This window comes from Sylvia atricapilla, chromosome 1 (assembly GCF_009819655.1).
Source record: "Sylvia atricapilla isolate bSylAtr1 chromosome 1, bSylAtr1.pri, whole genome shotgun sequence".
Lineage (NCBI taxonomy): Eukaryota > Metazoa > Chordata > Aves > Passeriformes > Sylviidae > Sylvia > Sylvia atricapilla.
This window is the reverse complement of record NC_089140.1, coordinates 130,837,061-130,953,684: the sequence shown is the minus strand read 5'-3', so window position 1 is coordinate 130,953,684 and position 116,624 is coordinate 130,837,061. Positions and strand designations below refer to the sequence as shown.

The 116,624-nt window shown below is 40.6% G+C and overlaps 3 protein-coding genes across 3 annotated transcripts; 2 read left to right on the top strand and 1 right to left on the bottom strand.

Annotated features, from left to right (window-relative positions):
* Positions 1 to 5,781: 5,781 nt before the first annotated feature.
* NIPAL2 (NIPA like domain containing 2) lies at positions 5,782 to 57,111 on the top strand. The gene is made up of 11 exons (XM_066333955.1): positions 5,782 to 5,945; positions 23,258 to 23,326; positions 27,547 to 27,718; positions 36,486 to 36,545; positions 38,508 to 38,629; positions 44,633 to 44,729; positions 48,653 to 48,788; positions 51,131 to 51,219; positions 53,019 to 53,082; positions 54,399 to 54,493; positions 54,808 to 57,111. Exons 1-11 carry the CDS (start codon positions 5,820 to 5,822, stop codon positions 54,900 to 54,902), a joined length of 1,125 nt encoding a protein of 374 aa, XP_066190052.1. The 5' UTR covers positions 5,782 to 5,819; the 3' UTR covers positions 54,903 to 57,111.
* Positions 57,112 to 77,411: 20,300 nt separating this feature from the next.
* Positions 77,412 to 99,273, bottom strand: POP1 (POP1 homolog, ribonuclease P/MRP subunit). Its single transcript, XM_066333944.1, has 15 exons — positions 99,153 to 99,273; positions 96,310 to 96,489; positions 95,308 to 95,483; positions 92,762 to 93,010; positions 92,128 to 92,215; positions 91,648 to 91,823; positions 90,835 to 91,085; positions 90,613 to 90,706; positions 89,730 to 89,841; positions 88,672 to 88,791; positions 83,524 to 83,639; positions 82,021 to 82,212; positions 81,009 to 81,163; positions 79,949 to 80,290; positions 77,412 to 79,152 (listed from the first exon to the last, which is right to left on the bottom strand). The coding sequence occupies exons 1-15, from the start codon at positions 99,271 to 99,273 to the stop codon at positions 78,501 to 78,503; spliced, it is 3,024 nt and encodes a 1,007-aa protein (XP_066190041.1). The 3' UTR covers positions 77,412 to 78,500.
* Positions 99,274 to 99,537: 264 nt separating this feature from the next.
* RIDA (reactive intermediate imine deaminase A homolog) lies at positions 99,538 to 110,279 on the top strand. Its single transcript, XM_066334096.1, has 6 exons — positions 99,538 to 99,665; positions 103,897 to 104,002; positions 104,531 to 104,585; positions 105,429 to 105,497; positions 107,006 to 107,061; positions 107,493 to 110,279. Exons 1-6 carry the CDS (start codon positions 99,604 to 99,606, stop codon positions 107,553 to 107,555), a joined length of 411 nt encoding a protein of 136 aa, XP_066190193.1. The 5' UTR covers positions 99,538 to 99,603; the 3' UTR covers positions 107,556 to 110,279.
* The last annotated feature ends 6,345 nt before the right edge of the window (positions 110,280 to 116,624 follow it).

Below are 116,624 nucleotides of genomic sequence, written 5' to 3'. Positions count from 1 at the left end.
TTGAGCAAAACCTCACAGGCAATTTCTTCCAGCTAATCCCTGCCATAATTCTTCTCCCAGCAAAGCTGCTCTGGTTCATCATTTCCATGAAACAGAAGGCATTCTTTTACTGCTCACTTCTCAGAGGTCTTAGACACTTGCTTTTAATCATATAGTGTATGCTGACATCTGGTGGCATTCAGCAACAAAATCTTCATTAAACAAATACGTTTCAGGTCTAAGGAGTCGGCATCCTTACTTTCCCTTAGCTGGGTGCAGAAAAGAATTCCTTCCAGACCACCTCAGACTGGGGCTTACTGTAACACATGAGCATGAGACTGGCATGATCCTGGAACTCCTGTGGGACATGCATGTGGGCAATAGCCTCCAGATAAGGAAGGTAACATCAGCCAAGGGATCATCAGCCAAGGCACCTGACTGTGTTCAAACACAGTCACAAAATGGAGCACATGGCATCTTGTCATTCCCTATTCTGAACACACAGAAACAATGCACTAAAAAAAAAGTGATGCAAAACTACCATGGGTTTTAGCAGGAACAGAACAGCTGTAAAATCTTAGCTGGTAACACTTCTGTAATTTATTTTATCTTTATTTCAAATTGGAGAAAAAGAAACAAAACAGCATGTATGAATAGCCAGAGAGATGTACCAAAGCCTTGTTTCATGGTATGTAATAAGTGGCATGGAACCAGCTGTCATGGTTAAAAGATACCCATGATGTAGCTGTTCCATTAAAAGCTGGATTAAAATCACGTTTAAATTTCATTTCCTTCAGTCCTTATCCTGCTTTTGATTAGTTTTAAGAGCAGTTGATGGTCTTGTGATTTGAAGATTTTGCATTTTAAATTTTGTGTACATGGTCTGGATTTTTATGTGAAATTGTGGGTTTGATCTTTGACCTCTGTTTACTACAGTCCTGATTTGCCACTAATTTGATAGCAAGACATAAGGGCCTACTGTAAACAAGCCACTCACTTTACATAGCTATGTTTGGCTCTAAATGAAGAAGTATGTATGGAATATACTTTGGGTACTGCAGCCTCCTCCTAAAGAAATAATAAAAACCACATCACTGCTTAGTTCTCCAGGTAACGTTTACATTGGGAGAAAATAAGTTGCATGCCTAATAGAGAGAGAAAATGCAGTTCATATCCATTTTGGGTTTGTTTGCTTAAAATTATTCTTTAATGTATTTGAAAGCTGAGGCTGTCTCTTTTGAAGTCAGTGGGAACTTTGACGTTGATTTTAAAAGGATCAGGATTAAGCCTAAATTGGTAGGGTCTAAAAGGCAAAAATGAAAATGTCCGAAGTCTACAAATCTCTCACTGATCCACCATGCAGAAAGGAGGGACAAAAGCCTTCTCCAAGGTCTGTAATGTACATCTTGATTCCAGGACTTCTATTTTTTGTACATTTGTAGACTTCAAGATGGAAAGCAACTTTCCAAAGGACTGTAATTGCTAGCATATGAAGTAGTACATACTTGCACCATGGTCTTGTAAAGCTGCTGGGGGAAGGGAGATGAAACCTGCCTGTAAAATCCAACTGACTGTTGGTACACATCTTCCACAAATTGTCCTGCACTGTCCATTACACAGTATTCCATTCCTGCAACCTGCTCCAGGCAGATCCTCAGTTCACAGGTACAGCCTTACACATAGTGAGTGACCCAGCAAGTCTGCTTGCAGACATTTAACTCAGAGACATGTCTGATCATCCTGCTCAAGCCCAGCACTTTTAGCACTCATCTAGCACTAGCAGCAGGGTCCTCTGAAGAGCAGGTAAAAGCAAGGTCTTCAACTCTCTCCTGTATCACCCAGCTGGAACCATCCATCCCAGCACTGAACTTCCCATCACCTGGGCTCTGTTCTCACAGTGGAACACCTAAGTACCCTGGACAAAGGGCAGTTTTCCTGTTTGGCAGAGAAGGAAACCATTGACTCTTTAATTTTCTGTCTTGGGAAGTCTCAGTAACTGTGACCAGAGCCCAGTAGTCAAGGACAGGGATCCTTCTCAGCTGAGAGTGGCTCATCTACAGTGGCAAAGTGTAAGCTCAGAGAGGTGATGGGGCATGGGCAAGCAAACAGGAAAAGCCCTCTTGTTTCCTTTTCAGACACCCAAGTGCATTGAGTATCCCAAATGAGGGGGCACCAGCTCAAGCTCTTTGTGGATGACTTCCAGAGACTAAAGCAACCAGGGGCAGGAAACTGCCTACTCTGTTGGTTTATGAGGTCCCAATGCCATACAAGCCAGAGTTCAGGGAGGCACACAGATCAGGCACTGTCCCACATCATCTGAACCCAAAGCTGACAAAGCATCCATTGCAGTCTCCAAATCCTTGTGACCAAACAGAGGAACATTATCTATTATTAACAGCAATCAGTGCTTTGCCCAAGAATACCAGCATCCAAGTGAGGAAATCTATGCAATTTACACCCAAAACGGTCTCTTGTATCTCCACTGTTCAGAAGTGACCCAAGACATCAAGAACTTGATGGGAAGTACTAGAGAAGGTGGATGTAATCTCCCAGGCTGTGAAGTCCTTTCTCTCCTACTCAAAAATGGCTGGAAATAGAATGAAAACAGTCAAATACTGCTGCCTTACAGATTACTCCATTTAACCAGCCTTGAGAGTTTTCAGCAAACCAACTCAAGCAGCATCTACTCCATCTTCACAGGTGCTACCTTGTGCTGTGTGCTACTCCAAGGGAGTGAGGTGCTGCTCACAGGGAGAAACACTCCTGTCCTGATCCTGACCTGGTCAGCCACCACAGACAGACACAAATCCACACATCTGTTGCCTTTGCCCAGGTGTAAAAACAGACAGATTCAGCAACAGCAAATCAGGTCACTTTTTTGAAGATACTTTTCTTGAGGTATTTGTTGAGCTACCCTAGTTTTCCCACAGTACAACAAAGACAACAATCAAAAATACACAGAAATTTGTACACAGTGCATTCTGTGCATATCCTCAGTTTTGTGACCTTGCTAATGTATTGTAGTACCCACTGAAAATGCCTTATATTTCCATGTTTTGAAGTGGTTGTAGTCTATTTTGCTGGCCAGCTGGCAGAGGACACCCCTGATTTGAAGGACCCTCAAATGGAACTTGACTTCGGGAAGAAGCTTTCAGCATAGCTGTGCACCACTGAAAACTGGGAATAATGTTCTCAGTGAAAACATCCTGCAGATCCCATCTTCTGCTTCCATGAGTGTAGGAAACCATAACATTTCCTCAGGATACTTCAGGATCCAGTCCCAAGGACTGAAAACCTTTATGCCAAACACCTCAACATCACTTTTAGCCTGAAAATAGAAATGCACAAGTATAGGGACTTTGGCACATAGTTAGCTGTTCTTCCTAATGGAGGGTAGTAACTGAGCAAAAATCGTTTTTAAAATATTCTTTAATATTTTAATAGGGCTAGCTTACTACGTAAAGAAACGTTAAATTATTCTGAATAACTGAATAACAGCTTTATATGACAATCAGAGATCTTTAATAAGTGGAGGATGCCACAAGGGCCCCTTGCATGTTTAGACAGAGTGGGTATGTCTGGACCCAACTGTGGAACAAACTATATGTCACTGTTAGATCAACTTCAAAAGCAATTCAACAAGGGCTCCATGTAGACAGCATTACAGAAAACCTGTTCCAATAGCTTTCTTATGCAAGAGAAAACCACAGTCACATTTGTATTTTAGGCAGTGAACCAACAAGAATGAAGCAAAACAACAGCAACTGTCCCCAAGAACTATTTTTGGCTGCTCCTCTCCTCCCACTCCCCTTACACTCTTTTTCAATCTCCTACCAATCTGGGCATTTTTGTTAACAGAGAACCATACTGCAAAGGTCGTTGGCAGGCTGGTAGGGACCACAGTGGCTTTTGGCTACCAAAGACAATTTCTCCAGCCTGGGGTAGCATCAACCTCTTTGCTTCCTGTTTTGAGCTGGGGCAGAGGTGACTGTGTGAAGAAGGGTGAGGAATGGAAGAACTTTCCTCAGCTTAGCAACCTTTGACAATCGTTTCTGCTTTTCCTCTTCACCCCAGGATCTGCTATACAACAAGTGCAAATTGAGGATGACAAATAAGAACATTAGCCTGGTGTTTCTGCTCAAATGATCCGCCATGAAGTAGCTGATGTTGACACTTAAATTGTCAGCAGACTTCCAGTTTAGTGCTCCAGTTAGAAGAATGGGTCCTTTCACGCTTCCCTCTGGGCTATTGTTTCAACTCGCTTTGGTTGGGGCAAATATCATTGCAGCAGTTTACACTCCAGTTTCACTGCACTGGTTCTTTTGCAACTATAACCCAGACTGCCTAGAATTTTTTTCTATAGTGTAAGCTTAGACTACAGAGAATAATTACACAACACTGTAAAAATAATCTGCAGCAATTTTCACAGCCATGAAATACTGGAGCTGTTTTTTTCCAGTGTATCTATATATACATGGCTGCAGCTAATTCCAATATTTACAAAGAACTCACTGGAGCTGCGATCACAGAAACTGGTATTTCAAGTTAGGCCACACACATGAACAAAACATCTATTGCTATAAGGCAGCATTTTGTATTTTGAGGTGTTAAACCATCATCTAACTGAAGCATTACCTTGCCACTTCTGCCTTTTTGATATAATTTTCTGCCTGGATTCAAATAATATCCTTGTGGCTAAGACATTATGTGTTCAAGTTGGAAAGTATTAATTTAACTATAGTTTCTTTCTTGTAACTGTGTGTTTCTTCTATTTTTGACCAAATTAATCATACTGGCAGTCAGCTTTGCTGCCGCTCATTTCTGTTAGGGATCACATCTCCTTGCCTGCTGGAAGCTTGCTCCGCAGCCTGCCATCCTGCACGCTGACTTGTTCTCTCTCAATGCATCTTGCTGATGGCAGGACCAGGGGCCCTTCAGGGACTAAGCAATCAGTGCCAGTTCCTCTTAAGAGCAGAGAAAACCACTGTAGCAGAGAGCAGAATAGCTGCCCACTGACCCTTGTGTGCTGCAATAATTGTCAGGACTTTGGGTGTTTTCAAACCCAGCTAAGCAATGGAATGAACGAATAGAAGTCCAGTTCCTCCAAGGCAGAGCATGAGCTCTCTGGATTGCATGCAGTTATATATTGTCCAGAGCCTGAGGATGTAATGTCTTAATATTCATTTCCATGCTTCTCTAGAAGCCTGCTTCTATCTCCTGTGGAATTCTACCAAGCTCCTACCTTGCTAGCTCTACTCTTCCTTTAAATGAGCTTGTCTAGTCGTTGTTTGCCCAGAAGAAATAAATTATCAAATCAAAACTAAAAGAATGAACGAATAAAGCCACAGACCGGGAACAAACACATTGTCTGAAGTCTCTGCGAAGAAACTCTTCAGGAAATAATTAGAAAAGAAAAATACAGGACATAAGTAAGAATTTTTGTAAGTAACTATCTGCCTTTGGGACCAACAACTTCTAAGTTTTGCAATTTAGCAGCGAGGAATTAATACTTAACCATTAGATTCAGGCACTGATTTGAAGGAGTTAAATTCCCAGGCTGCCTCTTCAGAGCAGGGTGGGGCATTGGGGAAGTCAGCGGCAGAAAAAGGGCACCTGAATGCCCTGGAAGGAGCAGCAAAACCTTCTGTCTAGGTCCCGCTCCTCTCCTCTGCTGGAGCTGCTCCCAGCCAAGAGTGTCCCGGTGCAAGCAGCGGCGGCAGCCCTGGCTGCGCTCACCTCAGCCCTGTGAGGAGCCTTCCCCTCCCCAGGAACAGTGCCACGTCCACATCCTGTTCCCTCTCCTCAGAGCCACCCCTCCCCGCTGGGTGACAGCGCCTGGCATGGCCCGTGCCTGGGGCCTGAGGGAAGGGTCATGGACGTCACCCCAGGCGTCCTGGAATGACTCCTCTGGCGGGCCAGGAACCGGGCCTGGGCCCCTGTCTGGGCCCTGGTACAGCACACACAAGGTAAGTGCCCCCCGAGCAGCGCCAGGAACAGGAGGACTTGGGGTGAGGCTTATTCATTCACCCTCTCTGCTGTGTGCTCTGCAGAGCCCCGTTCCAGCGCCTTTCTGCGGGCTCTGCTCCTTGTTCAGCCCTCGTTCAGCCTGCGCTGGCCGCCCCTGCGGGCAGCCTTTCTGAGCGGGAGCTGGGCTGGGCTGCTCTGTGCCACAGCATCACCGCATTTTGTCATCCGTGTTTCTGCAAGTGCTGACAATGGATTTAGGCAACTGCGAGAGAGGGACTGAAGCGGCCCCTGAGAACTAGCAACTTGAAGCATCTGCTAACAATAAAAATGAATTGGAGGTTGATTAAACCCTTTACCTTTTCTCTGCTTTTTGTTTCGCAAACTAGAAGGTATGGGAGGATACCCAACATTCTTGATTTTCTCTGCATAAGAGGCAAGGCACTTTTTCATTATGTAAAGTATTGGTATAAATTATGCATAAAGTGGCTTGCACCTAGCCGCTCTCCTTTTTTTAGGAGCAGCTCAGTAGCAGGTAATAGCTTGAAGAAGGTCCCAAAACCTTTCCCCACTGGATTCAGTAGCATTTGCTACTGAGTGGACATCCATTTGGCAGGGCACATTTTTCAGTCCCATGTTCTCAGAGTGAAGGAAAACAGAATTCCTGTGCACAGGTTCCTGGTGCAGCAGGACTCCTGGCTGATGGCTGGTGGCAGTGCTTCCCAGGACCAAAGCTGAGATCTCTTGGGAGACAAGAATGTGAAGCCAGTGGTTTTATTGTGGGTTTGTGAATTAGGGTCCCAAGGCTGTGAGGAAGATGATGATAGCAATAGGGAATTCCCTTGGCATGGGGATACCCACCTGCGTGTCAAGGTGGGGGCTTTTTGTTTGCTTCCAAAACCTCCCAGTCCTGCCCCTGTAGTCCTTGGGGCTGTTGCATGAGTACTGCTGTTTTTTAAACATGGTAGTTTTCTGGGTTGACCTAAGTACATATTTTAGAGCTGCCTGGGTGTCTGTGGTTGAGACTGATATTCTGTTCTTTTATTTACTTTAGTTGTAGCTTTGGACCAGTAATGGGTAACTTTAGGTCATGTGTTGATGCCAACCTTAATTTTTCCAACAGTTAAATTCTTCTGTCCACTCCCATTTTCACATTTAACATTTTTGGATGCCTCAGAAACAATTTCCTCCTCCCGTTCATGGCTATCCTGCCTGGGATTCAGTGGATCATCCCATTTTCAGATCTTTACACAGGGGCCCTTTCCCTTCCCCTTTTCTTGCAGCCATTTAATCCTCTTGGTTTGAAAAGGAGCTCTTTGTTTTCTCCCTCTACAAGAGATCATAATGGCTCTGATCTGCCTGATCTGAACATCCCAAGACAGCTGAGGTGAGTTACTTTTGGGGAAGTATTTTTCAGCTCCTTCAACCTCATGAGGAGGTGAAAGAGTGAAATCCCCTTTCAAGAGCTCCTAGACATGAGGGGCTTGGCAGGGCTGCCAGTTGCAGTTGCGTAGTGCCACATGGGCATCAGACACATCCACACAGGAGCAGCACATCTGATATGTTCTTTAGGGAAAGCCATGCACTAGAGTAGGCCTTCAGTGATGTCTAAACACTCAGCTCCCTGGAAAAACTTGAAGTGGCTGTGTAGTATCATGCTTCTTTTTGTTGGAATTACATTTCTTTGTCTTTTGATTTAATTGAGATTATTCTCCTGAGAGGCTCCTGATCAGGTTGATTGGATGCTAGCTGTTGGCATAAGGGTAGAAGGGGGCACACATGGCTGTGGGGGAAAAAGCTGGAGGTAGGATTTCTCCTTGGCATATATATTATGTATATATAATCAGTGTGATTATAGCTTGGTTAATACTGCTTGAGGAGCTGCATCTCTGAAACCAGCAACATGCAAGCCATGCTCCCACAGCCCTCCCTGTATAGGCATGGTGTGTTATGGGACATGAGTGTGTTTAATGGTGCAGTAAAATCTGATGAAATATGTACTTAGTTACCTGAAGTATTTCCTGCAAACTCATATCGTCATATTTTTGTGTCTGCTGGAGTAATGAGTGTAGGAAGCCATAACATGTGGGCTTTGTCTGCTTAATAGAAAGTGTATGTAATTGCCTCAGTGTAATACATTTTTATTTCCCTCAGGACTTCTCATAGGCTTTTACTTATTTACAATATTGTTGTTTATGGACAAAAACAATTTGCAGGATTAGTTGAGATTATTATCTGCAGTATTGATCTTGGTTTGACTTTGTATCAGAGTAGGAGAAAACAGCTGGGTGAGAACAGTCACTGAGAACTCAGATGCAATGGAATCATAGAACAGTTTGGGTTGGAAGGGACCTCACAGTCCAGCTAGTTCCAGACTTCCACTAGACCATGTTACTCACAGCCCCATAACAACTCTCCTGTAACTCAGCATTTCACATGTCTGTTGTGTGTAGATACTCTGTGTGGTTTTTCAAGTGCAGAAGCTGAACCAGAGATAGACATTTATTCCACTTCTGCTTCTTTTTCCCTCTTTGCCCGTCACTTCGTAGACTCTGAATTATTACTGGCTGCCTAGACAGCCACCTTGAAATATTGTCTTATTTTGTGCGTTGTAGGAATAAATAATTTCTGCTCTGTATTTAGGGGTTGACAATGCTGGCAGTTCCTTCAGATGGATCTGTGGCCTCTTGTCCCCTCACAGTCTATCTCTGCCTTATGTGCCTGATCCCTTGTGTGGTCTCATCAGCCAGCGGTGGTGGCTGCTATCAGGTGTGATTGAGAAATCCCACAGATTAAGCAGAGTCTTGTAGATGTCTTTCTACTCTGCCTTCTATCATATAGATGAAATCTAGATTTTGTGTGGAATGTCACAACTGAGGTTTTTAGCTCGTTCTGTTCAAGAATAACATCTTCAGTGCTTCAACTCTCACCTCTTTACTCGGGGCTTGATGTCCAGTGCCACTGAGCCTCAGTAAGGTGAGAGCATCATTTGGTGCCATTTTTATCCGTGGCAGCACGGTGCCTGCTGGTACTTCTGATGCCATGGGGGCTGCCTCACCTGTGCTGTGAGGGACCTAAGGCAGGAAGTTATGGAGCTGTCTTTCTCCATGGAGAGAAAGATTTTCCTCTCCATTTGCCTTGGCTGAGGAAGCACCCCAGACACAGTGAGGGTTTCTTTAGCTGGCACCATCACCAGAGAAAAATGTTGTCACGGTATATCCCAACAAACATTCACCAGGACATTTTAAGCACTTAAAAATGACATTTCCAACCATGGCTTTCAATTAGGAAAAGCTCTAGAGCAAGTCAAGGTATCCATAGGAAGTGTGGCTGGGCATCAGAAGGCATTGTGGTCACAGCACAGGTAGGTTTCAATCAGGACACCTTTCCTATGCAAGAAGGAAAAGAAAGGCTCTCAAAGGTGAAGGCACACCCTCCTGGGGTTTTTAATGCTATTTTCTCAGTCTCCGTAGGCTACCTCAATCTCCAGTCTGCTCCCTGATGCACTGCAGATGTTAGCTTTTTCAGGTTAATCAGTAAACCAGGCCCTGAGCGTGGGGAAAGTAGAGACAAATGTCCTCACCCATTTGTACTGGTGGTGTACTCGTCTGTGAAGATTGCAGTGAAGTTTTCCCTGTTCAACACCATCCCTCCAGCTCTTCATTCTAAAACTGTTCACTGAAAGCAAACAAGAGTATCAAAACACTGACTCTATTTCACTCTGTTGCCCTTTACCTATCAGATTTCAGAGTTCATGCAAGTTTCAGTTTCCTTTATCTTATTGGGAAATGTGTTTTGGAGAAAATGCATACCATTCCTTAGGTATTAAGGAAATGTATATTATTTTCAACTCTAATAAATCAAAACTTGGGAAAAGGACTTTGTTCAGCCTTTCAAATACAGCTTTTTTTAACCTCTCCTTGGGGAATTCAAAACTCAAATGTTATAATGAAGCACATGATCACAGAATGGGTAAGGTTGGAAGAGATCATCTAGTTCAACCTCCCTCCTCAAGTAAGACCCCCTAGAGCACATTACTCAAAATTGTGTCCAAAAGGCTTTTGAACCATTCCAGAGAAGGAGACTCTACAACTGCTCTGGGAAGCCTGTTTCAGTTTTCTGTCAGCCTCACAGTAAAAAATTCTTCCTCACGTTCAGATGGAATCTCCTATATTTCAGTTTCTGCCCATTGCAGCTGGAAGGAAGAAGCATTGCATGATTTTCCGGTGTTGTTCTGCTGTCAAGAATCCAGCAACTTTCCATGGTTTAGTGCCCATTTAACTAGTATCTGCTAGAAAACAATTTGTGGCTTTGGCCTGTAAATGCAGCAGGACTGTCAGCTGGGCCAGCTTGCACACAAGCTCTCAGGCTTTGCCAGAGCTATAGGTCTGATCTGCTGAGAGCTGTGTTCTGGTTAGCTTTAGTATGACCAAGAAGCTGACGCAAGAAGGCAAAATTGAACACTGGTTAGAAAATATTGCCCATATCTTTTTTCAACTTCATACATCCATTCTGCTGTGCTGAGTATCAACTGTCCCTGCAGATGTGAAGATGTGACAGCTTGTAGACTGCAGCCTTCAGCCTCCAGCTTCAAGAGAGATCAGCTGCTGCTGGGACCTTACTCATTACTCAAAGATAAGGGAAATAAGTACAGGAAAACATTACCCCTTGCCTCTCCATTTGCACAATACTGTAAGGATGTCTGTATCATTCCAGCCCTCAAATTCCATAGGGAAATATAGGTTTTTTTCCATCAGCGATTGCAAGCAGGGTGGAAGTAAACAGTGGAGCTGTTTATACCTCTGAATATAGAGGAGGCTGGACATGGAGCAGCAGGTCTGGAACAGTGCGAAAATAGTCCAAAGACTGGAGGCTGTATGCAGTTTTATAAGCCTGCTTGAGGAGTGACCTGCTTATCTGGTTTCTACCAGGCGCTTCTCTGGGTCCCAGAAGAGAATTTTCTAGTGTGTGTTATTGGCAGGCTCTAGTACCCTGCTTGGGTTCCCCCTACAAAGCCTGGAAGGAGTCATGAGCCCGTGGCAGTTTCCCTGCTAAGGCCATCGTGGTGCTGGCAGCAGAGAACAGCAAACCAACCCAGCTCTGCATGCTGAGCTTGGGGCACACAGACTCAAAGCAAATGCTGATGATGGGAGAGCTCACAGTCTATCCATTCTGGACATTTTTTTCTCTTCAGGGTTGCTGGCAGCATTGCTGTCTTTACTCCTGCTTGCAGGAATATTTCCTCACCTGACAGACAACAGAAGCAGGTGAGCAAAACCCTTTTGTTTAGGCTGATTTCTCACAATTCATTTTGAGGAAGTCTTGGTAGGTCTTCCTGAACACCTCATCCAGGACATTGGAAATGAATGTTCTTGCAGAGCTGGGGTCATGCCATGCACAAGCTGTAGCTTGTCCTAGTGTCTATTGTCTGATTCTCACTGGACTATTTTTCACATCAGACTGTTTTCAATGCTTCCCTTTCCAGCAGATGCTATGGTAAAATGATTTTTTTTTTCCTGAGGATGTTTAAGAACATTTGCATCTGATTTTTTTTTTAACTGACGATTGAGGTGACTGCAAGTTAAACACCAGCTTTGTAATTACTCTAATCTGTTTTAAGAGGCATGAGAATGTTAATTAAGAAATTTCTAGGCAGTAAGGAACAGTAAAATACTTGTCATTTGTCAGAAAGTGAGGTGCAGAAGACAGGTGCAAAGAAACTTGAGTAACTAATTACACATGTCCTAACTAGTGCATAATTTAGTTTTGGTTCAGACTGCTTCAAAATGGTATGTTAGAGAAAAATGGGGTGCATAGTGCAGGCTGTGTCTGAGCCACTGACTAGACAGTTTAAACTATGGAGCCAGCAGACCAGGGCAAGTCCTCCTCTTCCTTTAGTCAGCACTGAGTGGGAAAGACTCGTGGGATGAATCTGAATCCCTCTGCTGCTTTGGAGGTGCCTGGCTCAGTGTAGTGCTTTGCCCTTCTTATTCCTATCTTCTAGACTAGTCTACAAGTAATGACTTTAAATTAAATTGTGTTGATTTTCAAGTCTCACAGCAAGTCTGTGAGTTGCAAAGAGATGTAGGGTGAAAGTCTGGTTGCTCATACACCTGTCTGTTCCTGAGAATTCATGAGGTTGTGAGGATCTAGGACATTGCTGTCACACAAAGGAGTAGTGTTTGCTCCCACCTTGAATCTGCTTCTGCTCCTTCATTTGCCCTAGCACTCATTTGACTCCTTGATGAGGCAGGTTGTGTGGGTAAATTGACAGGAAAATACCCACTGATGTAATTTTTTAAATGAAAATTGTCTTTCATGTAAAATCTCACCTGTAGCACCAGCCCCTTATGATTGTGTGATCCAAAGTCTTCATTGCTCTTTGGAGCTTAAGTATGATTCTTCTTTTACTATAGTCTCAAAGTGTTCTTTGGGCATTGATTAAAAATTTGTCTGAATCTTATCCTTGCTTGTGTCCAACAGTCTGCTATATCTGATTAAGTCCTCTTTGAAGGAATCAAAAGGAAACAAATTACTCAAGCAGAAATCTGACAAAACTCAAAATCCAAGGCTTTAGAAAGATGAACCAACAGCAGACTGTGCACTTCGGTCATAATGGAGGTGAGGACCTTTGACTAACCTGGTAACTAAGACTGTGATTATTTTATTTGGAGTTTTGGTGACATGTGTAAACTGTTAAGCTCATGTTTATAATGTCACCACGGACTGTCCCAGAAGAATGGTGTTCACTAATATGAGCAGTTGGGAGATATGCTTTCCATGCTTTGACTAATGTGGACTTTGAAATGTGCAGCCAGAAACTTCAAAGAACAGCCAGTTGGTGTGTGAATCAACACCAGGCCCGGAGGTTATTCTTAAGAAAGGAATATTTGCAGTGCGCTCAAAAGTAAATAGTCAATATCAAACTAAATGTGTGCTACTTAAACTGGGGTTATACTGGTGTAACTCCATTGTCCTCAATGACATTCATGAGTGATTTACATCACCTATGCCAGAAGCTTTGGCCTCGTTTGGTGATATGAACTGTTTTGCCCATAATGGGGAAATGAAGAGAGATTATGGAACTATGATAGCGAGAAATCAGACTCACTAGAGTTTAACTCTTGGATGGGGCACACAGCCACTCACTGGCTATATTTCTCTTTGTATCCTGCTGTGTTTTGCAGAAACAACCCTGTAATGTAGAGGTCTATGGTGAAGTGCAAGGTTTGGAGGAAGGCCCTCCACACACAAAAGCAATGACTCAGAGCAAAGCAAATACTGGCTCCTTGGACTGGACTTCTTCATGGTGGCTGAGGTGGAGTAGAAACATAGAAGTGCATATCTGTTTGTGAACAAGTCTGCCTCTTGTTAACATTCAATTCCCTAGAACCAAATCAGCCTCATGGGAGCTGAATTCTTCACCAGAGTCCTAGCTAACATGTTCAATGGCTTGACTGTCATCCTTCTGTAAACAAAGTAATTTTGCCAGCTGATATGGATTGCACTTGAAGCTTTTTTCTTCAACGGCCAAGGATAGTTCCACTGTAAAGATGTTCCTGTGAAAAAACAACCAAAAATATGGGGTTTGTGTGCATAACGGACTTGTGCCCACACAGTTAACTCCCAAGTAAAAACTGGTTTAATTTTCTGGGCTCCAGCCTGGGAGTATATGGATTGTGGCTCCATTTACTTCACTTTATGACTCTAACCTTCTATTTCTTAGTGTTTCTTTTTGTTTCTTTTTCATTTTTATTGGAGATATTGCTGTGGGTTTGGGGATTTTTTCCTGTTTTGTAATTGTCACAAGGTTCTTGCATTTATTGACTTCTTATCACATTATTTTCTTTCCTGTATTTCTCTCTCATTTAGTAGCAGTCTTTTGCTCCCAGCAGTGACTAAAGCACCATGAACATTTCTATTCAGTGTCTGTGTTATCATGCAACAATGACTGAGTCATCATGTCCAGGGCCAAGCTTGTAGTGTCTGCAGAAACTTCGGTGAAACAAATAATAGCAGCTTTCACCTGACCAACACTCTAGCTTCACCTCTTGACTGTGGTACTGGTTTTCGCCAGAGTTAATGTTCTTCACAGTAATTTGTGTGGTCTGTATTTGGGATTTGTGATGAAAAAAGTATTGCTAGCAATCAGGATGTTTAGTTCCTGCTGAACAGTGCTTGCACAGCATTGAGGTGTTCCTCATACTGCCCCATCAATGTGTAGGCTGGGGGATGCACAAGAAGCCTGAAGGGGACACAGCTGGGACAGTTGACCCCAGCAGACCAAATGAATATTCCATACCATATGGTGTCATGCTCAGCATATAAAGCAAGGGGAAGAAGGGAAAAAGGGTGCATTTGGCATTGGTCCTCCTAGGTAACCATTACCCATGATGGAGCCCTGCTTTTGTAGAAATGGCTGAGCACTGATACACTGATAGGAAGCAGTGAATGAATTCCTGATATTGCTTTGCTTCTCATGCAGTGTTTGCTTTATCTATTAAACTGTCTCTATCTCAACCCACAAATTTTTGTGCTTTTACCCTTCCAATTTTCTCCCCCATCTTGCTGGAAGAGTGGCTCCAGCTGCGTGAGGCTGAGCTGCTGGCTGCTGTGATAACCACACATCAGAGACTGCCAGGACAAACTGAAGAGCAGTGCATGCTTTAACAAGCATGCATGTGAGAGATAATAGCATCTGGCTCATGAAAAGAATACTCAGTTCTCCTTCATCTCTTTTAATTCCTGAAAAGAAATTTATCTTCCTGACCCCATTTCCGTAGTAATCCCTGTCAAGAAGAAATGCTATAACCATTATATCCTATATTAATGCTAAAATAGCAGGAAAAAAAAGACAGCAAGTTCTATATTGGAGAATCCACATAAGATACAGTTCCTGAAAGACCAACAATACTCAAAACTAGGGGGAAAACCACAACCTTGTTACCTCTGTAAGTACAACAGAGCATATAAAAAGATGTTAAAGGTATGTAGAAGAGATCATTCAGCTATACTGGTTTTAGTTTTCTCTTGCAGAAGGCAGCTATGAAGTAAATGCTTTGGATTTTTGTGAACTAAACACCTACTCATTATGTCAGCATTCACTGTGAATTACAAAATACTAATAATACTTTTATACTTTAAACCAGTAAACTACAGTTTGTAGGAAAATATCAAAATGTACAACTGCAATGTGTCACAGTGAGACAGCTGAGCAAACACGAGCCCACTACCTATTTCTTAGGCCCTTGCAAGAAACTTGCATATGAGGACATTTCTTTAGAGTTTAGGTTTTTATTCCAAGATTTGCATCTTACCGTTTTCAACACAAGTATCTGCAAATTAAAAGGATCCAGCTGTGTGTTTGTGTGTATGCACCCATTTACGTACGTGTGAATATTTCAGAGAATGACGGACCTCTTGTTTTAGATCACCACTGATAATCTAGCAGTTGTTTATATTTAAATGAATAATGCTGCTAAGCAGAAGGTTCTGCCTTTTGGAGTCCACTAATTTTTTTTTGCATTAGGAACTATCTGTAAATGATTAGCACTCTCTCTGGAAATGAAACTAGGCGAGCCAAGTGCATGAGGTGCAGGAAGGAAAGCAAGGAACTATTGCAGAGCACCTCTCCTGTGCAGGAAAAGCAGACTGGAAGGGCCTTTGGGCTGCTCCTTCCCCTGCCATTAAATCAAGTAATTCTTTTAACAGATGGATCCAACTTCATTCTAAATGCAGTCAGGTTTTGTATTTTTTCCCTGCCCTGTTGTTACTCCTGTTAGAATGTTTCTGAAATGCCACTGGCTTGGAAGCATTGTGATTTCCTGCCGTGTTTACCCCTGTCTGACATGGGTGACTCCGTGTTTCAACAACTGAGCATGTTCACTCAGGTTGTGACGTGGAGAAGCATTTTCTGTGAAGATCAGAGGAGGGGTTAGTTACAGCTAACAGAAGATCATTTGAGTTAGAATGGGAGACAAGCCTGCCTTTGTTTGAAAGTGATGCTGGAGAGGTGCATGCTGGATGAAGAATTCCATTCCTCTCAACTGGTAAAGGGAGATTTTTATATAAAAATTCTTTTCAGGATTTGCTAAATAATGTATTAAGCTGGTTACATTTCTGTCAGGGTTCTCTGTATCTGATTGAAGTAGAGTCAGAAATAGCTCATTTGTACTTCAGCAAGACGTGTACTACAATAACAAGAGGGAATGAACTCTCTGTGCTTGGCTTGGAGGCACATTTGTGTATACATGCAGAGGTTGTGTGTACATACCGAGTGAGACATCTCTCCAAGAGTACTCCTTGTGCCTAGCCCTGCCTGATGCAGCACTGAACAGCACTATTTACTCAGTTGTTCAGATAGCTCCCTTTTGAGCTTGCCTCTAGCTTCCCATAAGCCCTGTGTCACCTCCTTGGCTCTCAGTTTAGGGGTCCAGGGAGCCACATTAAGTGAGGATAGGAACAGCACAGCCTCTCACTGAGGCAGACTCTTGCTTCTGGTGATTAATATTCCTAGGCTTGGGGTGGTTTGGCTTGGACCTTACCTTATACGGCAGGAATAAGCCTGGGTCAAACAGGAATGTTCAGACATGCTGCTCCTGGGCAGCAATAGAAGTGTATCCCTAGGCCAACAGGCCATTTTGTGGGAGAAGCTGGTCAGGCAGCACTAGCTTGCCTCCCTGTTTCTCCTATGGGACCTGGAAACTGGCAAAAGTTTATAATCCTATTCTTGCTTCTCCTGGTATGTAATTTCTGTAGTTGCCATGGAGATGATATGTGATGGTACTCGAGAAAAATCTTTTATTAAGATGTTTTCAGCTATGATTGAGGTTTTTATACAGTCATGGGAGAGGTTTTTATTTGCAATCTAGCAGGCATTATTAAAAACATGAAATGGTCTTTGATTATGAAGCAAAATATCCCAGGAACTAAAATGTCCCAAAGTATCACAGGCTGTTCATGAAAACAGTGTGAAAATCCATTCTGCCCCTTCTCCATTCTCCCATTTATTTCTAGTTTTAAGATTTCATACCTGAGAATAAGAAATTGAAATGTAGAAGTTGAGAGGTTTAGTTTTAACTCTTCAAAAAGGAAAAAAACCTGCTTTCATAGTAGTCTCTTAAAACTACCTGAAAGTAGGTTGTAGTGAGGTGGGTGATTCTTGTTTCCATAGTAACAAGTGATAGAGGAAGAAATGGCCTCAGGTTGTGTCAGCAAAGGTTTAAATAGTACAGCAGGGAAAATTTCTTCCCAGAAAAGGTTCTCAAACACTGGAACAGTCTGCCCAGGGAGGAGGTTGAGTCACCATCCCTGAAGGTGTTCAAAACATGTGTAGATGTGGTGCCTAGGGTTTAAGTGGTGGACTTGGCAGTACAGGATTAATGGTTGGACAGAATTATCTTGGGAGTCTTTTTCAGCTTAAATAACTCTATGATTCTAGGATTGTTAATAATACAACGGGTGGATATATTTGTATATAACCTTAGTAAGCACATTAAAACTTACTTTAGTTGCTTTATTTCACAGTTCATATTCTCCAGCTTGGTTTGTTACCTGCTATGTATATTAATTAAAATAATCAGAGTGACGAATATAAATAGGATCTCATGAAAGCGATTAAAACACAGAGATAAATAAAAGAGTTGCACTCCTGTAGTTGCTCTATCCTCTCAAGTTCCCCCACCTTTTCATAACTTACCAGGCTCTCATTCCAGCCTTTGCAATTTGTCACTTTTCTGGAAAAAGATATATTTTAAATTTGTGAGATAATGTAGTTACCAAGTCTCTTCTCTCTGTTTCTAACAATGATGATGCCAAATGTTTTCTCTCCTTCTCATATACTGAACAATGTCCTTTTTTCTTTTATGTCGCAATGAACAAATCAAATATGTTTTCATTTCATGTTCCTTCACTGGTAATTGCCCTTTTACTCTTATTCCAGCTGTCTTTCAGTACTTCATATGGACCTTAACTCATATCTGAGTATATGAATTCACTATGAAAAACCATTGGAACAAGGACCTTGTTTTATTTATACATCTGTAGAATACTGAGTACAGCCAGAGCTCTGTGAATAATAATAGCTAAATGATAAGCCTCTCCCAATTCCACATGGTAGCTCTTTGAAAAATATGGTTTTTGTTAAGGACTCTGAATTCTTCTTGCTTCGGAGTTAACTCATAATTGAAAGTTTAGAACATGTTCCACCCCTTTCTCTTTTTTTTAATAAGATCCATTGAGGTCTGACAAAATCCCAGTTATTGGAAATGGTGCATAGCTTTTGAAACAGTACATGCCATTAAATTTGTTGGGAACACCTCTAGATCACAAATACATAGAGAAATCAAGAAAAAATAGGAGCAACAGTTTAACTAGCCTTGATGTGTGAGCCGACAACAGACATTTAAGGTGTTTGGGGTTTTTTCTGCTCATCAGTTCAATTTATAGGCATAGCAAGTTTCCATGAATAATGGCATATACCTTTTTAGTCAATGCAAATTAAGTTCCTTTTTCTAAGTGTTCATTTCACAGACCTGGCAGCTGCACTTTAATGTGCTTTAGGAAAACACACATGTAATATGGATAAATTGCATTTCACCATATAACTGAATCTCCAATGCAGATTTTAGTCTGCAAGTGATAAACTTACTAGAATTATTGCCAAAGATGCGGATTTCAGCCTGGCTTTCATTTGCCATAAACCCCTTATTTTACTTTGACAATAAATAGAGACTTTGCATGTAAAATGTCATTTTAAAGTACTGTCAGAATGATGTGAAAAGGTGCTCTGGTAAACAAGCATCAGGTCCTGCCTGGGTGCTGGGAGCAGGACCGTACCCAGTGCCACACTGCTGCTCACTTATTTCAAATAGTAGTGTGCTGCCATTCCGTGTGACAAATGCATTTCTCCAGACTGATGGCTCAAACCTCCATCCCCCATGCCTCAGCTTGTGCAGGACCCTCATGTGGCTGGGATGGGGATGCCAGGAAGAGTGCTGAGGGTGCCTTGTTTGAGGTAAATTTGCCATTTCTTGAACTCATTTACCCCGGCACCCCCTGTGCAGGTCAGTATGACCCCTGACAAACTGCACAGGGTCACCAGTTTAAAACCCTTGCTGTGGATTTTAAATTTTGACTCACCTTTAGTGTCAAACATTGGAAGGTGGCTGATAAAGAACATAATGGTAATGGGGTACGTTTTGGATGGATTATTTCAGGCACTTAAGCAAGGCAGTGAGAGAGTGGCAGGCCAGAGGAAAGCATTCCTCAAGCTTGTTTTGCCACCAAGTAAAATGTTGGCAGATCCACAATCTCAGTCCATGGTCTGTGTGCTCAAGGGTTGTCTAGGAAGGACTTCAAAGTGGGTAAGTGACTTCCATGGCTTGTTCCAAAACATGTTAAAGTGAAGTAAATTCAATTTCTTTGTTGCTTTTTATTTTCTGGAAAACTTAAGGGCAAGATGTTTCTGTGACAAGCCTCATGTATTTGGAAGCACTGGAAGAATGTGTCAACAGTTTGAAATCTGGGGTCTGACAAAGTGGCCTGTATGCTCAGACAGATGTTTCGGTGATGAAGAAACTTGCATTTTATGCCAACAGTTTTGAATATTTAAAGCTCTTTCCTGTAGAAGTCCTTAGTTGACTGAAGTAGTACCATGGCTCTGAAGTTGTGTCTGCAACTGAATTCCCCAACTGAGGTTTGTCTTGAGACATATGTGTGGGAAGCTCTGCAGTGCTGTGGATGATATCACAACTGGATATCACAACTGGAAACTCAGAGAATATCATGTTTATTACTTATTAAACTGGCTGCTTCACCAGTCCTTTAGCGTCTGAAGGATATTAAATGGCAGACATTGCACAAATAATGAAGCCTTTCACATGGTAAGATGGGAACAGAAAGGTGCTGGTGACCTTCAGGGCAGCACAGCAACCATTTTGTGATCTGTCTTCCAGTTGCAGGTCGTCTTTCATTCCTGTGTGGTTTTCCTGGCCTGAGATATGCTATCCTATTTTTTCTCCGAGTGCTGCTGTATGTGATAACCCTGGTTCATTAAAAATTGCCTGCTGATTTAAGATTCACTCTGATTTGAAATGTTTACAATGTAATTTTCCTCTTTACTGCATTTCCCCCCATTTTTATATTTAATATAAGTATGTGTGAGTATGAACCCACATGAGACAGTTTTGCCATGCTGTAGCTACATGGTGTTACTGTACTTTCATCTCATTTCCCTGAATGGATCCATGTGATATTTGACCTCCTTAGGGCATCGTACTCTGCTCTTAATCTTTAGGGGTCTGTCCAGCCCTGGGTTTGGAAGCAGGGTGCTATCACCACGCTAAGCAGAGCTCATTAACACCTGTCAGCCTGGAGCAGGCAGTGCAGTATATATGCCAACAGCAGTGCTCAGGTGAAACATGTGGTCATTGCAATAAAATGACCTGAGCCATGAGGGGAAGGTTTGAGCTCAGCCTGCCACTACACATTTGCCTTGATCATACACATGCACTGTTTTGTGTGCAGACCAGGAGGATGTGTAAGTTAGGCACAGAGGAGTGTCACAGCATAATGATTTTAAGCTATAAGATTTAGATTAGATTTAGACTAGATACAAGGAAGAAGCTTTTCACAGTAAGGGTTGTGAGGCAGTGGAGCAGTTTGCACAGAGAAATTGTGGATGCCCCATTCCTGGAAATGTTCAAGGTTGGATGGGCTTTGACTAACATGGTGTAGTAGAGGGTGTCCTTGCCCATGGCAGAAAGGTTGGAATAAAATGACATTTAAGGTCCTTTCCAACCCAAACCATTCTGTGATTCCCTGAGAAAAGAACTGACCTTTGTAAGATTATTTCTGTTCAGACACAGGCTGGTCATCTTAAACATGATGGAAATCTTATGTGTCCCACAGTGATGTCTGAGCCAAGCTCACAGGTGCCTGGTGAAGCAACCATTGTGGTGCAAAAGCAGTTGCTCTTCTAGGGAGGACACCCATGATGCAGGGCACTGGAAAACCCACTGCTGGAGATTTGATTCACAGCCTCTAGAGGCACACAACTCGGGTCATCATCAGTACCCACACATGGATCTGATTTAGCACATTATTTTAGATGACCAGTGGAACACATGACCTCATCCTCTGCTCACCAGCTGCATTCAAGAGCTGGATGGAGACCCTCTTGTGGTCTGGCTTAAGATCAGTGGTGTTTCCTCCCTGGTGTGCTGGTTGCCTACTGAGTCCTGTGCAAGGTTTGTGACCCCCAACTGAAAACTGGGAGGAAGGAGCTGCAAGGGTTGCATCCAGAGATGCAGCCATAATGACAGGATCAGCCTCTGAAATGAAAAGAGCCACAGAGAGACTGAGTTCTCTGCTGGGAGTAGTGGGGATTTGTTACAATTGCTAATGTAAGTGCAATAAAACAATGGGGCAAATGAGGAGGCAGTTTCTGTTTTCTATTCCCTTCTGTCTCCTTTTTCTTAAACACTTCATGAGGAGGCTGACAAGACCACTTCTCCACCTCCTCACAAGGGAGCATGTTGTCATTTTAAAAGTCCAAGTCTTTGGTAGCGAGAAAACGGTTGTGATTTAGTTGCTGTTTTTTGAAGCTGCTGTGTGTGCAGGATGAAGTGGTCAAACTTTGGGCAAGTTCAGTGTACAGGATTTGATGCTTCAGCATTAAGACCCGGGTGGTGCCCATGTGACAGCATTTCCCCGGGGAGGAAGGAGGCTGCTGTGTCCTGTAACAGGGAGTGCTGATCTCAGCAGCGGTCTGTGCTGCGCTGTGCTGAGGTGTTGCATCACACACTTCCCACTGGCTCCAGCAAGGTGTGCTCCCAGAGCATGAAAAACGCAATGTGTGTGTGAGAGCACAGGACATGCTGCTGGAACACCCACTGCAGGATCCCGGGGAGGGGATGCAAGAGGGGAAGGACCTGCAGTGGCTATGCACCAGAGGCTATGGGCTAAAACATTGAGTAATGCTTCTCACTAAATGTTTCTTGTATGCAAGCTATGGCACTGCTGCTGTAATAGTTAGCAGAGGGAGCCCTCTCACTTCCTGCATTCTTGTCTCTGAATCCCTTTGGACTCATCAATCATGCCTTGGTGACACCTGGCTGGCAGCCAAGCACTTCTCTCAGAGTTGTTCTGCTGTCGGCTTCTCCTGCCTACTCCAAGCCACTACAGAAACATTGGGGCTGGAAACAGTTGGATTCTGCTGTTTGGCTTAAATGTTGTATTTGACTTGTAATAAGGCTGTTGTTTCTTCACACTTTTGGGGATGCCTTTTCTTAGTCTGGAAACTATCTAGCCAGAATAACAATCCCCTCTCCAAGTGCTTTTGGGACAATATGTTGCTCTTTATAAATGTTGAGGGGTAGCAGTCTCTGTGGCAGGTAGGCATTGGCTGTTCAGAGTTGCCCAGGGACCTTCTTGAATAAGTATCATGAAAACTGATGCTGTAAGCACAGAGTTGTATGCTGCTTTACAGCCTGGAAACAGTTGTTAACAGTTGTTATGCTGGGTTATATTACCATGACCTTGTTTATAAAAACTGATAGTATGTTTGTCTTCTCTACAAGCTAATGGGGCTCCTCAAAGCACTATAGAAGTCACCTTGAATGGGTTCTTAGTACACTTAGGATGGCTTGCAATGTGTTAGAACATTTTGAAAGTGGACAGGGAGCTCTATCAAGTACCTGAAATGGCATCTTTAAATTACTTCTTTCTGAAGTAGTGAATCCTGCTTGAATATTTTTCATTTCTTGGCTTCATAGAAAGCTTGGAAATCTTACCAAAAATTAGACAGTCTGATAGGAAATTATTTAATGAAATAACACAATACATTAAAGAAACTGTCAGGAGACCTATGTTCTTGGCTGCCCTGTCAATTAGTGGTTATGTTAGCACAGAAGATAATTGTGTTCTAATAGGAACGGTTTGATTGCTGATGATTTTCCTTCTGGATAATGTAGAAATCAGGTCCTTTTTTTGGGGAAAAAAATCCCCCCTGTCTGTGGTTTTCAACTGAAACTTGCCTAGTTTTGTCTTTCATGAGATTTAAGAAGGTGTTCCACTGAAGGACAGCAAAACCAGTGTCACACCCTTTCCATTACCACTTGTTTACTACTTAAACCCTAGTCAGCAATGCAGAGGTATTTCTTACCACTTTACTCACTGCAACATGAACTCAGTGACTGAAAAGTACAATAATTTGGTTTTCATTGGGTTATAATGTGCTATCAGAAAACCACCATTATATTGCTCTTCTTAAACTAAAAAGTATTTTTGTATTTCTTTGTTTTGTGATTTGCAGACTCAGCTCTTGGGAGGTTTACTTGCTGCTGCTTCAAATTTTCTCATCAGTGTCTCTTTGAATATACAGGTATGATATGGTTTCTCTTTATTCAGAGCTGTTTATATTTAGCAAGTACTTACATTGCAGTTTGGTTTTGATGAAGTTCAAAATGCAAATTTTGTTGCATTTCATAAATCTTTTCTCTTTCTTTAACTGTAATCTAGCAGTGCCCTGCTGTAGTTGCTAGGAGCTAAGAGTTGTTGGGAGCTCTTAACCTATTCCGTGCTGTGATTGTCATACAGGAATAGAAGAAATGTTCGTAATTACTCCTCTTTTTAATGTGCCAGAAAGAAACACCAGCTATGAGTCACTTATGGTCCCACTGAACCTGGGAGTAAGGAAAGATCTTATAAGAGACAATATCAAAAGCTTTGCTGAAGTCCAAAAAGATGACGTTACCTGGCTTTCCTAGATCAGCTAGGTGGGTTACCCTGCTACAGAAGGAAATGAGGTTTGACAAGCAGAACTTTCTCCTCATGAAGCTGTGCTGGCTGTGACTAATTACTGTGTTGACCTCAAGGTGTTTTTCAATACCTCCCAGAATAATCTTTTACATGATTTTACTGTCACTGAAGTGAGACTGACAGGTCTGTATTTTCCAGGGTTCTCCTTCTTGCCTTTCTTGAAAATCAGGACAACGTTCACCAGTTTCCAATCAGCTGGGACCTCTCCTGGTTCCCAAGACTGCTCAAAAGGAACTGAGAGAGGCTTTGCAATTACATCATCTAGTACTTTGAGGATTCTTGGATGAATCCCATCAGGCCCTATAGAATTGTAAGGATCCAGCTGGAGCAATAGATCCTGCACAAGCTGAGGATCAGGTGGGATTTGATCATTCTCACAGCCATGGTCCTCCAGCTTAGAGCACTGAGACCCCCTTGGTCCATCATCTGTGTTGAAGACAGAGGCAAAGAATGCCTTAAACACCTCTGCCTTGTCCATGTCCCTGTTTGTGAGGTGCCCATCCTCATCCTGTAACAGGCTGATGTTAATTCCATGCTGTCTTTTGCTGTTATATATCTGAAAAATCTATTTTTGTTGACTTCCACATTTCTGTCCATCTTCAACTGCGTTTGAGGTTTGGCCACAATAATTTTTTCCCTACAGTGGCAAGCTGCATCTCTGTATTCTTCCAGGTCACCTGGCCTTGCTTCCACTGGGCACACACCTTCTTTTTTGCCTTAGACCCAAAAGAAGATCCCTGTTCACCAAACCAGCTTCTGCTTGACTTCTGACACTGGGGAATTGCTGCTCCTGTGCCCTTAGGAGTGAGGATTGAAAAGTGACCAGCACTGACAGCCCCCAGCATTTCCCAGAGGACTTTTCTTTCTAGTTCCCTGAGTAGCCTGAAATCTGCTTTCCTCATGTCCAGAGTTGAGGTTTTCCTGCACTTTTCCTCTTGTCAATGAAGATTTTAAACTCAAATGTTTTGTGGTCTCTGTGGCCGAGACAGTGCTAGTCACCACGTCATTCATGAGAGTTGACAAGCAGCAGATCAAAGAGGGCATCTTTGAGTGAGCTCCCTGTTCCATAAATGCATAAAGACATAAAGGTTTTTACAATATTGGACCCCAAAACAACTTTGGCCAATTTAGTTTTTCTTCTGCAATTAAGATAAATGATCTGAGTAAACAGTATTAAAATCATGAAAGTAATGGGTGGTGTTGCCCTTAAAACTGTGGTAAAGTGTTGTAGGATGTCAATTATAAAATCCTTTCTGTTTTAATAATTAGAATACATACTCAGTAGAAAGTTAAATTTTTCATTATAATCTGTATTTTGTAGACTTCAATGTATTTTATGTCTTCTAACAAAAGTTTATAAAGCACAGAAGACATTGTCATGTAAATTGTCCAGAATAAGTATTTTTGCTAGCTAGTATTTTAGAAGTTGTACAAGTCTCATATAAAGCTACTTCTTGTTTTTTCTGTAAAGGATGAAATTAAAAGTTGTGGAATATGAAAGCTTCTGTTCATAGTAACCCAGTTTATTAAAGCTAGAAGGTTCTTCAGTGATTACCTTCTATTTAAACGTCATTAGCTGGAGAATCCCAGAGAGAAACCTGTTTAGCCAGAGGTGGTAGGCAAGTTGAGATGACTGCTGCCTCTCCAATGGGAGTTCCAGCCTCTGGGTGGTGACACTGCTAGGAGAACCTCTGGAGCTGGAGTGGAAAGGTAAAGGTGGAGTGAAGAAAAGTGAAGGTGAAGTGGGAATTCAGTCTAGCTATAACAATGAGGTTGAGGTTGTTCAGATACAGTCTCTTTTGTCTGCAGAGGGTACTGAGTACCAAAGCAGATGCTTTGCAAGGCATCTACTGAGGCATACAAGCAGGCTTCTGTTGACTTGTAATAGCAACAGCCCTTACTGGACTTGAACTATCAGCTTTTTGAATGCTGATTAGGGAAACACAATGGCTCTCCTTGGCATTTGACAGAAAATTTAAACTGATTTTTTTTATCCTTTAAGTTAGGTTTTTCTCCATTGAGTAACACTATCTTCTAAATACGAATAATGACTTTCCCTAGATCTCAATATTTATTTTCACACCTCTGTTAACTGGCAGGCCAGATTTTTTTTGTTCTGTCCCTTTCTGACCATGTAGTCCATTATCCTGCTTCTCTTCCCTCGAGCAGGTTGTCTGCTAAAGAACAGCTCATCATTTGCAATGTATTTCAGCTGAGTTATAAACAGCCTCCACCTAAATACCATTTGCACACATCACTGTGCAAAGAAGACAGACATCTGGAGAGAGAAGACTGTAGGGGAGTTACTGAGCTCACCTTCCTGTGTTTGCTGCACATCTTTGCAATCTCACTGTGCCCTCAAAAGTTAATCCTACAAGAATCTGGGGTAAAAATACATCTCAGGATTCAGTTAAGAATTTGTCCTATTTAATTTTTGGCCGAAACTTGGATTCTTGAATAATAATTTGAATATATTTTAATATTAATTTAATTTGTATCCTTATTGAGCTTTTTTTGTTTCTTTGTTTATAAAAATGGAAAATCTTGGATGCTACTCTGAAGAACATCCAGGTCTGGGGCTCAAGTTTGATTTTCTTTTGCTCTTTTTTCTCCTTGGAGGGTTAAGCCTCTTCCTAGAATTTCATCCCCTGAACACGTTCCACAGCACGAAGCTGCAATATGTGCTGCGTCTTCTCAACAAGAGCACTGACTACTACAGATGTTGCTGTTTGTCCCATGCTCTGTCAAGTAGCCTACAGAGAAGGATGGGAGTATGAGGAAAATCCTTTACAACCTCCCCAGGCTCAGAAGGGAGACTTCTAAAATCAAATATTGAGTGATGGAGAAAAAATTTCTTTTACCACCATTTGTACTGTAATAACTCTATCATTTGATTACCACCTTTTTTGACCCATGTGCAGAAAGGCTGGAGAGTAATTTGAGAAAGGAAATGATAATCTGCAAAATTAATTTGGTAAACATTGCATCATTCTCAGTAATGACACTTTCTTGACGGAGACTGCCTGGACTGTGTTTCAGAAGATCAGCGTGATCAAAGACAAATTGTCTTGCTATATACATGTTCTTGCTGTACAGCCAGAGAAAAAACAATCACAACTTGTGCAAATGATACCTTCTTCATGTAACAGGAAGTGTTGATGAAGTATTACTTGAGTGTATGTCATACCTGTGCCAATTGTTTTTTCTTTAGAAAATAATGCTTTACTTATGATCTCCTTCTAAGAAGGAGAATGTAGCCAAATCATAAATTCTCTTTAATTAATATAGAGTCCTCCCTACAGAGGATGTGATTAAATGCTGCCTTTTTCATTTTGAAAGTATATTTCTGGTGAGGATAGGTTTCATGGACAGGAACACCCTGTTGTCTGTTCCCCTGTCCAGTTTGTTGCCACAGTTCTGATTCTGTCCCGTCTCCTGCCTTTTGGGTGTTTCCAGATTCAGAGCACAACTCCTGAGCCTTGCTTTGAGACAAGAACAGATGTGTGCAGTGATAGCTAGGAAGCACTAGCTAGTATTCACTTAGCATTTTTCAGGTTTATAATTTTTCAGCCCTTTCCACCACGGCCAAGAAAGCACATCTGAAGCAGCGCTGAGTTAATACAAAGCTCTGCAACAACAAGCTCAAAGTCTTGTTTAAAAAGAAACCTCAACGCACCTGGAACTTGAAGTTGACAGCCCCCTTAATTATTCCACTTTTGTCAGACATAAGAACACAATGGAAGTCTTTCTATTCATGCCTGTTCCTAATAATTAATTTTCTAGAAATGCGCTCATCTCCGACTGGTTTGCCAAGCAGAGCAGAAGCCCTACTACATGAGCAAGCTGTGGTGGTGTGGGATTACCCTCCTGGGGCTTGGAGAGGTGGGAAATTTCACAGCCTATGGATTTGCCCCCATTACTCTTGTCGCTCCACTGGGATGTGTTTCTGTCATAGGTGAGAGAATTTGCCATTTCTTGCTCTGCTGTATGCTTTAATCAAATGCTTGCTTCTGGCTAGAGGAATAATACCACAGAAACTGCAGCAGGAACACAAGAGGAAAATGTTAATGTCGTGGTTCGAAAATAAATTATTCATATAATCACATGAGCTGACAATTTGACAAAAACAGTCTGCTTAAATCAAAGACTGTTCTAATACATTTCTTTTTCCGTGGTTTTGTCTTTTGCGTCACTCTGTGCTCTGCTAGCTCCTGCCCAGTGCTGTGACAGCGTTGCCAGCTCTGCAAGCCCCCAAAGTGGGGGACTGGCATCCTGCTGCATGCACAGAGTTGTGCTGTGATCCTGAGTACCTACAATGCATTTTCTGGGTTACCATCACACCAAGTGGTTTCTGCTGCCTGTTCACTGCCCATCACCATGATTCATGTTGATGTGGGCAGACTTGCTTGACGCTCCTCAGCATGTGACTAAAAGGGCCATGGGAAGGTAGAAAAGACAAAACATCTTCCCAGTGGACTGTCTAGCTGTAGTAGAAGGAAGCAGCTAACAATATGTTGATGCAATTTAGCAGAGAGAGAGGAGGAAGGAAACTGCAGGCAATTTACTGTAACCTTTAATGTTAAACTATTGCAGAATTTCAGATATAAAGCCATGTTAGTTCATCATAGTAGAAGAGAGTTATCAAAGAAAGGAATGACATATTATCTGAGATGAAAATGTAAATTAATATGACCTGTCCCAGTGTGATTTTGGTGGCAGTAGTTATATCTGTAAGGACTGTAGGCATTGTCAGTCATCTCTGAACATCAGAGAATATTGACCAATTTCATTTGTTGTCCAAACTGAATAAAATGCAAATACAGAAAATTAGAAAGAAAAAGCAAAAAGCAGAGAGTAGGAAGAAAAATCCCAATGTTTATTAAACTAAAGAAGATGAGATCACAATTAGGGTTGATTTTTATCCAAGCAGATTCCTTCTTTGTTTTTGTAAAATGTGAAGAAGTGTTGCATCTGATGATTCCTTCATTCCTCACTTCCCTTACTTACAACAAATACCAAGAAACCATTTTCCTAACTGTTATGTCTTATCAAAATTCTCATCCACTTTGATTTTTTAAACTGGCCCAGAATGGTTATTCTGGAAGATCCTGGAAAGCACTTTAATATCTTATATTCTATTCCCATGAATCAGCTGACAGTATTCATTTCATAGCCCAAACAATAGAAATATCTGTAATTTTATTTAGTCTAGCAAACATTCCCTTAAGGAAGAGTAAGTGAAAATCGTGTAGACAGCCAATTATGGCAATAACATCCCAGTAACACTTCCTACTACAAGATACTTTCCTGTCTTCAGGAATTAAAGCCAGAGAAAGAGCATCCTTTTAATTATAACAGAGTTAATTTAGGGCAATGATAAACTGCCCAAGTCAGATGTGCATCATCTGCTAACAACTGGGTAGGTTTGGCAGGAGGTCTTTCAATTTAAAAGATCAAGAAATACTTTTCTCATTAACTTGTGACCTCTTTTAAGTGGGGAGAGTGGCCTTTGCAGAGTCTAGCTGACAGGTTTTCTTTGAGGTATTGTTGAATGTGTGTCTTTCATAAATTAGGGTTTTTTTAAATGAACAAATTAAGTACTTGATAACAAACTTCAAATGCATACCTGAACACTAAGTCCAACCTTCTGAGAAGCATTTTGTTCCCAAATTCAGTGTCAACGTGTCCTATATGGTAGGGGCTGGCTGTCACTGACACTGGAAATGCAGTACATATGGTGTACAGAGGAGAACTGTGCTTTGCAGTATGTCCAGTCATCCAGGGGATTCTCTGCCAGTCTCTGTGACTCTGGCCTTGCAGGGAAAGTTTCCTTTGCTTGGAAACCAGGGTTTGAAGGAGGATAAGGCAGACTGGAGTCTCTGCCCAGAATGGATTTGGGCTGTACCCGTCATATATCTCCAGACTTCTGAGACAGGAAGCATCTTAAAATAGATGGAGCCAGCATCTATTATGCTCTGCTACCACATTTAACTACATCCAACTGCATTTTGCACTTAACCCGGTATCAATTAAATAGTGAAAACTTTGTGCCTCTTTCTGTTGAGCTGGATTGTTCCAGTGGCTTGTTTTAAAAAGAATACAGCACCAAAGATCATGAATTGGCATGGCACCAAGAGATTTAATTTATTTATTTTTTTTTTAGAATTAAGCTAGAAAAACTATATTTTCTTCTTACACAGTGGAAGTATTTCTGCGTGTGGTTGGAATGATGCAAGCTCTACATCTGTTCAGGGTTTTAAATAGTGTGAGAAGACAGCAGTTGTTTTCTTCAAGAGGAGAAATTAGTAAATTTTTAATTTAAAAGTGGAGGAGTAATACATGTTTGATGTGATCATTAAGAAACTTTCTATACTTAAAAAGTAAAGCTCATGTTTTACACGTAGCTTGGGTAATTTTAGGTTGCAGTGGTTTTTAGCTCGTCTTGCTTTTGCCTGCAGAAATGACTTGGGGATGGAAAAGGTGGGGAGAGGCCAGTGACATTGGAGATCATTTCTTCTGCAATGTTCATCCTTCTGAGGGGAGTTGTTTTACACTTGCCTCACTTAGCCTGACATTGTTAAGATCCCTTTGCATTTTATATGCTCCTTATAAACGGCAGTGGGGAGGGCTTTGGGCTGTGAAAAATTATATTCCTGAGGTACTTCAGGAATATTCTCAGATACTCTTGTAGAAGTGGATTTCTCCCACTCATTGTAATATAACATATTTGTGGCCCAAGAACTTGGAATTCTGAGGACTCTGTTACTAATGATACCTAGGAAACATTCACCAAACTGTTCTTTAAAATACTTGATTGTACTTGTCTAGAAGATGCAACAAAAGGATTTTCAGGGCTTTTCCTTGTCTCTGCAGTGTATATGTCTTATAATCCAGGTTCCAGAATTAAGCTCACCTTCATGGTCTATCTTTTGAGCAATTTCTCAGATGGGGAAAACTGTTTCATGTTTTATTCACTGCTTTTCCAGTACTAATCATTGATCATGTTGGAAATGTTACAGGTTCAGTATGCAGGACAGCTGTCAAGAGGTATCTGTAATGTTTTTCTTTGTATTCAGTGGAGCATTACTGTCCATCATATGAACTAAAAATAGGTTGTAGAAGCCAGTTAGATGTAATGAATTTGTTCCCAAGCATCATTTGAGCTGCAGCAATTAAATGCATTACGTAATTCAGAATCTCCAGTTTTTTGTGACTCTGTGGCAGACTACAATCGCTTGTGTTTGGGGATGGATTGAAGTATCTTCGGGTTTTTCAGTACTGGGAGGGTCCTGAATCACTTCAGCTTGGGAGATAGGCTGGGGGTCTGTTCATATAAAGAATACTTTGAGGTCACATCTCAGAATGTGACTGGCAGCAATTGTGCCCTCGTAACTTGAGCACTGTTCAGCCAATTTAGGGCAAAATCAAGTAGGTAAACGCAAACTGCTTGATTTGATGGAAGCACACCCTTAAGTTGCATAAAACAGAGTAAATGCTTGGTCTCAGAGTGAAGTATTGTTGCACAAAGTAACAGAGGTACAATAGTCTGAGCCATATCTAGTTCTTCTCCCTTGGTATTTCATCCAGACCACCAGTGAAGTGTTCTTCTGGATGGGTGAGTTTAAATGCCTTTATCTGACTGCGTCTGTTAAGCTTAAGAAAAGGAGCATTGAAGGCAAATATGAAATTTTTTGGGGTTTTTTGTGGGGCTTTTGAAAAATATTGGAGAAGACAGAAGTGCAAGCAGTCTATGCATTTATGAGGAGAGCACTAATCTTTTCAGATAGTACATAAAGCTCATCTAGGAATCGAAAAGAGGAAAAGAAGAGATATACTAATATTTGAAGTTATGGACAGTTGTTACAAAAATAATTTAGTGTAAGATTTGACCTTAAAAAAAGAGGCAAAAAGATCATATTCATAAACAGTTTGAGTATCAGGGAAACAGCTTAATAGTTAAATAGTGAAAGAGTTTTGCATAGGGAAAAATATATATTGCACACTCACTTGAGATTTTATGACTGGATTGGACAAAATACAGAGAATACATACTATGAATCAGTATGTATTTTCTATCTTTTACTTCTTCTGTTGTGTATTATCCCTTTCTTAAACAAATAAAACCCAACCCCAACTGCAGCTTTCATGTCTAGGCAGCAGACGAGTTATTTTGTGAGCTGGATTCTCACCATTCATTGTCTGCTGGTGGCAGAACCCACACATCACACTGCTCTTTATTTCTATTTGTGCTGGAGAAAACCTACATATGGAGATAATTGTAAACGATCACTCTCCTAAGAGAATGAGCAGCTGACTGAGCTATGTGTAGCACCATTACAGCCCTTCCTCAAGTCACTTAATTGCATAGTTTTTTCAACTTACATTGAAATTTACATGCTGAAATGAGTACACATTCATTCAATAATACAAATATATGATCATTCAGTATATAATGAATATATTCATTCAATAATGAATGTAAACCAGCCAGGTTTAGGCTGATGTATGAAAAAATGAAGATTTTCAGATAACAATTAAGCTTCTGAACAAACCCTTTTCCCCCATTTCCCACCCAACGGTTTTTATTTATCACCATTTTGATGCAGTGTCAATTCATACATTCCATTTGCGTTTCAGGAGCATTAAGGAAGGCTCTGTTGTATAGATACAAGCATTTTACAGGACCCATTTACTTCTCAGATTATGGGTATTAATATAAGTATGCAATCAAGGCATGAAACAAACTCAAGGATTACATTAGGATGTGTTGGTTCTGTAATGTTTAATCCTTAACAGATCATCTCACAGATTTTCTGCCCTTCTCTTAATCTAGCAGGCTACCATTGTCACTGGGAATGGGAGTTGGATCTCAGCCTACTTTTGAAAGTTTTATCTTAATAATTATTTAAAAAGCTGAAAATTACTCTGATTCACCCAAAAGTACACAAGTCTTCTCAGATGACCAGGGATACAGTCTTTGCCTTGATGACTTGAAGGCTGATAATCCAGTTGTCTGTGTGTTGTATTCTCAAAGCCAGTGGTTCAAAAACAGTGAGGCTTCAGAACAATGATAAATTGCTTCTTTTGTTGCTGAGCTACTGCCTACTTACTCTCTGATACGATTTTTTATCTGCATTTCTGTATCATACTCTATTGCTAACCAATTAAAAAAAAAAAAGAAAAGCAAAACAACAACAACAAAAAAAGACACTCAAGAAGAAAATTATTCCTCACTCTGACACAGATCTCAATCTCTGTAACTGTCTGTGTTTTTTTAAAAAAAAGAAAGCAAAAAAGAAAAAAATTACAAAGATACATTCATACTTTTCAGCAATTGCCCAAGTTCCTCAGTCTATTCACTCACAGACTTAAACATAATGTTCAATGATTTATTTCTCACATCAGTAGAAAGGTGGAGAAGGAGGAAGCACAGTTTCTGTGGAGGGAGAGCAACAGAACCCTGGAATGGAAAAGGAAAAATTGTGGCTGAGTGGTAGAGAATTAAACTTACACTGTGGTGATGGGCTGAAATCAGGAGGAAGTGGGCTAGGAGGAGAGTTTGGGGGTATAACATCACTGGTAGAGAGGAGGGGAGGTGGGAAGATGCGAGATCACTTGTGATCTGAGGGAGGGTGGAAGAGAAGAGGGGAATCTGGGGAGTTTCAGCAGGTCTGCATTCAAGAACTGAAGGATACAGTAATGGCTTATATATCTGGTAGGCCTAGTTACTAGCCTCTGGATGCCCACTTACTCTCCTGCAAAGAGTTCACGTGTCCTAGGACAACTCAGGTTAGAAGGAGCCTCAGAAAGTGCCTAACCCAACCTTCTGCTCAAAACAGGATCAGCTTGGAGGCCATCCAGCAAAGGGGAGAGCAGAGAGTGTGTGTTGGCCTTTTAGCATATTGTCTTAAACTACCTTTTTGGGAGGAGTTAATCTCTTAAGCCACTGAGTGCGCCTGAGGTTGTAAGTGGGAGCACAAAGGAGCTAAGGAAGAGGAGCAGAGCATCTGTGAGGATGTGGATTTCTTGCTGGGCTCCTGGGGAACACTTTGGTGTCTGTCATTTATCTTGCCAGCCAGAAAAGGCTGCAAAGCCAGCAGAAGGAAAAACTGGCAAACACCAGCCTGTGTTCCCAGGGCTCCTTTCTTACCCCTCCTCTCTGACCCATCTGCAACAAGACAATCAGCTCTTGGTTTCTTTGCTTTAATCTGATTCAAGCCTACCTCAAAAATCAAAGAATATGGAATACTATCCCAATGTCAAACCTGGGAGCTTAAACCTCAAAAAACTAACAAAATTAAAATTAAAATATCATGTCCTCTTGGCCATGCTACCATAACTTGCTTAAAATTTAGTCCTGGAGGTAACAGCCAGAGTTTGTGAGACTTCTGATCAGTCATGTATGTCTTTTAGCATCTCATCAAGTCTATGTAATTGTTCTCTGCTTATTCTCTTAGATTTACACCATTTCCTTTTCTTCTTCACTTGAATGTAACTGGAGCATTGGCAGCTTACCCACAGAGGCAGTTGTCTTTTGTGTTCAGAGTATCTCCTGGGTCTCATTCTCCTCACCTTGGTGTTGTACCTCTCCTCCTACTTCAGTTTTTTCTCCCAGGTGGTCTAATATGTGTTCTTAAAACCTCTCCTATTTTTAGATTCCTCTACATATGACTCTACATCAGAAAGAATATGAATTATACACAGATTCTATTCAGCTCACGATCTCTGGCGCAATATCGGCTATCTCTAGAGACAGAGCTTACTGCATTTGAATGCATTATTAAAGCAGAGTGACAAATTTCATTATCTGTCTGCATTCCAGAACCTCCTTGTGCCCACTCCCAGCCTCAGAGGTTGCAATCCCCCCAAGCTGACACTTGGCATAACTCATCTTACCCTAAATTGGATGCCAATCGTGGAATTGCATTTACTAGACCTCTGCTGAATGCAGAGAGGCCAGACCTGGAGTACTTGAAAGCAAGAAAGAACGAAAGAAAGAAAGAAAGAACGAAAGAAAGAAAGAAAGAACGAAAGAAAGAAAGAAAGAACGAAAGAAAGAAAGAAAGAAAGATAGATTTTTAAATCACTGAGGTATCAGTCCTTTAAGCAGCAGCTCTTTGCTGTGATAACGACACTCTAGGTGAGTGGGTTGAGGTGGGATTTGTGAAAGCTATGAGAGCAGGGAGACAGAGCAGTAATTAATTCCTGCGCTATCTTGGATGCTGCTGCTTCTTTCCTGGTCTTTGTCGCTTCTTTTTTTTCTAAACCTAGGTAGCTCTGCTATTACCAGTGTTGCCTAGATACCATCAGGCAAAGTCATCACTGAAAAATTGAATAAAGAAAACTGTATCAGGCAACCTAAATTCAATGAGGCATTTTCAGTTGAAGATCCTTTTATTGCACTTACTCGTTTGCACAGATCCCCATCACTCTTGCTACAGTTTAATTTTATGACTTCTGCTCTATCTGATTTTCTACTGACTGGAAAACAGAGGTCTGATGCTGAATTCCAGTTCTCTGTTTACCTCTTGGTATGAACCTCTCTAGATTTTTCCAGAATACATCTACTAGCTAACCACGAATTAAATTTTCTGTGAGAACAATAGAGATAAAGAGGCAAAGGCAGTTGTAAAAATGTTGAACTGTTATTTCAAGAATGAATCATGCTGTAGACAAGTAGAGAGTTCTTGTAGCAGCATTCCATGGCTCTCTTTCAGCGTATCCCTTCACTGTCCCTCCTGAGCAGTCTTTCTTTGAGGATTCTGAATGAATCTAACATTACTGATGCATCTCTCACAGAGGACTTTACTCATCTCTTTTACTGAGGAGCTATCCAGCCTCTTTTACTTCTTGTTAGAAGTAGATGTTGTGTGCTGGAATAGAGCCATGTCTCCCAGTCTCATCCATCCTAAGTTCAAAGCCCTTCTTTCCTCTCTAGCACATGTCCACACTGAGCTGTTAAGCACAAAACCTGCCCCAACAACTACTGCTGCTCATGTCCTCACTGCTGCCTATCCTGAAGAGGCAGGACTAGGAGCTGGCAGAGGCCAGATGCAAGAGCTGAACAAGAGAAAAATGTTTCCCAGAAAACAGGAAATAATTTTTAGGACTCTCTTCCAATTTTCTCCTTCCTCAGAGCAAGTCACTCTGAAAGACCATGGACAGTACATGTGTAGGGTTTTTTCTCCCTGTTTGTCTGCAGATGTCATGACCACTTAGTTGATACTAAATACCATGTTTTTTGCAGTGACTGTCTTCTTCTCAGTTGTACTGCTGTTACACTGCTTATAAGCTTCTAATACATTTAAGAATAAAGAAGCAGGATTTTATTGTTCTATGATGCAATTTGCGTTGAGCAAGTCCATAGAGTGATTTGGTAGCCAAGTGGGGAATGAAACAGTAAGGTTGATCAGTGCCCAGTTTTCCTAACATTTCCACATATGACTGAATCAGAGCAGTTTAAGCAGTGTCCCTGCGTGGGAAATAAGAAGGGTATTGCATATTTTCAACCACCTAAGGGCCTGCTGGATAGGTCTGAAATCTTACAGAAACGGAGTGTTGGTGGGTTGCAGGAATGGACTGCTGGCTGTTTATATCATTGTATGGTGCAACAACACCCATGAGATATATTTAAACTTGTCCCAGGGCAGCTTTTTGCTTTAGCACTTGATATTCTAACAAATACATGTATATATATAAAGGTCTTGATATTTCTGTTCTAGGTAGTGCATTTATTTCTGTCTTTTTCCTAAAGAAGACCATGAGGACTGCTGATATATTGGGTAAGTGAGCATTTGCTAATTTAGACATGTGTGCTGCCATATGCTTACCAAGCTGTAACTCTCACGCAGCCCCCCACCTTCACACTCCCACTTTCCCAAGCAAGTGCTTCAAGGCAGATACTTTCAAAATTGGGGAAAAAGTGATAAAAAGAGAGAGAATCTCCAACGCATGAGGAAAAGACTGTATTCCCAAATCCTCTGCGCTTACAACCATAACCCATTCCTTATGTGTCTTTATTGCTCAAATTTATTTTCATTTTCTATTTTTGCCTCTGAGGTTGTCTTTAGTATTATCTTTATGAGTACAACACAGAATAAACAAAAACAGGGAATTTATTGAGTTACTTATTCGAATATAAGATTTTATTTCTTACTGCATAGATATTACACAAAAATTCAAGCTCAATTTAAAGTGATAACTTCCCCTTGGTTTTAGTTTTATCACTTCAAAAAACAAATAATCATATCGTCAAGTCTTCAGTTGGCAACTGTGGTCTTCACTGTAAAAGCCTGTCTGCTTTTTTGTCTGTGTCCAAGACTTTTTGCATATCAAAACTGCCCACTTTGAATGCAGTAGTGGTGAGAGAAAAGCACATTTCAGGATTTGGCTTTACACCAAGCAATCTCAACTGGGACAGTGCACCTGATGCGGGGCACCAGATATTTCTGTGGGTTCCTGACATCTAGGCTTGATTGTCCAAACTGTAGTGAGGACAGCTGTTCCTGTGAATGTGTTGGAGAGATCTGTTCAGTATCGTTCCAGGAATACTATATACGATTTATTTAGGTTTGGAATCCAAGTTTGCCAGCTCAGCTGCTAAATTCAAACCCCCCCTTCCCTTCACTGATCATGTTTCCCTTATGGCCTGTGTGTTGCTTTAACTAGTGTTCAGCTGATTTATTTTATTTCTGTGAGTTTGACTTTGCAAGATGGATTTAACAATGTTGCTACATTCCATAAGAATGAGCTGTACGATGGGAAATATGGTGATGGTTTTGCAAGCACATAAATATAACACAGCTCTGCTTTTCCAAGGGAACTGTTTGAGATAGCAGTGCCAACAAAGCCCTCCGGATGTGCTTTGTTTTGTGTTCCTGAGCCTTGCATTCAGCTCCGATTTATAGGTTTACCAAGAATTTCAAAGACTGCTTGAAGAAAAATTGATTAGCTAATATCTTCCTTAATCCAATACAGTTTACGATCTTAGGATCATCTCACTTATATCTTGATACTTCAAGGAACATCTGTGTTTGTCACAGGCAGATGTCCACAAGGCAGAACTTACAACTTTTTATAAAAAGCATAACGCAAGTTGGACCTTGAAGAGGCCCTGGCAACCTAGTGGCTGAACAGTCTACTGCAAATCATCTTTTTATAAAACAGTTCATAGATCTGCAAATACAACAGGGAGTGGCCAGAATGTTGGCCCTGTGACAGCTTCACTTGAGCATTGACTGGCACATGTGTGTTGCATCTGATGCTTCCAGGGCAGGTTGATTGCTGGTGCAGATCTCTGTGGCCACACTGACTTTGGAGCAGTTATGTTTATTTACACTGGTTAGTGATCTAACTGACTGCACTAGTAGGAAACGTGTCCTTTCACTAAGGCTAAGTTTGTGTGATTCACTTTGTGCCTGGGAGAAATACAAAGGATTAATTCTCATTTGTCATGCACTTGGGTTTAGAACTGACTGTATTTGAAAATGCATTGTTGAGTTGGAACCCTAATTCACATGGTTTACTAACAACTTTTTTTCACATTTCCAAAATTCTTTGAGTCTTTAATAAAATTTAGACTAGGTAAGACCCCAAATGCAAGGCAGTCCAATTACCTAAGTATAGATCTGTTTAAATGGACTTAAATTTTCTTCTACAAACTATTTCTGAATCAGCTGCAGGTCAAGTATGACCATGATTAGCAAATATGGTATTGCCAAAGTAACATGTCCTTTTCTTTGAAGGAGGAGCACTGACAATAACAGGGATATACTTGTTGGTGACATTCGCTCCAAATGTACCTCAAGAACTCACAGCAAGACAAGTGCAGAATTACTTAGTAAGCTGGCCTTTTTTGGTATATTCAGTGAGTATCTGGTTCACACTACTCCCTTAATCAGAAAAAATGGGGTTACTGGGCTTTTTATAGCATTATGAATTTAGTGGTAGAAAAACTACTCCTGAAGATAAATGATTTTCATAGGAGAGAAAGTCCCTCATCATCGTACTGAATCCAAACTGAAAATATGCAGCAACAAAAGATATTTTTTAACTACGTGTCAGGGGAAAATCATAATTGTGCAGCATTAGCAAGAGTGGAAAGATTTTGATATTTGGGGAACTTGAGGGAAAACCTAAATATTGGTACTGTTTAAATTTCCTATATATGTGTTCATGCCACCCTGTCTGCCTGTACATCTAAGTTTCAGGGCTTTTCTGGAAAGTGATGGAATTGTGCTTTTAAAAATCAGGCTGTGTATATTCTTGGTCCTTCTTTTTGTCTTTCATACCACTCCGTTTTACTCCCATGTTGTTAAGCCTGGCTGAAAGGAGCCTTATATGGAGCTGAGGATGTGAAGGGGTGGCCTACTTCACTGCCACTTAGGTTAATCTGAACCTGAGATAGAATTCGAATACAAAAATACCATTTTGATTAAAGTATCTATATACAAACATCAAGCACTATACATCTTATTTGATGTGTTTAATCAACATCAGAAACAAGACCAAAGTGAGTAGGATGAATTTCTTTTCCTCTGGAAAGCTGAAAATGTTTTCTCACAGCTGAATGTAAAAGATACAATATAGGAGCTTCAGAAGTGATTACTTTTTCCCAGTAAAGGGACTCATTCAGATTAGATTCTTAGTGCCCAGGCTTTTCTTAGTAGGAATCTCAGTTAGAAAGCCACTGAGAAGACAGTTTAAGGACCTTATCTTCTAGCCAACCTGCAGACTTTACTTGCATCTAACTATCCATGAACTACTGATTAAACACAAATTACATGCTATCATAAAAGTGTTGATCCTCTCTTTCAATATTTTGGGCATTTTAAACTCTCTTTCAATTTTTTTGGAGTCATTTAAAAGATCCTGAAAGACGATGATACAGCTCAGTGGAAAAAATTAATATTCATGCTTTATAACTCACAACATGTACTTTCAGTTGGGCAGTAGAGAGGCAATACCCAAGAGTTTTGGGGTACCCAGTAAAGGTGGCTTCAGCATCAAAAAGAGCTTCAAGTCCATGCAATCAGCAGAGTAAAGGGAGGGAGTTCAAAACTGGGATATCAATGCTATTTCTTTTCTATTATCACCCTCTACCATGCAGTTCCACTTATAGATGATAAAGTAGCCTGACATTTTAGGCACTGATTTTAAATTGTTGATTTGCCCGTTTGTGTAGAAATGTTGGAGAGAGAAAACTCCCTATCCACAGCCAGTGACACCAGAAATTTCTGTGTGATACACCATTCGCATTTTCTTGAAAATGACAGGTTCCTGGAAAAGGACTTCTCCCCACCTGAGGACTTTTTTGACTTAATTTCATGAAAAGTTTTCAAGAACACAGTTGAATGCATAAGAAGAGTGTGCTGTATTCTTCTTAGGAGACATTGTGAGGGGGTAGTAGGTAACCTCTGAACTTTGCTTCTCCTCTTCTCTCTTTTCCCTACCTCAGCCAGCATCTAATTTTACATGTATAGCATAGGTTGTAGGGAAGGATGGAGCAAATACAGAGCAAATTTTGACCCAACAATTAATCAAACTTTATGTGTTCCTTCTGTCCCATGGGTTCATCTGTGAGTTTTCTCTGACCAAAGAAAAGGGATGAGTAAAGGGCTCCACAAGAGACTGAGATATCATCCTGATTACCCTGGTATGCTGCTGGAAGATCAAGCAAACCCTGCTGTAAACATTCCCTTTGGGCAGGGAACAAGCTCTTCAGAATTAGTTGTAAAATGCCTAGCATATGTTGGCTGTTGAGATATAAAAAAGTGCAGTAGAAGCTGCAGAATTTCCAGTATAAATATACAATGAGGAGACAGTACAGAAGTATAATGCAGTCCAACGATCTTTCTAAAAGTAGCCCCGAAGTGTGGTCTGCTGAGAAATACAAAGCTCCAATGGTACCAAATGTTCTCTGTGGGTGGTAAACCATCCCCTTGTGGCACTCCACTGGTATATTCTGCAGAAGTAGCCTCTAATTCCCACAAGACAACTTTGAGTCACCTTCTGAGACTCTGCAGTAACATAATTATGTCTGAGCAAGAATGACTATCCTGGCTTGTTTTTTTCTCTTTTGCTTATGTGCACTTTGAGTCTCTACAGAAGACATAAATCATAGATGAAGCTCTTAGGTTTCCCTAAACAGAAGCGTAGTAAGAATTGGGTTGTTAATACTTAATCTCTGCAAAATCAGGTTCAAAACATTTCTGCTTTTCTTTTGAAGTGCCTGGAAGACCATCCTGTATATGCCAGAAGAGCATTTGAGGCAGACAATGTGGTATTTTGTTTTGGTGCCTTCTGGTAATGCTTAGAAACATAGAAAACATGATTATTAAAACATGTTGATGAGATGTGGGCTGGAGGAGACCTCAGTAGAGATTAGTTGTAATAGCAAAGATGATTGTAAGCAGGTGAAGTTCCTTCATTTCCTCTAAACAGAGTATGTGAAGCTGATATAATCTATGCCCTTCCTCTTCCTGGACTTCATATTTATCACTACCACAGCTATCAGTGAGGAGACTAAGGATTGTTTTGGGTATTTCTTGGAAGACAATTTTAGGCAGCAGCTAGTGCACCCCAGCTGTGTGAGGCCCTGTTAGGAGCCATGGACTCTGCTCTCATAACTTAATTGTCACAGACTCTCCCCTGTCTTCTTATTAAGACTGACCTGTAGGTGGGTCACCAAGTGGCAGAGAACCATGGAAGAATAGTGGATCATGGCTGCAGGGCAGCCCTGAGAACAAATGGTTTGGATTTCTAGCTTAATATGCGGGACTTGACAGAGCGGAGTAAACTTAAACAGCAGCCCTGAAAAACAAACATCATTTATCTCCCTAGGTTTGGCCACAGGACTGCCATCTCTGGCCCTACACCATGGTTGTTCTTGGGGTTTCCCTAGGAGGTAGAGGTGGCCACGCACACAGACCTGTGCCTCCCTTCCAGAGCTGCTGTCAGGAGCTCTTTTATCCTTTTGATTGTTTTGCTTGGCTGTTTGTTTCCTTTCACACATGTCGTCTTGGTGGGTTAGTTTGCTTTGAAGCAGGAGGAGATGACAGTGGAGCTTTATTGTAGCTTTAGCAAGAGAAGAGATGATGAAATGATGAGGACCAACAGAAGGCTGATGGACAGAGCCAGCTGGCTATGATGGCCTGGTTCAGTCAAAACTGGTGCTGCTTGGCACTACCTGCCACTTGGGGTTGGACTGAGGTAGAAGAGGGAGTGGAATGACAGAGCTGCTGTGATGGAGCAGTTTGAGCCAGTGACTGTCCCTTGGCTTGTTTTTAGATGATTGTTCTTGCACAGTGTGAAATCTCAGTGACAGGACAGATGATGGTGCTTCCCCCTGCTGCGATTGTCTAGAGGATATAAAATGCATCAATGTTGGTGTAGCTGCCTGCAGTAGGGTTGTCCCATGGCTTTCTGCACAACCTGTGGTAACCACAGCAAGGGTCTGGGAAGAGTGACAGGTTTGCACTGGTAAGGGAAGCAGAGTTCACAGTGCTGTTACCTGTGCCGTGGCCCAGTCCCAGTCCCACCATCCTGTGTTCCAGTCCTGAACTGGTGTGTCATGGAAGAGGACACCTAGGACATCTCTGGGACTCCTTAATGTGGGTACCTTTCTGAGGGGAATTTTTACTTAGCACAGATTTCTTCTGTTCTGCTACCAGTTCTTCTGTCAGAATAGCAAATGAATCTGGTGGCTGTTGTAGCTGCAGCTAATAATGTGATATTCCCCTCTGGCCCACAAAGATGTGTTGGGCAGTGACATGAAAAGCAAAGCTGCCACTTTTACTTCTCCTCTCAAGTCCCCTCAAAACCCTGTCATAGTTTTCAACAGGGAGGCCAAGATGAACTCACCTGTCAGCAGATCTTGACATTTCTTGTGCCTTGGTTCATGGTTTAGGCTTAGCCAGTGTTGCACTGTTGAATAAAACTGGAGAGGCTGGCCAAGCTACTTATTGTGAGATTGAGGCAAAAGCCTCTTTTTCCCCCAGCTGCTGGGCAAGTTTTTATCTCTGGGTGCAAGCCTGGTGGGGAAGGGAATCAATCTGGAGGAAGAAGAGATCAGCACTTCACAAGAGATTGTGAAGATTATTCAATTAGGATTAGCCTGGTAATCCAGGAATGTTTGGGGGTGGGGTTTTTTTTTGTTGGGTTTTTTTTTTTTTGTTTTGTGTGATTTTTTTTAAATTAACCCACAGCCAAATGCTTTATTCTACTCAACCTATTTGGAAAACAAACAAACAAATGCTAACCAAACACCCCCTCCCCCTCAACTTAGTTGTTTTGGTTTTTCTAATCTTGTGATAAATATTTGACATTTTTAAAAGAAAGATGATATAAAATCTGAATTTGTGTTCTTCATGTTTTGAAGTGCAATTGTCTCTTGGTTGTCTTTGGGAGCAAGAGACCCATGTGAAGGTAAATAAAATTGCATTAAAGTATAATTAGGTTCTGTTAATATTTTTAAACACTACTGAATTCAGGAGGGTATAAGTGTGGCAGAGAATTTTAGTAACTGGGCAGAGCTGACAGCTTTCCTGCTGCAGTCACTCTCCAAAATGAGAAATGGGCTACTTGCATTATATTACCATCACTAGTAACTGTTCAGTCACCTCTTTGGAAATGTCATCAGCACAACACCCAGATACTTTTGAGTCTAGTGCTGCCTTATGGTGGCTGTTGATTTAAGAGTGAAGTGACATTATAAAACATAAAATAGTATGCTGGTGACAAAATCAAAAAGATTAACAGGTGTTTCTCTGATTTGCTTTGTTAGCAAAAAAAACAATATTGAGATTCAGTCATGATGACAATCTCATTTTCTGTCTTATTTCCCCCATTTGATTACTTTCTGACATGCACAAATGAACTTCTCTATCTTTGTGGTGTCTCTAAGGCTACCAGGGTTCTGAGCACCCCTTAGTGCAGAGGTGCATCACTCCTGCTTTCATAAGTCTTCTGGGCTTTGCAGAAGTTTTATGGCCCTTGCACTTGTTTTCTTTAGGCATAGAGGGATATTTGGGCAACCCGTTTGGGTAGGAGGCAAAATACCCATGCTTTTGAGATGGCAAGAGTTACTGAGGGAATCTGCAGAGACATATGAACAGGAAGTCAGCAAATTTAAGAGTCATTTAGCTGTCACATGTTATTGAAGGAGCAAAACTGGACGATGCAATGGTAGAGGTGGAGCTGCATCAGCATCTCAAGATGTCCAGTAGTGTGGTCTGCTAATGTGTCATTGAACTTTTCAAGGTAAGGTCCTAGCAGGTACCTGTGATTTGAGAGCTACCATATGAAATAAATGCTTTCCTCTTTATGGTGTATGGCAGAAAATCTGGACAAAGTTTTGAGGGGAGTTTTTAGTAGGAATGGTGGGAAGGGCAAAGAGAGTAGCAAAAATAAGCTGGCACATCACAAAGAGTGAGTGACATCAGGAATACTGTAGCTAAAAGGAGAGCTTGCTCTTCCTTGAGCTAAGTGCTTTACCCTGTAGGAATTATAGACAGAATTTCTGTAAGGGTTATTACTGATAAATATTGGTACCTTTGCTGTCACATTAAAAAAAGTCTTCTCAACATTGCCAGTGACAAAATACAGATAGAAGTGCAAAATGAAAAACTGAAGATATAAAAATACTCCAAGTTTAACTTTCACTATAACAGGAAAGATGACAACAGTTGTTTGATAGCTCAGTCAAGTAGTCAAAAGTTATTTTTTAGCAGAAGATACTTTATAAAGCCATTCTTTGCTTTGAACAGATAAAGCAGCAAAAATGAATGTGACATCTCAAAGACTTTGAATGAAGCATTACATAGTTTCACAGCTCTTTTCTTTTATTAATTTTCTTTTCTTTTATTTTCAGATTTTAGAAATTATAATATTCTGCATTCTCCTATATTTTTACAAAAGAAAGGCTGTGAAACACATCATGGTTTTGTTAATGATGGTAGCTCTACTGGGTAAGAACATATTATTCACTTTCATGTTCCTGTCTGTTACTTGATAATTCCTTGTCACTCCGTCTCTCCAGAGAGATTAGATTAAAGCCATTTCAAAGCAGTGTGCTGAAGAAGAATCACTGAAACATTGAAACATGATTTTTACTGGGGTCTCTTTTTGAAGAGAAAAGCTGATTATTAAACATAGTTTCTGTGCTTATTGCTGGGGCTATTGCTTTTTACAGATACCCTCAAATTAATATGCTATGTGCAATGGTATTCTGAAACTTGTTTTAAATAACACTTTAGGTTTAGATCCTGTGTAAGTGGACTATTCAAAATTTTATTTTGGAGAGCAGGCTGTGAAAATCAATTCTCTAAATCAGAGTAGCTGGAGACCTTGTAAGCACTCTGTAAACAGCACAGTGATGTGCTGTGACTGTACAGCAACTTTTAATTATCTATGAATATTTGCATGTGCAACATTTCATATTTTATCACCTTTTCTGAAGAAGAAGAACAACTCAGAGGGCCACTGAACTTCATTTTCTATCATTGTCACCACAATCAATAACCAGGGGAATACAGGAGATGATTTTATCACAAAAGCTCTCAATAAAATTAAACTTGAATCACTTTTGAGAAGTGTCAGAAGTTATCTCTAAAGCTCCTATGCTTTCAGGGTTATATCAAGAATATTCCCCACCCTGTATGACAAATTCTCCTGCCCTTGTCTTGTCATTTCTCTGTGAAACCCTCATGGGACACAAATCTTTGGTTGAAGCAAAAGGTGCCATTGAAGTCAAAGATTATTTTTTCTCTGAGTTCAGTGGGTGCATATATCAGTCTGCAAAGACTTCCATTTCTAATGGAGATGACCATGAGGGTTTGTATAAAATAGAATTTCACTAAAGTTTTCCAGGTACAAAATTTAGATTTAACTGAATGTGAAAAACCCTCACAGATGTATTAAGTCCCTTCCTTCAGATCCCTGAGTGGTTTTTTACTCAGCTGAAAAGCTCAGACTTTCAGAACAACTTTTTGGGGACAGTATTCCTATGTGGGTTTCCCAGCCCTAGGAACATTAGGATCTGTAGCTCTGCAGAAGCATTGGAGGATTCCCATGCTCCATGAATGAGGCAGAGATGGAAGAGCCCCCAGAGCTTTAGGTCTAACTGCTCTTGGTTAGGAGGAGGGAAGTGTGAGTGTGGCTATCCCCCAGCTCCTAGCACAGAGCCTTGGAGCTTTGGCAAAGCCTGAGCTGCTCTGCAGCTCCCAACACAGCCGTGAGGAGTGTGAAGCACTGTGCACTCCTGAGCAAAGCTCCAGACTCCTTCTGCATAGCTGGGAGCCTGAAGATTTCCAGATGTGTTCCTGCACATCCCTGCTGCAGTTCTGGGCAGGCCCACCATGCTGCTGCCCCGAGCAGCCCTTGGAGATGTGGGCAGTGTGTCTGTAGAGCCCTGCTGGCTCTGCCCCCTGCCAGCCCTGGTGCTGCTGCCCTGAAGGGGACACACAGAGCTGCTGAGCAGCAGCAGGGCTGCAAACCTGGGCCCTGGCAGGCACTAACTGCAGTCTGATGGTTTGGCCACTGTCACCCAAAAATAGATTTTCAGCTGGTGGCTGCCTGAGGTTTTTGTGAGCTTATGCAACCTGAGCAAAAATGTGTCATTATTTCAGCTCTGTTAAAATAGACACAAACAAATCTTGTTTCACGGGACCTTCTGAAATAATGACCTTTCCCTTGAGCATGGAAGTCAGAACTGCATCTGACTCTGGTTCCTGCAGCTGTCCTGGAGCCTGGCAGTTCCCACAAATCTACACTTAGAACACTCTGATTGGACTCTGAGCTTTCTGCTGAGTGAAGTGATGGAGGGGCTGCAAATTTGTCCCTTACTTTGCTCCCAGCTGTGTGACAACAGCCCTTGCAAGGCCCTGCCTGCTGGAGGAGTGCATGCTCGTGGAAGGTAATAGAGTCCTGGTGGAGTGTTCATACAGATGTAAACTAAATATAGAAAGGAGAGGGCAGCCTTTTGTTTCACTGGATATGCTACAGCAAGCTACTTTCACTATCAAGAAAATACAGAGGTCATCACAATAGCTGATAAAGTTTTGCTTAGTACAGCTCTGCAAAGTCATTTGGTGGGAATCATCTTACCTCATGTATGTATTGTTATCATAAGTTTGGGGGTAATATTTTAGATAATACTGGGATTTCAGGGGTTTCTGCCCTAGCAGCTGGAAAGTGACATAATTTGTCACACTAGATTTGAGGGGAGGTCATTCTGACAGAGAAAACAACTCCTAGGTTTGAAATTTGTTTCAGAGTTACTTTGATGAAGATGATCATTTCACTTCTTGAAGAATATGCACTAAACAAACCCCCTGGTGCTTTCATTTCTGTCTTGTTAAAATTATAAGGCATGGAAATTGCCCTTCTATCAGAAAGAAAATTTAGCAATCTTTACCCCTAGCAGGACAATTCAAAATACTCATTTTTACCTGTAAGTGTTCTTTTAAAATAATAACTTCCCCATGTTAGAGTGCAAATCTCAATTTTATGTAGATGTATTTTTGGTGCCTGAGTGTATTTTTGCCTTTTTATCATAGTGTTTGCTCCACTGCAGGCCAGTGTTTGACCTCTGCTCAGTTTTACAGCTGTGTTTGTTAAAGCACTTCACCTGTTTCCATTACAGAGAAAGAAGTGAAATGCTGGGTGGAAAGGTTTTCATGAAAACAGTGAATTTCATGGTGATGAACAAGATCATCACAGGATGTATGCAGCTCTTAAACTCCCCCTGAACTTTTGGACTTTCTGTAAGAAGAATGCTTGCAATCAAACCCACAGACCTGCATTCATTCTTCTTCCCCCTCCTTTTCTCCCAACCTTTGGCCTGAACCTTTTGCACAGTGCAGGTCTCCTTGCCAATCTGAACGTTACAGGAGGATGAATCAGACCACTGAAATCCAACACTCCTCAGCTCTGCACAAGGGTGGAACTGGATCTCAGCTGGGGGATGGTGCTCCTGAAAATTAACTACCTTTCTTCAAAGGTCATCTCTGCAGCCTGACTCTTGAAATTTTTAGGGGTTTTGAATTCGTTAAATTTTATTTGCAGCAATTCCAGACTTGGTTAGCTTCCACAAACCAAGAGCTCCAAAAGGAAATATAAAGTAACTCTTAGCTAAACTCCCTGCCCCTTTTCTAAAAGATTTGTCTTGGAAAACCTCTCTGAGCTGGCAATATGTATTAAAACCATTGCCTGCTGTCTGAAATTTGTTTGTAGTGATGCAATGATAATGATTAAATGAATGGACAACACACTACTGAAGTACTCATTCTGTGGGATAAATCCGGTAAATGGTCACAGGAGCCTGGCCCTTGAAATGAAATGCAGGCCCTTGTGTTGTTTGTCTGCTCTTCATATATATATAACACATGGGGGGAGTTAGGTGCTATGGGAGGTGATCCCAGAAGTCAACTTGGTCCAGCTCCTGTTTCAGGAGAGAAATCGTGAGGGTGACAAGTTATTTGAGGCAGCCAGTGCTGCATGCAGACTGCTATAGAGAGGCATCCTAACTGCTTTGAACAGATAACCAGACCTCTCAGATAGCTCCTGAATACTGTAAAATGGGCTCCAAATTAGCAGTTGGAGGTAAATAAAGTATGTGTGGAAGATGTGGAGGCTGTTGCACCTTCAGCTAGGAGTGAAGTGTGCTAAAAAGACTTAATGGCAAAGCACAAAGCATACTTGGATCTAAGGCCACTGAGCTTATACAGTAGCTTAGCAAGCATTTATAAAATCATACACTTGTTTTAGGTGCCCACGTCCTTCCTCAGTCTTATTTTAAGTGAACAGACCTGTGGTTCTGACCTGGGTCCTTGTTCTCCCTCACTGATGTGCTGAAGTCACTGCCCTGCTAATCTCTTCCTTTCCCTTTCAGTATCACTGACAGTCATTGCTGTTAAGGCTGTGTCCAGCATGATAGCACTTTCTGTGACGGGGAAAATGCAGCTAACTTACTCTGTTTTCTATATCATGAGTGTTTTAATGGCAACTTCTTGTGCTTTCCAAATCAAGTAAGTGAGATTCTGTTTACCTACTGACCTTCATACATTTTATCTGACAGTTTTATTTGGTATTGATAATGATTCCTCATATAACTTGCATTTTAAGGCAACAAATTCTGGCAGAGCCTTGACAGATACATAAGTAAGTTGCCTCCAGCTGGTTGTATTGTTTATTTAAACTTTATTTCTTAGTTTATAATTGATTGTTATAGACACCACCTCCTCTCATTATCACCTTCAACAAGGTCTTCCCAAATTTACTTGCCTAGTTTTGGCACAAGTCTTAACACACTAAGTGAAATTATGCTTATGTAGTCATTTGGGGATTACTTTCAGAAATCTTTATTGCTGAATAATCAAATGGCCATGTTTGTCCTCATTATTCATGTCTGTGCCCCAGCTTTGTGGCCCCAGTCAGACTGAAGAGGAGAGTTTATCCCAACTTTTTCCCTGCCTCTGTTAAATCTGCATGTTGCACTTTGCTGTCCTGTATGATTGTACCTTTCAAGTTTCCCCTGCAGGCCCCTGGTCTGTGAAGTGACTGGTTTATGCTGCCTTTGCAGATTGCTGGGGGTGGCAGCATGGTAAAATATGTCTTGCAGCTGAACGGAGTCTGTTCCCTTTCTGCCTGTCCCTCTGCTTCTGGTGCTGATAGCAGCCTTCAGTAATCTCATCTAGACTGCTCCAGTGTGAGCCTGAGTAGTTACTTGCATGATTATTTTCCGGCAGAAAAGCCAACCCAGCTTTTTCATGGCAGAACATACCATTCCCATGAGGAATCAGAAAGTCCATGCATTATTATGCACTGACTCTCCATGGCTGACTCAGGAACTCCCCTGTAACAGATTATAAAGTGATTTACATCCAGCTTGTCTTTGCTGGGAGAACACCTCCGGGCATTTAAAATAGGAAATAAGAGTTTGCTAAATAAGAAGCTGCTGAATAACCTCTCCATCTTGTAATTGTTTTCTTTCTTTCTTTTGCTGGCCAAAATTAAAGCAGAAGTGAAATGTGCCCATTTCATTCCCTGGGCTTAAGGGCCCTTTCTCTCTACTCTTTTGGATGCATTTTCCAACAGGAACAGCACTGTCAGTCTAAATTTTTTATTTTATTTATTTTCTCTCTTATTTTATTTGACTGTCATTCATTATCTGAGAACAGCCTGTGCTGCAGCAATCTCTTGGATCCAACACTGTGCTTTGCTATCACTGTTTTAGTCCCTGTGACCAAGTTTGTTGCAAATGGGAGAAAATAATGAGGTGTTTTCAATGACTTCAAAATCCTGACTATCCCGTGGATATGTAGGATTTCTTTATTTTTAAAGCACCATGGAGACTGTTCAACAGTTGCTAAAATAACCACGCAATTATTTTAATGGCTAAAACAGATCCAAGCTTGGATTTTTACTGTGCACATATATTGCACCAGTGAAATGTTCAAGTGTGGTTCTTTTTACAGGCTTGAATATACTCTGCAGACTCCTGATTTTTCTCTCTGAAATGACCATTCACATAACAGAATATCTACAGGTGCATCCACAATGTCAGCTCGTGATTCATCACTCTGTGGGTGAATGTTGATAGCTGGGGTCTCTGTGCAAGTGGGTTAATTGCTTTGCCTTTTTGCAGATTGTGCAGGCTGCTCCACAGCCAGAGTTTCAGTCCTGCAGGTCTGTGTGCAGTGCATGCTCCTGTGGTCCTGCACACTCTTGCTCATGATTTTGGTGAGAGTTCACGTTGCCTTTCGGATGAGCAGGGCAGAGAGTTTCCAATCCAAGGAGCACAACCTTGAAGCCACCTTCCTGGACTTTCCCTGCAGGACAGTGTGTTTCTAGGGTGTGATTGCATGGATAAACATACAGATAGGTGTTTCAGCCAAGCTGGGCTGAGCAGTAGCAGCAAGGTGGACTTCATGAGAGGGAAACAGTTCCTAGGAGAACTCACATGATCATATCCATGATACCCTTACACAACCTGTTTGAATTGGAGCAACTTGTCCCTGGCTGTTTGCAGGCAGCACTGCTTCCAAGAACCCATGCAGATCATGAGCAATAATACCCTAGCATTCCTCCCTTATCTGTGGCAGATAAAGTTTTCCAACAGTGCTTCAAAAATATGTCCATAGAGAGCCTATGGCCAGAAGAATCCATGCCAACCTCCTTGCTTTAATCTATTCATTTGTACTCTGCAGAGTCAAAAGTAAATTCAATATGTGCATGCTGTCCAGGGCTACTTGCTATTGTGGTAAGAAATGGTCATACTTATTATTAAACTGACAAGAAGTGGCTTAAGCTGACTCAAAGTGCAAGGAACATCCTGCAGGCATGAGATGCAATAATTCTTATCTTGCAGGTTCTTGAATCAAGCAATGCAACTGTATGAAGCAACAGCAGTTGTCCCCATTAATTTTGTGTTCTTCACCATCAGTGCCATAATTTCAGGTTTGTTTCTGACCTTCTTCCTCTACAGAAATATTTTTTAAACATCAGATTTTCAAGAACAGGAACCCTGTGAGTAGGAACCCAAACCACTCATACTTGTCTTCACAGAAAGAAATTTTTCCTAAGTCATAAGTGTTTAAGTTCTGAAAAATAAATAAGTTCACAACTTTTGAAACAAAAAAAATGACAAGATGTTAGAACCGGATTATCTCTAAGGTCCATCCCAACCCAAATCATTCTATAATTCTATAAAAATGATCAAATTCGAACCTTTCCAAAATAGATATGTGTGATTTACTATACCTTGCTGGCTTACTACAAGTACCTGCATTTATCCTAGCCTCATGTCGACATCCAGTAAATGCATTTACCATGTGCACACCCATCTCTCCCTATACAAACTGGTAGAGTAATTTTAAGAGCCTGGCAAACTATTCAAATGACAACCAGCTGTGCTTCATAGTAGTTAGTGTATATTCCATTTCAGAAGGTGGAATTCTGGGTTAAGTGAAGGAAATAAAATTACTACAAAAACTTTTTAAGCGTTTAACATTTTATTCTGGGTGAGAACTTTGAACTCAGCATTGTTAAAGAGGGACTGCAAATCTTGGAAATGGTGTGCAGCATAAGAACATGAGCTGGGAGGACGACTAAGATGCTGTATCAGCAATGAGCCAAAATGATCATGTTGTTAGAACATTTATGACTCATTTTAACACACGCTGGGGGCTTTCCTGTCATTGCTGTGCAGGAGTTTCTCATGCAGAGCTGCCATTAATGAGAAGGGGAGTTAGCTTCATGCACAGATTGCCTCAACACCTGTGTTAGAAGAGACCTACACTTTGTGACCAGGAGGAAACTTGTGCCAAAAGGGGGTTGTGTTCCTGTGACCATATGGGGAATTTGGCCTGGTGCCTCCTTAAAAGATCAAGTACCTATTCAGGAATGGCTTAATAGCTTTGAGAGTGGATACACATGCATTTGCACCAGGTTAGTTAAACCAGTGTGGGGCTTAGAAGAACAACCTCTGCTGAGTCTTGCTGGTGTGCTCACAGAAGGTACCTTGTCTCATGATTCCCCCATTCCCGGTTACAGCCTCTGAAGACACAGTCACACTTCAGCTGCACTGGGTCCCACTCTGGCGTTTCTAAGCAGAGCTGTGCTCATCAGTGGTTTAAAGCTAATATACTTGGCTGTTAATAGGGGCAGCTGAGATCCAGATACACATCTGGTTCTGTCACCTCCAGTGCAGAGGTGCTAATTCCTGGAAGAGGGGTGACCAGAAAGAGCTAGCGATCCCTTCAGCCAGAAAGATTTGGCAAACTTGGCCGCTGGAGCCCTCCACTTGGTGTAAACATCAGGGACAAAGTTAGTTATTGAAAATCTGTTCCCAATTGGAGTTAAGATGTCCACATGGTCTGCTGGAGTAGCTTAACGAAGTCCATGAAGAACCTCTTAGTTATATTGGTATGTCTCTGCTTGTGAATAAGACCTCGAGTATGACCTGCACAGAAATTGTTGCTGACAATGCAAAAGATACATGCATCTGTGCAATTACTAACCCAGCACATGTTCCAACCTGATTGACTAAATCTTCTTCAGTCCTATGCAGTATCTTGAGAAAGCCTAGATTATGGAATATAGGACATAAAGTGAACACATCACAATGTGTATTAATACCTTATTTGGGATTTTTTTGCTCCGTTTAAGCATGACACTTCTCCTGACCCTCCCAGCTGTAATTCATATCACTTGGAAGCCAGTCAAGATCTGCAATTCTTGTTTCTGTCACATTCCAGGGGTCATATTTTATCGGGAATTCCAAAGTGCAGCTTTACTGAGCGTGTTCATGTTTCTGTTCGGGTAAGTATATCAGCCTAAAATCTGCACTAAGGTTTGTACTGAAACAGCATTGCCTTGTGAAATCTCTTCTTTTCTCAGTAAGAAGAAACCTGCCTTGTTATTAAAGTATTATGGAATAGCCATTATAGTAGGATAAAAAAAACATTAAAGGAAAGATTGATGTCTGTGCTTTGGGAGTTTGGAGGCCTGGTTTTGAATCCAAATATGTAAAAATGTGAGACACTTGTGAACTACTAATCTCATGATGGAATGAAAAACCAGCATCATGTGTTCCTCTAACAGGAAGGAGAAGTCACTGCTCTCCACCAAATATCAAATTATAGGAGGTGCTTTCACAGCTGTGAGACATCTCCTCCCATGTTACCTTCCACTGGTATGTCTGGCTGGTTTTTTCTGCCCCTAGGCATGGACAATTGTATGAGCTGCTTGCATACAAGGCAGTACTGTAATAACTTTCCCCCATCTTCCTGTGTCAAGAAAGACACAGCATGCCTGTGGAAAAATTCAGAGCATGCTAAATAACTTTCTGAAGAATGGCCATAGTGTTGTGAGAGCAGAAACCTTCTGCTGGCTGTCAGCACCACGACAGCTTTTGAGAGAGGTGACAATTATTGTAATGGGCACAAAATGTTTAAAAGGTCTGCTAGAACTGCTGGAGGTGTCTTACCGCAGTGCTGTCAAATAAATGGGGCTGATATCTACAGACATCTTCATCTTCTGCAGTTGGGCTGGAGTAGGTTCAAACAGCCACTATCTTGTCTGACTGCTGGAAAACAGACAGAAATGGAGATGAGCAACCATGTATTTGGCAGATAGGAATTAGGGGTTGTGTGTCCAACACACAGCAGATAGAAGATGTGTTTAACCATAGCAGTTTTTCACTGCTCCTGGCTTACAGCCTGCCCCTGAGACGCACAATCAAATGAGAAAAACAACAGAGATGTCGATTGTCCGCAGCACGACTGAGTTGTTAATGAAATTGCACGTGCTAGAATGCTAGCTTGGATGATCTGTGAAGATTTGCTCAGGGATTCAAATGCTGAGGTCTCACACTTACAGGCATCTGATTAGGTATATATTGCTGGAACTGTAATTTTGGCTGTGGAGCCTTTGGAACTGATAATAAAGCTTCAAGAGGCAAAAAACTAGACTGAAAGAAGCCCAAAATAAATTTACAGAGCTGCCAAGAAGAAGTGTTTCTTTATAAACTCAGCAACTTGGGTTTGGAAGTCCTTGAAAAAAAAACATGGAAAGAAATTCACATCTCAGATGTAGTGAACTGTTTCTAATGATACTGTGCCACTGTTATTTTGCAGGTGTCTCCTATCTTCCCTTGGTGTGATTATAATTGCAAGAAATAAAAAAGAGAAGCATTTACACATTCCTTTCATTGACTATGGACATATTCCTGGTAAGTAGAGCTTTTTTCCTGTCTCTGTTTAAATGAGGTATCAGATAATGGGGTGAGCTAGAAGAACTGAGTCACAAATGTGCTCTTGTCATATTTAGTAAATATGTTGTTCCCTTAATTTCTACTCCTGTTCCCAACAGATTTTTCAAAGGGTTTTTTTCAGGGTTTTTCCAAGCTATTGTTACAACCAGTCAAATGAAAACAATGATTACTGGAGCAAAAAAATGTTTAAATGATGAATTGGTGGGGAATTTGTTTTATTAAAATTCTTTACAGAGTTGTTGTTTTTCCCTTCTCTCTCCATATTTCTTTAGGACAAAAATTGACTGGCAAAATACAACCAGATTCCCACAGTTCATGCTATGGCACACTGAATAAGGAAGATGACTCGGTGAAAAGGCAAACCTGAAAGAAGAAAGCACTTTATGAGCCAATTAACAGGAGGAACACCACTGGAACAAGGATCAGTAGCACTTTTTTATTGAACATATTCAAATATACATTGAACTTCTGTATGTTGATGAGTCATAGTATTATTTAATCCTAATTAATTTATCCCATGATGGTACCAAATGTGTTCTAAAGATAAAGGAAGCCTTAACAAAAACCAAATAACCATTAATGAAATGGAATATTCTCCTAGTATCAATGCCTCTTGAGGACATTTTTAGAGCTTTAATTGCTTCTAAATGCAATGAGCACAAAACAGGGTTATAAAAATTCCTCTTTGGAACTTCTCATATCTGTGTAAATGTTTAAAGACAAAAGTGAGAAATGAGAATTTTTGTAAGTGATTTCAATGTATTCTGCTATTTAAAATCCATTTTAAAACCTTTTCCTTCCTGTTCAGGAGTCAAAACTGTGAGCATGTATGCAGTAGACACAAATAGGTACACAAAAATAATTTTTTGTGTGTAGAAAAACAACCCTGATTATCTTCTACCATCAAATTAATTCTCTTACCTTCCAAGGAAATCAATACTTGTGTAAGGAATGGGAAGATAGTATTTGCCATAAACATAGGCACATGGGCACATGTTTGAGGTGCCCAGGCAAGACAGGTCTGGGGTACTATAATGACATTTTACATCCTTCCAGAAGAGTCCTGTGCACTGGACTGGACTGGGCTGGGCTCTACGGTCTGTTGGTATAGTCTGGTCTGAGTTTCAGCTTCTGTTTTCAGCAAAGGAACGTTTCAGTGAAGAAAATGCATAGTTCTTCAGAGGAAGCGGGGTAGCCAGAGTCTCTCTCTTGATATGTCTTGGAAAAAGACCCCTAAATAAGTAGGGCAACTCATGTTACCACTGGTAATTCTGCAGAGGAAAGGCTGCAAAAAACCAGGACCACAAAGAGTCACGGTAACTGTACATTTTCCCCTTCATTAGATGGTTGTGTCTCCACACTGAAGAGCCAGCAGTGATGGGAACAATGACAGTACAGGATTTGTGTTCAGATTTGAGACATCTTGTTGTCTCTCCATCCCAGTGTCCCATCAAAAAGGCTTCTTCTAGGCATTCATCATGGATGCACTTATCCCTGTGTGATGGTATTGATCCATCCCAGGCAGCACAGCAGGGGTTGGTCACATCCTCTGCATAAACAAATGAAAGTGCTCTTCAAAAACTTTCATGTCTTGTTTTCGGATTGAATTGATTGGCAGTAATGGGTAGGGGCAGTAATAGGTAGGGGCCATATATGGACTGTGTGTATTTTGTTTCAGGTGACGTTTTTTTCCTCAAATCATTGTTTGTTTAATTTTAAGGTAAGTATAGCTGAAGATCCATAAGACAGTTTCATTTCAAATGCTGCAAAACTCACATAGAGCTGCAGTATTTTGTGTGCAGCCGTGTCCCAGGAACATTTGGGGACTTGTGAAGCTGTTTTTCAATATGAGTCTTTTCCAGCTGACACAAGACAGGACTCTGTGTCTGCACCTTACTTGTACCAACTGCTTGGCTTGGCCTTCTTTTCCCTTCCTTCCTAGCATCTCGAGTTCAAGTTTCTAAAGATTAAAATAAGAAAAAAGCACATGACTTTTACAGGCTTTCTCCAGGGAGTAAGGACATGCCTGTCTTTCTTTTGCAAGTCAAATTTAAGCTGCTTATTAAGTCTCAAGTGAGACTATGTGCTAAAGATGGAAATAGGAGGCCTACAGGTTTTCATTCTGTGACCTGGGAAACGGACGGGTGGAAGGATTTTGTATTGTTGCTTTTTTAAATGATTGGCCTTGGGCATCTTTCTGAAATCTGTTTCCATGGCTCAGGAGGGCTGCAGGAGCCAATAAAGGTTACCAGGTGTAGGACTTCCTCTTTAAAGGAAGAAATCAAATGTAAAAATCTGTGGCAAAAGTTATTTATTTTAAATTACTGTATTTCTTCTTGAACCATGGTTTGGTTTTTTTTCTTTCTATGGGTTTATTAAAAATTAGAAGGGTTTAAATGTTTTGTTTTAACACTAGTGGATTTCAAAATAATTTATGGACCAAAACACTGGTAGAAATTTTGTGCAATTAAAAGTTGTGATTTGACATGATCTTTGAGATGTTAATACATTCCAACTAATTAATATATTTCAGGATTGGAAAAACTCAGTTATGAAAATTCATTGCTACTCTACCAAGAAACAGTTTCTAATCAATGTTATTTTCAGATTTTGCTTGCCATACTTAGGTTGCAAATACCACAGATAAATGCCTGCTAAAGGAAAAGCCTTTGCACTGGAATAAAAAAACAAAAAAAAACATCTCTGGAGCCCTTCTCCTTAATGAGTTATTTTCTTGCAGTGGTTTTCCTGACATCAGAAATGTGAGGCAGATAATAAGCTGCAAAACTTATTGCCTGCAGACTGAATTTTCCTGAACAGATCCTCCATGGGATCCGCAAACCAGGAAAATCAAACCAGGAGAAGGTGTGGTAGGCAGTCAATGTCTCACGTGGTCCCTCAGGCTCCAGCTTGGGATTTTTGACAGAGCAGGACCAGAAGGACTCATTTAGTGCTTGTTCCACTGCTGGTCACGCTGCAGCAAGAGATGAAGTATTAACTGGCCATGGGCCTGGAAATGGGAGCTCTGGAGTAGAGCAAGACTGTTTAATTTCTGCTGTAAAATATCAGGATGCATTTACCAACAGTTTCAGCTGGCAAAAAAATGAACAAAATTTGGACTGGTTTTGTCTGTTTGCCCTTGGGAGGGGCCTGGTGTTCACCTGGCAGGCTGATTGCCTGCAACTCACTTCAGCCCCGCTTTTGGCAGACACATTTTGCATGTAAGGGCACTGGTCACCTAAAACCAAAGTAAAGAGGCTGAACTTTTTAAAGGTTTAAGTTTCTGTGCTTTGAAGCTGTGGTTTCATGCACCTGGCAAGCTGCTTGAGTGGATCAGCACTACCAAAAGGCTCATCCTCTTTTTCCTGGCTGTGAGGTCCTGTGGCTTCCTGTAGCCAGTTCAGCTCACTCACCCTGCAGAAAGCATCTGCATCCTTCTCCTTGCTCGGGTGGCTCTGAACTGACCCAGCCAGGCTGACTGCAGCGTGTGATGAGACTGATGTGAAAAGGGGAAGAAGGAGTAAGACGTCTCTTGCTTCAGGGGAACTGTAATATTATTTCTCTCCTTCTGAGGGAATTCTCTATATAGCAAGCATTCTGCTAAGATCACTCCTCTTGTATCACCATGCCCCAAATGCAGCTGATAGCTTCCTGAAGCTCTTTTAAGTGCCAGACTCACTGGCTTGTGTATACTGAGTGATGAGTGATCCCAGGAGGGACTGTGATAGGCAGCTTGTGGCAACCAGCAGTGTCCCAAGGTCAGCTAAAAGCCTGGACACATGTCTGACTATAAATGATTCTCAGGGCTATTTTTTTTTTTTTTCAGTGGCTGTTTGCAATAAGGTGTATAAACAGTGCTGGAGGAATGGACTGAACGTCTTCTATACTCAGACTATTCTCACCCATGCAATGTCTCCTTCCAAACCTCTTTGTGCAGGATTGATGGTTGCTTGCAGAGAAAAATGCTCCCTTTTGTAACACCGGGGTGCAGATGATTAGACTGAGCTGTCTGTCAGTATGCCCTTTTGTTACTGTCCTCTGGGGCCTGACATTTTTCTTGTTCAAATTTGTTTGTTTATTCCTTTGACGGAAATCAGCTGGACTGTGTTAGCAACTAGCTGAAAGGAGATAGAGGCTAAGTACCATAATTAGCCAAGCTGGAAGATTTGCAAACCAAGACCACTTCAGGAGCAAAAGATAGAGAAATGTTTAGTTCTCTCAATTCTCAGGAGTTTGAGAAATCGTGAGTTTGCAATGTTTTTGGGTTCTGGGATAGAGTCAGGGACATCAGTGAATAAATAGTGATTTCATATAATTTTGTTGTTGTTCTAGTTTGGAGTTTGTTTTTTTATTTATTTCCCACCAGTTTGGGAGTGAAGGATGACTATTCTCTGCCTGGAGAGGACATATGACATTCCTTTGGCAGATGAGAGATGTTTCAACCTTTTGAAGCTGGGGGATTTGTAGAGGCACCTCCCGAGCACCTGGCTGATGTAACCCTTCAGTTATAACATAAAAGGAAGCAGCACTGGCAAATACATCACTACATATTTAGCACTTCTGACCATGTAGGAAGGATCCTTGTCTTCTTGTCATGTGTTGCATCTGTTCAGAGCACATGTAGCCAACCTGGCCCGTGAGGCTGCACATAAACATATTTTTGAGACACGCTAAATGGGATGTTTTGAGCATCGTATCAGTGCCTCTTGGCCATGTACTGTGTTTCATGCAGAGCTCTTGCTGGGTCTTTCCTACAGGGAAATCAGAGTGTGATATCTATACAACACAGGATTGCTCTGATAAGAAGATGCAGTACTGCCAGAACATTCCCCTGACCTGGGAAGTATTTATAGAGAGGGCCCAACAAGGAAGTTGTAAATCTGCAGTCTTGGGTTACATTCCCTTTGCTTTCTAGAGTAAGCATGGACAGTTTTGGTATCCACAGAAGCAGAATTATTAGTACCTCAGGAATCTCCAGACCTAAGTAAAGGATTACATGGCTGCTGAGTAGGTTTTTTATTTAGTCTAAATCGCAGTTTTGCAGTTAGGCCCCTAAAGCTTGTCTAAGACTTTCAAAGTGCATTTCATGGCACAAATCTCCTTCAGTATTTTGGTTTCTAATGGACCCAGGCATCAGTCCCGGGGGACTCTGTGTCAGTTCACAAAGTAGCAATGAGAGGGACACTGTTGGGCAGCAGACTCAGAAATGTGTCGTGGTGGCAGGAAAGTTTTGCATGAACACAGAGAAATTACTTTAGGGGACCTGTCATATACAGTGGTCTCCTGAGCTCCTTTTTGACAGTGTCAACAAGGCACTTGTTGACAGCTTTCAAACTACAGCTACTGTAAAGAAATGATTAAACAGGTGCTGCTAACACTGACTGCTTTACATGAAGGCAATATATCACTCCAGTCCATGGCACTAATACCTTAAACATGAAAAGTGGCCTATGGCCATTGATGAAGGAGCCAATTTCTGTACTTTCCTAAATCACTTTGGGAAAAATAGAAATGATTGATTTAAGCCTCCAGCACAAACATGCTCTTGCCAGCTCTCCAGTTGAAGATTTCCACACTTGGAATAGGCATTGCCTTGCCTAGATGAAATCTTTGGAGTCTGCTGCCAGGTCTTTTGCCAGAATCATTAAACTGCTTGAAATAACAGCACTGTCATTTGTCTTCCATTTGATAGCTTGTGGGCATAAATCCAGAGCAGTATGAGCACAAGATCAGGAGTTTTCTGTCCATTTGAAAAAAATTTTAGAAGTTTTTCTTGAGTTTCAATAGCATGTGTACCAGGTGCAGAGCTTTATGCTGTCTAATGCTCTCCAGTGCCCTCAGCCAAGAGTAGGAGAGAACGCTTGCGTGGCACAGAGGCTGCCCGTGAAACAGCTCTTACCTGTCACTGAAGGTCGTGGCTGGTAACACATTGTACAGCAATAGAATACAACAACAAACTACTGGACCTTCTGTTGATTTTTCAGGAACTGCTGTTCTGTGCTTTACAGTGCAAAAGAGCTGAGGAATATAATTTACTATGACTAAGCATCACAGTTACCCATGTGTTTATTTTTCCTGACAATATTTAACAGTTAACTAACAACATGTCCCGACAATACTGACTGGATTCTGGGTGCGTGGATGTGTTGCAGAACTTGATTCAGCACTGTGAAAAATGAAGGTTGTTGATTTAAGAAGGCAACTTTATGTCATCTGGCCCGGACTCCTTTACAATTCAAGTCAGGCAACCTCTTCCAAGCACTTGTAGGAACCCTTTGACCCATCTACAGAAGACAGCCCATCCTCTCCTACTAGTCCTACTAAAGTAGAGGAACCACCAATGCCATTAGTAATTTTTACTAGCAATGAGTCATTGTTTGCTTTTAAACTCTGCCTTATGTCTATTTTAACTTGTTTAGCTTGCAGCTATTTGCCTTTTGCCAGTGGTTTAAAGCACTTGGTAAGTCCCTCTAGCAAAATACAGTATGATGGATTTTTCACCAAGCTAAGGACAAATCTTCTAAGTCTCTCACCATCAGATATTTTTGTCAGCCTTCAAATTGTTTTCTGTGGTAGTTTTCTGCTTTCTCTCCATTTTCCCAGTGTCTGCATTTGGCCAAACACAAAGCAAAAATCAGATTGTAGCAGTACTGAAGGAGTAGCACAGACCAGGATGAGACCCAGTGTGCTGTGGTTGGATGCCTGGTTTCCCCACTTCCCACAGCTGCGGCCCTGCCACCTCTCAGGGAGGTTCCTATGCTTTGTTTTGACAAAGCCAATTTATTGTTGGCTGTTTTGCACCCCCAGAGATGCAACAGCCTCAGTTATTTTCAGTGATTTGATTTCTGACTCATTGCTGAATTTGGTGGTGGTCCAAAGAGTAGATGCCCCTGCCCAGAAGAAAGTGTCCAGGAAGACCAACGCAGCAGGAGACTCTGAAAGCCTCTGGCCCAGGGTCTGACACAGGTGTGGTGGTAACTGGCAGTTCCAGAGCTGCCCTTGCTTCAGCACCTGAGAGATTTGAGAGCTCAGCCCAGATTTGGGAGGAGGGTGACTAATTCAGTGACTGTTTGAGGTGTGGTAAGTAAATAGGCTCTGGGAGGAGTGCCTGGATGTGGGAAGACCCTGCCCTTGGGTCAGTTGGTCTCTTCTCAAGGATGGCAACAGTACGCCAGAGAGAAAAGATGCTGATATTTGACAGATCCTAACCTATGACAGAAAAGTTTCTGCTCTCTTTTTCCCCCACTGCTCAGAGCCTCACAGTGAGCCAGTGTTCTGAAAGCAGCACTTTGGTCATCTTCCCTCCAAAAGGACACAAGCATCTGGCAACGCTGACTGGGACATCCAAACCCAAAGAGCAGCAACATGTGCATACCAGCCCTGGCATCTTTGGATCACCATTCAGGTGACCAGCCATTTATTTACTCAGGCTGTGGATCTCCCCACCCTGAGGTTCCCAAGGCACCCCACAGGGTCCAGCTCCTGGCTGGACCCTGTGCTTCAGATCCTGCCTCCCTCTGAACCAGGAATGAGTGTCCCCCAGCCCTTTTGGGGATATAGGATTTGAAATACATTTGCCGTGGAGGGAATATTGTGGTGCTTTTACAACCCAAGGTGCTATGTTAAGCCACAGAACAGACATAGCTATTTTGCTGGCAGCTTTACACAGTGAATAGTTTGGATCCAGTGCTCTGAGGTGTTTCGGGTGGTTTTTCTTGGTAATTTCAAATGAAGAGATCCCTAATGTCACCTCAATTAGCCTGAGATAATTTGTGGTAGAGTTTTTCATTTTAGAAAAAAGTTTATTTTAATAGTAAAGTCTTCGCAAGTAAAAGGCCCTGTCAGAGCACTTTAAAAGTGATTACAGTGACTCACATTTTTAATGGCTTTTTTTTTTAATCTCAGAAATGGCTTTTTTCCAAATAAAATCCTACAAGGCCTCATATAACAAACAAGGGTTACTGCTCTTTTCCACACATAACATGAAAAATATCCTTGAGCGGAGCGAGCTGCAGCCCATCTGCCGCAGCTTGGCCGGCGCGCGGCTCCCCGGCCATTACACATGGCTCTGGGTAAAGCAAACCACCTGCTTCCTGCACGAGGGCCCACAGCCTCCCCCGTGCTGCTCCGAGGAGGAAACTCATCCAAACTGCTGATGGGGGATGACAACCTTGGCATTCCCTTTCGCTGCATTTGTTCGTATGCCATTTGTTGTTCACTCAAGTGCTCCATGGACTTTCGTCTTCTTTTCCATCCAAACTAGAAAAAGGCAGGCTTTGCCAGGGATAAATACACTCTTACTTTCCTGTCTATTGAGCTCCCTTAATCTCTAGATGTAGTCAGCAAAGCCTTCATTTGGGAACCCAGAAGGGCACCCATGAAAGGGCAGGGAAAGGAGAGAAGTCTTTGGGTAATTTTGTCTAGATGCAATCTGAACATCAGCCCCTCTTCCCTGATTCAGTGTCTGATGCTGCACATGCTTAACTGAGCTGAGTCTTTCATGTTTCCCACTTATGTCAAACAAGTACTTACTTTAATTTCAGAAGCATCCCTGACATGTACTTCCCAGACACAACATTTTCTAAACACTTACAGCACAGACAAACTGCAGTTTTGCAAAGAATGTGCTGAGTAAAAAATGGCATTTCCCCCAAGCTGCTTGCCATCATGCTGCAGAGCTCTGCCAGCACCCTAAGACTGCACATGCTGAGCAGCCTCTCATGGCCATAACTGTCCATGGAGGGGAACCTCTGCTCATCTCCATCACTGCTCAAAGCAGATGAAGGCTGCATCCATCACCCATCCACCAGCTGCAAGGGGAGGGTGCCCTGCAGCCCTGGGCCCAAGAGGTGGGCACGGCTTCAAAGGATGCAGCACTTTACAAAACAAATGGCTTTCTGTGGCCTAAGTGAGGTCAGGGTACACACTGCTCCAGGCCAAAACATTGATGTGAAGTTTAGAAGTACAAGTTGAAATCCTTTCCCAGTCTGAATTGAAGACTGTTAGCAGTGTCTTCAGGAGCTGGAAGAACCAGACTATTGGGAAGACTTCTGCTCAGCCTTGACTCTGCTGCAGCTGTCTGGAGGGTGCTGTGGCAGCACTTCATATCACTATCAGCGAAAGATGCTTCTTTCCTTCTGTGTCAAAGAGAAATTAAATACAGTGCTGTTGTTTAGCTGAGAAATAAAGTTTTCACTGCCTTCTTCACTGAAGTTAAACCATCCTGTTAAATTCACTGACTATAAACAACCATCAGTGGCACTCTGAGGTAAAGTCCTCATGTGAAAAATTTCCTCTCAGATGGGAAAAATTGGCACTTTTTTGATCAGCTCAAAATGTGATCTTATAGCAGAGAACAAAGCAGTGCTGCAACTGTGCCCAAAATCAGGACATTTTTCTTCTTGCAATGTGTGTTATTGGAGAGAAAAGATGTTTGTGGGTATGTGTGGTTAACAGCATACTTATGTGACACTGATCAATATTTCATTTTACCCACCCTATCATGTGTTTGTTAGTGCCACGTTCCATGCCTCTCAATGCTCAGAGTGCAGCTTTTTATTATTTCTTTCTTAGAACTGAAGTTGTGCAACATGCAGTAAATATCCTTAAAACTCAGTAAAATTAGCTATCTATGATGTATAAATAAGTTTTCTAATGCAAAATAGTATCACATTTTTAAACATGTCATTAACTATTGGCCAAAACAAAATCATACCTTAAAAATGTATCATGTTTATCTGGCCAAAACTCAGGGCTATGTTATTTAGCATTTTGTTATGCTAAATGGTGGCCTTAAACACACCAGGCCACTGGCAGAGTGAGGTGGCAGTTGGGCTGCATGAAACAGGGTAAAATGTGCAACATGCACTTCACTAAAGCATTGGTTAAGGTTATCTCAACATCAAACTACAAGAACAGAGTCCAAAAAATTACAGGAGTGGTCCTAACTCTGTTTCAGCAAATGTTTGTACTCTCAGACTGCAGAAGCCACAGCAGATACCAGAGTCCCTGTGCTTTATTTCAGCTGTTTAATAGCTAATAACCAAACTGCTGAGGTTAGCTGGGAGGTTACTGGGAAGCATTCAGACTCTTAACTCGAGCCTGCAGTCACAAAATATTGTGTCCCAGTACAGGTAAGAGACTCTTGCATTCCTGGCTGCTTTTGGGTAGGGCAATCTTCTGGTTCCCTTTTCCAAAACATTGAAATCAGATTAAGTACAACTCTAAAACCTGCCTTCCTCCTTTCTGGAGCAACTACTCCTGTTGACTCTTCCCTATGCCCTCCATTTGCTTTTCACAGCAGGACTTTGGGGTATTGCCGTGTCCCTGGTGATGAAAGAGGCAACAGAGCTGTCAGCAGTCAGGGCACCAGGCTGAGTCCTCTGCACACATTTGTACTTGACATCTTCCACTTACAGTGTTGCCCTGAATCCTTCTGGGTCAGCGTCATATGCAGGTTTTTTGAGTGCTCAGAGGCATCTGAGTAGGGCCCATGGGTGTACAAATCATTCACTTAGATAAAAGGCAGCTGTAGAAGCCAGAAGTTAAGAGGATAATCTGTATGTCTCAAACACTGATAGCCAGATAATTTGTTGGGATTGTTGGTAATAACCACGGCTGTGAGAAAGAACAAAGATGTATCTGGAAAAGGGTGGCATACAGAGGAAGGGCAGCACTCCTCTGAGATAAATGTTCTTGATCTGGCTCTTGGAAAGCACAGTAGAGTGCAAGCAGGAATGAGGTTGAGAAGTGGGCATGGAGTGTCAACCAAAGTTCAATCCAGTAGAAGTGGATGAACACCAGTGTGCCCCTAAAGCACTCTGTCTCAATTCCAGAAAGGTCAGAAAGAACAGACTGCTCACAATTACTAATTTGCATAAACACAATAAATTTAGGTTCAGGGCAGGAAAAATTGTCTATAAAAAGGCACCCCCTGGACAATCCATCAGCTGGACCAACTCTGAAAACTAGGACTGATGATCCATCCTTCCTTCCTTCCTCCTTCCTTCTTCTCTCTCTCTTTCTTCTTTCCTCTCCCTCACTTTAATCTCTTTCTCTCCCTCTTCTCTTTCACCCTCCCCCGTATTCAAAATCCACCACAGTGGGCACATACTAGACTAACTGGGAGCAACAGAGGTATTTCTGTGCCAAATATATAATTACTAGTAAAACTTCATAAGCTTTTGTGGACCCTCTGACTTTTGTTGTTCCTTTTAGAACACGGGCATCTAGGAATCTTGAGTGCTGCCTTTCCCTTAAAGTGGGACGCCACAGCAGCATGAACAGAAGAATAAATTGGTTAATATATGCCATAAAATATATCAGGAATTACAAAGTTTCTAGCAAGTTCTGGAAGAAGGAAGCAGTGGAAGAAGGGTCCAATAAGCTTTACAGTTGAAACACCAGGAGCGAGATACCTAACTAGTCGTAGAATGGAGCCTGCAAACTGGATGATGTGTTTATATGCAATGGCACAGGAGCCCTTGATGAGGAGGTCACTCCACTGTGCTCCACACACTGATGGAGCTGTTAGACTCAGCCTTGGCTTTCTGCAGCCACAAAGCTGCTATGTGAACTTCTGCCTATAGCAATGGCCACCTCTTCTCTTTAGAGCGGAGCTGTGAGGAAAGGAAAAGACGTGCATTTCACCAGACACTACGTGGTAGCTGAGATACTCCAGGAGTGATGTCTATATTGGAAAGGCCAACCTGGCCTACCGGAACAGTGTTAGTAAGGGCTTCAGCAACATCTGAGGTGATGTCCAAAAAAAGACAAAAAGAGTGCAATAAATTAATATTAACCTGCTGGTTTTATTAGTAGTACTGCTGCATCTAGTATGCTTCATTCATGAGTATTAAGCACCTGGTGGAAGCCTGGTACAACAATCTGTCATTGACTCTAAAGAGTACAGACAACACATTAGGCAGTATTTTGTGTCTTCACAAATAAATGAAGTAGTGGACAGACTTCTCCAAAGCAGTCTTCTCCTTGCTCCTTAACCCAAAGTTTCACTAATTTTTTTGAGGATTAAGCTGCAGATTGTTTGAGCAGTATTAATGCAGCATTTTTCACGAATAATCAACTGAAGATCAGGCTGCCCTTTGGAAGTTGTGACAACATGTGTGTGAGAGTTGGGGCAGTTTTAGGATGGGGAAAATAGTGGGGAGAGTTGCTTTGTTTTAGTTATCTCAGAAACCATTCTCTGAAGTCTTGCAGAAAGGAGTGGTGCACAGAAAACACGTGGAGAAATGCTCTCCCAGGGCAGGGACACAATAACATCTGTGAGCACAACTGCATTGCTCCCTAAAGCTGCCAGGTTGATCAAGGAATGCTTGGACAGTAGGGCATGGTTAGACCTCTCCATTGTTATCCACAGCTTTAACTTACAGCAGAAGAGAAAATAGCACTCTAATTGTTGTCATAGGGAAGGAAATGTTTAAACTCAGTGCAAACACAACCATGCTGGTCTGCTGTAAACATTTGTGGAAAGTCAAAGAGCAAGGATCTCCTGGGTATTCCCATGGAGCAGAGTATAAAATCAGAGCTGATATAGTCAATACCTTATATGTTCTGACTGATGTCAGTGATGATCAAAACATGCAGGAGCTGAGAGGGAGTGTAGATTTTAAGGGCAGTCTCATCAGCAGTCACAAATGTAAGACCATCCCAAGGAAAAAAGGTGGAGGGGCTCTAGATGATTAGGACAGTAAATGTACGGATCCATGAAAAGAGCCAGGCTTCCAATGGGTTTCTTTATTTTTCTAGATTGAGGAGTAGTCTTTTAAGAGTCTGGCAAGATTTTCTTAGTGCAGAAGAGGTGCTTCAGAAATGAGACATATAAGGATGTTCTGACTAAAAGCAGAACTCTCTCCTCCATCAAATTTTCTTTCAAATAGTAATAAAATGTAAATATTGAAATCTCCTCTACTTTCAACAGTCCTGCTTTTCTGTTCTTTTTGAGGAGCACTTAAGAAAGACATGTCTTTTTCTTTCATCTGTAGGAAAGCAATAAAATTAGAGTCATCTGAAAAATACTGGCATTAGGTCAAAAAAGGATTACACAGAAATATGTCAGAGGAAAAAAAAGAAAATTAAGTATTTGTTACAGTCTGAGATAACCAAATTCCTCTAAATGAGTAGCACATTTATTGTGAATGTCAAAATTTTCAAAGGTAATTCTCAAAAAGTCAACAATCAACACTCACATGGTTCAGAGTCTGTACAGAAAAAGACAGTAATAAAACTTGGAGTTTGAATAATAAAATTTGGAGTTTGAATAACAATGGGCTCTCCTCTCTGCCCATTGCTTTCTCTCTTTAAATAAGAGTATGAGTGTGTGTGTGTGTGTAGAACAACTCAAATCTATCGAAGAGCAGGACTTACATGTCCCTGCATTTACCATGCTTTGCTGACTCCTAAATATGTAATTCTGAAAAATGAACTCTTGTTTCTCCCCTACAGGAAAAACTTTATTTTTCTTGCCTGAATCACCACTTAAAACATTTTAGGATTAAAACATGACTAAAATATTTTCATTTGGAGTAAGCATTGTCCAGCAAGTTTGGGTGGTCAGCTTTGATAATTTGGCTTCTATGAAGCCATTCGCAAAGAAGAGAAAAGTGTTGTTGTAAGTGATTTCAGTTTTTTTCAAAGATTGCTTTCTTGATAATGTTATACAATAAATCCCTAAAAGCTGGTTTATAGGCCAGCTCCACAAGACAAACAGTGAACAAATTTGCCTGGCTGAGGAAAGCTTTCCTAAGATAATTAAAAACAACTTTGTGCCGGCACTGTGAGAAAGAAGACAGCTTTCAAAATGTTTATCTTCAAGCTAAAATACAAGTCCCAAGTCTGAGTTTGAAAAGCAACTGAAGAATTGTTGTCTTTGGTGAGGAGCTGATGCGCAGTGGGGGGAGCGGGGGCAGGCTGTGAGCATCACCAGGTGGGCCTGGGGCCAGGTCAGCTGGGACGGCCCTGGGAGGAGCTGGGCAGGGACCTCCTTCCTCTGACACATCCCCCCGGTCCCAGAGGCACATCCTGTGCCAGCTGTGTCACAGTCCCTCCTCACACCCAGTACCTTTAGCCTCTCAGTTTGTTTCTCCCTTTTGATCCCTCCATCCATTAGCACCTATGGATGATCATGCTCTACAACTCCTTTGCCCCTCCTGCATTTTCTGTGGACCACCCTACCACTGGGATATCCAAAATACCCTTTTCTTTGCCAACATATCCTTCTCCTATTGCTTTACTTCATATTGGCTTCATGCAACTTACTTAGGCAATGGTTTACACTAAAACCTAGGGTCAGAACAGAGGCCATCATGGTGAAAGGACTTTGGTTGAAACCTCACTTTTAGTCCCTAACCTGAAGAAACCACCACTTCCTGATTCCAGATTTTTCAGCATTTTGGTTGCCTGTAACTCGGTCGTTTTGTGTATTTTGAAACATTTCATTCACAAGAAGAAAGGAAGCAAAGTTCAGCCATTATTGCATGAGCAAGAAGTGGAGGAAAAAAAACCTCTCCTCATTAAAAAAAATACTCAGACCTTTCCCTGCCTTCCCCTACAGTCCAAGCAGTACTTCAAGCAGAAGGCAGTTTCAGGCAGTGGCATTTGCTATGGAAGTATGTGCATGGAATGCAACGCAGGACCAGGTCCTGGATGAAAATTCTGTTGTTAATTGGGTTGTTTCAAGAATTTGGATATCTCCTAAGGACCCTCTGAGATTAGGTGTTACTGAGTCACTCATTAAGCCTGCACCTAGTACATTTCTGTGTAGCAAACACCACATGCAGGACCATGGTCTCATGAAATAAACAGGCTGAGGAAGCTGAGGGTCTGGAGAGGACAAACTCTATGCTCAGGGTGAGCTCTTGCTATGACAAAATCGTTAGTAAAGGTCTCCTCTTCAAGCTTCAGCCTTAGTTGTTTGCTGAGGTTGCAGATGAGAGCAATGTTTAGCTGTTTGCTGGCTGCTGATGAGAGTTTGGACAAAGCTTGTGGGCTGTCCCCTGCTCACTGTCTGAGTTCTGCTGTGCCACCTGCAGATGCTGTTGGGCTACAAAAAATGCACCTTGCTCTAAAAAAGCAAACAAGTTGGATATCTAACTAGAGAACATGGTCACAGTGGATTTAGTTCTGAAGATCAATTTCTTTGAGAACTAGGGAATAATAGAGCCCAGTAACCCACACAAGGGTACAGTAAATACTGCTCATCTTTTCAGAGTCCTTCACAGAAGAGTGCCATGTTTGCACAGGGATTATCTCTTACTATTTTTGGTTAAGAGTGGTATGTCTACTCAGTAAATACCTTATCTGTCCTCAGTGCATTTTGTGCTACTGACATTATTGATACAGGAGATGGCCCAGAGGCACAGAAGCCAAAATCTCTTTAGGGCCTCTGGGGCATCACATCAGCTGTATCAGGAATAGCATGTAACATCCAAGGGAAAAAGATTAAAACATTATACTCGTGAAAAACATTGTTAAGAAGTAGTTCCAGACCTGCCTTGTTTGTTGCATGGTTAGCAGCTACGATTTAGGCGGAGTCGTTACTGCTACAGCGGCTCTGCAGCCCTTCCTTGCAGACAGAGCAAAACACAAATACTGAAGTATGTTAGAGGTCTGTAGCAATATGGGAAAGGGCCAGAATGGATGGTGGCAAATAGTGGGGAAAAGGTCATGAGAAAAAAAAAAAATGAGGGAAGTGTTATTAAGCAGAAAAACAGGGCATGACCCTACCATTTGGCAAAGTTACAGAAATGTTAACCTTTGGAAATGCTATTAGTTCATTGCTGTTGGAAAGTTGGCTAGAAAGGCAACACTAAGGACTGACTCAGTTCTAGGGTTTCTGCTGTGCTAAGCACAGTAACTAACACATGAACACACCTCCTCCCCTCTTGGAGGCACGCTCATAAGGAGCAGCCACTAAATACTGTTATTCCTAATATTTTGCTACCCTAGGCAACCAACCATCAGCTCCACTCGGCATGACATAGCCTGCAAGAACTAGATAGTCTAGAATCAATTTGCTACTCCAGTTGAGTTTGATTTTATGATCATAACACTTGTCATTTTGGGAAGGAACAAAACATTCACTGTTCCCAGGGTATGTAATGCTACTGGGAAGCCATAAATTTTAATTCTGTGCTTTATTTCCCTCATGAAGAGATGTTGTTCATATGTGCTGTCACAGCTGGGGGTTCCTCTGTTTTTCCTTGTCCCTTCATTAAGTTGGAACATACTCAGAAACACGACAGCTTTTGTTTCCATCAATGATGGATGTTTAAGTGAGAGTTTTGGTCTGGTTTCCTTGGACTAGGAATTGTTTCACATGAAATTTTCTGCTGGATGAGCTGGCACTCCTGGCTCCCACTCCAAGCTCTGCCAATCACTTTTTTTTCTCTTCAGCATTCGGCTTGAATTTGAAGTGGCAGGATATAGAGATTGATGGTTTTATTCTTTAGAGGAAAGGAATCAATTCCGAGTCCATGCTGGAGCACAAAAGAGACTTGGGGAAGAGAAATGGTCTGCCAGTTTATCCAAGTGTTTTTCAGGGATTGAAAGTGGAAACAGAAAACTTATTAAAATATTTGTATTTTTTATTATAATGAATATTTTAATTTATTGGAAAACCCGTACTTCAGTGGAACCTCCTGTAAGATATATTGCTTCATATTTGGGGAAAAATACCGGGATGTCTAAAAGCTTATAAAAAGTATCTGCTTTTCATTCTTTTCCATAGTGTTTTCCCCTTGAAAAAAATTTATTGTGACAAAAAATGAAGGTACATACAGCAGAAGGCTCAGTTAATAGAAGGATGCCTACAGCAGTCTATGAAAGAAGACAGGTCTTATACCAAAGGAAATTTTAGTAACAGAAATCAAAGTTTGAAGGACAATCTATTAAGGTTGTTTTACAATTTGATATTATGGAATAAAGGTATGTCCTGTCTGTGAGGTCAGAAACTCCTGTTTGAGAAGGAGACTCAAGCTTCAGTAAGGAGATTGGCTGAAGCTTTTAATATTTTTCAATACTCAGTGGTCTTAGTATTTTGAGGACTAAAAAGGAGGAAGCCTATGTTTTTCTCCAAGTCTGGGTCCCTATAGAGTAATTTATGTTCTTGAAAAGACGCAAATTAATTTTATAAATGGATATGGATAAGAATCAAGTTTTAATGGTCATCAATTTCATGACCTTGCAGATAGAAGAAGTGACCTCTTTTACTGCTTAATAGACTCTGAAATTCAGCTGACATGTGGAGTTCACTATTTTCAGTGGTGAAAGGAAGTTATTATTTTTGGTGGGGTGTTTTGTTCCCATCCCTTAAGACATGAAACCTGGCTACTGTCCTGGGACTTATAGTTCAAGTTATTGTCTTTCTAGTCCCTGGAGTTAATCTAATAGCCTGGGATCTTGACTGCAGAAAACACTTGAAGGAAAAAAAATAACGTCGTATTTCCTGAGTATTTTTGATAGCTGTTTGGCCAAACTAACAGCATTCCCCCTCTGGTACTGTGGGACAACAATCTTTCAGCTTTTGATGGTCTTTTACAGAAGGAAATCTCAATTAAAAAAAAAAAAAAATTTCAAAATAAAGGCCAAGATATACTCAGAATAGGACCAAAGCAGAATTTAAGACACATTCAGCATAGAAGTAGCCATTCCCTCTTCTGTGGTCTTTACACTTCTACAGGAAAATTGTCAATGAACCATTCCACACCAAATGGTGAGGACACAGAGTACAAACTCATGTGGGGAGCCAGGCTGGATGGGGCTTTGAGCATCCTGGTCTAATGGGAGGTGTCCTTGCCCATGGCAGGGGGTTGGAACTAGTCAATCTTTAAGGTCCCTTCCAAACCTAACCACTCCATGTTTTCTATGATTTTAAAGATGTGTGAAGCCTCTTCTGCTCCCCAGGCAGTCAAAAAAATTATTTGCTCCAAGGGAAACGGAGATTTAAAATCTGTTCATTAGGAAGCCCCTTACCTTGTGTGTCGTGTATTTTCCCATGTGCAAACAGTTGCACAACAACATCTTGGAACATCGGCGAGCTCTGGCTTCACACCAGCAGGTTGTACCACAAAAAGGGGTTGGTTGCCTATGACACCACAAATAGGCCTTCAGGTAAAAAGGAATTGCTATTTTCTGGATATTTCTGCTTTCGTTGGATAATCCAAAAAGGAATAAAACTAATCTTCTACTATCCTAAAAAAGGAAAGCTTCTTTTAGAGGGTTCTCCCCCCCAAATTAACACAGAATGGCAGGATCAGGATCTCTGAGCTATTCGTTAGCCTTACGCTTCCTTTTCCAACATCAAAGGACTCTAGAGTGTTGTATGGGAAGGACTGGCTTCCACAGCTTTTGACAGAGGGTGCTGTCACACTGCTCCAAGAGTAACTTCTGCTGAGGTTGTTTTCTCAGGCTCCAGTGTGTGTCCCACTCGCTGCTGCTGGACACCTGCAACACCCCATAAACCTCCTCTGTCCCAGCATCAGCTGTGGGGAAACTTCAAGGGACACAGAAATCTATAGATTTGGGCTTGCCATTTTAGAAGCTGGGCCATTGTGTGCTGCCTATTGGCATAAAAGTAAGTTCTTCAAGACACCAACAGAAAATACACCCATTTTTTAATAATTAACTCTAATAAATACAAATAATTAATGCCTCAAAATATAGTAGCTCAGTGAAAGCCCCAAAAAGACTAAGGGAAACTACAATTAATCCTTTTTTAAGACAGGATACTCAGCCTACTAAGTACTAATGCTCATTTCCATCTGCTTCTATTTGACAAAACAAAAACTGGTTACAGTTCTCAACCAATTTCATAAATTTTTGTGCCTTCATTTGGAACCCCCTTCATGTATTTGCCAACTAATTTAAAAGAATTATTGCATTGCAAAAAATATTCAGAAAACCTGGATGCAATTGATTCCTGTAAGACTCTCTTCTTCAGAGAAATAAATTATCTATTTTTAACCCTTTAATCCCTGCTGATCTGTACCAAAACTACTTCCACATGTATCTTAAAAAAACCCTCAAAAATCATTGCATTAAGCAGCTGCCCATCTGAAAGGAGTATTTTTAATTGCAGATTTATGGTTTGTTTTTCTGTGCATGCACTCTGGATTTTTTTCAATGCTGAGGAACAGTGACAGACTTTGATGTGTATGATCCCTCTTCCCCACCCAATCCAACTCATTCTGAGCAACTGGCTTTGGCCCTGGGATGAAGCTTTCTTGGATGACATCTGATACAACCCAGGTAAGATTTTTAGAGGTATATGTATGGTATTTATAAATAATTACAACTGTAGACACACAGGATTCATCACTAGAGCCACAGTTAAAACAACAGAGGTGTCTCTAGTGGGTAGGAGGAAAGGGCTCACTCCTGAGATGGCATTTAAAGTAATTTCTGAGTAATAAAGCACTAGGTAACTCAGGTTTTGCCTGTCCACATTTTTTTTGTTTCGTCCTTTTGTTAAAGACAGAGAACCAGCCAACCAACTAAACAAACAAAAAACCCAACAAAAAACCCCAACAACATCAACAACAACAACAACAACAACAACAAAAAAAGCCTTTAATATTACCTAATATGAAAAAAGAGAGAAAATCCAGAAGAGAAGTGATATGTGAGAGAGTTTGATGGACACATGGGTTTGCAGGTTCTCGAGCTCTCCCATCCACCACAACCACTTTGATCTTTTTTTAAAAAAGGTTTCTGGGCTGAGAACATGATGCTGAGAGAAGGACTTAGCTGAAACAGCTTTCTCATCCTGGCTATTTATTTGATTTTGAGATGAAATGAAATTCTGAATTGCACCATCCTTTCTGGAAAGTTGTAGAAAATCCTCACATATTTGAGTCACTCTTTTCCTTCAGACTGCTTTTTCATTCTCTGCTTTACTCTTGTGGTGTCCTGAATGTCTTTTTGATTTTGCTTCTTAAGAATTTGACTTAGCTGTCAGAATAGCAGCACTGCCATAAGCCCATGACAAAAAGACAATTAGAAAGTACCAAGCAAGCTGATGCTGGTAGATGTTACACACATCTTTGAGTGTACATCTTTAAAAAAATGTTTTTTAAAAAATCATTCTGTGCAGGAATGCTACTGTAGAAGAAATTGAATTTCTTCAAGAGACCCAATGCAATAAATAAAAGCAGTGTTTTGTCTTTTGTCACTCCGCTTACTTCGCAAACTACCTTGAACTCATTATTTTGAACAGTGTCAAGCTGACTCTTTCAAAGCTGCCATAAAATGGTTTCAGCCCATATCCCCTATCCTTTCTGAATTCTCATTATTCCGCACAGTTCTACTTGCTCTTGCAGGGATTTGACGAGACCAGTGTCTGCAAAGAACTCTAGTACAGCTGACTTGAATTTGCAAGAGGTAAATTGTGGGTGCTGTTTACATTGCTGACCTCTGAGAGTATCATTTAGAAGCACAGGATTTTGGGTTGGTACTTTCTGTATGTTGTATTCTTGGAAATCAGAACAATGCTATTGCTTTTCTGCTTTTCTCAGTCTTAGTGCTTCAGAAATCTGGTTTACTCCCCCGAGCTCTGTTCCTACTACCTACCTCACATGGACATGAGAATGGATCAGGCTTGACATATCTGGCTCTTCCAGATTTAGAGCAGTGAAAGAAAACTGTCATGATAAATTTGACAACTCTTTGTCTGGATATGCCATGATCCCCCAAGACTTCTATCTCCATCAAGCAGTCTGACACCCTGTCAATTATTTTCCCAGATTTGTTTCAACAACCCGAGCTGCCCTTCTGCCAGGTCACTTCTTCCATTACCTACAGGATGCTAAACAGATTGCCCTGAACGCCTTTAACAAACACACAACAACCTGGCCCCAGTCCCACCTCCCTTCATCCCACAGAGTAATCGCCACCCTCCTCTGCAACCTCCTTTTCTGGATTTGCAATGGTAAAGAATGTGTATCTTGGAGCCTCTCAGCTGTGCAGGTCCATTAGTCACTGTGCCTGTCAGCAGAGCAGGTGCCTGCCATGGAAGTCATGATTCAGCCTGGGAGAAGACCCTTCACCAGGTGAGTCAAATGCACCATTTACACAGCTGCTCTGAGGGAGCAACAGAAAAAGCTACAGGAGCAGTGTACTACCATTCAGCCTCTTCACTGTGCTACAGAGAATGCCAAAAATTGCCTTCTGTGCCTCATTTTAGCTTCTAAAAGCTCTTGCCAAGCACAGAACGAGAGCTAAGGGTTTGTGCTGGCATCCATTTTGAGAAAGTTATCTGGAGGATAGCATGGGAGCTGGAGAGCTTGTGAGAGCTGCTTTCACTAGGCCAGACCTTCTTAGGTTCCCAAAAATGCTCATGTATTACAGCCCACAGGAGCTGTTCCAGATGCTCTGGGGTAGTTAACCAAAGTGTAGCAACTGCAATAAGAGCAGATGTGTGCTGTAAACTACACCTGATTCAACATGATGAGCACAGACATACTGTACAGCTGATGCACAGATAACACAGGTTTAATTATCCACAGTTTGATTATCCGGTGTTGACATGGTTTTTATGACTAAATCACCCTTGAGACACCCGGAATCTGGAAATCACAACCACAGATAAAAATTTCCTTGCAGCTACATAAAGTCACAGTACTTTTCTGACAAATTTTGGCTGAGAGTTTTGAGCATTTTTAACTTATCTGGTTTGCAGTGTATTTTACAAGGAGTGAAGTCTTAAGGCATAAATCATTGACTTACAGGAAAACAACTGTGTAACAATATTACAAGATATACAGAACAGGATGCGCTTGGGTTCCAGTTTCTGTTCACTGGCTCACCAGAGACAAGGACCATAAATCAAAAATACAGAATGGAAATCAAAGAAAAGTAACAGGAAGTGTCAAAATGAAAACCTGGCAGAAATCACCAAAAGGGGAAAAAAAAAAAAAAAAAAAAAAAAAGGAAAGACTCCAGATGTTTTTTTAAAAAATAAAAACCTGGGAAAGACTCAGTGAACAAAAGATCTACAAGCAGAAAAGAAAAAATGATAGCTTGGCTGGGGGCTTTCTTTCTTTCATACATTTTTTCTTTCTTTTTTTCTCACATACAAGCCAGGTCTTTTGAGGCAAGAAAATATGTATGTATTAAAAAGATGAGAGAGGTGATGAGGGAAAAAACCACATAAACATCACCTCCCCTCCTTTCTTCCCGTGAAGCACAGCTCTGGAAACTGTGATCCTAGAAATATTTCAATCGGGCTTGCAATTCAAAAGGTTCATCAAATCCAGGATTAATACCGTGAGAGAACTTGATCAGAGCAGCCAGGCTGTAAAGTTTAAGGGGCTCCTTATTCACACATACCTACAGGCTGCAGCACTCAGTCACACGCCAGGAGCGTGTGAATCCCAGCCCTGCCAGCACCAAGCTCTTTCCTCTGGGGCCATCTGCTGGCCTTCCTACAGATGCTTCCCAGGACCTTTCTGGGACCATGATTGCTTTATCAGGTGCATCAAAGGTGAGCAGTGAGGAGCCATTCAGCACGGTTTCTCAGGGAGCTGCAATCCAACCTGTGCTGGAAATTGCATCTTTCTTTCCCACATGCCACCACAACTCCCATTGCTGGTGTACATTCTACCATCCATCTTCTGAAGACTTAAAAAAAAAAAAATCCAGCCCCACTTCCAATACTTTTCTTGCAATCAGACGTTCTTCCTCCTTCCCCATGTGTGTGCCATATTTAAATGGTCCTTTATTTTAATAATTTTGGGGGTAAGGCACACTAAATCTTTCCTCCAACAACTCCAGCCAACATTAATAAATTTGCCTAAGCCTTTCAAACAAAACTGTGAAAGAGGAAATTAGTATGAACGCTGACATTTAGAAAGAAAAAAAGTCATTAACTGATCCATGTTTAATTTCTCTAAGAATCAAACTTAGTCAATAGATTACTAACTCAAGAATACATTACATTTTATTTGTACATGATCACTTCAGAATAACTTTACCAACTGGCATGTATTTGTATCATGCTGCCACTAAACTACAGCATATTACTGTAAATTCCTTTTCAAGTTCCTTAACTCAGGAATGGCTGGATGCTTAAGGCTATCATTAAAAAAAAAAAAAAACCAACAAAATATCAAACACAAACAACCTAGCCACACTGCCCCAGGCAAATCAAATACCCTTCTCCCTTTACCCTCCAGCATATTTTACAAGTTTTATGATTGTTTGAACAATATTCATGAACCATACTGTAACATGAAGAAAACTTCAATTCTAGCAGATTCCATACAAAATTAAATTCATGTTTTGAGGAACAAAATTGTCCTCTATTATTAACAGAAAATGTATGCTGACCCACCACTAGCAATTTGGATCTGAAAGGCTTATTACCTTTCAGACTAGGGAGACAGACTGATGTGCTTTCCAGTTTAAAATCCACTTGCTGTAATTCAAAATTATATAGCTGGTCTATATTTTATTTGCATTTCATTTAAGCATTCAGCTTTCTCTACATAGCTCTGTTGCAGTGCAGCCACATGTATTCAGATATGAGGAACCAAGAAAGCCATTTGCTAGATACATTGGATCAGACTGCATGCAGTTACATGTGAAAGTGCACTGTAAATTTACAGTCCATCTGAGCAAAGATTTCTAAAATTAAGATGATGATTTCCTGTACATTGTTACAGCATCCACTGCTTTAAGGAGAAAAAATGAAGAACATGCTTCTTTAAAGATAAAGAAAATCATGATAATGATCTGTTAGAAATCCTTAGCAATGCAGACATTAAAAGTAATTCTAACCTCTTCATGCATTAGTCATTTTCTTGAATAATGCTAAAAAGCTTTTTTATTATTTCATAATCTTAGAGATGTTTGGGCCCAGAATAACCTCAAATTTGCCACAAATCATTAAGGTCACCAAATACAAAACAGTATTCTTTGGTATTTTTGGCATTCTACTGTACTGCAATAATGCTTAAACCTCAATGTTAAGTCTTGCAAATCTGTACTGTAAGGATGCTGGAGTCCTTAACAAAACAAGACCTTTTTTATCTGCTGGTTGGTTGTGTAACATATAAATTAACCCAGTCAAACTAACAAAACCCAGTGCTTCTCCACAGCCTGTAGCCAATGAAAAATCCCCTCGAGTGACATACCCCAAGACAGTCCTTGAGCAGTGGGAAGTAACATCTGGAAGAGCATCTGACCAAAGACCAAGAATGAGGTCTTCATGGTCCTCAGTTGCTTCATCTGGAATGCCTGCAGGGTCACTCTCTAGAGACTTCTCATTATGCTTTTTCTTCTTCTTCTCTTTCTGCTTCTGTACCTTGTCCTTGAATATGTCACGATGTTTGGGTTCTTGTGGACCACAGAAGAGTTTGTCTTTGCTTAGATGCAGCAGGTCATCTTCTGTCGGGATGCAAATCATGGCATGTAATTCAGGGTTCCCCTTTCTCAAGAGTGACAAGTGGACCCAGACGAGAGCTCTTGGGTAGCTCATCAAGATTGGCAAAAAAACATCTTCAGTCATTTCCTTCTGTCCCAGCCGAGAAATGAGGCGGATTCGCCGATCTTTCCCAGCAGTGGGGTAACACCAGGCTGACAACTGCATGAGTAGTTTCTCATTCCTATTAAAAATTTTCAAAAATAAGCATCACAGACAGTTACTAACAGGCAGTTCAATAGAAATCCAGCACCCCACATATTTGCAAGAGCACAATTAAAAGAAGCCTTGGGGCTTTCTATAACTTTCCGAACTGGTACCTGTATTCCTCTTAGCCTAAAAAGAACATTGATGAGTGGAATTCATGAGTCTTCTTCAGAAGGAAGAAGACATTACTTGTTAAAATCTCCAAAGCTTGTTAAAACCACAAACACTAAAATCTCCAGTGATACTAATGCAGTCCAGAACTTTCACTGTTTTCTTCCCCTGGTAACCACACAAAAACGAAAGACCTGTGTTCAGGCACTTTCCAATACTGTTGCTGCCCTCATGCGTTGCACTGGAATGCAGGGGATTCTCTATTTTCTAGAGACCTTGTTAAGGAGTGCAAGAACCACCTGTGGTGATGTATTAGGGAAGAGAATGCAAGGTGATTTTCACAGCAATAGTTCTAAAGTCACAAATATCAGCCTCTGAAAGCTCCATCGACCTGGAAGCAGACAGAATATGCCAACTCTAAGAACACAGTAAATGCCAGTGTTAAGATAAATTAAGGAGTTTTCTTTATGTAGTCATCAAGTTGGCTGGAGAAAAACAGAAAGATTTCCACTCAACAGCAGCTTCTGATTTGTGAAAAACTATTTAATCTCACTGTTTTTGAATCAAATAATTGAATCTTAATAATCAAGGCTGAGCTTGTCCTTTCCCCAATTCAATAAATACCAATAAAGAAATAAAACGTATGTATCATTTTGACATACCTGAGAACAATAAAATCACTTTTCTTAGTTTCATCTCTCTCACCAAAATCTTGGGTGCTTGTAACATCCTCTGTCTTTAGGGCACCTTCAGAACTTGTTATTTCCATGGTCTCCTCTGCCTCAACAGTTTCAGGGGAAGCTTCTACGACTGCTTCTGCTTTGGGGTCACAAAGGGTCTGCCCTTCAGTTGTGCAGCAGTCAGGGTGTGGGGAAGAAGGACATAAAAATTCTCCTGAAGCTTTCATTCTTCTTTCCCAGTTCTTGGTCAGCTGCCCCCAAGGACAGGTGAAAGGAGACAGAGTGCCCAGCTTGACATAATTTGCCCTTTTTGCAGGTGGACGTCTAAATGATAAATCAAGTAAGTATGTAAGAATATTTTCAAAATCAAGTATTTAAAACAGAAAGGGAATGCAGAGTTAACTTTCTAACCTGGCTGAACAAGAATTTTAAAATTACAGTCTAGAAAATGATGTTCTATTTCAGTCAACTATATCCTTTCAGCCATGCTGGAAACACCGACCTGCTGTGACTGACACCACCACCTTTTCCTCTGAACTCTGAACCAACACCAGTTGGTGCAGAGGACACTTCCAGCTACTCCAAATTCATGATTAAGAGTTTTCTTTGTTGCAGCAAAAATGAAGGCATTTCAGAATACCTGATATTTAAAATTAGATTCCAAAATGGACCTCTTAATTTACTTTATTCTTTACCACTTGGTACTTACTTTGACATACTCCTTTGCATTCTCTTACCTCTTCCCCCATTTGCTGCCTAGGAATCTCAAAATAGTTTTGTTTATTTTATTGCTATGCAGCCTTGTTACAATTCTATAACTGAGCATGTCTCTGGAAATAGAAAGGTTTAATTTATACGCCCTGTTAAGCTGAGTTAAATATATCTAGAAGCCCCTTCTTTTTTATAATACTAAGATTTAAAACACTGGTGAAAGATCTTAATAAAGCCCAAGTCTAAATGAACACCAAAAAATAATTAAGGAAATATTTTAAGCAGCATTCCTTTTTGTCATTCTTACCACCAACTTTTAAATTAATGTTACCGTTTGAATTTTTCAAGAAGACTGGCTTCCAGTTCTTTGGCAAACTGCATTCCTGCCTGGCAGTCTGGGAAATCATTTGGAGTGTGAGGTGTTCTTTGGTATTCAGAATGCTTTAATGCCTCTTGCAAGCCACCGACTCGTACACCTCGATATATCTGTTATAAAAACCAAATGCCCAAAAAACAACGTTTGAACCAATTCCAGGTTCCCAGCTGAAACAGAACATTAATGCCCAAAGAGTACTTCCTTAGAAAACTGGAAGTCTAACACTTCAGATTTAAAAAATAATTTTAAGCATGGTTTCTACAGTTCTAGATGCTAATTTCAACAAAAAAGTTAGTCATGCTCTTTAAATTTAATTCTGCAAAACTATCACCAAAACTGAAGAGAATTTCACAGGTTCTGATCTTGTACATTGCCAGGAATGTTGTATTACTTTGACAGCCACTGCCCGATGTATTTTAAGCACACAATAAGTATTACTGCAACTAAATCCCCTGCACATTCAAAAGCACAATTTTAACTGCAGAAAGGTATTAAAACTGCCACCTAAACACTCAAAGCGGGATGCTTCAAACAGCACTAAAGGAGTATTTCAAGCTTAACTCAAACTTTGTTTTAAGCTCTCTCCCAAATCAAAGGCAACAATTTGGTGACAGAGACATAGACAGCCAAGCTGGAAAATGATTAGCAGCAGGCACCAAATGATTTCTCTTTAGAAGCATATGGTTGTAAAAACACAGATAGGTACAGCTTTAGCTTTCTCTCCTGACGCCCCACTGATTCCCTGCTCCTAGACTGCCATATGGGCATAGTTGTACCCAAGACATGGAAAGCTACTGTTTAAGTTTCTGTCATGAGTCAGTTCATACACCATTTTTTAAAGTGAAATTTTGATCCTGTAATTGGGATTGGTTATACAATGTGAAGTATACTCTCTAAAAATGACTAATTTGAACTAAATTATATAAATTATCAAATTTACTTGCAATTTGCCATCAAAATCACTTACAAAAGGAATCCAGAACGCCATGCCCCAGCCCTTTGGAAGATAGATATCCCAGCCACTCCCCCATCCTGGTCGATCTTCTCCAGCCACTTTCCCTGGCTGCTGCACCAACAGTATGGGAATCTTAGATTCACAAGGACCCAAATCAAGGTGTGATCCAGGTACCAGTAACTGAGCTCTCATATGGTTTAAATCCTGAGAAGGAGGAGACATTTCCTATAAGTTAATAACCATTCTTCTTCCCTCTTCCAGATACCCTTCCAAGATACAGAGAAAAGGTGAGTTTACAGCTAAGAAAAATACAGTAGTAAATATTACATATTTGAACAGAATTTCATCAAGGCATGAAAAATTATTTTAGAAAAGAGTATTATGCACCCTTTTCCTCCTTTTCTTACTTCCATAGTCATTGATAAAGAACAGGTACAAGGTACAACATAGCTGAAGGAGGAAAAACAAGTTTTGCAACTTCGTATTTATAGACTTGTGTTCAACACTAGATTGAACAGGTGCTTTCAGTCTGTCAATACGTGGAGCAAATCTGAACTATGTCCAAGGAGATGGGAAGTAGATTTGGTCATCAAACAGTTTCACAAAAAGCACGCTGGCACCGAGGTTTTGTCAATCACCAGCTGTTATATTCCATTGTACCACATTAAGAATACATTTATGAAGAAATACTCCATCAGAGTCCCTATGTTTTATCAGGTAAACACTAGATTTCATGACATCATAAAAACCACTGTCATATATAAAAAGATTGTGCTGGTAACTGTCATGTGCTAGTATAATATTTTCTAAGTACTCTGCTTTTTTACATTATGTCAGACAGTTTGAAAGTGCAAAAAAATAAATTTTCAGAAAGAATATTCAGAAAGATGGTCTTGCCATACAAGTATTTTCTCTTTCTGATTACAATGGTGCCAAAAGTTTATCACCTCTTGGGACCAAATCACCTTTTTATCCATGGACTTTATGAGCTGCCCTCCATTGTCAATGAAAATGTCAAGACAGGCGATTTCAAACCCGCAACAGCAAACCTGAAGTTCTCTACAAATCACAAGTCGTTGCCCAGGACATTCACAGCAAGGTGTGCTGCAGTTCAGAAACACAGGACTGCTCTCCTTTTAACTTCCACAGCTCTTTCGTCAGAAGAATCGTCTTGACTACAGCTAAAGGCCAGAGCCTTCCTAATGTCACTCTCTCCTGCTGCCCAAGTCATGGTCATCTGTGAACATCCAATTCCAAACCTTTCTGTTATATAAACCTACAACTATAGTCCTATAGGCAATCCAATAAAGCTTTCTTTTAATTGAATCCATGGTCAATGGCTGTGCAAGGACATTATACAAAAGCTACAAAAAAACACTTCATGTCAGCAGCTGGATACTATGACATAAAGGAAGCTATTGATTATTCTTAGATTTATACAAATTTCAAGAGTCTCTTTCTAAGAACTCTATGAACCATTATCCAATTCCTTCATGGCAATCCTACTTAAGTTACCTGCTCTGAGATTTTATTTTCAGTGACGTTCTTACAGATGTCATGGTCCCAGATAAAGCTGTGAGCACAGTTTGCAGGTACACCCTTCAGGTACAGCTGCCTAATTTTATCATTATCTACAAAAGAAAAGAGCCTTTAAAAAAATTCAAACCATTTTCGTGCTTTAAGTACCAAATTACCAAAGCCACTTCTGTATTATAATGAGCAGACAACCAAAAAAGTGTATTAAAAACTCAACGAGCATCGCTGCTTCTGGCATATCTTATATCATGTTTTTCCAAATACAAAATATGAAGTCAACTTCATATTTTTATGTTAGTGTCAGAAAGACTAACCTGGTATTTTCTCACCAGCCTTTCTTCTTATAAACGACATGACTGTTGGCAATGTAAATTAGATCTTTACATACCACCTTTAATATTCTGGAAACTGGCCTTTCTGGCAGAATGTGAAGCTCAACAGATTTGGTGAAAATCAGAAAGAGAAACATTACCACACCTGAAATAAGTCTGCCTAAGTAAACGTGTAAGAGAAGCAAGAGTTACCTTTAAGCAATGTACATACAGGAAACATTTGTATGGCTATGACTAGCATGCAACACTTATTTAGTACTAGTTTCCTGCTCTGGATCTTTTCAGGCTGTGTGCTTCAAAGAAGGGAGTATTCTTGCTTACATCTGCACAAATCAACAGTTGTATACATTACTTAAGATAAAAACAATTATAGCTTTAAAATGGATTGCTGAAGTAGTGAATAACCTATCTCTTCTTCAGTTTTACAATCTAAGGAAAGCAAAAATATGTGTACCTACCTTAGTGATCTAAGGATTAACAGCCTTGAATGTACAGTATAGTATGTAGTGAATGTTGATCCATTTAAGTAAAATAATTCTTATCAAGAATTATACAATGAACCTATTAATAGCTCTGTGATAAAATTTGGACTGCTCCTCATTTCATCATCCACAAGGTCTTACATATTAAAGGAACATAATATGTCAGGGTTTGTTTTGTTTTTTAAAATTATTTAAGTATTTTTAAAAAAGGTTCTGCTAATTTTCCAGGTAATGTAGACAAAAGCTCAAAGACAGAAGATTTGGATTATTCAGTGGTACTAAAAGTACCTAGCAATAGCTACTGCCAAACATAGCTGCAATAATTATTTATTTAGAATCCATAGTCTTTAAGATGCACCCATTACTAAAAGTTGCAAAATCCTTTGTGAGAAATACTAACTGCTGCAGCACTTGTTACAGTTTGATGATGTTACTGATACTTGCCAAGCATTCTTGCTAATGAGTTGGATTTATGTGAAGAGAAGAAATGCAAAAGAAATTATCAGATAACAGTGGCATTCCTTCAAATTAAGAACAATAAAACTAAAAAGGGAATCCTTGCCAATTAAACAGAAGAATTTCTTCTCTGATGAAAAATTAAGAACAGGAAACTGAGCAGGAATGTAAGAGTGCTCAACACTCCTACAGGCAAAGCATATTCTGTCTGGAGAAAAAGCAAGTATTAATGCCTCAAAAGGAGGAGAAAAAGAGCAAAACTGTGTGGTGGTGGTAGGGAATGCCTTCCTGACTCTTACAGATAACCAAGGGGGAAGGGGACATAACTACAAGTATAAGATAGGGAACTTTTGTATAACCTTTTCCATCTTCTGTACAGAAAGTGTTTGTGAACACCAGAATCTCTTTATGTTAAATTATTTAAACGTGTTCTAGTTCCTTCAACTGCAAATTATTCACTGCAAATTTCTCTGCTTTTTTTAACATTTCTTTCTATCACTACAGTTCAGGCAGCCTATCCTTGTCATATTCTCTGAGTTCTTTGCAATTCCTATGTTCTATAATGGCATGAATATTTGTTTCCCCACTATAGAAAGACCTTTTAAGTCAGTCTCTTTTCATCACCACCGTTCATCCCATATCCTCATTAGCCTAAAATATTCTTCTCTAACTTGATACATTCCTTCTCTTTGATCCTCACTGAACCCGTAGAATTTATCTTTCTACTAAGCATACCATAATTCAAATCATAATCCCAAATCCTCGACCAGTTCTTCTTACCTCTCTCCTGTTTTCTTCAGTCCATATTTTAAGATTTCTGGGGATATAACCTTACTGATTAATAAGTTGCTGGTAATAGTGAAAGTAAGATGTTAGGGCTAGTATAGGAAATAGGAAGTTGCACTACTAAGCACATGAAGCTCATCCACAAAATACTTCTGCTGGTGTCAATGGTTGGTGCTTAGACAATACAGAAAGGTAGAAGGCAGCTTTGTTCCATTTCAAGCTATTGATCTGATTTTCATAAGTGATTATCTTATTTTAGAAGACAGGCCTAAGGGTTTTATTTGAAAATTTTCCTTCCTTCCCTTTTACAAAAACAACAACAACAAACTCCAGAAACACTGCCTGGGAGCAGTGTGAGAGCCCTGTGTATGCAGGGAGGGTGGGTAGCAGGACAGATGGGGACAGAGACCTACACCTTGGGAAGAGGTGTATTTACAGGCATGGACCCAGGCTCTGTGTCTGCAGAAGGAACTTTAGTGTACATATTTTTCATAGTGTATTCTGTTTCTATGCATCTCATTCACTGATTATGTAGAGGTTTCACCATACTCCAAGCTGAATGTTTTTTAAGGCAGTGGAATTTGTTTTCTCTAGACAAGACAGTAACAACATATCACAATGTCAGAAGTGTACTTTAAACTGGAGAAAAGAACAATGCTAATGTGCAGTCATGTGAGAACCAACTGCTTACTGGGAGTCTCGACTCCAGCCTGAAGAAATGATGACGGTTTGATTAAATCCGATCAGCCCATGCTCGTAACACAAAGCTTGCACATATGCATATGCATTGAAGAGATAAAGTAACTGAGAAAGACTGAAATTACATTTGATTTGTTTGTGTGTTACTCACAGGGAAAAACTACACAAGCATATCTCAGAACAGCATTTTGGAAAAAAAAAAAAAGCAGTATGAACAGATATGTATCATTCCACAGACTGCATGTATGACAATTGCCAGCAAAGGTGATGGCCATAACTTAACTATTCACTCATTTGACAAACAACACATCTTTGAATTAGTAAAGTTTATCTAAGAAAATCAGTTGGCTTTTATACAATACTGAAGAACAAGAGAGGATAAAATACATATGGAACCAATATGCTAACATATACAGTGCTATTTCAATCTTACTAATACTAATCCTAATAGTACTTGAATGTCCAAGAAGCAAAAAAAAGGGGGGGAAGTGTGGGATACACCAATGGTTCCCTTTTATTGCTCAATAAAGAAGATGTGATTAAGACAAATAAATTACTATTAACATTTTTAATAGACCAGTTCACAATATTACTATATCTGAGTAAAGTCACAACACCAGGCTCAGAAAGTTTATGTAATTCTAAAGCTCATAAAATGATTTTTTTTTTCAGAAGGGAGGAAATTGATAGCACTGAAATGGAATTATAGATCTTAAAGAAGTCTTTTTTTTGGGGGCAAGTTCTACTGGAAGACAATATTGTCTGCCTTGTTTCATCCTCCTGCTTATTCAACTTCTTCAGTTGCGTGTAACAGTAAGTGTTTCAGCAGAACCTAAGTTAGAAGGTATTATGCCATTTATCTTTCCTTGCTAGCTGAACAAGGTCCTCCTCCTTCTCCTAAATAAAACTCAGAAAGGAAAGAAGCAGTTTCAAGTTCATTATGAAAAAAGTCTCAGAAAGAAACAAAAAAGCAACACCAGCTTTTCTGAGTATCTGTGGCATGAAAGATATTTTGCAAGTGAAAGATAATCCCAGATAGAAAGATGTTGAAGACAGAAATTTCTACCCAGCCTAAGGAAAAAACACAGAGGTGCTCCTGATTCCCTATGTTACACCATTACCTCTTTACCATGGCAATCTTTCCTGAGGGAAAACCAGCTCTGGCAGCAGGAGAGAAACTACTATGAGACATTTAAAATGCCTAAATGCCTTCTGTTGATCTTGGCTTCTTAAACACATCCTCAGAGACATGACAAGCAGAATCAAAGACACTGAATTATTTTCTGTAGTTGCTAACTCTTCTTGCAGCTCAAACCAGTAACTGTAAACAAGTGCTACATATCTCACCTTACTTCTCAGCAGGAAGGAACCAAAGTAGAGGTAATGTATGCTGCAGCATTTCCAACAGGAACACTAATAAAGAGATAGTTAGCTGAGCAGAACTAATTAACAGAAAGGCTGATCTAGATACAGAGGGTAGGAAGTTGTAAGAAAATGAAAATAGTAGAATTGTGCAAAAAGCTTAAAGACAGTAACTAAAGTAGGTGTTCAACCTGACTTAAGTGACATGTAAGACTAGATTAGTGTCTTGCAAACAGACCACCAAGGAAATTCCGTATTTTGAAGTCTCTGGAACTTTCAACTTGTCCCATTTGCTACTGCTTGCTAGCTGGCTATCATGTTTCTCTTATTAGGCGAGGCAGCCTGTGTCCAGTCAACCTAACTGAGAATGCCTACACTGTATACAAACCCCACTGCATCCTGTGCATACTTCTGCACATTTTTAGAGGATATTCAAATCATCTAAATTCGAATTTTGCACTGAAACATTGTGTAAGCCAGCACTGAAATGAAAATTTCAGAAGTTATACTTGCATCTTTGATTTTCTATCATAACCAGCAACTTGGCTATCTGAAATAGAAATCCTAAAAGGCAGTAATTTTTTTGCAGAAGAATTGCAACTTTCAACATTGTAGGCCTATAAACCAGAAATATTAGGTATCTTCTTGGAGAGATAAACAGCATCAGGAAGACTAAACACCAAACAGAAACTTACTATGGAGCTTTTAGCACCTGGTTGGCCTTGCCAGGATTCGAACCTGGATCATCTGTATGGTCAGACAGAGGCTTCCACTGAGCACAAGACCAGCTTTGGTGCATGTCCCTCCCTCACAACTGCTATTCTAAAATCTATGCAACTTTCAAGCTGTTTCTGTTCTGCCAGGGCTCTGGAAATGGGAAATATTTAAAACCAAAACCTGGAGGAAAACAGCAAGCGACAATCCATAGAAGATGAAAATGAAAACAAAACGAAAACAAAAGCATAGAGAGAAACTATTTCTCTTCATATAATATAGACAAGAGATTTTACCTTGGTGTTTTTCAAAGTCTGGCATGGCTTTTGTCTTCTTTTTTGGCAAATTGACTCGAGGATCTCCAACAGTGAGGCCAAGTATTGTACCTGGTGGCATATCTGATGGTGAGCTCATCCCTTTAAAAATACACAGATGAACAATGAAATGAAACCAGCAATTAACGCATTTTTGCCTGCAGGGATGTGACACCACTGTAAGTCAGTGAAGCAATCCAGAATACTCTATTTAACATATTTTGAAAACTCACCAATGCTTGTTAAATGTTAAATGTAACAAAAAAGCCAACAACAGCAGTGCAAGACTTGGTTTGCAATTACATTTACATTTAGCATAGAAGTGAGGTCACTGTCACAGACTCAATTCATCCTTTGCATTTGACAAATTTCAAAGAACAACCAACCTTTGTTTTACATTCTTGTGTCTTCAAGAGAATGGAAATTTAGAAGTGTTTTGTAGAAGTTTTACCTCATCTCTGCTTAACTGCCTCATAATGAACTTGAGTACAGTGAGAGATCTATGAAAGCCAGTCCCTTACCTGCTTCAGTGCTAGAAATTGAGGAGATATTGTTAACTTTATGATACTTTACAATTCAAATACACAGTGGTTAATTTAGAAATGAACACATATAAGCGAAGTATAATACTTCCCCTTTGGATTGGAGGCTACCATTTTATCAGTGGGTGTATTATACAACCTACTGTCTTAATTTGAAGTGTATGATGAGAGAGAGTGAGAGAATACATCAGACTTTATATTCCATCAGCAATCCCAAATCTAAGTTCACAAAGATAACAAACAAGATTCAGTTTCTCTATTAAGAGTTTGTACTACATAGAGGATTTAAATTCTCTTAAATACCCCCAATACAACATTTCTCAATTCTTTGCCATGCCCTGGCAAGTACCTAAGCACATTCTCAAAGGAATCACTCTCTTGATCATGCAAAAAATAAACATGTCCAAACTGAAGTCAACTTTATTAGCATGCCAGTTTTGACCATTAGATTTTAAGCTTCCCCCCTCTTCCACCCATAGCACCCATGTGCCCAAATACCTTCCAAGAGCTCAAAGATAGCACTTTGACATTGATGAAGAGATACTTTTTCAGAGTCCTTGCAGTTTTCTACCCACCAGTTATTCAGTTCTGTCTCTGAATCTGCCATCTCCTGGAAAACAATGTATCTAATTAAACTAAAATGCTTATTCATTATTTTCTATCAGTATGAATTCACTCTCAGTTTGCTTTAACCACTATAGTCACTTTCTTCAAGTTTTAAACCAAAGTAATTTTTTCCTGATCAAGTGTAGTCCTATACTTTACAATAATCTCTAATAAGCTGTACAATTTAACCTGTGTTGCAAAAAAAAAAAAAATAAAGCAATCCACAACACTTCCTAATTCTGTTGCTAATTATTTCTTTCAGAAAGCCAGAGATTTCATGGCCTTATCATGTTTGCTTCAAGAGACAAAAAACCCACACTCAAACCGCAGTGATGCTATATGCCAAGTGGATGATAAACCTAAATCCTGGAGAAACTCCCATTTGATTGAAAACACATAAGTTTTCTGTACCTTATATGTCTTGCACCCTAGTTCTAGGTGCTCCAGCTCATTACTTGAGAAACAGGATGTATGGTTTGTCAAAGAGAATATGAATTATTCTGGACCTCTCAGCAGAAACTACACAGCCTGCTCAACAGCACCACTGTTTTTATTTTCTTCCTACTCCCACTTAAAATCCAGGTGGGAGTTTTTCCTGAGATCAGCATTAGTCAAGAGGCTCAGTACAGAGAAGCCACCAGGATAATACATAGGTTAGCATTTATGAAAAGTAAGGCTAGATAATTTACAGGTCTTTCTAGCAAAAACATTCTAAGCTTGCACATTCCAAGAACATTACCAAAATTACACTAACATCCAAAGTCAATTTCCTTACTGTTTGGATAGAAGCTGCCTTCAGGGTCTCTGTAAGGACAGAGTGTGATAATGGGCCGATCAGCCGGTATCTGAGAATCTCCATGCTTCTGTCACTGAAACAGGAAAGGTCCAGGTGAATGTACAATTGGACAACAACATTATTTTCCCCAGTACTGTTAGGCCAGAAATGCAGCTTTGTTATGTGGTTGTGGGCCACAGTTTGACTCTACTGTGAACAAACCTGATGGCAATGCCAGTAGTCTGTGCGATCCAAGAGTAGGACTGGAATGGATCTCTAGTGCCGTCACCAATTATTTTTTTCACTGGCACAGCTTTTTCTCCTTCTTTATCCTCCTTCTTTCTTTTATTGCCAAGGCTCGAAACAACTTCCAGTTGTTTTTCCTCTTGAACTGACGTTGTAACAGGCTCAGTAATACAGATTTCTTCAGGCTCTGAACACTGAAAAATTGCTTTTAACTCCCTTAGTATGTCCTTAAAAAGAATGAAGTTTGAATTAGGATGATATGCACTGCACTGCAAACCTTTAAGAATACTTTAAAAAAATCTACTTCATTATTTAATTTTCCTACATGGATTTCAAGGAATAAAATTTAATTCTGCTGAAGTCAAAGGCTTGCTAAGAAAAGCTGAAAGCAATACTGAAAACTGCTAGGAATTTGTTCTCTTGCAAATTAATACAAGAAAAATTGCCTGTGCACAACATTTTACTTTTCTCATTTTTGTTTTTTTAAAGCTGATAGCTAAGTATCAGATTATGATTATCTGTAATGATACTGAACTTAGCCTGCTGGGGGTGCCAGTGGAAAGGATGTGAATCAAGCAACATCATATTGGACACATATCCTGAAGCAACTGACACTACAAAACTTTTCAGAAGCTTAAACACTGAACACCTTAGCAGCATGCAATTTCAGCACAATTCCTGAAGTCCTGTGTTATACTCAGTTCTTCCAAACTTTTCAGATGATCTCTTCAGCATTAATAATGCACAATACATAAAGAGATAAGAGTTCAACTATACAGGAAAAAGCACCTGCTTGAGAGCAGGATGCACCCAGATCCACAACTGCCTGTTTTCAGACCCATCCCTGGGTTTCCAAATAAATGTGACAGGACCAAGCATATCTTCAGGATAGCGATCTGCTCTGTAAAGATTCAGGGAACCCTCAAATCTTCCAGACAAACAACAAGCCTCTTGAAACGTTAATCCTAAAAAAGAAGATACTTGGTATTTGATACTGAAGAACAAAGTAATATGTTCTTTAATAAACAAAGTAAAATTGAAATTCAGTCTGGATGCTGAGTGGCTAATGTTGTACCATAATTACCTTACTAATAAGCCACTGAAATGTCTAGTCCTACTTTGACATCTTAATTACATTTTTCACTCAAAATCACAACTCATTATCAACTCTGTTACTACTATTGAGACTGATAAATTATTAAAAAAGAAAAAGGATGGGTCATCATTTAGTCTATCCCAAATCTTTTTTTTTAACTACATAAATTTTACCTGTGTCAGCGCTACATATTCGAGCAAGTTGCTTCAGAAGCTCATTCTCTTTACCCTTCAACTCCAGGCAACAATAATATGATAAATCCTGAAACAATATGACAGTATCAAAGTGAGAATAACTCTTTAAAGTGACCCTGGTAAGAGAGCACAAGACAGGGCTTTACAACTTACACTTAAGTAGAATTTTTTCATTCTCTAAAATTTGCTGAATTGAAATAAGTTTCTTTTTAACTTAAAATTAACAGCTGTAGGAGAGTGGTGAGACATATCTTATATGCGGGCCAACCTGCCTCTCAAACCAACAGATCAAAAAGGACATAAAACAAATTATCTCTCCTTAATAGCTGCTCAGGTAGATGATATCAGGATTCACTTAATCTCTTAGGTCTTGAGAAACCTTAAAATGTAGTATTTCAGTCATAGTTACCATAAGACTCCTTTAAAGGTTCACCTTATTCTCTCTGAAACTTGCCACTCTGAGTTATAATTATAAAATGAATTATTTCATACTTAACAGTCTAATTAACAGCTGACATAACAGTACTTCAAAGAAACAGAAATATTCATTATAACCAAGCAGTTGATTACTTCACCTTGGCAAGATATCAGATAAAACATGTAGATGTGGTACCTGAAGAAGGCAGTGCTTTGTCATGGCTCGGTAACAAGCCCTGTAGCTCTTCTCTGTAGGGCTGTTTCCCAAACAGTATCCCCATTTCTTTACCATATGAAATCTTTTTGCATGCCAAATATGGGTTTCCAGCCAAATATTCTTTCTTTGCCTGTGATTAAACTCTGCTACCAAATTTATGTGGCGTCTTCTAGCTTTGCGGCATTTAGTCTTTGACTGCTCTTTTTTCTGATGTACAGCCTTCTCTGCCTGTTTTTTAGAAGAGAGGATATTGCAGTAAATCTCAAGAGAAAAGAATTCTGAAAAGAAAAAGGCTGAAATATAAGAATACAGGAAGCACTACATTAAGTTATACCATGCTGGATCATTCTTGAGGGCAACAAACTTTGAAATTTTCTACACAAATCACATCCACGGAAGTGCATGAAGGTTTGACTGAAACCATATACAAAACAAAATCCCCACACTTTCAGAAACTTAACAGTGAACAGTAAGTGCTGCTACTTCCTGTGGGAAGTTTTTGCCACACATCAATTTATTCACACGCAGAAGCAGAAGAGAGAGGACTGCAGAAGAGAGAGGACTGTGGTAATATCTTGACCAAATTCTTGATGTTCAGACCTAGCCAAGGTCTGAACTATTACATGTAGATAGATGCATGACTAGAGAGGAAGGCATGACTCAATGTTTTTCTTTTCGTGCAGAAAAGTGATACAAAGAAATAGGACTGTAAGACATACAAAAAGATTCTTAGAATACTCTTTGCAAGCTCACCAAGAAACACTTGGCAACAAACCACTGGTTATAAGAATAGCAAAAGCAAGAAAATGACAGAAAATCAGTGCCAAGTACACTAAAAACACTGAAGCAACCCATGAAATCAAAATAAAACTGAGAAAAAAGAAAGTATCTTCCCATCAGACCCACCATGCATCACAGAGAAGGAAATACAAGTCACTGGATCAATGGAAGGTGACTGGTTCAGAAAGGCAGTTAGAGAAAAAGGGATGTGACAATGTAGGGGAAAAATATACATCTTTAAGATTATTGAAGAGGTAAGAGATGGTCTGGGTAAATGTTTCAATGAATATGGTAGTGAAAAAGAATCTAAGACAAAAAAAGAAAATGCAGCAGAATTGAAACAGATAATGTTGAAGATGTAGCTCAAACACTGAAAAGTAATAGGCAGAACCTTTACAAAAACAAGTAACAGAGATATGACAAGCTACAATAAAATGTGAGCCTGTGCAATCACATAAGCCACACCAGGAGACCTGAAGACAGAAAATGCAGCAGAAGAAATACAGCTGCCACAGGGCAAATTAAATAATCTCAAAAATCCAAGAGTCATATGTGGAGTGGAAACAGGGATGGAAGAGTATGTGTGAGCATGTACACAGGAATCAAAAAGGTTGTCACATGAAAGGAGTTAAAAAAGCAGGACAAAAAAGAACCAAACATAAACACCAGAGAAATCTAGATTTAACAGTGATAACACATAACTAGCTATGCAAAACAACCCATGCCTTCTTCCTTCAGTTTCCAGAAAACAGGCCCAAACTGCATCTCTTGTCAGGTTTGACAAAGCAAAAAGAATGTGAACCAGAACAGTAAAATGAGATGCTGGTTGAGAAGATCCAATAAAATACCCTAAGAAACATGTGATTGGTGTGTGGCAGGCATGTATCTGAAACAATTTCTGAACCATGAGCAATCAATCATCTTCAGGAACTCAGGGTGAAGGAGGCAAGGTGTCAACTTAAAGACAACACAAGGGAAAAAAAGAACACAATAAATAAATTTATCAGTCAACCTTAATGGATAGAAAACTTAACAAGCAAACACAATTGATCACTTTAAGAATTATCAGTGATGATTAAGTGATCAATGCTAAACATGGTGAACATCAATTCCAAATAACATTCTGCTGAACCAATTTTTAATTTTCCATTTTAAACATACAGGAAGGCCACAATGAGTAAGGAACAAGTAACCCCCATAGGCATATTCTGAGTAAATGCTGAGATATTGCACAAAATGAGCTTCATGAGCTGTTAGGACTAGTCAGTAAGTCTTAAGCTGCAATGCAGCCTACCAATAACCCCAGTGTACCTCCCACATTTGAGTTATAACATTCAAACCACGTCAGCTGTGCTGCCTTGAGGCTGGCATGGTCACATCCTAAAGCTGCAGTGGGATGCAAGGCAGACAGCTCTTACTGAGGACTCTTGGACCACCTGGGACCAATGCACCACTTGAACAACCTCTCCTGCAGGAGAGGTTTTTCATCACTACTCCAATAACCTTTCAAAATGTCCAGTAATCACAAAGTCAGGTGGTTAGTGAGACCTACTTGAGCCACGACCTGAAAGTGAGGTGATCCTGCATTTTGAATCCAAATGTCAGCCCAAGTTTAGAGCACTCAGGGAAGTCTAGCGGAAGTTCATGTCTGAACAGTAATAACTAATCACTAACAGTAATAACAGATCTGAACACTGTGCTTTGGCTGTGCCCACTACATGAAATGCTGTAAAACACACTTGTACCTCTCTCCTGGCCATCTCTTGGAGCCGCCTGGGCAGGCGTTTAACATTGTGACTCATTGCTCGCCTTCGCATGTGCCTAGGGAGGGTCTGGAAAACCAGAGAGTTGGAAGACTTCTGCGAAACTGCTTTCAACATGGCATTGATCTCAGCAGCACGAGCTTGAGCAAAGGTAGACACTAGAATGAAAAGAACTGCATCAGAGCATGACAAAGAGCAAAAAGGCAGAGGAGGATACTGTATGTAAATAACGGAATTACTCCCAGTACAGCAGTTTGATAGCTTCTTGATGTAAAAGTAAGTACTGTACTGTCACTGAAGAAATTTCAGTTCTTTACATATCCTGAAGCTTACAGATATGGTCAAGCAAATATTTACACACAAATGAATCTGAAAGCTGTTTAACCAACAATTCCTATCTGCATTAAATACTTCTCTGTTAAATTAGAATCGCAATTTTTCAGGCCGTATTCATGGAGATGAAAAAATCTTTAGCATGGAAAATAAATGGAAGCAGTAACATATTACAGATTGTTTTAAAACAACCGAATTAAAATCCAGAGCTTGGTCTCATTTCATGTTTATGGAGGTGTATCTACTATCAGAGCACTGCCACATTTTGCAGAACTTATTTGCTCTCCTAAATACATGTTCTGTTAGATGAAAAACTGTCTTTAACTTACATCATGAGTAAAATCAGTTTCATTGGCTACATTAAAAGCAGATGACTGTCAGTATTCATTTTGCTGGCAAACAGAAACGAAAATGAATATCCCTCACTACAAGCAGGTGTAACTTTTCCACTCAGAAGTCTGAAAGGATCCATTGAACAACAGCTAGTCATTCACTCCAGTTCACAACTACTTCTATGTTTTGGAGAAAATCAGGAAAACCAGAAGAACAACAGTTCTAATTTTTGCTCTTGCACAAAAACAAAGACAGCAAACTTAATCACTAGCAAATTGTCTTGGACAGATAAATTATGACCTTTTCACATGTACAAACCTGTTATAAATCTTGGCATTTCCTCAGATACACTCTGGTGTCCTCCTTGCCATCCTCCTCTTCCTCTGCCTCTCTCTCCTTTACCTTGCCCCTTTGAAAAATATTGGTCTTTCCTATAAGAAGGCCCAGATGACTGATTTGAAAATTTCTGCTGCTGCTGCTGCTCAGAATGAACACCTCCTGGAAGGTTTAGAGATGAAAAGAGGTTAGAGAAACACAAAATAGTCTGAGTAACCAATAACTCTATTTGTCTTTCCTCATAAAACTGCATTGCAGACTCCTCCTATTACATTTAGTACATGTAACTGAAAAAGCCACCAGAAATCAGAAAATAAAGTTCTTTCTTACAGGAATAAATAAGAATTTTACACTGCCCTGCAGCAAGCTTGCAGTAGATTAAGTAACTTTTGCATGTTCTAAAAATGGCATGCAATCCAGACTTTGCCTCCAAGAGCCAGAACAAAATCGGTCCACACAACATCGCAGTGATTTTTATCATTGTCATCAGAGTTTTAGTAAGAAAACAGCAAAGTTATTTTTTCTGCTTGCCCTTGACTTTTTTTTTCTATAAGCAAATGTATTCTTCCCTGACATATATTTCTTCTACAGCAATAATTAAGGTAAGCATGATACATGCACATTGGTGTAGTAAGTTACTTTTCTGATACAAGCACTGAAATTAAATAACTAAAGCCTACAGTAAAGTTTCCTAAGGTATGGATATACCTTAGGAGTGCTAAGCATCTAGCAAATACTTAAAAGTTTCAGAGGGCTTTGAAGCCCTTATTCAAAGACCACTGTGTATTCAGTCTAACTAATGCTATCTATTAGTTTAGGTTACTTCATGTTCAGTTAAGCCTTAGTTAGGATTTTTACTACAACTTGAGATACGATTCTCAGACAGTTCATGCTGGACAATCCAACTAGAAAAGGTCCTATCCAGACAATCCTAGCATACCCCATCCACTACACCAAGACAAGTGGTTCAAGAGAACAAGGGGTCATAGCATTCAGGAAGCTTCTCTAGAGAAAATCAACCTGTGAGCCCACAGAAATGGAGTGAGAGATTGAAAAAAGCCAGTTTTCAGGTTGATCAGCTTCTTAAACAAGCCTGCCCATTTGTCCCAAAAATGCTGCCGCTGGCATGAAGAACAGCCAGGAGCAGATTGACATTCAGCAGCACCTCAATTTATGAGAACTTAAAAAGGCAAAGAAGCTCCTCTTTCTATTTCAAATAATCAAGAAACTGAAGTTTTATGTTCAGTAGCAGTAGTGTTGCAGCCTGCTGCAACCACATATCATGCAGATCTGCAGTAATACTGCAGAAAAAATAATTTGGTGTAGAAACAGAAATTAGCTTTTATGTGGAACCCTGACCTGGGTTTCCACATGCCTGAGTGCAGCATTGCCCAGGCACTGATGTGAAGGTGAGAAGGAAATAGCTGGGAAAGAGAGATGAAAGCTGTCTCAGTCAGCAAATCTGTGTAGGCCTACAGCCCAAAACTAACTCATATCACAAACACACCCTTTTAATGAAGGAGGTAAAAATTGTAATCAGAAGACAGAAGACTGGAAAAACAGTCCTTGATTTAATAATTAAAAAACCCTTAAATTATTTCAGCTGTTACATAGATCCGTAGTTTTTAACTCCTATTTAGAATTTTCTTCCTGTTTCCACAAAACAGCTCTGTAAAACTGCAGTACTGACACTGCAGAAGAATGTTAGAGGGATGAAAATCCACGCCTTTTAACAGAACAAGAAATATAACCACATAATCTTAAAAGTTCCCTGCTACAAATAAAGTTAGAAAAATGTGTTTGATCTGGCAGTACTCCTGTAATGGCATTCCAAAATCTCCAAACATGGCTGAGCATAATTTGCTATTTCCACGTGCATAATTTGCATTCTGCTTAGGAACTCTTCAGTCACCTAAATACAAAGTGACACATAAGGGCTTTTTCATTCAATCACAAAGATGCAATTTGTCAACTTCTAAAGGCCTCACAGCAGCAAGTCCTTTTATGTGTGGGGTTTTCCCCAGAAATAATGTAGGTAACAAAATATCTAAATGTGACGGAGGTGGTGGAAATTGAGCATAGAGGATTGAAGCATAGAGGACGCAGGTCAAACCACAAAGTCGAAAAAAGCGTCTAGCATGCAAGCTGACAGGATCCTTCAGTCTTCAGCTGCAAAGGTTACCTGTGTACAAAACGCTGCAGCAATGACCCAGGACGCTGCCATTTCAGTGCCCTGCTGCCTCCTGCCAATACCCTTCACAGACACAGCAGCCACAAGGCCCAGCAGGCAAACTGGGCACGCAGATCTGAGGGAAAACCAGGGCACTTGTCACAGCACCAGAAGGCTAAACCAGTCTCTCCTGCAGCTTCCAGGTTTGGCAGAAAAGCAAGGGAGAAACTGGGCTGCGCATAACATCCAAACTCATTTTACGACTAGGAACCGTAGGGATTCGTTATGTAATCGAAGGGATGACAGAGAGAAGCGCATATTCACAGGGTACGGAACAGTCTGGGCGGGAAAGGGCCTCTGGAGACCATCCAGTCCAACTCCCCCGCCAAAGCAGGGCCATACAGAGCAGGTTAGACAGGAACGCGGCCGGTGGGTTTGGAACGACTTCAGACAGGGAGACTCCACACATCTCTCATGTTAAAGAGAGTCCCATATTAACGGGACTGACAGGAGCACCAGGACTAAAGGAGTCTACGGCAGGGCTGGAAGTCCTGGATACTCCCACGGCGAGCACGCGGCGGGCTGGGGAGAGGGGGCCATTTGGCCCTGAGGGGGATCACCCTGCCAGCGCCGGGAGGGGCTCCCACAGCCGTACCTGAGGGCGGGCAGGCTCTGCTCCCGCCGCCGGCGAAGGGCCCCGGCTCTGCAGGTAGCGTGACGCTGGCTGGCTGGTTCCTCATCTTCTTGGCTCGCTTCTTCTCCCGCGCCCCAGACATCTCCAGCGGGGTTGCGGAGCGTCTCCGTAGCGGGCAGAGGGGGGCAGACGGGGGCAGAGGGGGGCAGGAGTCGGCGGTCGGTGCAGCCGCAGCCCCTGGCACGAACCCAGACCGGCACTCACCCGCGGCGCGGCCTCCGCCGGCACACGTGGACGCTCGCGCCCCGGCAAGGCGCATGCGTACTCCCCCGGCACAGACCTGAAGGACTACATTTCCCAGAAGCCCCCGCGGGCAGTGGTGGGGGGAGCGTGCGCTGGCTGGACGCTATGGGGAGGGAGGGCAGGAGGGGAGGCCCCGGCACTTACTGCAGCTTCTGACCCGGGTCCAGTCATGGCCTCGCTCGTGAAGAAGATAATCAGCACTTCTAAGGCCCCTGCACTGGGTCCCTACAGGTAACGCCTTAGCTAAGAAAAATCTGAGAGTCTCGGTGGATAACAAGTTGACGATGAACCGGCAGCGCCCTTGCGGCCAATGCTTTCCTGGGGTGCATCGGGAAAATTGGCCAGCAGATTGAGGGAGGTGATCCTGCCCCTCTGCTCAGACCTAGCGAGGCCACATCTGGAGAGCTGTGTCCAGTTCTGGGCTCCTCGGTGCAAGAAAGACAAGAAGCTACTGGAGAGGGTCAGCAGAGGGGCACAAAGGTGATGAGGGGTCTGGAGCATCCTTTATGAGGAGAGACTGGGGGAGCTGGGCCTGTTTAGAGAAGACTGAGAGGGGAACTCATCAACACCTATAAATACCTCAAAGGCAGGTGCCAGCCTCTTATCAGTACTGCCCATTGACAGGACAAGCAGCAGTGGCCATCAACTAGAACACAAGAAGTTTCAGCTCAACGTGAGGAAGAGCTTCTTTATATTGAGAGTGGCAGAGCACTGGAACAGGCTGCCCAGGGAGGTTATAGTGTCCTCCTGGAGACATTCCAAACCCAGCTGGATGCGTTCCTGTGTAACCTGCTCCAGGTGACCCTGCTTTGGCACGGGGCTTGGACTGAATGACTCCAGAGGACCCTTCCAACCCTGAACAGTTCTGTGATTTTGGGAGTGGGAGGTCTCTCGGGAGATGCAGGAGCAGATCTTGCTGGAGGGGTTTTGGCAGGTCCCTGGGAGTGTGTCAGGCAGGCCTGGGGCTGAGGTGAGAGCAGGACCCCTGAGCAGGGGCCAGTCCTGGTGCCCCCTCCCCCAGGAACACCTGGGGTCCCAAAGCACCAGTGGGGCTGCGGTGCCTTGGCAAACTGCAGCCAGTAAGAGGAGGGTTAAACAGTTCCTAAGGGTTCAAACAGTTAGTTTGGGAAAGTAATTCTGGAATTAGTGGTAAGAAGTGAATGATGAAAAAAAAAAAAAGATTGTTCTCCAGAAAGAGGTGCTTATCTAGAGACAAGCATGTTGTGTAGGGAAGTTAGAAATGCTGACTATGCAGGTGATGGAGAGTGAAGGTTGAACCCAGTCCAGGGTGAGCTTGGTTAATCAGTGCCTGGGAACTGAAAATTCTTTCTTACTTTGAATAGTTATAAATGTTTTTCAGTCTAAAAACTTAAGTGCTGTAAAAATATGTAAGATGTTCAACATTTTCACAAGTATGTTGTTGTAACAGTTCTGCATATAATTAAAATAAAGAAAAATCCCACTTTTAACTGGAGAAAGGTTTCTCTTTGCAATTTGGCATGAAAAACTGTTCAGTCAGTATAGTAGATTCTTATAGCTAAAGTACTGAAGGGTTTCTATCAGGATGTTTTCTAAGGACTTTTAATTCTGTATTCAGGCTTTATGTTTACAGCGGCACTTTTGTGCCTTCCAGGTGCATTTTTGTCTCCATTACTTTGTGTCCTGAGCTTTCTAAACTTCAAACTTTGTGCTTCTTATAGGCATCGTAAAGATGGAAAAATACAAAGTGTAGAAGCAGAGAGACATGACATGAAGGTTAACTTCTGTAAACAATAAACTGTTGGTGGATTGCAGCCAGGGGCCTGGCATTGCTTGGCATCAGGAGAACATCCAAGACACGGGAAGGCAACAATTCTTTGCCTACACACACATCCCACTGTCCCAGCCTTCAACATAGCTTTCCACTCCAAAATGTTGTGCTTATTGGTAGTTTTTGATGAAATACTGCTTATTATGCAGCCTGTTAAATGTATGGTGGGTCTAACATCAGTAAGTTTATCACTAACTTAGTTTATCAGATTTTAGTAAACTTGTCAAAGTCCAGAGAGCAGAATTTGCACAAGAAATAGCTGCCACATCTCTACTTTGAACTCTGAGCTTGGTTACACAGGAATTCATGTGGAATGAAGGGCTTAATGAATGTGAATGTGAATGAGGGCTTAATGTGGAGTGAAGAATTGGGATGTATGGGTTGCATTCCTGCTTCTGCTACAGCCCTTCAGTATGCTTTTTGATTACCTATTTTTTACTGTATTTCTCTATTTCCTTTACTGCATCCATTTCCCAGTACCTTGAGATAGGTAGGTAGATAGATTTATAAAAATACACATATCTCTGTGTGTGTCTATATATCTCATTAATGTTATTAACCTTTTAAAAGACACACAGATACTGCTCTTGTATTAATCTACAATCGTTTGTGTAAAGAAGATCTGATTAACCAAGAGCATGGTTCGTAACACCATCTGTCTGACAGACAACGTTGTTCTAAGGTCACAGTGTCTGGCCAGTTATGCATTTAGGTGCACTGAAACCTGAAAAGATGCACATTAATTAATGCTGATTAATGAGTAGCTACGATTGGCCCTAGTTAAGGGGTGCATCTGCAGTTAAAGAATGATTGGAGTTTCCGGAGCTGAAGTTTCCCTTAGCTTCGCTTGTGCAGTAGCAGTGTACTCCTTGGCTGGTCAGTTGTTCCTAGTCTCAGTGAATGGAGGATTCCATTGGTGAGCACAGCAAGAGGAGGAAGTTGAGCAGAGCAGGGGCCCAGTAGTGCTGCTGCAGATGCTGATCTGGCAGTGGTATCAGAAGGCTTCAGCTTGTTCTTTCCCACGTTATTCATGATTTACAACTCTCCAAAAGTCTCTATGGAGATAAACATTTCACTCATTTGCTTTGTGATAAGCAGTACAAGATGGTCTCTTTCACTGGGGAGCCCATACCTTCTTGTTGCAAAGTTCTCTGTACTTCAAAAAGAAACAGAAGTTTGTGCTCTGGGGGCCTCCCACCACAGAAGGAGTGGTAGGAAACAAAATTAAGGAAGCCTATGTGTACATGCACACATTTCTATGAGCAAGACTGTGTCAGCTAGAAAACTACTTTATTCACTGGTTTCTCTTCTTTGAATGGTGTGGTTTTGTTACTTGATAACAGAAACAATAATCCCCATGTAAGGCAGTTTAGCATATCTGACAAGTTACTGGCTATTTTTCCCCTTATGAAATTACAGGAGCATGTAGGACAGGTGTAAAAGGAAAGATGGGAATGATGGCATTGTTCAAACTTCCTAGCCTTGATAATTTGACTGAGTCCCTAGATTAGGTTGTTCCCCTGCGAGGTGAATGGATTAAGACAATCTGAGTGAGTCTCAGTTGAGAGATGTACTAAAAATCTCTGAATGTGTCCCTCTTTCTCCATTGACATTAAAGGGAAACAAAGCTCCTATTTCAGATACTTCAGGGAGTTACCTAATTCTAGTTTGTGTAGTTTGAGACAGGTACTGAATGGTCAAAACAATGCATTTTCTTGTGGAATGAGAAGAGATGAAAAACGGTGTTGGCACACTATAAACACTTTCAAAAGAATCTTTCTATAATTTTTTTGCAAAATTACTTTAATTACTGGTTGAAGAGATTTAAATTGTGTCTCTTGCATAATGTTTGCTAGGTAGTTTAAATCTTTGTTTTCAACTTTTTAACCTCTTTGTAGCAGAGACATTAATAATTGCCAACTCAACTTCAGCAAAAGCACACTTGACATTTTTGTATAGATGTTTTGCAAATAGCTTGAGTTTTGCATTCTTCTGAATTAACCCAGCCAAGAAGTCACTCAGGTTATTTGATTAAGGGAGAGTGACTGGTCTGGGGATGGAATGATCAAGGTGTTTTGCTGACTGGCCAAATTCATTACTCTGGAGGAGTACAGCCAGAGAAGCAGGATGCAGGGTGTCACCTCACAGCTGTAACTCATTATCATAGTGCCTGTTCAAGAAGAAAAATGTTAAATCTCTTTTGACTTTTTTTTTTTTCTTTCGTTGCTCTGCATCTGAAATGTAGTTGAAAGGTATTATCTGCTTCTCAAACTGGGATGGAATATTTATCTGAGCAGGTGCAAAAAATGTTTTTATTTACTCCACCTTCCCTCTGTGCTATCTGCTGTGTGGAACCTGTAGCTCAATTTAGCGTTGTGTTGCTGCATTCAGACCTTGTGCGTTTGCAAGAAACAGGGTTTATCTTCTCCAGGGCAGAGCTGTGCACTTCCATAAATGGTGTAATGCCAGCTCTTCAAAAGCATAAGCAGATTGATGTATGACTGCATGTACAGACCTGCATGTGCACTACCTCAGTCTTCTTTCTGACACATTATAAAGTACTCTAGAAAATTTGAAATGTGCTTTCAGATTTGAAATTTGAAATGTTTTCATGGGGAACCATTAGAGCTAAGATGTCACTTGTTTTTTCAGCCAAGCCGTGCTGGTGGACCGAACAATGTACATTGCAGGGCAGATAGGGCTGGAACCTTCCACTGGGCAGCTTGTCTCTGGAGGGGCAAAGGAGGAAGCCAAGCAGGTAAGAAATCTTCCAGCAAAGAACTTGGCATGTGTCTAATTAAATGTGGAATTGTGAGAAATTGTGAAGACTGGAAAGCACATCACATCCTTCAGATGAGGGAAAAGCAGGAGGAAGTCATTCCATCTTAACAACGACTTGGAAAACTTGGAGGTCAGGGTAGAAATCTGTTTCATCTAGGAAGGTAAGAAAGAATCAGTGTTTGAAGCCAAGGTTCACACCCCAATAAAAACCATGGCTTGAGTCAGGGAAAGTTTTACTTCCCCAGCAGCAAAGAGGTAAAGTGAGGTAATAGGATGAGATGGAGGTATATCATGCACTTACATCTAATGAATGGATGGTTTAATATTTATTAGATGCTCCCTTTTATTAATTTTTATTTAGTTCAGTCATTTTTTGACAGTTGAAATTTTGCTGGTTGAATTTACAGTAAAACAGGGATTTAGCCAAGTCACAAGTCATATTTACATACCTACATAAATATAACCCAGCTGATAGATAAAAGATTTTTATTTCATTTTTCTTTAGGCTCTAAAAAACATGGGAGAAGTCCTGAAAGCTGCAGGCTGTGACTATGGCAATGGTAAGGGCTGCTGTGACTATGGCAAACGTGGTAATTTTTGCCTGAATGAAAATATTTAAAAAATCAAGTGACCTTAAAAAAACCTTACCAATAGCTGGGAGAAACAAAAGAAACTCTGAATTTAGGTTTAAAAAGAAAAGAAAGAAATCTGCAAAGAAATAAGTCTTTGCAATGGGTATCAATGGAACACTGCCTTTCACCTAACATTTCTGGCAATGGTACTAATATTTTACTTCCAACTGGGGAAGCCCCAGTACAGACAATGTTGCAATGACTACAGACATTTTAGGCTTCCTAGACTTTGCTCCATGTGAAAGCAGGCTTGTATGTGTGATATTAATATTCTAGGCACTCTCAATATTTTTTGGGTGGAGGACTCTACTGGTGGAGCCACACCGGGATTAAGGCTGGGTTTGACAGTCCTGGGAAAAAATTCTAGTATAGACTGTATTTTCAGACCTTCCTGAAAAAGTACCTATGAACTCTTCTTTTTTTTTCTGACAGCACACATTATATATAATATAAGTTATTGCCAGCAGCTGGCTTACAACAGTAATTTTGATTGATCTGCTTATCAGTTGAGTGCCACTTGGAAGAATTTGGCATTTTCACAGCTGGTCAGGAATGACTTAATGCCTTAAAGTTTTATTACATACTAAGTGCTCAGTTTTTTTAGGCGGTTCCCTAGATTGTAGCTCTAATGGTCAATATCTGCAAAACTTTTCAAAATGTTTAGAATATTTGAGAGAAATATATAAAATAAAAGGAAGAAATGCACTTAAGTTTTTCAATTTTTGTATGCAAGTCAGAGGTCTAAAATAACTGCACTTACATGATTTCTAGTTGTGAAGACTACGGTTTTGATGGCCGACATGAAGGACTACAATGATATTAATGATGTTTACAAACAGTGTAAGTAGATCTTTTGCTTGTGTTTTACCATTATGGCTTGTGGAACAAATTATGCTCATAGTAGTAAAAGTGTTTTAATGACTCAGATGATGTAGTTCCACAGTCTTTGAAATTCCTGTAGAAATTTTTAAAAAATCAATTTTCAAGTATCAGATCAAGCAGAGCCTAATTCCATGTGGGATTTCGTCCCACTAACTCATTGTCCTGTGAAGATCAGCTCCTGCTATCCCTACAGGTTGATCTTCTTTGTCTCTTTGTCTTGCTTGATGCTCTGCTGTCCTGGCTATAATTCTACTGTAGGCAGCCTTCAAATGCTGAATTTCAAATTTATTATCTCAATTTCTATAAAATTTCTATAAAATCTGTGTCTTTAAACAATTTGAGGGTCATTGTTATGGGACAATAGCAATGTTCTTTATACAAGAATGAGCCATGCTGCTCCACTTGAAGAGAAAAGCGAACGATGCTTGGTCAACAAAACTGAATGTAGACTGAAATAGGTGATTTCAGTGAGCCTGTGGTGCAGAATAATTTGGGACATGAGCTCCTTATTTATATTGATGCCTTTAGCATCATAATATGGCTTTTAATTAGATAGCAATATCTGGTCTTGAATGAAGTCTCATTGATGAGCAAGGAACACAGTCTCCTACTTGCCAAAATGTCCTGGGGGATGTGTGTGCCTAAGCAGGGTAAAACCAGACCAGCTGCATGCTCAGTTACTTGTTGCCTCCAACTGGAGTTTGAGAAAACAGTTGCTGCTGGTCTTTAATGTGAGTTATTATCTCGATGCAAGAGCCCAAAATTGCCATTATCAACAGTTTTATGATAGCTGTCACTAGTAAAACTTTCACTTCTTATGCAGATTTTTTGGAAATGTTCTGTCAGGCTGGACAGGACTTTGAGCAACCTGATACAGTGTAAGATGTTCTTGGCTGCAGCATGGTGGTGAATTGGACTGTGTGATCTCTAAATGTTCTGTCTAACCTGAACTATTCTAATATTCTCTAAATTCAGCTCTTATATCTTTACCAGTAGCCTTCCCCGTGCCTTACCCTGTTCTAATATCTGTGATTGTCACGTCTAAATGGGCACGGAGGAATAAATCAAGGGCCTATTTTCCCTCTGTTTTCCTTTGATATGAGTAAGGTTGGACTCCTGGTGACTTTATGTGAATCTCTTTAGGCAGGGGCCTGTTTCTCTCTCCTGCTCTTTCTGTGAAAGCCATCTCCCACTCCCTGGTGTTTGAAACTGGATGATCACCATTCTGATTTAATCTTCCTTTTTCAGCCAAGTTGGTGTTAAGGCCCTGCAGTGTCAGCAGAATGCAAGTTATGGCCACCAGGTCACAACTACAGCAGGCTGCAACAAAACAAGGGAGAAATGATAGCTGGCTTAGGAGTGTTGTAGCCTTGCATCCAAAACTGCTCCAATGATTGCATTTCATACAGATTATGTTCTATCTAGCCAAGTTTAGTGATTGCTGGATGTTTCTGTTTAAATTACAGTTTTCAAGGCAAATTTCCCAGCCAGAGCAGCCTATCAAGTTGCTGCTTTGCCCAAAGTAAGTGTCACTTTTCTGTCTACAAAAAAACCCAAAATTTTCTAGAATCCCTTACTGCCGAAGCATTCTGAATGCTTTTCTTATTTTGAAATAGCTTTGATTGCAATTATTTTCATGAAGACTCTTAATTAGTTTCTTTTCTAAGTATACTGTTGTTATTTCCACACATTATCAGAGATCTGACTATGAGATACATATTTGTTTATAGTGGAAGACAGATAAAACATTTGCAATAAGGGCTTATGATACTTAAGTAAGCATAAATTGAATTTACAATATTACTGAACATTGCTAAATCAGTAATACAACTGTCAGAAATATAATGTCTCTTAAATGTCACTCTGTTCTTACTAAGTTGTGTTGTTCATCCGATTGCTTTATAAAATAGGTACATTGAATTCCTAATATGTTTCTTCATTGTTTTGTCACAGGGGGCTAAAGTTGAGATTGAAGCTATTGCCATAAAGGGACCTCTCCAAGATGCTTCAGCATGACTATAAGTGGAGACTGGATATCTTATAGTGACAGTTTTAGACTTAGTTAATACTTCTCCCTTATATCCAATTTCTACAGCTGACCTACAGCAGTTACACACAGTTGAAATCAGTAAACTTAATGAGGAAAGGTGCTTTCTTCAGGACTTAAGTGAGTTCTCTGCTGGCAAACCCTGAAAAGTGCCTGAGTCCTGCTAAAATCAGCTGAGCCAGATTGCAGGACAGGACCTGCCCTTTGTGGAGGTGACTGGATATTCAGGTATTAAGGTACATACCTGGGTGAATGTATTAGAGTTATATGACAGGTGATCTGGACATGGACATCCTGATTTGTAATAGTAGGTTTTTAGTAACAATTTTAAATCAGAAAAAAATGACAGAAATGAGAAAACAGAACACTTGAATTGCTTAGCATACATCTTCACTTCTGAGGAATTATACTGTATTTGCTTCTGAATTTTCTTAACCTCTTTCTTTATATAGTAGATTACTGTTGGGACTCAGATTTTTTTCATATGTAAGCAATTGCTTAGGAAAGTTAATATTCATTTCAGAAAGAAGAAAATTATGCTCTTCTAAAGTAAAGTGGTATCTTTATAAATCAGATGGAAATGAATACTTACCTGTAATTTTTTTCATAGCAAATGAACTTTGACTATGTTTTGATTTAAAAACCCAACAAAAATTAAAAAAAAATGTTTAATGAGAATAAAATATAATTGCAACTGCAAAAATGTGCTTGTCTATTATGGGAACAGACTTTTCTTTTCCTGATTGTGGTTTGATTCTCCATTACCAAAAAGGTCTCCAGCTTGTCTATTCAATAACAAATAACTTGAACCAAAAGAATAGGCTTATTATCTACATTCTAATAGCTAAGGATTAAATTCTCCAGGACTGGAAGCTTTCAGCTACCATGTCATTACAGTTCTTATAATTTTTTCCTGTGCCATTAAAGTCAGAAGCATCGGTTTGATGGGGTGATTAAGCAATACTGAGAAGTCCAACTGGTGATGCCAGTAACTTATCCCATCCTTCTGTATTGATCTCCTATCAAGTAGAAATGGATACTGTGAGAACAGTCAGCCCTACTTTACAGTCCTAGGTTTGATGTGAAAGAGCCATTCCTTCTTTTCACTGAGCTTATAAATTGTACAATTATAGAAAAAAATATTCATAATGAGATTTGTCACAGCAAATATGTGCAGATATAAGGATTTTTTAATAGTATTATGTTGCTTTTTTGGCAGATAATTATTGTTATTAGAAGCAAGATAATGCCTTTGTTGTTCCAAACAGCCTTTGAAAAATACCTAGCTTTTCTCTCGATAAACGTTCTGTACATAAACTTAGATTAATTTTGGCTTCTGTTCTTGTTCTGTCTCCTTGGCTGTACCAATAATGCATCTTATGCTTTATAGCTCTGACTCCGTAAGCAATCCCTCCTAAGGGAAAACATGGTCAGACTTGTTAGGAAGGAGTTAGTACTAATATGTCTATGACTTTCTAGGAAACACAAAGCAGATGTTCCTTCATTTTGTCAGTTAATAATAATAAAAACTAAAGTAAGTGAATGGAGTTACATTTAAACGTTTAAATGGAGTTTAATTCCTAATTTATATTTAGGTTTCTCTGTTACAGCTTTGTTTAGGTGTGATTACTTGGTTGGGATTTATTTCACTGATTTGTATGAGATTTAGTTCAAGTCTTGAACGTGAGCTGAGTTCAGCCTTTTATAACCACAGTGATTATCCCTTCTCACTGCTCCCCTTCTTGCCCACTGTGCTAACCTGTGTCCCGCAGCCCTTGTGCCCACCTCGAACCCAACACTAGATGGCAGCTGTGATACTTTTTTGGCGGCTGACTTGTGCCTTGGCCGGTTTAAGTCCATTTGTAGCGCTCCTTGGGAGTCTTCGGTGGTAGGAGAGCGGATACGCCATCGCTTTCCACGGTAAGGGGCAGCCTGAGACCGAAATGTCAGTGTCACCTGGAAAAAGTTCCATGCTGGATGCAGCTAACAAGGCAGAACACACTGCTTCCATTAAGTGTTTTTATCAGTAAGTAGGTGCCATTCTGCAAAAACTCCAGAATTGAAATTCCCTTTTAGCTTTATGATTCTTCAGGTGAAGACAGTTGTAGTTTTTAGACTATATATTTAAATCAAAGCCATTCAAGATATTTTCTTGATATGTATTTTTCTGGTACAAGAAGTCTAGAATAACTGAAATAAGCCCTCTTATTTACAGCACTAACATAGTAGTTTTCAAAGTAAGAAGAATCAGCCTTCCGCAGAGAAGCGTAAAACATTTGTTTTATTTAAGCAGAGTTATATTATTTGATTCTACTCTTTAAAACAAAAAGGTCAACAGCCATGATTCTCCAACAGGGAAAGCCTATCTCTTAGGTCTTAATCTGCAAACTACTTAGTACATTTAATAAATCCAGTTTTAAATAGAGGTTTATTAAAAACACTTTCTTTTTCCTTTGCTAGACTGAGCTGCATGCAAAATACAAAGTTGCAATTCAGCTTGTGGCATCCTGATATGTGTATATAAAATTTGTTTCTATCACATATAACTAAAAAACCACCACAAAACAGGTCCTCTGTTCCTGTGAAAGTAAAGCAATGTATAAAGTACTGAAATGTGAATGTTCTACCAGGTGTTTCTTTTACTAAGACTCTTTCTTCTCTAAATGATTATATTCTCTACAGATTAAACAATGGAGAGAGGGAAAAAAAAAAAAAAAGTCACTACCTAGTTTTAATACAACTGTGTTCTCTTAAACCGCATAAACTGCCCTAATCTTCTTCTACCAGCACTTGCTCTTGCTGCAGTGTTTACCTAAAACCAGCTCCTCATTGAGTGAAAGAGCCAGCCCCAGCCAGCCACATGGGCTGGGATCTTCTGAGCTCCTACAGCGTGCCTATCTGTCTGCACAAAACTGACAGGGTGCAAATTTAACCTCTTCTAGGGTTGTGTTTATTGGTAATTAGGAAAAAAAATTCTACCAGAACTTTCTTGTTAGCTTGGAAATTAAGTTTGTTCTTTCAAGTGTACTGCCCAGCACTCCCTGCAGTGAGGAATGGTTATTTCTTGGATGGAGTTAAGGGATGAAAATTGTTTAGTTTTTGATAAAATATAAAACAATTATCAAAAATGCTTGACTGTATAAAAAAAATTATGTTGCTTAAGATCTGGAGGTGTATCCTGTAAAAACAAATATTGCATATCCTTTTCCCAGCCTTTAACATGAGAAAGTTCTTTGACAGACCAAGTTCTGCTCCCTGCAACTTCTGTGCAGTCCCAGATTTGCAGAGGCAAATAACTGCAGGCACTGGCCCTTTATCCATAGTATATGCTTTGGTAGCTCCCAGACCATGAATACTAGATCTCAATGACATTTGCATGGTAGGGACATCTTCTTTCTCAGGGCAGGAGTGTTCAGCATATTTCTATCAGGCGCATTTTGATAATTTAAGTGATTTAACTTTTCATGTTTAACATAGTATCAAGCACATTTCCTCATTAGAAAAAGAAAATCACCTGTTGTGATTATAGAATATGTAAGGATGAAGATGATTGAGAAAGACTGCTACTGTTGAGCCACTGACTGGTTTATATTCCTCTTGTTTTCATCTGCATTGCTTAATGGCCTGAAGAAGCTGAACAGTGAGGAAGAACATACATAGTCACCTGTTTTCCTTGTCGCAACAGTGGTAGAAAGAGTGAGTCTGAGGTGAGCAGGTCATTTTGACTCCCTTGTATCTTCACACTTTATTTCCAAGTGCAGTCTCCTCTGTTGCTATGAATACTACTGATCTCTGTCACAGAGCTCTTGTTGGTTTTTGCTTAAAAATAGTTTCATGCTTGCCAGACTGCAATTCATGATCTTGCTAGTAGTCAGCCTGTCTCTGCTGATTTAATCTCCTGTGTTTTGGAGTTGGGCTGTGCTGGGACATGTGCTGATGGCTGAACTGAATTCCCAGCTCACAAGAGGAAATGCCATGAGATGCAGCTGAAGATGCAAGGGGCATCCTGGAACATGGCTGTACACTCAGCCCAGTCCTGTGTCACTTTGAGCTGTTCTCATTCTGCTCAGTATCTGCCTCCCCACTCCTCAGCTCTCAAAAGTTCATGGTGTTGTTTCTCAAGGCTTCTTTTCATGGAATGGTTTGAATATGTGGATAAAAACTTCAACTACTTCTGTTTGAATTTTCAATGCTCACTTTAATGTCAATAGATTTATTAATAGAACAAGGAGCTCGTTTTAGCTTCTCTATTACAGAAGGCGAGAAAAGCTAAAAAATAAATTAAAAGTGACATCTACTTAGGAAAAAATCCCTAAAAAGTATGCTTTTGGGTTCTAAAAGTTTATATTGTTGCCTACAGGAAGTTGACATTAAATGAAGCTGACAAGTTCATAAGAATGCTGCTAAGCAGAAAACCTTAGATTTAGTGATACAGCCAAGAACTATCAGCTTATACAAAAGGTTAATACACCAAGGATATCAATTAGATTATTTAATACCAACCAGAATCAGCTGGAGTCAAACATGTACATGCAGTATGAAATTATCTCTTAGAGGGGATTTGTATAATTTGCTGGTGACACTTAGGATTTTTGTTAAGTCCTTTTGTACCATACAGCCAATAAAAGAGCAATACTGTGCTTGCCATTTTTAGGTAACTGACTTCTTTCTCCATGTCTACATCCTTATGGCAGAGAATCTTATAACCACAGTCCCCAGCACTGCATTATGTATAATCCCTTTGCACAGGACACAGCCTCAAACTGTGCCAGCAGAGGTTCAGGCTGAACATTAGGAGGAATTTCCTCACAGAAAGAGTTGTTAAATATTGGAATGAATTGCTCAGAGAGCTGGTGGAGTCACCATCCCTGGATGAGAAATGACTGGATGTGGCACTTACTGCCATGATCTAGTTGACAAGGTGGTCTTCAGTCAACATTTAGACTTAAGTAACTTAGAGGTGTTTTCCAACCTCATTGAGTCTGTGATCCTGCAACATTCACCATCAGAACAAATTTCTAGTCTTTATCTGACCCAAAACAGAAGTCATATCCAGGGCCTGTTTTCACAGGAAATTTGTTTGAAAGTACTGCTCTTCAGCTTCATCTCCAAAATGATGGTTTAGCATTTTGGAAAATAACCCAGACAGTCCCTGATAGCATATTTCTCCAGGATGACAGCACTCCAGGGAAATAAACTAGATAACCTTTTCTTTGGGAACAGTCTTATATTTGTCTCTTAGATATGTTTGTGTTTTATCTCTTAGAAATCCATTTTAGAAGCCACAAATGCATATGAAGAAAGCTACACAGCTAAAGACAGGTTATTATTGACCATGAATGTTAACAGCTATGAAGTTTTCTTCTAGGATTTATACAACTAAAACATCCCACTCAGTTAAAAATGCTCTTTTCTCCCTCTCTCTGCAGAAGTTATATATTGTACTACAATCCCTTCAAAACTTTGAGTTTAAAAATGGGGAGTGAGCAGCACACAAATGGATTCTGGACACTGTGCTCTGTTATCTTCTCTTTTCTGGAAAACTCACCTCTGCATTTAGTTAGAGCTTGGTAAATGGGCACTTTCCTCTCCCAGTCCCCTACATGCTGTACACTTCAGCAGCTGCCTACATTGGTAGTCCAGGCACTCAGAGGAACTGCCTACATACAATCATTTAAAGAAAAAAAAAAAAAAGCTACACTCTGTTCTTTATCCTATATAATATTGGTTGAAGGTTTCAATGAGTTGAAGTAAGTTATCTGAACCTGGGAAAAACTCCTAATTGAAAAAGAAATGATGATACTCCTGTTGAAAAATTGTGCTAGTATATATAGAAGGCACTCTGGCAGGGAGATGAAAGTTTGGATATTTCAAACTCTTGAAGTCTTGGCAGCTTGACTTCAAAAAATCTGTATTATATAAAACTTTTTCCAATGCCTCCTATTCAAGTGTGTGTAGCTTGCGGCTCAATCCATAAAGGCCTTTCTATTTTCTCAACCCAATAAAATTAAAAAATATTCATGTGAACAGAAGTGCAGGCCCAAGAAGATGATGTTCATTGAGATATAACTTCTATTCCTTGTTATTAGCTGTCTCTGAAACACATGGAAAAAAATAATTTAGCAATTAATTAAAGGTATAACTTGATATTCATTAAATCTGACAGGAACTCAAAGTGGAAGTTCCCTGGAAGTATCACAGGATGAAGGGGATATCTGCTCTTCTCCCACATCTGTAAGAATGTTCTGTGTTGACCTAAAAGCAACCACTGGTTCTGCTTCCTCTTCCCCCATCCCGTTGATACACAGTCTTCCTGTTACAGACATTAACATCGCCTCTGTGTGTCACTGCAACAGTCTCGAGCTCCTCCTCACCCTGCTGCCTTTTCTCCTAACAACTTTTGAAATCACTACATCATTCCAGTCAGATTTGACATAGAGGCAGGCATTTCATGGACAGTAAACCCTAAATAAGGACAAGAGACAAAGGGCATAAATTGAAGTACAGGGTATTACCTTTAAATACAAGATTTGTTTGTTTGGTTTTTTTTCTCTAAAGACAGTTTAAGTTATGGGAATAGGCTACCCGCAATTGATGGAGTCTTCACTCCTGAGGATTCAAAACCCAATAGGACAACATGTTCCTGCTTTGAGCAGGACTAGACAAGCTCCAGAGGTATTTTTCTACCTCAGCTATTCCATGACAAAGTATGGAACTGTGTCCAGCTCGTGAAGCTACTGTTGGCCATCAGCAGCTGAGAAGCTCTGGGGCTCACTTGATAGCTAAAAGATAGAGCCAAAGGGGATGGTTGGCTGAAATCACAGTGTCTGGCCATCCCAGCTCAAAGTACTTCTTTCCCAGCAAGAAGACTCTGCAAGGGTAGGGAACATGAGAATGTGGGACTTCCTCACTGAATTGTAGTGTTCCATGAGGGTGGGTAGGGAACACAGGAAAGGTGGGAAATTTGCTTGGGAATGAAGGTGACCAGTGAAAGACATCCAACTGCAGTGATTCTCTGCGACTAACGAGATTGTTAATATAACATGAAAAAAGCCAACTCCTTTTAATGCTTTCAAATTCAACACACTTAACATGTCACTGAGTATTCTTTTGTTCTTAGGTGGACATCAGCTACCTTTAGAGCCCTATTTTATTTTTTTTTAACTAGTATCAGCTTCTATCCTCTTAGTCATACCCTCGTAGGGACAAAGCTGTGAATGTTTTTGATGTCTCTCAAAGTAAGATTTTTTCCATTCCCTTAAGCAGTCTTGCTTTCCTGCCCAGAATCTTGCTTTATTTCTTCAATATCCTTTCAAGATGGAAGAATTTCTCCCTTACACAACTGAATCCCAGGTTTAAATGGTCACTATTTCGTTCTTAGCATTGTTTGCTCCTCTTGCCTGCAGCTGTTCTCTGAGCTGTGTCAGTGCACTCCCATCATCTGAAGTGCATTACAGACATAGAAGCAGAGCTGCTCCTTCTGCTCCCTAACAAAACTGTTGGGGAGAATACTGTCAAAGCAGGCAAATGCAGGAAGAATTTCAATAAAGCTATAACCATCACTAAGTGAAATTTCTGGAAATGTTCAAGGCCAAGTTGGATGGAGCCCTGACCAACCTGATCTAATGGGTGGCATCCCTGCTCATGGCAGGAGGGTTGAAACTAGGTGATCTTTAACATCTGTTCCAACCCAAGCCTTTCTATGATTCTGTTACTCTTCAGGAGCAGGTAGATATTCTTTGAGGTTTCCTAGAATCAAGTTAAATGCTTTGCTGAATTCACAGCACAGAGAGATTATTTTTTGTAAAAGCGTAGGAGCTTTTAAAAAAGACATAATTTGAAGACATTAAAATCAAGTTGATTGATTTAACTTGCTTTGACTTCATAGGCAAAGCTATCTGGCATAAATTTAAAGATCCTGCAAAGGACCAGTTGTCAATGGCCGACAACTACTTGTCTTCATAGGCTAGCTTAAAAAGTAACAATCTGTAAAGATGAGCAACTGTCAAACATGAAAATTAAAGGGAGGTGAGCCTTTTTTTTTTTTTAATCACTGCTGATCTAATTCTACTTGAGTAATCACAAGGTCATAAGGGCACATAAGCCTTGACCAAACTGCTTGACTACCACCATACTTGTCTTACAGACTGCAGTGCTTATGCTGAAAACCATTTCCCTTTGCCCTCTAGTAGAAGCAGAAGCAGCAGTGCAACACTCTGGCTTGCCCTAAGGTTGTGACACATACTAGCATTGGGAAGGAACCAAAGACTGCTCACCCCAGGTGCAAGAGGGTCCTTTGGAAGTCATGAAAGACACAGGTCAAGGTAGCTACCATCTGAAGCTGTTCTCTTAATTACAGAAATACTTGCTAGCCCAGAGAGATTTTGAGCATGACTAAGTCCAGTGATTAGGAGGGAGGGAGGGGAGAGGGAGAAGGTGATTCCAGCTATTGCAATAACGTTTGCTGATGGAAAGGAGGAGTTGTCTGCATTGCCTGCTCATCCTTTTCCACATTCCAGCAATACCGTAGGGTAACCTGTGGTGGTGGAATCACCATCCCTGGAGGTGTTCAAAAACGTATGGATGCATCACTTAGGGACAGAATTTAGTGATGGACCTGACAGCACTGAGTTAACAGTTGGACTCAATGATCCTAGAGATCTTTTCCAACCAAAATGATTCTATGATTCTAATTCTGCCTTCTGGCACATGTGAACACCTTACATGATAGACTCAAGTGTGAGGTTCTTAGTGAACGTAGAGGAAGAAGAAGAAATAACTTCTGTGGTCAGACTGTGGTGACAGAATTTTGGCCATAATCTCAAAGTCTGCCAGAGGGATAATCTTATCCCCTTGAATTTTTCTCTTCACTGGTGTGACAGTTTTCCAGAGGAACTTGATTTGGCCTGTGACTTTTCCTTTCCACCATGTGACTGATTAGGCTGTGCAATGTGCTTTCATCACAGCACCACACTGCTGATTTCAGCTGATAAGGAGAACAAAGGGATCTAAAATGGCTGGCATAGAATAGAAATCAC

Bases quoted from the DNA above. Each gene is read 5' to 3' on its own strand.
- NIPAL2 (XM_066333955.1), top strand. From the start codon at position 5,820: ATGGCCCGTGCCTGGGGCCTGAGGGAAGGGTCATGGACGTCACCCCAG. The intron at 27,719-36,485 runs GTGAGAGAATTT...TTTCTGTTCTAG, and splicing joins GGGATGTGTTTCTGTCATAG to GTAGTGCATTTATTTCTGTC. The intron at 51,220-53,018 runs GTTTGTTTCTGA...GTCACATTCCAG, and splicing joins CATCAGTGCCATAATTTCAG to GGGTCATATTTTATCGGGAA.
- POP1 (XM_066333944.1), bottom strand. From the start codon at position 99,273: ATGTCTGGGGCGCGGGAGAAGAAGCGAGCCAAGAAGATGAGGAACCAG. The intron at 81,164-82,020 runs GTAAGTGATTTT...TTTTTATAACAG, and splicing joins TGGCGTTCTGGATTCCTTTT to ATATATCGAGGTGTACGAGT. The intron at 79,153-79,948 runs GTATGTCAAAAT...AATTTTTAATAG, and splicing joins AGTGATTTTATTGTTCTCAG to GAATGAGAAACTACTCATGC.
- RIDA (XM_066334096.1), top strand. From the start codon at position 99,604: ATGGCCTCGCTCGTGAAGAAGATAATCAGCACTTCTAAGGCCCCTGCA. The intron at 105,498-107,005 runs GTAAGTAGATCT...TTTAAATTACAG, and splicing joins TAATGATGTTTACAAACAGT to TTTTCAAGGCAAATTTCCCA. The intron at 107,062-107,492 runs GTAAGTGTCACT...GTTTTGTCACAG, and splicing joins AAGTTGCTGCTTTGCCCAAA to GGGGCTAAAGTTGAGATTGA.